Here is a 144179-nt window from a genome sequence, read left to right as displayed (position 1 = left end):
CACTGCCCCACTCTCAGCAGTATCTACACTGCCCCAGGCTCAGCTGTATCTACACTGCCCCACTCTCAGCTGTATCTACACTGCCCCACTCTCAGCTGTATCTACACTGCCCCACTCTCAGCTGTATCTACTCTGCCCCACTCTCAGCTGTATCTACTCTGCCCCACTCTCAGCTGTATCTACACTGCCCCACTCTCAGCTGTATCTACACTGCCCCACTCTCAGCTGTATCTACTCTGCCCCACTCTCAGCTGTATCTACTCTGCCCCACTCACAGCTGTATCTACACTGCCCCAGGCTCAGCTGTATCTACACTGCCCCAGGCTCAGCTGTATCTACACTGCCCCACTCTCAGCTGTATCTACTCTGCCCCACTCTCAGCTGTATCTACTCTGCCCCACTCTCAGCTGTATCTACTCTGCCCCACTCTCAGCTGTATCTACACTGCCCCACTCTCAGCTGTATCTACACTGCCCCAGGCTCAGCTGTATCTACTCTGCCCCAGGCTCAGCTGTATCTACTCTGCCCCACTCTCAGCTGTATCTACACTGCCCCACTCTCAGCTGTATCTACACTGCCCCAGGCTCAGCTGTATCTACTCTGCCCCAGGCTCAGCTGTATCTACTCTGCCCCACTCTCAGCTGTATCTACACTGCCCCACTCTCAGCTGTATCTACACTGCCCCACTCTCAGCTGTATCTACTCTGCCCCACTCTCAGCTGTATCTACTCTGGCTCAGGCTCAGCTGTATCTACACTGCCCCACTCTCAGCTGTATCTACACTGCCCCACTCTCAGCTGTATCTACTCTGCCCCACTCTCAGCTGTATCTACACTGCCCCACTCTCAGCTGTATCTACACTGCCCTACTCTCAGCTGTATCTACACTGCCCCACTCTCAGCTGTATCTACTCTGCCCCACTCTCAGCTGTATCTACTCTGCCCCACTCTCAGCTGTATCTACTCTGCCCCACTCTCAGCTGTATCTACTCTGCCCCACTCTCAGCTGTATCTACTCTGCCCCACTCTCAGCTGTATCTAGACTGCCCCACTCTCAGCTGTATCTACACTGCCCCACTCTCAGCTGTATCTACTCTGGCTCAGGCTCAGCTGTATCTACTCTGCCCCACTCTCAGCTGTATCTACTCTGCCCCACTCTCAGCTGTATCTACACTGCCCCACTCTCAGCTGTATCTACTCTGCCCCAGGCTCAGCTGTATCTACTCTGCCCCAGGCTCAGCTGTATCTACTCTGCCCCACTCTCAGCTGTATCTACTCTGCCCCACTCTCAGCTGTATCTACTCTGCCCCAGGCTCAGCTGTATCTACTCTGCCCCACTCTCAGCTGTATCTACTCTGCCCCACTCTCAGCTGTATCTACTCTGCCCCAGGCTCAGCTGTATCTACTCTGCCCCACTCTCAGCTGTATCTACTCTGCCCCACTCTCAGCTGTATCTACTCTGCCCCAGGCTCAGCTGTATCTACTCTGCCCCAGGCTCAGCTGTATCTACACTGCCCAAGGCTCAGCTGTATCTACACTGCCCCACTCTCAGCTGTATCTACACTGCCCCACTCACAGCTGTATCTACACTGCCCCAGGCTCAGCTGTATCTACTCTGCCCCAGGCTCAGCTGTATCTACACTGCCCCACTCTCAGCTGTATCTACACTGCCCCACTCTCAGCTGTATCTACTCTGCCCCACTCTCAGCTGTATCTACACTGCCCCACTCTCAGCTGTATCTACACTGCCCCACTCTCAGCTGTATCTACTCTGGCTCAGGCTCAGCTGTATCTACTCTGCCCCACTCTCAGCTGTATCTACTCTGCCCCACTCTCAGCTGTATCTACACTGCCCCACTCTCAGCTGTATCTACACTGCCCCACTCTCAGCTGTATCTACACTGCCCCACTCACAGCTGTATCTACTCTGCCCCACTCTCAGCTGTATCTACTCTGCCCCACTCTCAGCTGTATCTACTCTGCCCCAGGCTCAGCTGTATCTACACTGCCCCACTCTCAGCTGTATCTACACTGCCCCAGGCTCAGCTGTATCTACACTGCCCCAGGCTCAGCTGTATCTACTCTGCCCCACTCTCAGCTGTATCTACTCTGCCCCACTCTCAGCTGTATCTACTCTGCCCCACTCTCAGCTGTATCTACACTGCCCCACTCTCAGCTGTATCTACTCTGCCCCACTCTCAGCTGTATCTACACTGCCCCACTCTCAGCTGTATCTACTCTGGCCCACTCTCAGCTGTATCTACTCTGCCCCACTCTCAGCTGTATCTACTCTGCCCCACTCTCAGCTGTATCTACACTGCCCCACTCTCAGCTGTATCTACTCTGGCTCAGGCTCAGCTGTATCTACACTGCCCCACTCTCAGCTGTATCTACTCTGCCCCAGGCTCAGCTGTATCTACTCTGCCCCACTCTCAGCTGTATCTACACTGCCCCACTCTCAGCTGTATCTACTCTGCCCCAGGCTCAGCTGTATCTACACTGCCCCACTCTCAGCAGTATCTAGACTGCCCCACTCTCAGCTGTATCTACACTGCCCCACTCTCAGCTGTATCTACACTGCCCCACTCTCAGCTGTATCTACTCTGCCCCACTCTCAGCTGTATCTACTCTGCCCCACTCTCAGCTGTATCTACTCTGCCCCACTCTCAGCTGTATCTACTCTGGCTCAGGCTCAGCTGTATCTACACTGCCCCACTCTCAGCAGTATCTAGACTGCCCCACTCTCAGCTGTATCTACACTGCCCCACTCTCAGCTGTATCTACACTGCCCCACTCTCAGCTGTATCTACTCTGCCCCACTCTCAGCTGTATCTACTCTGCCCCACTCTCAGCTGTATCTACTCTGCCCCACTCTCAGCTGTATCTACTCTGGCTCAGGCTCAGCTGTATCTACACTGCCCCACTCTCAGCAGTATCTAGACTGCCCCACTCTCAGCTGTATCTACACTGCCCCACTCTCAGCTGTATCTACACTGCCCCACTCTCAGCTGTATCTACTCTGCCCCACTCTCAGCTGTATCTACTCTGCCCCACTCTCAGCTGTATCTACTCTGCCCCACTCTCAGCTGTATCTACTCTGCCCCACTCTCAGCTGTATCTACTCTGCCCCAGGCTCAGCTGTATCTACACTGCCCCACTCTCAGCTGTATCTACACTGCCCCAGGCTCAGCTGTATCTACTCTGCCCCACTCTCAGCTGTATCTACACTGCCCCACTCTCAGCTGTATCTACACTGCCCCAGGCTCAGCTGTATCTACACTGCCCCACTCTCAGCTGTATCTACACTGCCCCACTCTCAGCTGTATCTACTCTGCCCCACTCTCAGCTGTATCTACTCTGCCCCACTCTCAGCTGTATCTACACTGCCCCACTCTCAGCTGTATCTACTCTGCCCCACTCTCAGCTGTATCTACTCTGCCCCACTCTCAGCTGTATCTACACTGCCCCACTCTCAGCTGTATCTACACTGCCCCACTCTCAGCTGTATCTACACTGCCCCACTCTCAGCTGTATCTACTCTGCCCCAGGCTCAGCTGTATCTACACTGCCCCATGCTCAGCTGTATCTACTCTGCCCCACTCTCAGCAGTATCTAGACTGCCCCACTCTCAGCTGTATCTACTCTGCCCCAGGCTCAGCTGTATCTACACTGCCCCACTCTCAGCAGTATCTAGACTGCCCCACTCTCAGCTGTATCTACACTGCCCCACTCTCAGCTGTATCTACTCTGCCCCACTCTCAGCTGTATCTACTCTGCCCCACTCTCAGCTGTATCTACTCTGCCCCACTCTCAGCTGTATCTACTCTGCCCCACTCTCAGCTGTATCTACACTGCCCCACTCTCAGCAGTATCTAGACTGCCCCACTCTCAGCTGTATCTACTCTGCCCCAGGCTCAGCTGTATCTACACTGCCCCACTCTCAGCAGTATCTAGACTGCCCCACTCTCAGCTGTATCTACACTGCCCCACTCTCAGCTGTATCTACTCTGCCCCACTCTCAGCTGTATCTACTCTGCCCCACTCTCAGCTGTATCTACTCTGCCCCACTCTCAGCTGTATCTACTCTGCCCCACTCTCAGCTGTATCTACACTGCCCCACTCTCAGCTGTATCTACTCTGCCCCAGGCTCAGCTGTATCTACTCTGGCTCAGGCTCAGCTGTATCTACACTGCCCCACTCTCAGCTGTATCTACACTGCCCCACTCTCAGCTGTATCTACACTGCCCCACTCTCAGCTGTATCTACACTGCCCCACTCTCAGCTGTATCTACTCTGCCCCACTCTCAGCTGTATCTACTCTGCCCCAGGCTCAGCTGTATCTACACTGCCCCACTCTCAGCTGTATCTACTCTGCCCCACTCTCAGCTGTATCTACACTGCCCCACTCTCAGCTGTATCTACTCTGCCCCAGGCTCAGCTGTATCTACACTGCCCCAGGCTCAGCTGTATCTACACTGCCCCACTCTCAGCTGTATCTACTCTGCCCCACTCTCAGCTGTATCTACACTGCCCCACTCTCAGCAGTATCTAGACTGCCCCACTCTCAGCTGTATCTACACTGCCCCACTCTCAGCTGTATCTACTCTGCCCCACTCTCAGCTGTATCTACTCTGCCCCACTCACAGCTGTATCTACACTGCCCCACTCTCAGCTGTATCTACTCTGCCCCACTCTCAGCTGCATCTACACTGCCCCACTCACAGCTGTATCTACACTGCCCCACTCTCAGCTGTATCTACACTGCCCCACTCTCAGCTGTATCTACACTGCCCCACTCTCAGCTGTATCTAGACTGCCCCACTCTCAGCTGTATCTACACTGCCCCACTCTCAGCTGCATCTACACTGCCCCACTCTCAGCTGCATCTACACTGCCCCACTCTCAGCTGCATCTACACTGCCCCACTCTCAGCTGTATCTACACTGCCCCAGGCTCAGCTGTATCTACACTGCCCCACTCTCAGCTGTATCTACACTGCCCCACTCTCAGCTGTATATACTCTGCCCCACTCTCAGCTGTATCTACACTGCCCCACTCTCAGCTGTATCTACTCTGGCTCAGGCTCAGCTGTATCTACACTGCCCCACTCTCAGCTGTATCTACACTGCCCCAGGCTCAGCTGTATCTACACTGCCCCACTCTCAGCTGTATCTACACTGCCCCACTCTCAGCTGTATCTACACTGCCCCACTCTCAGCTGTATCTACACTGCCCCAGGCTCAGCTGTATCTACTCTGCCCCAGGCTCAGCTGTATCTACACTGCCCCACTCTCAGCTGTATCTAGACTGCCCCACTCTCAGCTGTATCTACACTGCCCCACTCTCAGCTGTATCTACTCTGCCCCACTCTCAGCTGTATCTACTCTGCCCCACTCTCAGCTGTATCTACACTGCCCCACTCTCAGCTGTATCTACACTGCCCCACTCTCAGCTGTATCTACTCTGCCCCACTCTCAGCTGTATCTACTCTGCCCCACTCACAGCTGTATCTACACTGCCCCAGGCTCAGCTGTATCTACACTGCCCCAGGCTCAGCTGTATCTACACTGCCCCACTCTCAGCTGTATCTACTCTGCCCCACTCTCAGCTGTATCTACTCTGCCCCACTCTCAGCTGTATCTACTCTGCCCCACTCTCAGCTGTATCTACACTGCCCCACTCTCAGCTGTATCTACACTGCCCCAGGCTCAGCTGTATCTACACTGCCCTACTCTCAGCTGTATCTACACTGCCCCAGGCTCAGCTGTATCTACTCTGCCCCACTCTCAGCTGTATCTACTCTGCCCCACTCTCAGCTGTATCTACTCTGCCCCACTCTCAGCTGTATCTACACTGCCCCACTCTCAGCTGTATCTACTCTGCCCCACTCTCAGCTGTATCTACACTGCCCCACTCTCAGCTGTATCTACTCTGCCCCAGGCTCAGCTGTATCTACTCTGCCCCACTCTCAGCTGTATCTACACTGCCCCACTCTCAGCTGTATCTACACTGCCCCAGGCTCAGCTGTATCTACTCTGCCCCAGGCTCAGCTGTATCTACTCTGCCCCACTCTCAGCTGTATCTACACTGCCCCACTCTCAGCTGTATCTACACTGCCCCACTCTCAGCTGTATCTACTCTGCCCCACTCTCAGCTGTATCTACTCTGCCCCACTCTCAGCTGTATCTACACTGCCCCAGGCTCAGCTGTATCTACTCTGCCCCACTCTCAGCTGTATCTACACTGCCCCACTCTCAGCTGTATCTACACTGCCCCACTCTCAGCAGTATCTACACTGCCCCAGGCTCAGCTGTATCTACACTGCCCCACTCTCAGCTGTATCTACACTGCCCCACTCTCAGCTGTATCTACACTGCCCCACTCTCAGCTGTATCTACTCTGCCCCACTCTCAGCTGTATCTACTCTGCCCCACTCTCAGCTGTATCTACACTGCCCCACTCTCAGCTGTATCTACACTGCCCCACTCTCAGCTGTATCTACTCTGCCCCACTCTCAGCTGTATCTACTCTGCCCCACTCACAGCTGTATCTACACTGCCCCAGGCTCAGCTGTATCTACACTGCCCCAGGCTCAGCTGTATCTACACTGCCCCACTCTCAGCTGTATCTACTCTGCCCCACTCTCAGCTGTATCTACTCTGCCCCACTCTCAGCTGTATCTACTCTGCCCCACTCTCAGCTGTATCTACACTGCCCCACTCTCAGCTGTATCTACACTGCCCCAGGCTCAGCTGTATCTACTCTGCCCCAGGCTCAGCTGTATCTACTCTGCCCCACTCTCAGCTGTATCTACACTGCCCCACTCTCAGCTGTATCTACACTGCCCCAGGCTCAGCTGTATCTACTCTGCCCCAGGCTCAGCTGTATCTACTCTGCCCCACTCTCAGCTGTATCTACACTGCCCCACTCTCAGCTGTATCTACACTGCCCCACTCTCAGCTGTATCTACTCTGCCCCACTCTCAGCTGTATCTACTCTGGCTCAGGCTCAGCTGTATCTACACTGCCCCACTCTCAGCTGTATCTACACTGCCCCACTCTCAGCTGTATCTACTCTGCCCCACTCTCAGCTGTATCTACACTGCCCCACTCTCAGCTGTATCTACACTGCCCTACTCTCAGCTGTATCTACACTGCCCCACTCTCAGCTGTATCTACTCTGCCCCACTCTCAGCTGTATCTACTCTGACCCACTCTCAGCTGTATCTACTCTGCCCCACTCTCAGCTGTATCTACTCTGCCCCACTCTCAGCTGTATCTACTCTGCCCCACTCTCAGCTGTATCTAGACTGCCCCACTCTCAGCTGTATCTACACTGCCCCACTCTCAGCTGTATCTACTCTGGCTCAGGCTCAGCTGTATCTACTCTGCCCCACTCTCAGCTGTATCTACTCTGCCCCACTCTCAGCTGTATCTACACTGCCCCACTCTCAGCTGTATCTACTCTGCCCCAGGCTCAGCTGTATCTACTCTGCCCCAGGCTCAGCTGTATCTACTCTGCCCCACTCTCAGCTGTATCTACTCTGCCCCACTCTCAGCTGTATCTACTCTGCCCCAGGCTCAGCTGTATCTACTCTGCCCCACTCTCAGCTGTATCTACTCTGCCCCACTCTCAGCTGTATCTACTCTGCCCCAGGCTCAGCTGTATCTACTCTGCCCCACTCTCAGCTGTATCTACTCTGCCCCACTCTCAGCTGTATCTACTCTGCCCCAGGCTCAGCTGTATCTACTCTGCCCCAGGCTCAGCTGTATCTACACTGCCCAAGGCTCAGCTGTATCTACACTGCCCCACTCTCAGCTGTATCTACACTGCCCCACTCACAGCTGTATCTACACTGCCCCAGGCTCAGCTGTATCTACTCTGCCCCAGGCTCAGCTGTATCTACACTGCCCCACTCTCAGCTGTATCTACACTGCCCCACTCTCAGCTGTATCTACTCTGCCCCACTCTCAGCTGTATCTACACTGCCCCACTCTCAGCTGTATCTACACTGCCCCACTCTCAGCTGTATCTACTCTGGCTCAGGCTCAGCTGTATCTACTCTGCCCCACTCTCAGCTGTATCTACTCTGCCCCACTCTCAGCTGTATCTACACTGCCCCACTCTCAGCTGTATCTACACTGCCCCACTCTCAGCTGTATCTACACTGCCCCACTCACAGCTGTATCTACTCTGCCCCACTCTCAGCTGTATCTACTCTGCCCCACTCTCAGCTGTATCTACTCTGCCCCAGGCTCAGCTGTATCTACACTGCCCCACTCTCAGCTGTATCTACACTGCCCCAGGCTCAGCTGTATCTACACTGCCCCAGGCTCAGCTGTATCTACTCTGCCCCACTCTCAGCTGTATCTACTCTGCCCCACTCTCAGCTGTATCTACTCTGCCCCACTCTCAGCTGTATCTACACTGCCCCACTCTCAGCTGTATCTACTCTGCCCCACTCTCAGCTGTATCTACACTGCCCCACTCTCAGCTGTATCTACTCTGGCCCACTCTCAGCTGTATCTACTCTGCCCCACTCTCAGCTGTATCTACTCTGCCCCACTCTCAGCTGTATCTACACTGCCCCACTCTCAGCTGTATCTACTCTGGCTCAGGCTCAGCTGTATCTACTCTGCCCCACTCTCAGCTGTATCTACTCTGCCCTAGGCTCAGCTGTATCTACTCTGCCCCACTCTCAGCTGTATCTACACTGCCCCACTCTCAGCTGTATCTACTCTGCCCCAGGCTCAGCTGTATCTACACTGCCCCACTCTCAGCAGTATCTAGACTGCCCCACTCTCAGCTGTATCTACACTGCCCCACTCTCAGCTGTATCTACACTGCCCCACTCTCAGCTGTATCTACTCTGCCCCACTCTCAGCTGTATCTACTCTGCCCCACTCTCAGCTGTATCTACTCTGCCCCACTCTCAGCTGTATCTACTCTGGCTCAGGCTCAGCTGTATCTACACTGCCCCACTCTCAGCAGTATCTAGACTGCCCCACTCTCAGCTGTATCTACACTGCCCCACTCTCAGCTGTATCTACACTGCCCCACTCTCAGCTGTATCTTCTCTGCCCCACTCTCAGCTGTATCTACTCTGCCCCACTCTCAGCTGTATCTACTCTGCCCCACTCTCAGCTGTATCTACTCTGGCTCAGGCTCAGCTGTATCTACACTGCCCCACTCTCAGCAGTATCTAGACTGCCCCACTCTCAGCTGTATCTACACTGCCCCACTCTCAGCTGTATCTACACTGCCCCACTCTCAGCTGTATCTACTCTGCCCCACTCTCAGCTGTATCTACTCTGCCCCACTCTCAGCTGTATCTACTCTGCCCCACTCTCAGCTGTATCTACTCTGCCCCACTCTCAGCTGTATCTACTCTGCCCCAGGCTCAGCTGTATCTACACTGCCCCACTCTCAGCTGTATCTACACTGCCCCAGGCTCAGCTGTATCTACTCTGCCCCACTCTCAGCTGTATCTACACTGCCCCACTCTCAGCTGTATCTACACTGCCCCAGGCTCAGCTGTATCTACACTGCCCCACTCTCAGCTGTATCTACACTGCCCCACTCTCAGCTGTATCTACTCTGCCCCACTCTCAGCTGTATCTACTCTGCCCCACTCTCAGCTGTATCTACACTGCCCCACTCTCAGCTGTATCTACTCTGCCCCACTCTCAGCTGTATCTACTCTGCCCCACTCTCAGCTGTATCTACACTGCCCCACTCTCAGCTGTATCTACACTGCCCCACTCTCAGCTGTATCTACACTGCCCCACTCTCAGCTGTATCTACTCTGCCCCAGGCTCAGCTGTATCTACACTGCCCCATGCTCAGCTGTATCTACTCTGCCCCACTCTCAGCAGTATCTAGACTGCCCCACTCTCAGCTGTATCTACTCTGCCCCAGGCTCAGCTGTATCTACACTGCCCCACTCTCAGCAGTATCTAGACTGCCCCACTCTCAGCTGTATCTACACTGCCCCACTCTCAGCTGTATCTACTCTGCCCCACTCTCAGCTGTATCTACTCTGCCCCACTCTCAGCTGTATCTACTCTGCCCCAGGCTCAGCTGTATCTACACTGCCCCAGGCTCAGCTGTATCTACACTTCCCCACTCTCAGCTGTATCTACACTGCCCCACTCTCAGCTGTATCTACACTGCCCCACGCTCAGCTGTATCTACTCTGCCCCACTCTCAGCTGTATCTACTCTGCCCCACTCTCAGCTGTATCTACTCTGCCCCACTCTCAGCTGTATCTACTCTGCCCCACTCTCAGCTGTATCTACTCTGCCCCACTCTCAGCTGTATCTACACTGCCCCACTCTCAGCAGTATCTAGACTGCCCCACTCTCAGCTGTATCTACTCTGCCCCAGGCTCAGCTGTATCTACACTGCCCCACTCTCAGCAGTATCTAGACTGCCCCACTCTCAGCTGTATCTACACTGCCCCACTCTCAGCTGTATCTACTCTGCCCCACTCTCAGCTGTATCTACTCTGCCCCACTCTCAGCTGTATCTACTCTGCCCCACTCTCAGCTGTATCTACTCTGCCCCACTCTCAGCTGTATCTACACTGCCCCACTCTCAGCTGTATCTACTCTGCCCCAGGCTCAGCTGTATCTACTCTGGCTCAGGCTCAGCTGTATCTACACTGCCCCACTCTCAGCTGTATCTACACTGCCCCACTCTCAGCTGTATCTACACTGCCCCACTCTCAGCTGTATCTACACTGCCCCACTCTCAGCTGTATCTACTCTGCCCCACTCTCAGCTGTATCTACTCTGCCCCAGGCTCAGCTGTATCTACACTGCCCCACTCTCAGCTGTATCTACTCTGCCCCACTCTCAGCTGTATCTACACTGCCCCACTCTCAGCTGTATCTACTCTGCCCCAGGCTCAGCTGTATCTACACTGCCCCAGGCTCAGCTGTATCTACACTGCCCCACTCTCAGCTGTATCTACTCTGCCCCACTCTCAGCTGTATCTACACTGCCCCACTCTCAGCAGTATCTAGACTGCCCCACTCTCAGCTGTATCTACACTGCCCCACTCTCAGCTGTATCTACTCTGCCCCACTCTCAGCTGTATCTACTCTGCCCCACTCACAGCTGTATCTACACTGCCCCACTCTCAGCTGTATCTACTCTGCCCCACTCTCAGCTGCATCTACACTGCCCCACTCACAGCTGTATCTACACTGCCCCACTCTCAGCTGTATCTACACTGCCCCACTCTCAGCTGTATCTACACTGCCCCACTCTCAGCTGTATCTAGACTGCCCCACTCTCAGCTGTATCTACACTGCCCCACTCTCAGCTGCATCTACACTGCCCCACTCTCAGCTGCATCTACACTGCCCCACTCTCAGCTGCATCTACACTGCCCCACTCTCAGCTGTATCTACACTGCCCCAGGCTCAGCTGTATCTACACTGCCCCACTCTCAGCTGTATCTACACTGCCCCACTCTCAGCTGTATCTACTCTGCCCCACTCTCAGCTGTATCTACACTGCCCCACTCTCAGCTGTATCTACTCTGGCTCAGGCTCAGCTGTATCTACACTGCCCCACTCTCAGCTGTATCTACACTGCCCCAGGCTCAGCTGTATCTACACTGCCCCACTCTCAGCTGTATCTACACTGCCCCACTCTCAGCTGTATCTACACTGCCCCACTCTCAGCTGTATCTACACTGCCCCAGGCTCAGCTGTATCTACTCTGCCCCAGGCTCAGCTGTATCTACTCTGCCCCACTCTCAGCTGTATCTACTCTGCCCCACTCTCAGCTGTATCTACACTGCCCCACTCTCAGCTGTATCTACTCTGCCCCACTCTCAGCTGTATCTACACTGCCCCACTCACAGCTGTATCTACTCTGCCCCACTCTCAGCTGTATCTACTCTGCCCCAGGCTCAGCTGTATCTACACTGCCCCACTCTCAGCTGTATCTACACTGCCCCAGGCTCAGCTGTATCTACACTGCCCCACTCTCAGCTGTATCTACTCTGCCCCACTCTCAGCTGTATCTACACTGCCCCAGGCTCAGCTGTATCTACACTGCCCCACTCTCAGCTGTATCTAGACTGCCCCACTCTCAGCTGTATCTACACTGCCCCACTCTCAGCTGTATCTACTCTGCCCCACTCTCAGCTGTATCTACTCTGCCCCACTCTCAGCTGTATCTACTCTGCCCCACTCTCAGCTGTATCTACACTGCCCCAGGCTCAGCTGTATCTACACTGCCCCACTCTCAGCTGTATCTAGACTGCCCCACTCTCAGCTGTATCTACTCTGCCCCACTCTCAGCTGTATCTACTCTGCCCCACTCTCAGCTGTATCTACTCTGCCCCACTCTCAGCTGTATCTACTCTGCCCCACTCTCAGCTGTATCTACACTGCCCCAGGCTCAGCTGTATCTACACTGCCCCACTCTCAGCTGTATCTAGACTGCCCCACTCTCAGCTGTATCTACTCTGCCCCACTCTCAGCTGTATCTACTCTGCCCCACTCTCAGCTGTATCTACACTGCCCCACTCTCAGCTGTATCTACTCTGGCTCAGGCTCAGCTGTATCTACTCTGCCCCACTCTCAGCTGTATCTACACTGCCCCACTCTCAGCTGTATCTACACTGCCCCACTCTCAGCAGTATCTAGACTGCCCCACTCTCAGCTGTATCTACTCTGGCTCAGGCTCAGCTGTATCTACACTGCCCCACTCTCAGCTGTATCTAGACTGCCCCACTCTCAGCTGTATCTACTCTGCCCCACTCTCAGCTGTATCTACTCTGCCCCACTCTCAGCTGTATCTACTCTGCCCCACTCTCAGCTGTATCTACTCTGCCCCACTCTCAGCAGTATCTAGACTGCCCCACTCTCAGCTGTATCTACTCTGCCCCACTCTCAGCTGTATCTACTCTGCCCCACTCTCAGCTGTATCTACTCTGCCCCACTCTCAGCTGTATCTACTCTGCCCCACTCTCAGCTGTATCTACTCTGCCCCACTCTCAGCAGTATCTAGACTGCCCCACTCTCAGCTGTATCTACTCTGGCTCAGGCTCAGCTGTATCTACACTGCCCCACTCTCAGCTGTATCTAGACTGCCCCACTCTCAGCTGTATCTACTCTGCCCCACTCTCAGCTGTATCTACTCTGCCCCACTCTCAGCTGTATCTACACTGCCCCACTCTCAGCTGTATCTACTCTGCCCCACTCTCAGCAGTATCTAGACTGCCCCACTCTCAGCTGTATCTACTCTGCCCCACTCTCAGCTGTATCTACTCTGCCCCACTCTCAGCTGTATCTACACTGCCCCACTCTCAGCTGTATCTACTCTGCCCCACTCTCAGCTGTATCTACTCTGCCCCACTCTCAGCTGTATCTACACTGCCCCAGGCTCAGCTGTATCTACACTGCCCCACTCTCAGCTGTATCTACTCTGCCCCACTCTCAGCTGTATCTACACTGCCCCAGGCTCAGCTGTATCTACACTGCCCCACTCTCAGCTGTATCTAGACTGCCCCACTCTCAGCTGTATCTACACTGCCCCACTCTCAGCTGTATCTACTCTGCCCCACTCTCAGCTGTATCTACTCTGCCCCACTCTCAGCTGTATCTACTCTGCCCCACTCTCAGCTGTATCTACACTGCCCCACTCTCAGCTGTATCTACACTGCCCCAGGCTCAGCTGTATCTACACTGCCCCAGGCTCAGCTGTATCTACACTGCCCCACTCTCAGCTGTATCTAGACTGCCCCACTCTCAGCTGTATCTACTCTGCCCCACTCTCAGCTGTATCTACTCTGCCCCACTCTCAGCTGTATCTACTCTGGCTCAGGCTCAGCTGTATCTACTCTGCCCCACTCTCAGCTGTATCTACACTGCCCCACTCTCAGCTGTATCTACTCTGCCCCAGGCTCAGCTGTATCTACACTGCCCCAGGCTCAGCTGTATCTACACTGCCCCACTCTCAGCTGTATCTAGACTGCCCCACTCTCAGCTGTATCTACTCTGCCCCACTCTCAGCTGTATCTACTCTGCCCCACTCTCAGCTGTATCTACTCTGCCCCACTCTCAGCTGTATCTACACTGCCCCAGGCTCAGCTGTATCTACACTGCCCCACTCTCAGCTGTATCTACTCTGCTCCACTCTCAGCTGTATCTACACTGCCCCACTCTCAGCTGTATCTACACTGCCCCACTCTCAGCTGTATCTACTCTGCCCCACTCTCAGCTGTATCTACACTGCCCTACTCTCAGCTGTATCTACCCTCCCCAGCCTCAGCTGTATCTACTCTGCCCCAGGCTCAGCTGTATCTACACTGCCCCACTCTCAGCTGTATCTACACTGCCCCACTCTCAGCTGTATCTACCCTCCCCAGCCTCAGCTGTATCTACTCTGCCCCACTCTCAGCTGTATCTACACTGCCCCACTCTCAGCTGTATCTACACTGCCCCAGGCTCAGCTGTATCTACACTGCCCCACTCTCAGCTGTATCTACACTGCCCCAGGATCAGCTGTATCTACACTGCCCCACTCTCAGCTGTATCTACTCTGCCCCACTCTCAGCTGTATCTACACTGCCCCACTCTCAGCTGTATCTACTCTGCCCCACTCTCAGCTGTATCTACACTGCCCTACTCTCAGCTGTATCTACCCTCCCCAGCCTCAGCTGTATCTACACTGCCCCACTCTCAGCTGTATCTACTCTGGCCCAGGCTCAGCTGTATCTACACTGCCCCACTCTCAGCTGTATCTACTCTGCCCCACTCTCAGCTGTATCTACTCTGCCCCAGGCTCAGCTGTATCTACACTGCCCTACTCTCAGCTGTATCTACCCTCCCCAGCCTCAGCTGTATCTACACTGCCCCACTCTCAGCTGTATCTACTCTGGCCCAGGCTCAGCTGTATCTACACTGCCCCACTCTCAGCTGTATCTACTCTGCCCCACTCTCAGCTGTATCTACTCTGCCCCACTCTCAGCTGTATCTACACTGCCCCACTCTCAGCTGTATCTACTCTGCTCCACTCTCAGCTGTATCTACACTGCCCCACTCTCAGCTGTATCTACACTGCCCCACTCTCAGCTGTATCTACTCTGCCCCACTCTCAGCTGTATCTACACTGCCCTACTCTCAGCTGTATCTACTCTGCCCCACTCTCAGCTGTATCTACTCTGCCCCACTCTCAGCTGTATCTACACTGCCCTACTCTCAGCTGTATCTACTCTGCCCCACTCTCAGCTGTATCTACTCTGCCCCACTCTCAGCTGTATCTACTCTGCCCCACTCTCAGCTGTATCTACTCTGGCTCAGGCTCAGCTGTATCTACACTGCCCCAGGCTCAGCTGTATCTACACTGCCCCAGGCTCAGCTGTATCTACACTGCCCCACTCTCAGCTGTATCTACACTGCCCCAGGCTCAGCTGTATCTACTCTGCCCCACTCTCAGCTGTATCTACACTGCCCCACTCTCAGCTGTATCTACACTGCCCCACTCTCAGCTGTATCTACACTGCCCCACTCTCAGCTGTATCTACTCTGCCCCACTCTCAGCTGTATCTACACTGCCCCACTCTCAGCTGTATCTACACTGCCCCACTCTCAGCTGTATCTACACTGCCCCAGGCTCAGCTGTATCTACTCTGCCCCACTCTCAGCTGTATCTACTCTGGCCCAGGCTCAGCTGTATCTACACTGCCCCACTCTCAGCTGTATCTACTCTGCCCCACTCTCAGCTGTATCTACTCTGCCCCACTCTCAGCTGTATCTACACTGCCCCACTCTCAGCTGTATCTACTCTGCTCCACTCTCAGCTGTATCTACACTGCCCCACTCTCAGCTGTATCTACACTGCCCCACTCTCAGCTGTATCTACTCTGCCCCACTCTCAGCTGTATCTACACTGCCCTACTCTCAGCTGTATCTACTCTGCCCCACTCTCAGCTGTATCTACTCTGCCCCACTCTCAGCTGTATCTACACTGCCCTACTCTCAGCTGTATCTACTCTGCCCCACTCTCAGCTGTATCTACTCTGCCCCACTCTCAGCTGTATCTACTCTGCCCCACTCTCAGCTGTATCTACTCTGGCTCAGGCTCAGCTGTATCTACACTGCCCCACTCTCAGCTGTATCTACTCTGCCCCACTCTCAGCTGTATCTACACTGCCCTACTCTCAGCTGTATCTACCCTCCCCAGCCTCAGCTGTATCATTGCATTGCGCAGTAACGGTAAGTAGGGCATTCGGCTGTCAGTGCCCCAAGCTCAGCTGTATCCTTGGGCAGTAACAGTAGGAGGGGCATTCAGCTGATACTGCCCCACGCTTCGCTGTATCCTTGGGCAGTAGCAGCAAGAATGACGTTCATTCATCACAATAGCATCTGTTCACAAACATCATCGGGTATCAAACATGCCATGAAATGTTTCTACATCAAGGGTCAGCTCTCCATGCGCGGTTCACCCTTTCGGTAAACAGGCCTGGGCGTAAGGCTCTGGATGTTTATTTACAAGCCTGTGCATTGCAGAAGAGCAGACTCTGTGCATACCATGGATCTCAGTATCCTCCGGGGCGGTACCTGAATAAATGGCGAAGCAGCAACTTGTACATACGTTCAGGTGTGAGGTCTGTCCCTCTTAAATCCTAGTAGATGAGCAACCTTGGCTGATGCCCGGTGCAGTTGTCTGATACAGCTGTAGGGGAATTTGGCTCTGGTTCACCCCTCGGCCATCACCTACCCAGGCGGACATCGGACATCGTTTCCTCGCCTCCCCGTTGTGTTTCCTACCTGCTTCCCTTACCCCTGTTTTACCATTCCCCCTCTACCTATCTCTCCCCATAAGACATGAGTATGCGCTAATAACTCATATTATTGTCTAATCTCATGTTTTTTTCTTCTATGTCTATACTTAAGCTATGTAACTTGTAACTCGCTGATCCTCATGTAAAGCGCTCTGATACCTCCGGGTCTAGCCAGCGCTATATAAAACTCTTCAAATAAATAAATTAATAAATAATGAGTCTACTAAATGGGCCAGGCCTTCAGGTCTTGGCTAAAGACATAGGGCCCGATTCACAGAATGAACTTAAGACTCAATCCTAAATTTACTACTATTTTGGTATTCACAGAATGCACTTACTACTTTTGGCATTCACAGAATGAACTTACTACTTTTCGTATTGACAGAAGTTAGGATTTTGTCTTAAGTCTGTCTTAAGTCTGTCTTAAATCTGTCTTAAGTTTGTCCCAATGTTGACCTGATCTGTTAGGATCAGCAGAGGAACCCAATGTAAACCTGATCTGTGAGGATCAGCAGAGGAACCCAATGTAAACCTGATCTGGGAAGATCGGCAGAGGAACCCAATGTTAACCTGATATATGTGGATCAGCAGAAGAACCCAATGTTGACCTGATCTGTGAGGATCAGCAAAGGAACCCAATGTAAACCTGATCTGTGAGGATCAGCAGAGGAACCCAATGTAAACCTGATCTGTGAAGATCGGCAGAGGAACCCAATGTTAACCTGATATATGTGGATCAGCAGAAGAACCCAATGTTAACCTGATCCATGAGGCTCAGCACAGGAACCCAACGTTGACCTGATCTGTGAGGATCAGCGGAGGAATCCAATGTTTACCTGATCTGTGAGGATCAGTAGAGGAACCCAATGTTGACCCGATCTGTGAGGATCAGCAGAGGAACCCAATGTTGACCCAATATGTGAGGATCAGCATAGGAACCCAATGTTGACCTGATCTGTGAGGCTCAGCAGAGGAACCCAATGTTAACCTGAGCTGTGAGGATCAGCAGAGGAACCCAATGTTGACCCGATCTGTGAGGATCAGCAGAGGAACCCAATGTTGACCTGATCTGTGAGGATCAGCACAGGAACCCAATGTTGACCTGATCTGTGAGGATCAGAGGAGGAATCCAATGTTTACCTGATCTGTGAGGATCAGTAGAGGAGCCCAATGTTGACCCGATCTGTGAGGATCAGCAGAGGAACCCAATGTTAACCTGATCTGTGAGGATCAGCACAGGAACCCAATGTTGACCGGATCTGTGAGGATCAGTAGAGGAACCCAATGCTAACCTGATCTGTGAGGATCAGCCAAGGAACCCAATGTTGACCTGATCTGTGATGTTGACCTGATCTGTGAGGATCAGCAGAGGAACCCAATGTTGACCCGATCTGTGAGGATCAGCAGAGGAACCCAATGTTGACCTGATCTGTGTGGATCAGCAGAAGAACCCAATGTTAACCCCAACTTCTCCTAAGATCTACGCTTAACCTGAATGAGAACTGTCTGATAGAAACCTCATGGTAAAAGAGATGGAGAGAAACAGAGATACTCCGCAGAAAGCTGAGTCTTAAGAAACAGGTGGGATATGGTAATACCGAGCCAGAGTAGGTGAACTGGCGACATAAACAATTCCACTTACAACATTAGATAAAGTTGTTTAAAGCAAAATAGTCAAAACCCGAACCTACAGGCTCACTGACTTGCTTCTGGATGAGGCTGCAGCTATCATCCCAGAAGACCAGGGCCGACCCCTGCACCCCAGATTCCTGGTCACAGAAGATGAAAGAAGCCTGGAAAGAGATAAAAGTTAGCAGAACATCCCACCGATCCCACAGTACCATTGCATCCTCAACCCCAGCATTTCTCCTGCCTCTGTTGGTTCTTGTCTTCTTTATCTCTTTCTGCCCCTCAGTTGTTTTCCTGTACAAATTGCAATAGCCGTGGAAAATAGACTGTAGTAGTCTAAAGATCCCATGATGTCGCCAAATTGTAGTATTCAAAAACACTGGAGCTCTGTAGAAGCTGAGGTGACTCCTCTTGAACTATGTTCCTTCTCTCTCTCCAGCATTCCACAACACACTATAAATAATCCCCAACGACATTCCAAACCCCTTTTATGGGATATGAACATTCTTTAATTTACTAACCAATACTACAGAGACTTATTCAAATCATTTATATAGAACACTGCCCAAAACCCTCTTTCTACTCTTTAAAAGGTAAGCTAAACCCTAGATACCCTTACAATCGTTTAGGAGTTATCCCAGACCCAGGATTCAATGCATGGTCTGTGTTTTTTAGTGACAATCATCAGTTTAGTTCAGGTTGGTATGAAAAAATGATTTTCACTATTTCTCTAGGCGTGGGCCCTGCAGCCCCTATTGGGGTTTCACTGAAATGAGGTAAAGTCGACTGCAGTGCTGACCTATGATGTCACAACTAAACTGTAATAAGGAACTTAGAGGTTTTTATACGAGGATTGCAGACTTCCATGCACTATAATTTTATTACACAGACTCTTGTCTTTTGCATCACATTCCTTCCTTCCCTCGTTTCGCCAGGAGGAGAGGGTATGACATGAGGATTGGGCGTCATGGAAATGAGGGTCTGTGGGTGGGACCTCTTTTATGGAAAGAGGACCCTGAGGAGAGAGAGGAACCTCCACACAAGGACAGAAGCACGTTGATTCTGCATTCCGCGCCACCAGGACAGATGTTTTATTGCAGAAGACACCGGTGTGGGATGAGCAGTGGAGGATGAGGAGGAGAGATGAGGAGGTCTTACTATGGATGTTGCGCAGCACACCCAGGTCCATTCCTCATAGCTACACATCTTCTCTTCTTCTATTCCTCTTCAGTGTGACTGACATTGACCAGCACTCTCCAGCACTTGCAGTTCAACTTCTCCCCCGTCCAGGTGACTGCGCTCAAGGAGGAGAAGCAAAGGCTTCGAGGAACTTCAAGAAGCCAGTGGATGTCTGCGGCCCTGCTGTAGAGTAACACCTTTTTCTCTACCTTGAAAATGTTTCATAGGTGGGCACATCAGTTTCCCTAAAAGAATCATTATATATGATATTAAGTGTTTTTCCACCCAATTTGCATACTTTCTGTGATCCTTTTGGAATTCAATTTTAGTGCATAAATTGTGAGCAAAAATGTGGAAGAAGTTTGTGAATTCTACCAAAGTTCTGAACATTGTGTGTTGCACCACCTCCCCAAAGGGCATCATTTGCTGTCTCTGGAAACATCCCCCCTCCTCACAGTACATTGATCACTGAGAAAACCCTGCTTTTCTTTCAGTTTTTACATAAATAATGTCCATCCGTGGGTGTAAGCATTGCCAGATCCTGCTTCTGCCAACACAGATCTACCGTTTCTACTCATAATCAGGGACACATAGTACAAGGTTGCCAATCTTGGGATAAGGCGCAGTTTGTTGGAGTAAACATGCAAGTGTTCTCTTCCAATCTGTCGTAGTGCCTGGTGCTTGCCAAGTTTCCATCGTACAACCACCAAGCGACACGCCCCTTATCCGCTGCGGCCCAAGGCAAGAGGTAATCTACGCCAGCGGAGAACCATTTCTACAACATTACTCAAGGATATGGAAACATAAACTCACTGTCCTTTGTTGACACAACTGGCCTCTAATCAATGGACACAGTGTGAAAGGAAACCAGAGTTAACAGGAAACCGGCTACTGACGTCAGAGATGTCAGCCATTTTGACCAGATCGTAATTTGGAGGCTCCGTCTCTCAGTTTCAAGGAGGTCTTTCAAATAAATGATCAAATTTTGCCAGTGAATATACTACAACCTTCCTCTTGTCGGGGGTTTGCAACTTGAAGCATGATGCCGGGAAGAATCCGAGTTCATGTCTGGAATCTGTTGCTCTGTTCTAGTCTGGAATCTGTTGCTCTGTTGTAGTCTGGAATCTAAAGTTCTGTGTCTGGAATCTGTTGCTCTGTTCCATGTCTGGAAACTGTTGCTCTCTTCTATTCTGGAATCTATTGCTCTGTTGTAGTCTGGAATCTAAAGTTCTGTGTCTGGAATCTGTTGTTCTGATTCATGTTTCGAATCTATTGTTCTGCATTTGGCATCTGTTGCTCTATTTCATTTCTGAAATTTGTTGCTCTGTTCCATGTCTGGGCTCTGTTGCTCTGTCTGTTCCTGGAATCTGTTGCTCTGTGCCTGGAATTTGTTGCTATGTTTTATGTCTGTAATCTGTTGCTCTGTTTCTTGTCTGGAAACTGTTGCTCTGTGTTTGGAATCTGTTGCTTTGTTCTAGTTTGGAGTTTATTGTTTCTGTTTTGAATCTGTTGCTCTGTTTAATGTCTGGAATGTGTTGGACTGTTCTAGTCTGGAATCTGAAACTCTGTGTTTGGAATCTGTAGCTCTGATTCATGTCTGGGATCTATTGTTCTTTGTTTGGAATGTGTTGCTCTGTTTCATGTCTGGAATCTGCCTGATGCTGTGTTCTTTGTCTGCAATTGGTTGCTCTCTTTTAGTTCGGAATCTAATGCTCTGTGTCTGGAATATGTTGCTCTGTTTCATGTCTGGAATCTGCTGCTTTGTTTATTTGTTGATTTATGCATTTTTCTATAGTGCATACTTTACCCAAAGGTGTCAGAGTGCTTTACAATAGAACCAGTCACATTACATAAATTACATAAAAGATACAAACAGATGAACTCTAACTTCACATAAGAATGGTAGTAAGTACATATGTCTCCTACAGATACTAATAGTTAGAGTTACATTTATACAAATTGCAAATCCACTCGAGGTTACATTTTAAGAAAAGTAGAAGCGATTAGGGTTGGACAAATATATATTACATATTTACACAGTATGATCTTCTCGGCGTTCCTAGGGTTCTTTCTTTCGGCCAGGCCTTCAGGTGATGTTGCACTCACAGCAGTGATATTGGACCACGAGGGATCTCCGAGCTGGTGATGTCCAGATGTCCTCAAAGCTGGATTGAATGTGGCTTAGCGGCCGGGCCCTAGCACAATGAAGTGGCCGCCAGTCCTCCCCAAAGCAGCTGCGTCTGGGCAGCAGATCGACCCTGCCCCTTCATCTTCCTCAGTCCTCGGCCCTCTGGTCATGTGCCACAGCGTTCGCGGCCATGCCCAAGGCCGCATCACAGGATCACATGGAGTATGGGGTCAGGGGAGCTTGTAGTGTAGGCTAGGTGATCTCCTTCCTGCCTGTTGTCTGCCTACAGGTGTTGGCATGGTGTTGGCAGCTCATCGCAGCCTCTCCTTGGCCTTGTTCTATGTCTAGAATCTTTCTGTAAATGGTTTTGTGTGTCGTGTATTTTCCAGTTGGTTGGCAGTTCCCTCTTGGCTTAGCTGAACTGGTTTAAACTTTTCTTTTCCTTGTTACCCATACAAATCTTTTCACGACTGCGGTTCTCAAGGGTCGAAATCCGTCGAGGTTCATGAGATATATAAAAGTGATCAATTTATATATAATTTGATAATCATAGAGTCTGTGGGAATGTATGACGTTGCAACGCATACTTTTACAATGCATACCTTTACATTGCAATTGTTACAACGCAACATCCATTACAACGCATTCCATTACAACGCATATCATTACAACACATTTTTTAAAAATACCTTTACAACGCATTCCATTACAACGCATACTACCTTTACAAAGCATTCTATTACAACGCATACTACCCTTACAACGCATACCATCACAAAGCATGTAAGGTAAGTATTGGATAGTGTAGGGGTAAAAATTACTATTCTAACTCCAGGGGGTGCAAAAGTAGGGTAAGTGTTGGATAGTGTAAGGGTACTATGCGTTGTGATGGTATGCGTTGTAATGGTATGCGTTGTAATGACTGCGTTGTAATGACATGCGTTGTAGTGGTTTGCGTTGTAGTGTCATACGTTGTAATGGTTGCGTTGTAATGGCATGCGTTGTAATGGATGTTGCGATGTAAATGTTTTGTTGTAATGGTAGTGCGTTGTAAAAGTTGCGTTGTAAAGGTTGTTTCCCGTCTGTGGTGAACCAGCATCATAATGGTGGCCCTAGGGGGGTCACTGTTAGACACTCTGACACTAGCTGGATGAATTCATTTCCAAGGATTTGTGCGAAGTGCACTTTAAGGAACATTATCCATTACTCAGGCGTTATATGGTTGGTGCACAAGATGCACGAGAGTGCAAGGCACGCGTAGGAGGGATAACGCTCACAAACACCTACGGGAGGGAGCAGTCTACAAATTGGTTACTAAATGCTGATGGAAGCTGATCAAGAGTTCTTTTTGTTTAACAGATTGGCTGCTTTTCTGACAAACCAGTTCTTCAGAGCTTTTGGTTCTGTGTTCTGATGTGCAGTTGTGTTTTTGTGTCAGACCTCAGATTGACTGCTGAAGAATTTCACAATCCTGCCAAGAGATTGGGCTCTTTGCCAAAAGAGACAACTATCATGTGACTGTGGCAACAGCATTTCCCAAGATGAGCAGATCACACCCAGAAAAGCTTGTTTCCACATTTACCTTTACCCGTATCATATGTCCCAACCAGTATATGTAATGCCTTTGTTGTGGCAGTGCTCCTGTGATGACCAAAAGTTTGGTAGGTGTGAAATCTAAAATACCCTAATATTTAGCTTGAGAAATCCAGAGTCTTCCAGCTAAACCGGGAGTACTAGCCTGTTTGCAACTGCAAGAAAACCATACTAATGTACGGCAAAGTAACTATTCCTGCATATTGAATAGAAGATCCGTATAGAAAGAAAATAACAGGGAGCGGAAAAACAGGAAGCACAAAAGATTTGGATGGAAAGGCCTCACCCATTGTTTTGTGTCATGCATCATCATTGGGCAGTCCTTCCCACCGTGTTAAGATGATACAAACACGGTGGTTTTAACCTCATTGGAAGGGAGATCAGAATAAATATATTCTTCCGGTCAAATAAGGGGTCCAGAAACTTATGTAAAACAACCTTTGTGTAAACCCCAGGTTATTCCTTTATTTTGGGGTACACAGAGCTGGGTTAAAACATCAAAGGATGTTGCCATGAAATTATGTCTCAAACATCCTATTTCTTATGCCAACATGTTTTGCCTTGGTAAGATCTCTCATAAGAGGGTCTAGAGCCTTCGTCAGGGCAATCAAAGGTACTCCTACTCTATTACGATGTCGTGCGGAATCACTTCCGCCCCACACCGACTCGGTCATGGGACCCACCGACACCCGGTCGTCGGTCCCGACTGCCCCATTAGGATGTGACAGAGCTCTGTTCTGTCACATTCCTATATTTCACAATGGGAGCATCCATTACGGCCATAAACCGGCTGTAATGCATGCTCCCATAGTGAAGTAGGAGGTGCGGTTCATCCTTGCACCCAATGGCAGCCACCTTGTGGTGCCGGCCACAAAGTGCAGAGATCAATAGAGGTCAGCATATGTGCCCCCTCAGCCTCCAACCGGAGGTCATGCACTCAATGGGTTCCTGCTGGGGGCCCCCAAATACGCTTTCCGACATGGTTTCCATGTCGACAGACTGGCTTGGAAACCATGTTGGAAACCGTCATCATAATCTCAAGGGCGGAAAGAGCTACCCTTGAGATTACAGGCCGCATTCCTACTGGGTGACTGACTCTCTAAGCCAGGCGGAAGCCAGCCGAAGTGACTGGTTGGATTCTTTTCTGACCACCGCCATCAAAATGAGTCAGTCTGAAAGGAATCTGACCAGCCCATTACAATGCTTTACAGCCGTATAGTTATCGGCCCCTGAATGTGTTTTAGGCATTAAACATGTGTTTGTACATGCAGATAAGAATATCTCTTACCTGGCCGACCAACTGAAATTCACTTTTAAACAAGCAAACAGGTTCTCAATTCTACTTCATTAATAATTGATCTATTCGTTAACAGTGTTTAGTTACTTCATTAGCTTCACTCAATTTTTATATAAAAATATAGAATTACTATTTTTGTCAGTGGATGATTAAGTGGTACACACGTGCATGCACTGCACACAAAGCACACGTGGACTGCAAACTTGTCAGCATGCACTAAAAGTGCAGCTTACTTACACTAATGCTGTTGTCTTCAAAACTAGTAGTCACACCGGGGGAAGGACCCCTCCTGTAGTTGCGCACTTGTGGGGTTGGGGTGCAATTACAAAGATCAATGTAAGCAATTCTAACACAGTCTATTCATTTACGGACTGAGTCAAAGTTCATTATGTCAAAATACGATCTCTTTCAAGATATATGGCAGGTGAAATGTGCTTATGTTCTTCTTACTAGGTCTACTGAGAGTTTCTGATCTTGGCAAGTAACCCGCAACAATCAATTCACAACTACAGTGTTCATATGCCTAGAACCATTGAGTTGGGTAACAACAAACATCTGTTATTCTGCGCCAAGATACCCGTAGTGGTGAACGTGCGATCTACAAATACACATGTTATGTTATGTTATATTCCTAGAACCTGGATCAACTGATATTTTGTATGATAATGACCTCCACAATAGACTGTCCAAGTTCAATATCTAAACTCACTAAAAATACGCTCTCCAAAAATCATAAATTCAAAGAGGGGGAACCAGAGGAGGAGAGATCCCCACTGGTGGTGTAGTACCGATGTTGGGGTGAGAGAAGAGTTTGCCTTGTTCGTGGGAGAGAGACCTTTCTTAGGACGAGAACCCTCACTCACTCAAAGGTGACATGCTTCATCATAGGGTTCCCTCCTCACACCACGGCCGCACGGTCCCTGGAGTGGGCTACAACTCTTCTGGGCTAGAAGAGGTGCTGAGGTGTTTTAGGGAAGCGACCCAAGATAGGGCTGGTGAGGGGCAGAGTGCAAAAAGAAATTAAAACTGGGGACCAAATGTCTTTATTATGTAGTCTTCAAAGACAGGATTTAAAAGCAGGAGGACTAGGGGTTATCAGCAAATATACCCCTAAATTAGGACAACATGTTTCTGGCTATCAGCGACCCCAGCCGGGGTTCAGAGGCATTCTTCAGGACCAAAAGATTTAGTCACTCTGCATTCAGATTATAGAAATAGCATAAAAAAATGTATATGTGTATACTGGCCACAACGTAGTAGTAACCTGTACATATGAGCGATGGCCCAGAGACAGTTAAAAGGGTACACTGTCTTATTTGATGGATGATATTCATATACCTCTCTGCAGCCTTGTGTATGCCCCACTATGTACACATCCGTAAAGCAGTCCATGTCTTCCTGACTCAGGAGGGTCCCGGCTTGTTCAATATGTTCCTCATCTTAGTAAAGAAAAAGAAACTCCTATTACTGTTGAGCTGAAAGTCAAGATCATGATAAAACTAGCACCAAGCATTCAAGAGGTCATAAGTATTAACATATATCCATTTACATACGCAGCGGCCAAGTGCATTTATAGGTCACCATATTACCTGCATGCATTCAGACAGAAATCTAAAACCTTATTCATACATCTATCTATTAGAAACGCAGCCCAGAAAATCCCTGCTTAAGAATAATGACTTGTGTGAGCATATAGAGGTCCCTATGCCCCCACTACTTACTTCATCAATGCACTGGTCCCCTCTTTTAATCGAAACATGCTTCCGGTGTGCTCCTTTTGCCAAGTTCCATGCCTGCAGTGGCCGCGGTTATGCAACTGCCCCAGGACTGGGTATAAGCTGGTCTCTGTAGCATATCCGATGTTTACTTTCTCTCAAGCTGCTCTGTGCACCAGTGTCGAGAAAAGTACGAACCTGAGAAGAGTTTTTGGCCGTCTGGCACCGAAGGGCAAGGACCTCACTGAGGACTGAGAAAATATATCTTATCCTGAGACTTTTGAAGGAGGAGGTAGGCTGACTGTAGCGCTTAGAACCTACCTAGCACCACCAAGAACCCATAGTGTACCTACAGCTCTGAGCCACTTAGCGCTGCTAAGTCAGACCCAGCAGGGGCCATGGTACCACTTTCCAGTCCATCCCACTGAGTGCATGTGCTTGAAAACCCTAAATGGATGCAAGTGTGAGACATACATGTCACCATGTCAATCAACCCAAGTTGGTGGACCACCACCCTGAGAGCATGCTGCCATTACCCACCACCCTACTGCTTCCCTTGGGCTTCTGCAGACCCCTGGGCTTGGGCAGAAATCAGCTGCCTTCCATCCCAGGGTCATCACAGGGTATACTTAGTTTTCTTTTCACTCCTGTGAAAGTCTAGCAGGCTTTTATACCTTCACTCTGTACACCTTGACTACATCACCTATGCCACCTTGCCTTACTCCAACATCATCTCAACCTCACTGGGTATTGTGTTATCAAAGGTAAGGCATAATAAAGAATATTAAGTGTGAGAGTAAATTCATGAACAGGTATGTGTAACTTAAACGTTTTTTTAAAGAAAGAGTTGGCAGACACCCCCCTGAAACGATGCAAATTCACACATTTTTTTGGTGGCAGATAATAAATTCATATACCACCTACTCACCCATTCTGATGTCTTCCAGTGGCAGCCACACACCACGATGACATTAGATACCAAGTAAGACCGTAGTTTCAACCCAGGTTAACAAAAGTTCAAGGGGGCGAGTTAGGATCTAAGTGGGAGCACATCCCTTCCTATCTCGTTCACACAACCACCCATGGAACAGCTCAACTTCCAAATCCACACAGACAAAAGTAGCTCCCTCACAGGCTCCTTTGACAAAAGACCACCAGGACCATGCCTCATGTTCTCATGCGCCATCCCGGAACTCATCGCCTTGTTCGCAATCAACTCCGAGCACTACCTCTTCCACCTCGATGACCCCAGCGATGCCAACTCTATCAACTTCCTGGAGAGTATGAGCAACATTGGCCTCAAGCAGCTAGTCACTGACCCTATCCAAAGCACAGAACACACATTCTATACCTCACCTTCACCTCAAGTGACAGTGTCAGGTACAACCACGCCGCACAACTCACCTGGTCCAACCACTACAGCATCCACTTCACCATCTCAGGACCCACCTCTTCCAGCACTGTGTCCCCCAGATCTGCGCTCAGAGACTGGAAAACTAACAGAATACCAGCAACAACGCTTTCTGCTCTCACCTCCCATGCACACATCCCTGAACAACCATCAAAAAACATTGCCCAGTGGATCACAAAATGTGCCAACACCACTGCCCCTGCCAAGACAATCAAGCCCAAAGGACCAATCAAAAGAGCAAACTGGTTCACTGAGGAACTGCACTCCACAAAATGCAACTGCCGACAACTAGAAAGGATATGATGAATCAGCAAAAAGACGGAAGACCGCACTGCCTTCAGGACCGCCCTCAACCAGTACCACCACCTCTTGACAGAAACCAAGACACACGCCCTAGCAGACCGCATCGAAGCTAGCCCAATTTACAGTAAGGAACTCTTCACCATCATGAAAAAGTCATCCAATCCCTCAGCCACCCAGAATGACTTTACACCCTCCCTGGAACTGTGTGACAACCTTGTTGACTTCTTCCACAACAAGACCACGGCCATCTCCGAAAACTTTGAACGCCAACCCTCCGCTGCTTACAGCGTCAAGCAGCTCACACCCACGAATACAAATCCCAAACTCCTGCTCTCCCACTGGAACTGCCTCACCATGCAAGACACCATCTCTATCATGAACTTCGTGCACTCAGCAGCACCCATGGATCCCAGCCACCACCACGCCTGCAACCTTGGATGCTAGATAATCGACAACAAGCTCAAGAAGGCCCTGAACACCTCCATCACTGCGGCCTCCTTTCCAGAGGACTGGAAACACGTGGAAGTGAGACCCCTCCTGAAAAAAACATCCCCGACCCAGCCGAACTGAAGAACTACCGGCCCATTTGCTGCTCTCCTATCCAGCTAAAGTCCTAGAGAAAGTGACCAACCAGCAACTCACTGAACACCTAGAAGACCTCAAGCTCCTGGACCCTTCCCAATCTGGATTGCGAGCTAACCACAGCACTGAAACAGCCCTGATCACAGCCACAGACGACATCAGAGCTCTCCTGGACTGTGGAGAAAGGCCTTATCCTGCTAGACCTGTCTACCGCATTTGACACTGTCTCACATCACATCCTGATCGACAGACTCCACCACATCGGAATCCAGGAAGATGTCCTCAAATGGATCGCCTCAGAACTCACCAGCACTACCCAAAGGATCCATCTCCCACCGTCTTCCTCGGGCCCTAGAAGATCATGTATGGAGTCCCACAAGGTTTGTCCCTCAGCCCCACCCTTTTCAACACATCCTTGACCCCTCTGGCCAACACCGTCAGAGCGCACAGACTCAACATCATCTCCTACAATTTCCATTATGGGCAGGTTTGTGGGGCATTAGGGACCATCTACACACACAGAGGCCGAAAATGAAGAAGGTTGTGGGCAGTTCCTATAACCGCTGCTGCTTACTTTTGTCATGGAGAATTGGGCTTGAATAGTGAGAGATGTAATCAAGATGCAGACTTTGCTATTATGGTTAAAGGTTTGGAGCAAAAAGGAAACACTCTTTAACCAACTCGCCTCAACTGATTGTCTGAAACTGGACAAGGCTTTAGGGATTCCATGGTGTCAGGCATTAATAAAATCAGCTGCCCTCAGAATTCACGCGATTTTTTTGATAAACCAGAGGCTCTTTCAACTACGTCTTTAAAATCTTTGAAGGCAATTTACACGTCTCACAATACTGCTGAGAGACTGCACAGTGAATCCAGGAAAACCCCAGCCTCAAATTACAATATGATAAGTGATCCTCCTGGTGTTGATTAAGAACTTAAGTGAACAAAAACCACAGATTTATCCTGAACACTGCACAGTTTCTGGTGGCCTTTCCAGTGCAAGGTACGTATGTAAGAATTTGCCTGTATGTTCTTGTTATTATATTTCTGCACATGGCACAACGCACTTTTTGCTCTTTTGCAAATTGTATTTTGCATTGCGGATATTTTTTTATTACAAGTTTTAAGACAAGCTAAGCATAATCTTCTCCTTACGGTCCTTACAGATAATCCGGAGACATATTTACAAGCCTCTATCGCTACCAGAATGTCAATTTTTTGACATTGTGTTGGCGATACAGGCTTTGCCTAATTTACAAGGCAGTATTAAGCCACTTAACGGGGCATAACGCTGCATTGTACATAAGGCCCCCTTTCATGTATACTTAGCATGAAAGGGGTGGGCAATGGGTGTTGCGGTGGGCGTTTCGCTGCAACACCCATTGATTTTGCCGCTGATCCATATATACATGGGTGGCATAAATATGGAGCAGCGCCAAAATTAAGACCAGGGAAAACCTGGTCTTAAGTTGGCGAAACAAGGAGAAACGCTTTATTTCTACTCGTTTTTGCTGTTTCTATGTGTGCTGCACAAAGCAGCACACATAGAAACAGCAAAATGCAGTTGATTGTTTATGTGCAGAAAGGTGTCCTTTCCTGCACATAAACAATAATTTAAAAAATGACGAGTTGCAACTTTTATGTGTGCTGCACAAAGCAGAAGGTACAAATCGCCATTTCAGATTGTTTATGTGCAGGGAGGGACACCTTCCTGAACATAAACAATCATTCCCTACAATGCTTGCACCCTTGCACTATGGTGCAAGGTTTCCTGTGATGACGCTAGACAGCTAAATTTATCACCAGCGCAGGGGGGACGTAGAGCTGAACCACATTGGTGTAAATACGGTGCAGCCTTAGTTTCAGAAGTGGCGGAGCATGGCGTTAAGACAATATAGTTAACGCTGGGCTCTGCCACTTCTTTGTAAATATGCCTCCAGTTTCTCTCCACACTTAGATGGAAATGAGTCTTTGAGACATAAATATTAAGATTTCCCAGCGCTCAGGTGTAGGACTTGAGTCTTATCATGATGCGCACGTTCATCCACATTTTTATATCTCAGAGGCACCTACCTATGGTTTCGAGCTGGTCAATTAAGCCCAACATACAGACAAACAGGAGTCCCATCAGCAGAGGAATGGAAATGTATCTAGAAGTGGCAGAATATGGAAAAGATGTGCAGTCATAAATATTGAATACTAAAGGCGAGATAGTAGGCCATGGAGAACATAACTCAGATGTTGTGATGCTCCGTGGATGGGAGTGATGGCCGGTGTCTAGAATAAAATCCAGTAGCCATCCAAGTGCCTTACAGAAACCCTGTCCAAGGCCGGACTGGCCGTAGCGGGCATCGGGCGTTTCCGCTGGGGGGCTGGAAGGGTGGGGGCGGGTGTTGGAGCAGTGGCAGACGCTTTTCTTACTGAGGGCCAATTTTTAATGTAATATCAGCCCCAGTAACAAAAGAAGCAGTGATGGGGGCTGGAAGCAGTGCTTCACACTAGGACAACGCCCCCTGTTGCCGGTCTGCTAGAACTGCCAGGGCTGCTTTGTGTTCTCAGTCTGGCTCTGACCCTGTCATGGTGCATAGACAAGACAGATGTCCGATCAGAATTCTCTCCATCTAAGGAAACAGCAACAGCCAGAAGACTACCATAATAAGGGACAAAAACTGTGAGGAAGGGTGACAGAGGTGTGAGATCACAACTTTTGTAGCGTTTTCGACAATATGTACACTGTGCAGATTTAGTGTGAAAAGTATTTCTCATAGTTGACGTTTTTAGGTTTCGCCTGCGTAGGCTGTGCAATGCGCAGTCTCGCTGGCGAGATCTTATGATCTTGAGGAGCTTTCACTAGTGGGCTATTAGCCCCGCCCCTCTTTCCCATTGGCCGGCATCACCGTTCATGCTAAACTGTGGCCAGCCATTGGGAAAGAGCTTGTTTTTAATAATGCACAGAGTTGTAACCAATGAGCTAATGATGTTGCTCCTGAAATGAGTTACCTACATCATTCAGAAGAGTAGATAATGAGAATAATAGTTATGTCATGTTTTGTTAGATGTGCTGCGGCAACAAACGATGGACGGGATGCTGAATGAATCAAACATTCACCCTTTCAGTAAGACACCACTATTTCTAATATGGATGTAGCTTCTCATGTTCTGTGCAATCTGTTCCTGCTTACTTTCCCCTCCCAATCAGTGTCCCCCAGCAAAGCCATCTCTCCCCTTATCTCTGTGGAACATAAGTGAATGACGTAAATGTATATGTAAAACATTGTTAGAAAGACTGACTTGTGAATGAAGCTTCGCCATGTACCCAGTATGGATGTGAAGATTCTAAGAGCCATATTTAAAGGGATGTTTCTTTTGGTTTGATCCTCTCTGGATGCTGGTTGCTGAGTGAGAAGATGGAAGATTCTTCTTACCTTGAGAAATGGGCGGGTGTTAAATTCTTTTTAATGACAGGGATGTTTCTGATTTGCCCGTGCGACCTAACCATGATCATTCTCTGCTGAATTTGCAGAATCTATTTTTAGAAAGTATGATTTGTATATAAAAGTTCTTGGACTTTAGCTGTTCAAGTTTTAGTCGTAGCTCCATTAGGCTGTTTTCTTTCGGGGTTCTCATGGATTTTACAGCTGTCATTAAGGCTGGTGTTACTGAAGACTTTGGGCCATATGTAGGTAATCTCTATTTACCAATTCTTAAATACCGAATTTTACCGATTCGGTATTTAAGAATCGGTAAGTAGTATGCAGGTAAAAATTTGGTAAATTTTACCGATTCGGTAATATTCGGCATTACCCATTCGGTATTTACCGATTCGGTAATTTCCATTCATTCCTATGGGCCTGAAGGCCCATAGGAATGAATGGGAAGCCATTCACTATTACCGATTCAGTAAATACCGAATCAGTAATAGGGGGAACATATTCAAGGGTGGCAGGGTGTCACATTGATACCCTGTTGCACCCCTGAATCGTGCATGTGTGCACATGTGGCACACATACATGCCATAAGGGCATGTATGTCTGCCAGATTTATTAAAGGTTTTCGATATTTACCACCAACTTGTAGTTGGTGGTCAATAACACATCCTTAAATAAAAAATGCACTCACTTGAGTGCTCCCTACATAGGATTTAAGGATTCGGTAATTTACCGATTCGGTATTTTAAGGATCCAGTAATTTACAGATTCCTTAAATTACTGAATCGGTAAATCCAGCCACCTACATTAGAAAAAGCTAAATACCGGTCGGTAATGGCAAATTTACCGATTTTTGGCCATCACCGACCGGTATTAAGCTACCTACATATGGCCCTTTATATTTTATATCCATTTGACCTAGACTCTCTATGGTATATGCCTGCATTCTTCATGAGTTTGCCACTTAGAATTCTTACTTAGATTCTGCTAACCAGGGAATAATGTGTTATTGCATTTATTTGTAATTCTGTATTTTGAGCCTTTATAGCTTTCATGCATATTTTCTGTGTACCGCATTTTAACTCTTTCTGTATTAAAAATCAACTATTGCTCTACGTTTGGCTTAGAACTCAATTTTTTATGCTTCCAATATTCATGACTGCTTAACTCTGCTACATTGTGTTATTCTGGTCAGATGTGTGGTCTCACACCACTAGATCAACTGGAGACTCTGTAGCAAAATTACTTAGGTGAACTTTTGGGGTTTTCAAATATTGAGGTTCAGATGACTATTGGAGTTTGGCTGCCACACAGCCTTCAGACTGGGAATTACCAACACCACTGGACAGGCCAGATGAATAGAGGAAGGGATGTGTTAGGGCGCACACGATGAAACAGAGGGAATCGATGGTCCCTGTCACATGCTACAGAGGCCTCTTCTTTCAGCTGGTGTTTCACTCTTCCTCAACGCCTTGTTAACCCTTTCCATGCGGCCGCGATTCCCCTGGTGTGCTGTAAACAGCACGAACAGGGGCGGGCCGTGACGAACCCCAGCCGTCATCAGCACCGTAGTGCATGAAGGCTGGGGTTCGTCATCAGCATGGAAGGGGTTAAGTCTAAACTCTCACTCTATGGCAAAGTGCGGGCAGGATGGTGTCCACTCCTCGTGACTCTGGTGGGACCACCTGACATGATGAACATCAGTCTGAAGGTCACATGAAGGACACCCATGCTGTTCTGTGGGGGCTACTGATTGGCCCATTGTGAGCTTCTCTGATGGACATAAAACATTTGTTAAAGGATTATTGGACATTGCCATAGACCTGTCTCTTCACGGTGACATCTGACTTCTGTTGTTTCCTCCGATGGAAATTGCAAGATTGAAAACAATTGAGAAGTCTGTTTTGGAACTTTCCACCAGCTGCCATACTGAACATGTCATCATTGTAGCAGTGCCCCAATGTTTATAGGGTGGTTTGCAACTCTTGGATTGCACAACTTCCTCCACAGGTAAACAATGCCACAAGCTTCTTCTTCTCTGGCTTACCTCTACTTCTTCTTCTGCATTTTACGTCTCCTGTATGGAGGCAGAAGTTCCTTTCTGAACATACAGTCTGTTTCAGAAACTAAGCTGGTTCTACTTTATACATTTATGTAACTCCTGTGCACCTGTGTCCTCATGGAAGGACCTGGGCTGTTCTTTCTGTAATACCTTTTTATGAGGTTCACATGGCCGGTTGAAGTACATTGCTTCTAGATGGTGGACTGACGGTTGCGGAATCTGTGCTGATGTAGAGTGGTGAGACTAACCATGCCTGAGTGTGAGTGAGTGAGTAGAGTGAAGTGCCTCATGTGCCTTTACTACAGTGACCAATATTCTTTCAGTGCCTCGACCTGTATGTTACACACTGTGCTACACCTCCCACTTAATGTCCACAGACTCATGTACCTAACTACTCGATATACTATACTACAACTGACATTGCAAGTTTTGCTTAAAAACAGGACGTTGCCCCGCCTCCACCTACAGAGTACACAGATCAGCTTTTAGGACTCTTAATGCAAGCTCTATTCAAGCCTGCATCCGGGTTCCTTCCTAGACTGGACTCAGCACCCACGGGCCCTTTTCCGGGCCGCAACAAAAGCCACAAAAGGGGATGTTTCTGACCCCCTACACGGCGGTCGCATCTTAATTGGGTGGGTGGAAGTGACGACTACATGTCGGTCAGTTTCTAACCCGCTGCGACGACGGTCGAATGCTGGTCTGACCGCCACCATACTTAGACCCTTTGTCTAAAGCCCTATAAAAGTATGTGGATTTCTGTATCCAGGGACACCCGCTTTCCCCACCTTTAGAAGTTGAATCTATACTGGATTTCACTTATAAATATAGAGTTTTTTGTACTTATGATGTGTATAATTTGCTGCTAGACTCTCTTATGACATGATTATTGTAATCTGTCTAATAATTCTTTAAATAAAGCTTTGAAATAGTAAACCCTTCTCTTTCATTCTTAATAAGATGTTTCAGCATATCCATGTGAATTTACCCAACTAGAAAGAGTGACTGTCCCAGTTGGGGAGCTACACCGCTCCCAGTCGAGACTAAATTCTGAGTCGACTCCATCATCAGCTTGTCAAACACACAGGTGTTGTAACGCGTGCACAGAACATGTCAAAATAAAAGCTCAGCAGAGCCTCCATTGCACAGTCTCGCCTCACTCTCTGTAGCCCTGAGGGTTTTTTCAGTTACATGAACACAACACAAGCATCACCAAAACTATTTATTGAATTTTTCTTTATGTTTTAATTCAAAGTTGCAATGTATAGCTCCTAAATTTAAAATTTCAATGTCAAATATTCAATACATTTCAAATTTATTCTATGTCACTCTTCATCAGGGGAAGGTAATTCTGTGTTTCAAAAAAAAGTTTCAAATGTTTCCTCAGCGAAGCAAATTGACACTGTGAACACAAACACAAACCCAATCAACCTCAAGTTTTGCTGTTTCCAAGTAATCAATCAGTTACGACCACCATTCACACCCGGCCCTTTGAACCTGCCCCAAGATGGTGGTGGCTCTCATGGGGTTCAAGTTGCCACACTCTGCTTTAACCACTTCCTGGGACGTGTGGCATATTTTTGACCCAGAATACACAGTTCTCTAAAGATCAAAGCGGGGAACTTCTCTCCTACACTCCTCTTTCAGCCCCTCTCCTAATATAATTAGGGGGGCTTCCATCTGGTTTGGGATCAAGGACGTGGGGGCCGGCCTGGGCCCTGTGACATCTGTGCTTCTACCTTTGATGTCCAGTTTATCTACAAAGCCCCCTTTTTGCCCCATGACCCCTCAAGAAGCAAATCTCCTCCCACCAAAGGGCTGTATTGTTTTAGCCCCAGACCTCTTCACACACACTCAGGGAGCAGCTTAGTTGAGGCTGTCAGAGGCTGGCCAATCAGAAGAGGTTGCTACAGTGATGTTTTAGGTAAGTTCAGGATAATACGATTTAAAACTACTTTCCTGTAATAATTTTAATAAATCCAACCTTGGCAACTTGTTTCATTTATCGTAACTATTATTTTGATACGTTGAATCATGTTTCTAGCTACTTAAAGTCAAAAGTTAGATTTGATAAAAGTTTAATAAAGCCTTCCCATTATAGCCTATGGAGCTACACTGGGGAAAGGGGACTTTGACTGTTTCCCACCCACATGGGCATATAAAACATATTTTATAATGCCTCTGCGTTTAATAACAAGGCATCCTACATTTGGGGCACCTAGGGTAGACCTTAGGGGTGACATATATGTAATAAAAAGGCAGTTTTGGACTTTTTAATTCCAAAGTCGAATTTGGACATGCTATATATTGATTGATATGCTCACCCCTTGATGAAGCTAATAGCCTCCATGTTTATATTTTGAAGTTTCAGAAGGATATGTCTGGTGTAGGGTTGGCTGCTTGCAGACCAGGCTTTGTGGCCAACGTGACGCCATGCACAGAGGGTTGGCTGTGTGCAGGGGGCTGGCCGCAGGGCCTGGCTGCAGGCTGAAGGCCTTGCAATGTGGAGGTTGGTTGTCTACATAAGGGTTGGTGCTTGACCTGGTCACAGAGCAGAGCCTGGGGCCAACCCCCTGACATGCTCGTCCGAAGGGGGACATGAGTAGAAAAGTTGGAACTATAAACAGTGTTTACGCTATGCAGACACTTTACCCTGTACCACACTCTTTGTGATGTGTTCCTCCTGAGAGTGTAGTTGTCTGCAGATTATAAAACATTATTGACTAAGAACAGAGTTCACTCTATGCAACACCTCTCCAAACAGTAAACATCCAAGGCCTGAATGTAGTAAAAGTCATACTACTCACAGTCTTTGTTCTCTGCTGAAACCATACACGTACATCACATTCTGTGGCTAATCAAGCAAATGTACATGAGTAGGTTCCTGCAGCACACAGTTGTCTGCCACACGAAGACTATTCCCTCAAAATACTCAAGGCTGCTTACAATGCTTAGGGGGTCATTTTCGCTGCGTGAAAGGGCAGGTTATGTTCTGTTACGGACACTTGATAAAGTGCGACGTTCACCTAACAGGTATCTCGGAGCTAGGAAATCTTTCCAGTAGAAGTCCTGCACAGTTAGCTCACTTCTTAAAGAATGGACGAGGTTCAGTGAGATCTTGATGGAGGCTAGCAGCTATCGTGGGAAAAGCCATGTCTTCAGACTCTTTCTGAAACTGGTGATATTTGGGCTAGCTCTAAGAGGAGCTGGGAGAGAGTTCCAGAGTTGAGCTGCCTTAACCTGTAAGACTCTTCCTCCTAATCTGACTACTCTGAATTTGGGGACGTGGGGCGTAGATTCCTCTGTGGTCTATAGCATTTGAAAGATTTTTGCAGGGCCCAGGGACCTGATTTGTTTATGGCCTTATTTACCACCACTATTAATTTGAAGATTATCCGCTCCTTGCTGGGAGCCGGTGTAATTCTCTTAAGAAGTTAGACGAGGAGTCAAATCTATATTTATTTAGAGCGAGCTTGGCAGATGCCGTTTGTATTCGATAAAGCCTCTTTATCAGGTATTCCGGAGTCCCCAGGAGAAGAGCATTGCAATAATTGATTCTGCTTAGAATTGTGCTCTGAACCACTAGTTTTTGTGCTGGTTGTGGCAGAAGCAGCACAATCTTTCTGAGATTCTGAAGGTGGCCAAAGCAGATGCTAGCAATTTTATTGAAGTGGGGCTCCAAGGTAAGTTTGTCATCCACAAGAATTCCTAGATCATTGACTACATGGGATATTTTAAGGTTTTCAATGGGAATCCAGGGCCGAAAACCCTGTAGAAGATGAGTTTAAATCTGTTGTACAATCACTTGTCCTTTCCAGAATTGACTGTGGCAACGCCACCCATGCTGGCACCCCCAAAATCCACCTAGCCCCTATTAAATCCGTTCTCAAATTTGCGGCCAGGCTTATCTCTGACTGTAAGCGATACGATCACATCTCCCCTGTCCTCAAAAACATCAAATGGCTTCAAATCGAAGGCAGATCCACCTACAAGATTGCCTGCATCACTCACAAAAGCCCTTCACCAAAATACCCCTTCGTACCTTTCGGACAAACTCCAAAAAGCTGGGTGTACTAGTGATGGAGCAGATTTCATCTGCAGTCAGGCATTGTTTTATTTTTTGTGCTTCAGACAGACTGCTTTTAAATTGCCACACACATTTTGGTGCAAGTTAAAAACATGGCACATGAAAAACATGAAATTGAGGCCTATTCAGTCTGAAATGCTTTTGCTGAATTAACATGTGTTTTTTTCAGTGTAGAGAAAAGTGGCCTTTTTAGCTTTGAAGATTAATCGAATGTGTTTCTCTCTTCCCAGCTCATCCCTTATAATCTAAATTCAATATTTCTGTCTTAAAAGACTTTGACTTGTTGCATATTTTGATAAACATTTTCAGTTAATAACACCTCTTTTTATAATGTGTGTGAATTAATAATGCACCAAACACTACACAGGGGGCTAAATGCTTTTTTGCATGAAAAGCTATCTAAAACACTAAAGCATGTTGCTGTGTGCGCTATATTAACTGTGTGTGCTTTTAAATTTTACACTAAAGCATAAAAATGCTATGTTGTACTTTGCACATTTATTTTGCATGTTGTCATAAATAATAGAAAAGCTGCTTTACACTAATAGCTTGGCTAGGTAAACATTTATAAGGGGCAATAGTATGGAGTTGGGAAACATAATGGGCTGATTTACATGAAATTAATATTTTATTTGTGTTTGTTTTATTTTTGGGCCTACCATTAAATGGCTGCCTGTGAAACCAGCAAGGCTATGGCTTGCTTTGAAAGAGAAGAGAGCATGCGCAGACACCAACTTGACTCAAACTGCGGAAGGAGTCAAGGACATCTTGAACTGTACATTCATGTGATCGTGCCAATGTACCAGTTAGATAAAGTATCCGTCCTGACTGCGCTGTGAAAGGAAGGAAGAATTAGAATGAAACATTTTTCCTAATAAATGTTGCAAATGTATTATTCATGTATGCTTCTTTTGTTAAAACTGGTATAGTCAGGTTTTTTAGAACAAGTCAGGGTGGTGAAAACTCATGCTTTTGTGGCTGACCAATCACGTACAGGTTTTCCTGGAGATGTAACATTTTTGTGTGGACTGCCAAGATTTAGAGTATAAATAATGTTGCCATGTTGTCAGAACTTTGAGATCATTTGTGGAAAGAAACAGTGTCTTGGCTCCCAGGCAGGCTGGATTCCGCCCTGCACACTCAACTGAGTCAGTAATTATGTCTGTCCTGGACAACCTCCGAGAGGGTATGGATACTAGTCAGCCTCAGGCCCTGGTCCTCCTTGATCTATCCGCCGCATTCGACACGGTGGACCATGCCATCTTACTTTCACGTGTCGAGGCGGCGGGAATCGGAGGGACTGCCCTGCTATGGCTATCCTCCTTCTTGAGTGGTCGCACTCAAGCGGTCCGCCTGGGTGAGTACTCAGCTGACTTTCGTCCAGTCCAGTGCGAGGTCCCCCAAGGATCCTCTTTGTCCCCTCTGTTATTCAACCTTTACATTGCCCCCCTTATTTTTGCTTTACAGCAGCTGGAGGTCTCTGTTTACAACTATGCAGACGATCTCCAGCTTATCTTTTCTCTCTCTTCCTCCCCCGAGTCAATATCTAATTTTCAGTTCATCATGACTTTTATCCAGGACTGGATGAACTTCAACCACCTGAAACTCAATCCCGATAAAACGGAATTGGTGTTGACGGGTGGTTGCTCCAGTCCTTGGTCCTCTTCCTTCTGGCCCCCCTCTTTAGGTTCCCCACCCACTCCAGTTCCCTCCGTCAAGACTCTTGGGTTCATAATCAATAATCAACTTTCCCTCCACTCTCAAGTCAGTGGCGTCGTTTCTTCAGCCTTCTTCTCTCTCAGGACAATCCGTAAAGTTTCACCATTTTTCTCCTCATCCGCCCTCAAACTAATACTCCTGGCCATGGTGACGTCTCGCCTGGACTACGGCAATGCCCTCTACCATGGCATGCCTGCGTACCTCGTGAGGCGTCTCCAACTGGTTCAAAACCAGGCGGCTCGTCTGGTTTTTAATCTACCTAAATCACAACATGTCACACCCCTCCTCATATCTCTTCATTCGCTCCCTGTCCGGCAACGTGCCCTATTCAAGCTTGGCTGTACCATCTTTAAAGCCCGGTCCGGCTCTGCCCCGTCTTTCATTAGTACAGCCATTCAAGACTACATTCCACCTAGAGAACTGCGCTCTGCTACCCATCAACTTCTTGTGGTCCCTCGCTTCAAACGGAAAAAGTGGGGAGGTTCCAAATTTTCTACCACGGCTCCTGCCTTTTGGAATTCTCTCCCACTCCATCCTGAGATCTTGTTCCCAGTATCCCCTATTCCGTAAAGGCCTCAAAACCTTTCTTTTCACCCAAGCCTTCCCCTCTTAAACCTTCAGTATCCCCCACTCTTTTTGCCCCCTGAGTAGTAGTATTCACACAGCGCCAAGAAACCGCCTGGTGTATGCGCGCTCTACAAATTCCTTAAACTCAAACTCAAACTCAATGACCTCTCTGGAGGGGCTTTGGCTTCTAGGCTCATAAGGGGGGGTGTGAGCTCTTGAGAGAAGGAACAGATTAGACCAGACATTCTATGGGTTAGGTACGAGAAACGTCCCGGGAGATTGCTGAAGGGCAGAGTTGCGTCTGAGGAGAGTCAGGGGGAGGTTTCTTTGTTTCACTTCATATTTTGGCACTGCAGGCCACATTCCTTTGAGGTCTGGTGAAGGAGGGGCTGTCTCACTCCCTGCTTGCTCTTTAGACACAGACAGATGCAGAAGAACAGCAACAGATAGAAAGGCTTTTTAGATTTAGATGCTAAACTATAAGTTTATGCTTTGACTAATTAATTAGGTCTGAAAAGATTTATTTCACGTATGCATTTTTTTCTCTTAATGGGAGATTTTTGCAAACTATTTGATTTTTGATTGGCCTTGCAAGACTATTTTTCTTAGAAACTCTTTCAGAGTTTTGACTGAAATTTTGTGCCACATTTTCTTTCCTACATGTAATGCTTATATGCAGACTGTAATATGTTCAGTCTTAATGCTATTTTTCCTGTTTTCCAAATTCTGTAACCTGATTGATATTTTACTAATGAATAAAGGATCAGAGAAAAACTTAACTTTTGACTAGAAAATAAAATCCTTGAAATACTCAACAACTCTCTTTATTGGCGTAAATAATAATTGCATTTTTGACTGTTCATCTTTATTTAAAGTCTCCTGAAGGTAATACATGGTGTGAAGGGCCCAACACCTTTTTCAGCTGTAAAATAGAGGTAGCATGAGGGTTTTGCATTGAGAAATTACCAGCAGAAACTACTTCTCCATCACTAGATCTCTGAGGACTACTAAAGCCCTTGTCCTAATCCCTCCTCAGCTAAAAAAGAAAGCAACATAATCTCGCTCATTCTCTGGTAACGCCCCTTCTATTTGGAATACTCTTCCCAAAGATCCTCATTGTAACCCTTCTTACTCCTCTTCAAAAAAAACCCCAAGCAGCTTCTTCTCCACAAACATTGGGGTTCTTAATTATATTGACCGCTCCGGCCATTTACTCCTCGCACTACCTTTACTCATCTCATCCCTCACTTCCACAACTTTTCCTAAAATCTCTCACCCTCTTTCATCCTTAGACTATCTACACAACTCTTCTCTATCTCCCTGATCGACCTTCCTCAATCTTTTTACATGCTTTTTGAACTTCTTTATCCTTATCCACTCTTGAAAGCTCGAATGCCTTATTTTATGTTAACAATTGTTCTCAATTTGATCTGTTCTCGATCTTTAACTTATCCTGCAAAGCGCTCCGATACTCTTGGGTCCAGCTAGCGCTATATAAAACCTTTTAAATAAATAAATAAATACATAAACTCTGTTTTTCCTTCATTGAATTTCAGGGAGTTATTACTCAGCCAGTTGCCTATCTCACTGAGGTAGTTGTGCAGGCCTTCCACTGGCATATGGTTGGTTTTATCTAGGGCCAAGATTAGCTACTTGGCATCTGCATAATTTACAAAAGTGATCCAGTGAGATCTAATCAGGGTCAATAATGGTCGGAGGTATATGTTGAAGATTATGGGGCTGAGAGCCAATTCCTAAGGTACTCCATACCAATTTTTCTTAAATTCTGACAAAAAAGATGGGAGTGAGATTGCCTAATAATGAGAGTGTGATGATTTTGGCTAGGCTTAGGGGTACTAAATCTCTAGCTAAATTCAATAAGATTTGGGGGTCTCTCATATTTTAGTTTAAAAATCATGTTTAATCTAGATCATTACTGTCTTCTGTTCTATATGTGCCAAGATACATGTATATATTTTGTTTGGATTTAACAAGAATTTTGTCTATGATTTAATGCCAACCTAACGCTAACCTTGTAGACGTCTAGATTATTTCTAATCTGACTCATTTTTGTATACTGTTGGTTCTTGTGTTGCTAATAAAAAAAAATTTTTTTTTAAAAAGAGAGTGTGTTGATTTATCTGTCAAACGCAGCTGACCGATCTGATAATGTCAGAACTGCTGTTTGACCACTGTCCACCCTCATCCTCTGCTTGTCTAAGGTGAGAATATGTGCAGATTCTGATCCGTGGGCTGGTCTAAAACCCATTACCTACAAACGAAGTAGGTTGTGCTTCTCCAAATAGCGCTTCTTTTCTTTATTAATGTATTTCTCCATTATTTTTATTGAAAATGGAAGTTGTGAGATTGACGGATAGTTGATGGGATAGTTTCTGTCAGCCTTTGGCTTCTTTAGTAGCGGGTAACCAGAGCCTTCGTCCGAGCCTGAGGTACTGTGCCTGTTCTCAGTGATTGGTTATAGATTTTAAATAGGCAAGTTAACAGTTCCTCTACCCATTCTTTCCACATAGACAGTGGAGTCGGGTCTAGGAGGGAGCCTGAGAAGATAGCCAGGGCCCATGCCCTAAAGTCCTCCTCCCTCAACCCTTCACATCCCTCTAATATGGGTGGTATCCCCTTCCAACTGAGTCACAATGGACTCTCCCTCCACAGTTGTCTCCAAAATTACCTCCTTGTTAATGTGTGGATTTGTATTTCAAGAATCACTATTAATATTTGTAGGAAAGTCTCAATTTTATTCTGGAAAACATTCGGACAGGTTATCACCGAGTGCCTGCGATGATGTAATAGTTTGCTTCATGCAGACTGGACATGCTAGGCCTCTTACCAAACCAACATTTTTCCTTGATTTATTTGTTGCTTCGGTAATCGCAGTTAAATAAAAAATTACTTTTGCTTTCCTAATTTCATTTTTGTATCATTTCAGAGCATGATTTAAAAGTAGTTCATATGTTATGTTATGGTATGTTATGTTATATGGGGTTTTATAGCGCGCTCAATTACTACTGGAGTATGCTGGCGCGGAGGGAGCAATGCTAGAGGCCAGAGTTAGAGCAGAAAAACTGAGCTTAAAACGCCAGTTTAAACAAATGGGTCTTAAGTGCTTTTTTGAAAAGCACATAATTCAGATTAGAACAAAGGGTCAAAGGAAGAGAGTTCCAGACAGTTGCAGCTTTAACAGCAATGGACTGACCTCCGAAACGGGAGCGCTGAAACCGTGGAACCGCCAGCCGATATTGGGTGACGGAGCGCAGGGGACGATTGGGAAGATATAAGGAGAACCGTTTCCTCAGATATAAAGGGCCCTGGTCATAGATGGCCCTGTGGGCAAAGGTAAGAGTCTTGAACATAATTTGTTGCGAAACTGGAAGCCAGTGCAGACTGCGCAGATGGTGTCGGACGCTAGTTCGCCTGGAGATTTTAAACAGGAGTCTGACAGTCGCATGTTGGATTATCTGGAGACGATTAGTCAAATAAGACGGAGAACCACTAAGCAGGGCGTTAGCATAGTTGAGACGCGAGAGAATAAGCGCTCTAGTCACTGTTTCTCTCGCTGTTTTGGGAAGAAGAGGAACATTTTTTCGTAGAGCCTTAAGAGTGCCAAAACAGCCACAGGTGAGTTTCTTAATGTGGGCCTCAAATTTTAGGTCTTCCCCAAACCACCTCCCCCAAATTTTTTGCTGGGATGTTCACAGAGCTCGGAAATGGGAAGCCGGCAGGCCATAACGATTCTCTAAAATGTGGTGGAAACTGCCCATAAAGAAGGATTTCAGTTTTGTCTTCATTACATTTTAACTGGGCAGAAGCCAACCAATTAAAAACAGTGGAGAGACAAGTCTGGTTTATAGCAGTGTCCAAATCCGTAGCAGGCCAGGTGAACAGCAGCTGTATGTCGTCCGCATAAGCTATTATTTTAGCTCCCAGTTGTTCTGAATAAGCCCCTTTCTAGTATCTTTCTAAGTTTTTGCATTGACTTTTCATTTCCTTCAGTAATTCCGTATACCGGGGGGAAAGGTTTACCTCTCTGGGTTAACGTTTTTATTGGAATTATTTTATCAAGGGTTTTTATTAATATGCCATAGTTAAATCAATATGGCACATTCCTGTCCTTTCTGCTGCACTGGAGCCCTTTTGACAGCCTAACGCCAAGGCAGGCGCTCTTGAACCATGGTGCAAGGGTGCCTGTGTTGTTGGCAGGATTGTCTTTGTGCAGGAAGGGGCACCTGGGAGGCGTATTCCACACACAGAGACAGAGGAAGAAATATGGAGCAAGAGAGATCAGTCCTGGTAAACCCGGGAATGTGTCAAAAACCACAGGAGTTTTGTGGGATTACCCATGTAACGCAGCCGCAGCCCTGCAGGGAAGAGCAGTGGGGCCGGCTGGGGGGATCTCGAGAGACGACCATGAGGGAAAATTAATTATATATTTACTTTTCCCTTGTGGTCGTCTCTCAAAATGCCCCCCCCCACCCCCCTGCTGGCCCCTCCGCTCCACTGCTCTTACCTGCAGGGGCAACGCCCATGGAACATCTTCCCAGGGCAGAGTAACGCAACGCAGTGATTTGCGCGGCGTTGCGTGACTCCAGATTGTTGAAGGCTCTCAGAGCCACGCACAGTGGCGTTGTGTGGTTTCAAAAATCTGACTTTGAGGTTTGCGGCACTCAAGTTCCGCGTTGCATGGAGCCAACCCGACGCAAGCCTCTCATAAACATGCCATTGTATGTCCTGCTTAGAATCTTTGCCCTGCTGGAAACTTTCCAAAGGTTAAGGATAAGTTATAGTTCGGAAAACTGCATTTCTTCTTTCTATACAAACCCAACTTAAACTACACAAACATTAGACATTCTGAAGTTATAGTTATAAATTTCATTTATAATTTATGTACCACCTTACTCATAGTTGTAACTTACATTTATAACTTACTACCTTCAAATTACTATAAATCATAGTTATAATTTACACAGCACCTTGAAATTACTGTAAGTCGAGCATCTCCGTACACCGTTTGATCGTCTGTCTCGCCATATTACGTTAACTATTTCACATCCTTCTTCAGGCCTTGCCTATTGCATCATTGATAGCATGCGAATCCATAGCGTTTATTGTAACACTCATGACAACTGAAATGACATGATTTGTGAGAACACAGTGCATGTTAGACTGGCGAGTTATAGTTAATGTAGTGTCTCGAGAGAAAGCAGTGGTTAATTAAAAAAACAAAAAACAAATTAAGGCCTGGAATGAGGCAACCAGACTGTGTACAGAGGTAAGTGACTTGCCCTGTAGCCAACATGTCATAGGCAGCAAATCCCTGCTGCGCATAGGGTTTGGACCACAAACATCTGGCCGTTGTTTCCCCCTTGATAGTTGTCATCACCAGTTTCATGTATGGTGCTTTGTGTGACATTGTCAGACGGAAGGTGTCACAGATCTGCCTAGTTTAAAAAAAAGCAACTTACTCAAGTGGGCGTGGACTTGACCCCTGGCAGCCTCAAATTCCTCATGAGATCAACATGGGAACAAAGCCCCTGGGCCTTGTTCTTAGGATAATTGGCAGATAGAATAATTGTCCTGCATAGTGCAGATCGACCTGTTATCACCACCGCTGCCAGTCAGCACCTGATGTTTTCTTTTCCTGGGCAGTTTTCCTTTGTGCGCGCCAAATATGTATCACATCTGCTGCCAGGAAAGGCAGCGCGTTGTGCGCCTCCCTGACCCGGACCAGGGAGAGCCCTGACTTTCAGAATAATCTTGTTTCATTGTTCGAAGCTTCTAGTCTGAGTGTTTCACAATGGCACGGGAATTACTAGGGTTTGACGCAATCCGGCACTTGCCTCACACTGCCCGGAGGCTGCTCGCCGACTATAAAAGAGCCTGCCTGCATGAGCACCATCACTCCCTTCGAGGCACCCGTCACTGCTTGCCTGGCACCTGTCTAACTGGTAGCTATCTCTACCTGACTGGTACCCATCACTCTGCCCGGGACCTGGCCCTCCCTGCCTGACAGCCACCACACTCTGCCTGCCACCCATCACCTTTCAGCCAGGACTCACTCCACGCGAAGAGACTCGTGCCAGAGATGTCACCCAATGGGGCACTGATTGCCACACTCCTCCTGGCACTGGGCTTGCCCGGCCTGAAGTCAGAGACATGTAGTGAGTATATTCGCAGTCACCCCTGTTTATACAGCACAAGAACTTTGAAACACTCTTTACGCTGCACCACACCTTTGAAGCACTCTTTATACTGCACCAGAACTTTGAAGCACTCTTTATACTGCACTAGAACTTTGAAGCGCTCTTTACACTGCACCACACCTTTGAAGCACTCTTTATACTGCACAAGAACTTTGAAACACACTTTACACTGCACCTGAACTTTGAAACACACTTTACACTGCACCAGGCCTTTGAAGCACTCTTTATACAGCACAAGAACCTTGAACCACTCTTTTTACTGCACCAGCACTTTGAAGCACTCTTTATACTGCACTAGAACTTTGAAGCGCTCTTTACACTGCACCAGACATTTGAAGCACTCTTTATACTGCACTAGAACTTTGAAGCACTCTTTACACTGCACCAGAACCACCTTAAAGAGCTCTTGACGCTGCACCAGAACTTTGAGGCACTCTTTACACTGCACCAGAACCACCTTAAAGAGCTCTTGACGCTGCACCAGAACTTTGAGGCACTCTTTACATTGCACCAGAACCACCCTAAAGAGCTCTTGACGCTGCACCAGAACTTTGAGGCACTCTTTATACTGCACCAGAACTTTGAAACACTCTTTATACTGCACTAGAACTTTTAAACACTCTTTTCACTGTACCAGAAATTTTAAACACTCTTTACACTGCACTAAAACTTTGAAGCACTCTTTACACTGCACCATAACGTTAAAGCACTCTTTATACTGCATAAGAACTTTGAAACACACTTTACACTGCACCAGAACTTTGAAGCACTCTTAATACTGCACCAGACCTTTGAAGCACGCTTTATATTGCACCAGAACATTGAAGCACTCTTTTTACTGCACCGGAACATTGAAGCGCTCTTTATACTGCACCAGAACTTTGAAGCACTCTTTATACAGCACAAGAACTTTGAAACACTCTTTACGCTGCACCAGAACATTGAAGCACTCTTTATACTGCACCAGAACTTTGAAACACTCTTTTTACTGCACCAGAACTTTGAAGCACTCTTTATACTGCACCAGAACTTTGAAGCACTCTTTATACTGCACTAGAACTTTGAAGCACTCTTTACACTGCACCAGAACTTTGAAGCACTCTTTATACTGCACCAGACCTCTGAAGCGCTCTTTATACAGCACAAGAACTTTGATGCACTCTTTATACAGCACAAGAACTTTGAAGCACTCTTTATACAGCACAAGAACTTTGAAGCACTCTTTATACAGCACAAGAACTTTGAAGCACTCTTTACACTGCACCAGAACTTTGAAGTTCTCTTTATACTGCACCAGAACTTTGAAGAGCTCTTTACACTGCACCTCTTTACACAGCAATATAACGTTAAAGCACTCTTTATACTGCACCAGTACTTTTAAACACTCATTACACTTCACCAGAATGTTGAAACACTCTTTATACTGCACCAGAACTTTGACACTCTCTTTCTACTGCACCATAACGTTGAAGCACACTTTACACTGCACCTGAACTTTGAAGTACTTCTGCATGACAACAGGACGACTGAGGATACAAGGTCTATGGCACTTGTGCAAGTGTGGCCACACTTGCTCCCGTTGGAGTTGAGTGGCTCACATTTACGTCATAAGTAGTAGGGGTGTGCATAACTGGCGTAATTCTTTCTAGTGTAATTACTCATAATTACTGCACAATTACTCATAATTATGTGTATTCATGTGGGAAGTGTAATCCAGCATTTCACACTCTTTTCTTAGTACAAATGTGCCTCTGTGTCCAATATGCGTCAAAGAATGTATTTTGCGTTAAGTAAGTACCACTAAGTACTACCGGACATGAACAGCAGTAGCCAGCAGCTGCTCACTCTCTCTTAATTCGTTGTTTCTGTGCTCTTTTCTTAGGATTCTTCCCTTAACTATTCAAGGGGGTGTAATTGTGCCATTTTGGTAGTTTTGCATCGCAAGAGTAATGCATAATTACTGAAATTACTCCGTTTACTCCAGTGTGATTAACATGTGTGATGACAAATGAAATGTGGGTATGATGTTACGGGACGCAGCGCATAGCAGTGTGTTGGAGAATGAAGCGTAAGAGACTGATGCACAGTTCCATACTTAGCTGGCGACTGCATTGGGTCGTCCAGTCTGAGAGTTTGTGTATAGTTGTGTGCCGGAGCTGGCATGCTTGGAGGGAGAGAGAAGTGGAGAGATCTGTTGAATGGACATTTTTATTATCATCCTATATCTGAGTGTCTTTGTGAGATGTAAAAGAGTCATCAATTCTATAGATATTTGGGACCTGCAGTTAATGGACTATATTGAAGTCCTCAAAATTGTCCAGTAATGTGTGACAGATCTCTTCACTTATTACATGCCTGTTCGTTTGGTGATGTTTGGCTGCACAGTACTGGTGACGGACAACCCTCATAGCAGTTATGTCTTATGCAAATTTTATATGTGTAATTTACAATTTGCTGCTGAGCACTGCATGTTATGGTTTTATTATTATTCTGGGCTATAACTGTTATCTTTAGGAGTACATAACTATCTCATGACTTCTCCCTCTCTCCATCCTCCTGGCACCGTCATGTAAAATAAATGGCATTGTTAGGCAGAGGAGATGCAAGAGTGATCTTTGTAAGTGAATTCTTAGGTGTGTCAATGCTAGCACTTACCTCAACAAAGCCTGACTCTGAGTAACACTTGAGTTAAAAGTAAGGTGAAAATATTGACATATGCGTTGTCCCATGCACTTGTTGGTTTAATCAGGACATCAGAATGTGTGGACTGTCCTGTCCTGAGACCTGGCTGACGCATTCAGTAATAATGGCGACTTTGTGCTTCCTGAATTGGAATGTCATCCAACACCCACTCGCCGATGAATAGTTGTCTTGAATGGTTTTTTTGCAATTAGGGTAATTCAATTAAATAGGTCACAGCAAAATATCAACAAAATATAACAAGAATCTGAGTTGCAGAAATTCAGCATTGAGCAAACCATTTTGAGAGCTTCGGATCCAATTTAAAAAACACACCGTTTTTTTATATACATTTCATTATTTTCTTACAGTCATAGACAAGGTAGCACATGTATTACAACCCACAGTTTATGAAATAAAAATACCCTTGCATGCACAAGTCTTTGTATGGTACTGAAGGCTGAGTGGCAAAGCCTGCACCAACACTCCTTTTTAATGCAAAATATTATGAAAAAATTCTATATACAGGGGAGGTGCATAATAATTGTGAATGCTCTTAAGAAACAAACATATAATCCAATAGTAAATTCATGGATTCTGTTTCCGGACAGAACTGTTTTAAGCAGAACTAGCATACAATGTCAGCGTTTCGGTCTCTTTTCCCCCAAGTATGCTCAAGACCATCATCAGGACAATAAACTGACTATTTCAGTTGTCTTTACATTCACCCACTACACTCATTAAAAGTGCTACTGGAGTAGTCAGAGTTCATCACAGGAGGGAATTCATAAAGTAATCCAGATACTTAAAACAAAATGAATCTGTATTGGTCAGATGTTCAACCTATAACAGCCACTGTTTAATTATTCACATTTAATTATCAGGGGAACAAAATGGTCCTTTCAACTCACCGGTCAATGCTGCCTTGGTTGTGCCAATGTAGAGTGGGGTTTAATTAGATTTAAAGGGATTATCTGTTCTCAAGTGAATATTTATGAAGCACTAATGTAGTTATGCTGTTGGGTGAATAATGCAGAATGAGGTTCAATTCAGTCGTTCGCAATACTTAGTTTGGGAGGACAATTATTTTCAAATGATGGTTGAAAAATGATCCACTCACAGACAGCAGCACTCTAGTCTGACAGGGAGTCTTTCAGTAGCAGGTGGACCGCACTATCTGTTCAAGCTTGGAACTTACACTACAGATAACGGCATGAACACAGACGTCACCATGGAGAATGTACTCAATACTTAGGGGTCTGTCAGGAACACCACATAAAAGACCTCTGCAGAGGAGGGCCTTATCACTCTTGGGACATAGCATGAACACTGCTGTAAAGACCATTGCAAAGGAAGGCCTTTAACTCAGGGGTGTGGCAGGAGGTCCACATGCAAGGACATCACAAAGGTCATCCCTGGGTGTTAGGCAAGAACACTGCGTAAACGGTCACCATGGCGCAGTAGCGTTGATATAGAATGAATCATGACCACTACAGTAGAGGGCTTCAATACAGACTGTGGGGCATGCCCACTGTATAGGGGATCACAGGGGCCACCTCTCATGGTTGTAGGGTTCCGGTACCTCTACCTAGAGAGGTTGTTTGTGTGAGTCTCAGGGCCTCTTCCAAGGCTTCATCTAGTGATTGGCTTATGTTTTTTTGTGGCCAATGGCTCTCTCGACCTGTAGAGCACAAGACAGTTCTCCTAAATTTTCAGGGATTCAAGGGGGTGTAAGTCTCCTTGTTCCAACAGCACAAGGTGAAGGCTCCTACTGCATCTGGAGGCTGATGATCACCCAGGACACCCAACCCCTGGTGTCTCTAAGTGCTTCGTTCACACTTCACTCATTTCAATCTTTATGAAGTCCTGGGACCTTGTACAATAAAGTGGAACAATTTGAGAGTTCTTTCTAGTGCCTTCCTGGAGGCATATGTCTTGGTGTTGCTCTGTATTTCCATAACCTCTCTCCCCCCAGTTTCATTTCGTGGTAGGTGGGAGGTCAAAGTGTCACCCCCCCCCACTCCCACCCAAAGAATGGACTTGTGGTTGTTGGGTTCTCCGGGTGCCTCTTCCTAATTATGCCTCTAATGGTTGGCCGCGGCTCAGAGCATTGTGATCTTCACATTATGTTCTTGTGGTTATTTTTGGAGTCTGGCTGCCCCTCCCTGGGTAAGGCACAGGAGGTGTTGTAGGGTTTATTTATTTTCCTTTGGATGCTCTTGTGGTTGTTTGAGCTGGCAGATGCCTCCTCCTCTCTGTGACTCTTGTGGTTCATCATACTTCAGGGTGTGTTCAGCTTCCCATGAACGATATTGTTGTATTGTGGTTGCCCAAGTGCCTCTCCCAAGCCATACCACTGGAGACTTGCTCAGCTCTCAGGGTGTTTGCATCTTCACATGGGTGTTTGGGGCTTAAGGTACCTATGGCCTATATGATTCTAGTTGTAGGGGTGGCCCATAATATTTTCCGCTTCCCATGGCCGTTCCTGTGGTTTTGTTGGTCTGGAGGTAGCTCTCTTTCATGTAGTGATTGATCAGGTTTTCAGGGTGTTGTCATCTGATTGTGAGGACGATGTCAATTTTATAGCTCTTTGACGTGTTTCTATTGTCTTTGGAGGGTATCACTAATGCATCACTCTATAGACACTTCTTCTCTTTCAAGCCTGGATGATAAAAGTAGCCTCAGTTCTGTCTACCAGGAATATGTGTTGAGGTTGCTGGTTCAACACCTCCTCTCATGTTGGTTACTTGTGCTACACCAGAATCTGAGGTCCATCAGATAGAGTTTGTCTTGTGTTCTGTTCTTTCTCTCAGGTAACTTGCTAGTGCTATGCTGGAATCTCAGCTTCCTTCATCAGGTAGAGTTTGTCATGTGTTTGGTTTGGAATCCGTTCCTCCTCTCAGGTGGGCTGCTTGTGCTATGTGTGAATCTGAGGCGTATCCGGTAAGGTTTGTCTTGTGTTTGGTTCTATTTGGTCTGTTCCTCCTTTCATTGGGATGCTTGTACTACACCTGACTTCCAGCTCCTGGCTCCATCAAGTAGGGTTTGTCGTGTGTTTGGTTTGGATTCTGTTCCTCCTCTCAGGTGGGCTGCATGTGCTTCTTTTGAAACTGAGGTCCATCAGCTAAGGTTTGTCTTGTGTTTGGTTTGGATTCAGTTCCTCATCTCCAGCGGGCTGCTTGTGCAACACCTGAATCTCTGATCCAACTGATCAAGCTTATCTTGTCTTTGGTTTGGTTGCTGTTCTTCTTCTCCAGTAGGCAGCTTGTGCTACACCTGAATCTGAACGCCATCAAGTAGGGTTTGTCTTGTGATGGTTTGGGTTTTGTTCCTTCTCTTATGTGGGCTGCTTGTCTACGTGTGAATCTGAGGGCCATCCGATAGAGTTTATCTTGTCTTTGGTTTAGTTTTTGTTCTTCCTCGAGTTTTCTTGTCTCTGGTTTGGTTTCTGTTCTTCCTCTCCAGTGGTCTGTTTGTGCTACAGCTGAATCTGAGTTCCACCAGGTGAGGTGTGCTTGTGTTGGTGTGGGTTTTGTTCTTCTTCTCCAGTGGGCGGCTTGTGCTACATCTGAATCTGAGCTCCATCAGTAAGGGTTTGTCTTGTATTTGGTTTGGGTTCTGCTCCTCCTCTCAGGTGACCATTATAAAAATGGGGTAACCCAACAAGGTTTTTGGACCTGGGTATTCGATACTGTCAAGAAAAAACAATGGTCCAAACCAAAATTTATCGTATATTCAATGATTAATATACTCACAGTTATTCTTTTTCCAATTTGAAAGAGTATCTGAATTAATCTACTCAAAAGAATCAAGCAATCTATGTTTGAATCTGAAGTTCATCAGACAGAGTTTACATTGTCTTTGGTTTGGTTTTTGTTCTTCTTCTGCAGTGGACTGCTTGAACTACGCCTCCATCTGAGGTCAATCACGTAAGGTTTGTCTTGTGTTTGAATTGAGTTCTGCGCTTCCTTTTAGGTGGGCTGCTTGTGCTATGTTTGAATCTGAGGTCAATCGGATATAATTTATCTTTCCTTTGGTTTGGTTTTTGTTCTTCCTCTGCAGTGGGCTGCTTGTGCTACGCCTCCATCTGAGGTCTATCAGGTAAGGTTTGTCTTGTGGTTGGTTTGGATTCTTTTCTCCTTTCAGATGGGCTGCTTGTGCTAAGCTTGAATCTCGGTTCTTTCAAATAGAGTTTGTCTTGTGTTTAGTTAGGAGCCAAGCGGCTCTACTCAGGCATACATGACAACCCTTTTTATTTAAGGGGGTGACTCTTCCATATGTTTTGCTAGAATCTATATTTCTCAAATACAGTCAAAGCTTTTTCTTCCGTAAAACCCTCCTTCTTGAATGTGTTGAAATGTTTGGCATGTATGCGTGAGAGGGACATGCGGCGAAAGGGACCACATCCTTGCATGATCTTTTATCTAACAATTAGTATAATGGGCAGACGTCGGCACTCGTCATCTAGGTTCACACAGAAGCACCTCAGGTGGTGCGTCGATGCGATTCTATAATGACATAAACGAAAGGCGATGTTCTTGCAAAAGACCAGCACTTTTCTACAAATTCTCTACCTGGCAGCAAAATAAATTGAAGTCTCATTAACTTGACCTGACTCTGTTGGGCGTCGAAAGATCTGTGTAGAGGTAAGACTGTTTGCCTCAGTGATTCGTTTCAATCGACGCAACTTCGATTTGGCTGGGGCCACAGTACCGCTTTTTAGTAACACATTATGTGTTGTTCTAGAATCTCTCAGTGACTCGTCTCAGGGAGAGAATCAGGTGTTTGACTCCTCTCAAGTGAAGCGTCATGTGATTGTCGAGGGTCCCTCAGTGACTCCTCTCAAATGAAATGTCACATGTTTGTCGAGGGTCCCTCAGTGACTCTTCTCAAGTGATGCATCATGTGTTTGTCTAGGGTCCCTCAATGACTCCTCACAAATGGAGCGTCACATGTTTGTTGAGGATCCCTCTGTGACTCCTCTCAAATGAAACGTCATGTGTTTTTCGAGGGTCCCACAGTGACTCTTCTCAAGTGAAGTGTGATGTGTTTACCTGGGGTCCCTCAATGACTCCTCACAAATGGAGCATCATATGTTTTTCGAGGATCCCTCAGTGACTTCTCTCAAGTGAAGTGTGATGTGTTTGTTGGGGGTCCCTCAGAGACTCCTTACAAATGGAGCATCACATGTTTGTTGAGGGTCCCTCAGTGACTCCGTCTGTGAAGTGTCTTGTGTATGTCAACGGTCCTTCAGTGACACTTCTTAAATGAAACGTCATGTGTTTTTCGAGGGTCCCTCAGTGACTCTTCTCAAGTGAAGCGTGATGTGTTTGCCTGGAGTCCCTCAGTGACTCCTCTCAAGTGAAGCGTCATGTGTTTGTCGAGGGTCCCTCAGTGACTTCTCACAAGTGGAGCGTCATGTGATTGTCAAGGGTCCCTCAGTGACTTCTCTCAAGTGAAGCTTCATGTGTTTGTTGAGTATCCCTCAGTGACCCTTTTCAAGTTAAGTGTCGTGTTTTATCGAGGATCCCTCAGTGACCCCTCTCAAATGAAGCGTCAAATGTTTGTCGAGGGTCCCTCAGTGACATCTCTCAAGTGAAGCGTCATGTGTTTGTCGAGGGTCCCTCAGTGACATCTCTCAAGTGAAGTGTCATATGCTTGTCGAGGGTCCCTCAGTGACATCTCTCAAGTGAAGCGGCATGTGTTTGTCGAGGGTCCCTCAGTGACTCCTCACAAGTGGAGCGTCATGTGATTGTCGAGGGTCACTCAGTGAATCCTCTCAAGTGAAGAGTTATACCTTTGTCAAGAGTCCCTCAGTGACTTCTCTCAAGTGAAGCGTCATGTGTTTGTTGAGGATCCCTCAGTGACCCTTTTCAAGTTAAGCGTCGTGTTTTATCGAGGATCACTCAGTGACCCCTCTCAAATGAAGCGTCATGTATTTGTTGAGTGACTCCTCTCAAATGAAATGTCATGTACTTGCCCAGGGTCCCTCAGTGTCTCCTTCTGTGAAGTGTCATGTGTTTTTCGAGGGTCCCTCAGTGTCTCCTTCTGTGAAGAGTCATGTTTTTTTCGAGGGTCCCTCAGTGACATCTCTAAAGTGAAGCGTCATGTGTTTGTCGAGGGTCCCTCAGTGACATCTCTCAAGTGAAGCGTCATGTGTTTGTCGAGTGTCCCTCAATGACTCCCCTCAAACGAAGTGAACAGCTGTGACCCTTGCAGGTAAGAACAGTGGGGCCCGGTGGGTGGGGATTTGGACAGACAACAAGGGAAAATTAAATAAGTATTTACGTTGGTTGCTGAAATCCCCCCCTTCTGGGCCGCACCGCCCCACCGCTCTTACCTGCACGGGCCGCGGCTGGAAGCGTCATGTGTTTGTCGAGGGTCCCTTAGTGACATCTCTCAAGTGAAGCGTCATGTGTTTGTTGAGGGTCCCTCAGTAACATCTCTCAAGTGAAGCGTCATGTGTTTGTCGAGGGTTCCTCAGTGACATCTCTCAAGTGAAGCGTCATGCGTTTGTTGAGGGTCCCTCAGTAACATCTCTCAAGTGAAGCGTCAAGTGTTTGTCGAGGGTTCCTCAGTGACCTCTCTCAAGTGAAGCGTCATGTGTTTGTCGAGGGTCCCTCAGTAACATCTCTCAAGTGAAGCATCATGTGTTTGTCGAGGGTCCCTCAGTGACTATTTTCAAGTGAAGAGTCTTGTGTTTGCAGAGGGTCCCTCAGTGACTATTCTCAAGTGAAGAGTCTTGTGTTTGTCGAGGGTCCCTCAGTGACATCTCTCAAGGGAAGCGTCATGTGTTTGTCGAGGGTCCCTCAGTGACATCTCTCAAGTGAAGCATCATGTGTTTGTCGAGGGCCCCTCAGCGACATCTCTCAAGGGAAGTGTCATGTGTTTGTCGAAGGTCCCTCAGTGACATCTCTCAAGTGAAGCGTCATGTGTTTGTCGAGGGTCCCTCAGTGACTATTCTCAAGTGAAGAGTCTTGTGTTTGTCGAGGGTCCCTCAGAGACTATTCTCAAGTGAAGCGTCTTGTGTTTGTCGAGGGTCCCTCAGTGACTATTTTCAAGTGAAGAGTCTTGTGTTTGCAGAGGGTCCCTCGGTGACTCTTTCCAAGTGAAGAGTCTTGTGTTTGTCGAGGGTCCCTCAGTGACTAATCTCAAGTGAAGAGTCTTCTGTTTGTCGAGGGTCACTCAGTGACTATTCTCAAGTGAAGAGTCTTGTGTTTGTCGAGGGTCCCTCAGAGACTATTCTCAAGTGAAGCGTCTTGTGTTTGTCGAGGGCCCCTCAGTGACTATTTTCAAGTGAAGAGTCTTGTGTTTGCCGAGGGTCCCTCAGTGACTCTTCCCAAGTGAAGAGTCTTGTGTTTGTCGAGGGTCCCTCAGTGACTATTCTCAAGTGAAGAGTCTTGTGTTTGTAGAGGGTCCCTCAGTGACTAATCTCAAGTGAAGCATCTTGTGTTTGTCAAGGGTCCCTCAGTGACTATTCTCAAGTGAAGCGTCTTGTGTTTGTCGAGGGTCCCTCGTGACTATTATCAAGTGAAGCATCTTGTGTTTGTCGAGGGTCCCTCAGTGACTATTCTCAAGTGAAGAGTCTTGTGTTTGTCGAGGCTCACTCAGTGACTATTCTCAAGTGAAGCGTCTTGTGTTTGTCGAGGGTTCCTCAGTGACTATTCTCAAGTGAAGCGTCTTGTGTTTGTCGAGGGTTCCTCATTGACTATTCTCAAGTGAAGAGTCTTGTGTTTGTCGAGTGTCCCTCAGTGACTATTCTCAAGTGAAGAGTCTTGTGTTTGTCGAGGGTCCCTCAGTGACTATTCTCAAGTGAAGAGTCTTGTGTTTGTCGAGTGTCCCTCAGTGACTATTCTCAAGTGAAGCATCTTGTGTTTGTCGAGGGTCCCTCAGTGACTATTCTCAAGTGAAGAGTCTTGTGTTTGTCGAGGCTCACTCAGTGACTATTCTCAAGTGAAGCGTCTTGTGTTTGTCGAGGGTCCCTCAGTGACATCTCTCACGTGAATCATCATGTGTTTGTCGAGGGTCCCTCAGTGACATCTCTCAAGGGAAGCGTCATGTGTTTGTCGAGGGTCCCTCAGTGACATCTCTCAAGTGAAGCGTCATGTGTTTGTCGAGGGTCCCTCAGTGACTATTCTCAAGTGAAGAGTCTTGTGTTTGTCGAGGCTCACTCAGTGACTATTCTCAAGTGAAGCGTCTTGTGTTTGTCGAGGGTCCCTCAGTGACTATTCTTAAGTGAAAAGTCTTGTGTTTGTCGAGGCTCACTCAGTGACTATTCTCAAGTGAAGAGTCTTGTGTTTGTCGAGGGTCCCTCAGTGACTATTCTCAGGTGAAGAGTCTTGTGTTTGTCGAGGGTCCCTCAGTGACTATTCTCAAGTGAAGAGTCTTGTGTTTGTCGAGGTCCCTCAGTGACTATTCTCAAGTGAAGAGTCTTGTGTTTGTCGAGGGTCCCTCAGTGACTATTCTCAAGTGAAGAGTCTTGTGTTTGTCGAGGGTCCCTCAGTGACTATTCTCAAGTGAAGAGTCTTGTGTTTGTTGAGGGTCCCTCAGTAACTATTCTCAAGTGAAGAGTCTTGTGTTTGCCAAGGATGCCTCAGTGGCTCAGTGTTTGTATTTCACAAATACCTTTGTATACACACAGTGTTGTAAGATCTCAGTGCTGCTCCTCAGAGAATGTCTCCTGTGTGGTGCTAAAGACCTAGTGCCTCACTCCCAGGAAGGGGTCCACGCCTCTTGTGCTTGGAGCAGCCCTCAGCCCCTTCTGCCAGTGATGTCACACGGGCTGGAGCTTAGCCCACGAGCCCCAGAGGTTCAAAGGCTCCAGGGTACAATCATGTTTGCGTTCTCAGGCTGTGGTTTGTGTAATTATCTTGGTGATGCCTCCGTGTGGTTTGTTTAACAAGGAACTGGAAACTCACTTTACTTACTTCCGCGACAGGAACTTGCACAAAGGGCCTTTATTTCTTAATTTCTTGAAACAAAAAAGTTAAAAAATAATAACAGGAGGTGCTGTAATACCCAGAAGGGGAACTCAAAGAAAAAGAGCTTGTCAGGGAGACAGACGGGGTGATATGTAGACATATAGGAAATATAGGAAAAGACAGACAGATAGATAGATAGATAGATAGATAGATAGATAGATAGATAGATAGATAGATAGATAGATAGATAGATAGATAGATAGATAGATAGATAGATAGACTGAGGGCGATAGATAGATAGATAGATAGATAGATAGATAGATAGATAGATAGATAGATAGATAGATAGATAGACTGAGGGCGATAGATAGATAGATAGATAGATAGATAGATAGATAGATAGATAGATAGATAGATAGATAGATAGATAGATAGACTGAGGGCGATAGATAGATAGATAGATAGATAGATAGATAGATAGATAGATAGATAGATAGATAGATAGATAGATAGATAGATAGATAGATAGATAGATAGATAGATAGACTGAGGGCGATAGATAGATAGATAGATGGATAGATAGATAGATAGATAGATAGATAGATAGATAGATAGATAGATAGATAGATAGATAGATAGATAGATAGATAGACTGAGGGCGATAGATAGATAGATAGATAGATAGATAGATAGATAGATAGATAGATAGATAGATAGATAGATAGATAGATAGATAGATAGATAGATAGATAGATAGATAAACGGGATCTTAGGCCCTTGGCAGAGGTTAGGGTGTGGGATTCAGAGGACCTACATTTGATGCTATTGCCAAGCTGATTCTAGGCTCTGCGTCCCTGTATCCGGTATTCTGTGTAACTAGCGCCTCGCACAGGGGCCTGAGGTCACATAGCGCCTCACACAGGGGCCTGAAGTCACAAATAGCGCCACACACAGGGGCCTGAGGTCACAAAGCGCCTCACACAGGGGCCTGAGGTCACAAATAACGCCTCACATAGGGACCTGAGGTTACCCTTCTGTTCCCAACTTGGGTCCTTCAGTTGTCCCTCTGTCTCCCTGCCTCCAGTATTCTGTTTACATAGCGCCTCACACAGGGGCCTGAGGTCACATAGTGCCTCACATAGGGGCTGAGGTTACCCTTCTGTTCCCAGCTTGGGTCCTTCAGTTGTCCTTCTGTCTCCCTGCCTCCAGTATTCTGTTTACATAGCGCCTCGCACAGGGGCATGAGGTCACATAGCGCCTCACACAGGGGCCTGAGGTCACATAGCGACTCACATAGGGACCTGAGGTTACCCTTCTGTTCCCAGCTTTGGCCCTTCAGTTGTCCCTCTGTCTCCCTGCCTCCAGTATTATGTTTATATAGCGCCTCACACAGGGGCCGGAGGTCACAAATAGCGCCTCACATAGGGGCTGAGGTTACTCTTCTGTTCCCAGCTTGGGTCCTTCAGTTGTCCCTCTGTCTCCCTGCCTCCAGTATTCTGTTTACATAGCGCCTCGCACAGGGGCCTGAGGTCACATAGCGCCTCACACAGGGGCCTGAGGTTACCCTTCTGTTCCCAGCTTGGGTCCTTCAGTTGTCCCTCTGTCTCCCTGCCTCCAGTATTCTGTTTACATAGCGCCTCGCGCAGGGGCCTGAGGCCACATAGCGCCTCACATAGGGGCATGAGGTTACCCTTCTGTTCCCAGCTTCGGTCCTTCAGTTGTCCCTCTGTCTCTCTGCCTCCAGTATTCATAGCGCCTCACACAGGGGCCTGAGGTCACATAGCGCCTCACATAGGGGCCTGAGGTCACATAGCGCCACACATAGGGGCCTGAGGTTACCCTTCTGTTCCCATCTTGGGTCCTTCAGTTGTCCCTCTGTCTCCCTGCCTCAGTATTTTGTTTCACATAGCGTCACGCACAGGGGCCTGAGGTCACATAGTGCCTCACATAGGGGCCTGAGGTCACATAGTGCCTCAAATAGGGGCCTGAGGTTACCCTTCTGTTCCCAGCTTGGGTCCTTCAGTTGTCCCTCTGTCTCTCTGCCTCCAGTATTCATAAGGCCTCACATAGGGGCCTGAGGTCACATAGCGCCTCACATAGGGGCCTGAGGTCACATAGCGCCTCGCACAGGGGCCTGAGGTCACATAGCGCCACTCATAGGGGCCTGAGGTTACCCTTCTGTTCCCAGCTTGGGTCCTTCAGTTGTCCCTCTGTCTCCCTGCCTCCAGTATTCATAGCGCCTCACTAAGGGGTCTGAGGTCACATACAGCCTCACACAGGGGCCTGAGGTCATCACCCTTGTGTTCCCACCCTCTGGTCGTGTACTTTGGCGTCTGGAGGAGTTGTAAGATTCACAACTTTGGGAACTTTGGCCTTCTTAATAAAGAAATCCAGCATTGGGCGCTTGCACTTACCTGCCATGCGTGAGTGGGGCCCTGGCACCGAGGAGGGAGGCAGGTGTTGAGTTATGGCCTTGAGCTGGGGTTGTTAGTGGAGGTTTATGCAGAGTGTGCCATGTGTGTGGGTCCGAGGGCAGGTGCTGTTGTTTATTAGGGTCGGGGGGGGGGGCATGTTGGAGCTGAGAGGGAGCATCAGGTCACTTTGTTAGTGGTGTGTTGCGGTGTGAAGTGCAGAAGTGAGGGTTACTTCAAGAGGCAAGTTGAACATGTCTGGACAGTTGCAAGATTGCTAAGGGTAGGAATGCTTCTAGGCAGGAAGAAACATGGAGTCGATGAGTGCTGTGGGTGCACTGTAGAATGTTGTGTTAACCTCTGGAAGTGAGTTCAAGATGTTGTGTTGTCTGGTTGTGATTGGTGTAGGGTGTGTGTTATAGTGTTGGCAAGGTAGAGCTTAAGGGTGTGATGTCGGTTGGGTGTGAGGATTGTGCGGTGAGTGTGTGTGTGTGTGTGTGTGTGTGCTGTGTATTTGTGTGTGAAGCACGGTGTGAGTGGGAGTGCATAGGGTTTAAGAAGTAGTTTTCTCATTGGTCATTGTGCCCGTACGTCGAATTTCATGTTTAGTTGTGCAGTTGTTGTGAAAGGGGAAATAAAATGTGAAACCTATTTGAGAAACCTAAACAGAGACAGAGCAAAACCAAATGCCTCTAAATAAAAACATGAAATAGAGGCTAGCAGAGTAATCACTCCCTGTAGAGAACCCCACCCAGAGGACTAGTGACCAGATAGTAAATCAGTGACCACAAGACACACATCGAAAAAGAACAACAAGAGGTGAAATGGAGAGCGGAGCAAGCTCAAATATCTCAAGAACGCGACCATGGCCTCCACTTCCTAGTGCTCTGCCCCAGTTAGGAGAAAACTACAGACTACTAAGATGGGGACTCTCCTACTGTATGAGTCAGTTCACAAACTGGGGAATGAACAGAAGATTGACATCCTCAGGAAGAAGAACCGGGGGTGGCATGTGAGGCCAGAGAACACACCACCCGACACACCCAAGATTCACCTGTAAACTACTGCGCAACAATTGAGAACCGGCACAACCTTACAACATTTACACACCTCTGAGACACAACACGCGACACCCCAAGATTCACCTGTAAACTACTGCACAACAATTGAGAACCGGCACAACCTTACAACACTTACACACCTCTGAGACACAACACGCGACACCCCAAGATTCACGTGTAAACACTGCACAACAATTGAGAACCGGCACAACCTTACAACACTTACACACCTCTGAGACACACCACCAGACACATCCAAGATTCACGTGTAAACTACTGCACACCAATTGAGAACCGGCACAACCTTACAAACCTCTGAGACACAACACGCGACACCCCAAGATTCACCTGTAAACTACTGCACAACAATTGAGAACCGGCACAACCTTACAACACTTACACACCTCTGAGACACAACACGCGACACCCCAAGATTCACCTGTAAACTACTGCACAACAATTGAGAACCGGCACAACCTTACAACACTTACACACCTCTGAGACACAACACGCGACACCCCAAGATTCACGTGTAAACACTGCACAACAATTGAGAACCGGCACAACCTTACAACACTTACACACCTCTGAGACACACCACCAGACACATCCAAGATTCACGTGTAAACTACTGCACAACAATTGAGAACCGGCACAACCTTACAACACTTACACACCTCTGAGACACAACACGCGACACCCCAAGATTCACGTGTAAACACTGCACAACAATTGAGAACCGGCACAACCTTACAACACTTACACACCTCTGAGACACAACACGCGACACCCCAAGATTCACCTGTAAACTACTGCACAACAATCGAGAACCGGCACAACCTTACAACACTTACACACCTCTGAGACACAACACGCGACACCCCAAGATTCACGTGTAAACACTGCACAACAATTGAGAACCGGCACAACCTTACAACACTTACTCACCTCCGAGACACACCCCAGACGCATCCAAGATTCACGTGTAAACTACTGCACAACAATTGAGAACCGGCACAACCTTACAACACTTACACACCTCTGAGACACAACACCCGACACCCCAAGATTCACCTGTAAACTACTGCACAACAATTAAGAACCGGCACAACCTTACAACACTTACACACCTCTGAGACACAACACGCGACACCCCAAGATTCACGTGTAAACACTGCACAACAATTGAGAACCGGCACAACCTTACAACACTTACACACCTCTGAGACACACCACCAGACACATCCAAGATTCACGTGTAAACTACTGCACAACAGCTGAGAACCGGCACAGCCTTGCAACATTTACACACCTCTGAGACACACCTCGCGACACCCCAAGATTCACCTGTAAACTACTGCACAACAATTGAGAACCGGCACAACCTTACAACACTTACACACCTCTGAGACACACCACCAGACACATCCAAGATTCACGTGTAAACTACTGCACAACAGCTGAGAACCGGCACAACCTTACAACACTTACACACCTCTGAGACACACCACCAGACACATCCAAGATTCACGTGTAAACTACTGCACACCAATTGAGAACCGGCACAACCTTACAAACCTCTGAGACACAACACGCGACACCCCAAGATTCACCTGTAAACTACTGCACAACAATTGAGAACCGGCACAACCTTACAACACTTACACACCTCTGAGACACACCACCAGACACATCCAAGATTCACGTGTAAACTACTGCACAACAGTTGAGAACCGGCACAACCTTACAACACTTACACACCTCTGAGACACACCACCAGACACATCCAAGATTCACGTGTAAACTACTGCACACCAATTGAGAACCGGCACAACCTTACAAACCTCTGAGACACAACACGCGACACCCCAAGATTCACCTGTAAACTACTGCACAACAATTGAGAACCGGCACAACCTTACAACACTTACACACCTCTGAGACACAACACCCGACACCCCAAGATTCACCTGTAAACTACTGCACAACAATTAAGAACCGGCACAACCTTACAACACTTACACACCTCTGAGACACAACACGCGACACCCCAAGATTCACGTGTAAACACTGCACAACAATTGAGAACCGGCACAACCTTACAACACTTACACACCTCTGAGACACACCACCAGACACATCCAAGATTCACGTGTAAACTACTGCACAACAGCTGAGAACCGGCACAGCCTTGCAACATTTACACACCTCTGAGACACACCTCGCGACACCCCAAGATTCACCTGTAAACTACTGCACAACACCTTGTAACCAGCACAGCCTTGCAACATTTAACACACCTCTGAGACACACCACAAGACACATCCAAGATTCATGTGTGAACTACTGCACAACAGCTGAGAACCAGCACAGCCTTACAACACTTACACACCTCTGAGACACACCACCAGACACATCCAAGATTCACATGTAAACTACTGCACAACAGCTGAGAACCAGCACAACCTTACAACACTTACACACCTCTGAGACACACCACCAGACACATCCAAGATTCACATGTAAACTATTGCACAACAGCTGAGAACCGGCACAGCCTGCAACACTTACACACCTCTGAGACACACCTCGCGACACCCCAAGATTCACCTGTAAACTACTGCACAACACCTTGGAACCAGCACAGCCGTGCAACATTTAACACACCTCTGAGACACACCAGCAGACACATCCAAGATTCACGTTTGAACTACTGCACAACAGCTGAGAACCAGCACTGAGAACCAGCACAGCCTTACAACACTTACACACCTCTGAGACACACCACCAGACACATCCAAGATTCACGTGTAAACTACTGCACAACAGCTGAGAACCAGCACAACCTTACAACACTTACACACCTCTGAGACACACCACCAGACACATCCAAGATTCACGTGTAAACTACTGCACAACAGCTGAGAACCGGCACAACCTTACAACACTTACACACCTCTGAGACATACCACCAGACACATCCAAGATTCACGTGTAAACTACTGCACAACAGCTGAGAACCAGCACAATCTTACAACACTTACACACCACCAGACACATCCAAGATTCACGTGTAAACTACTGCACAACAGCTGAGAACCGGCACAGCCTTGCAACACTTACACACCTCTGAGACACACCTCGCGACACCCCAAGATTCACCTGTAAACTACTGCACAACACCTTGGAACCAGCACAGCCTTGCAACATTTAACACACCTCTGAGACACACCACCAGACACATCCAAGATCCACGTGTGAACTACTGCACAACAGCTGAGAACCAGCACAGCCTTACAAGACTTACACACCTCTGAGACACACCACCAGACACATCCAAGATTCACATGTAAACTACTGCACAACAGCTGAGAACCAGCACAACCTTACAACACTTACACACCTCTGAGACACAACACCAGACACATCCAAGATTCACGTGTAAACTATTGCACAACAGCTGAGAACCAGCACAGCCTTGCAACACTTACACACCTCTGAGACACACCTTGTGACACCCCAAGATTCACCTGTAAACTACTGCACAACACCCTGGAACCAGCACAGCCTTGCAACATTTAACACACCTCTGAGACACACCACCAGACACATCCAAGATTCACGTTTGAACTACTGCACAACAGCTGAGAACCAGCACAGCCTTACAACACTTACACACCTCTGAGACACACCACAAGACACATCCAAGATTCACGTGTAAATTACTGCACAACAGCTGAGAACCAGCACAACCTTACAACACTTACACACCTCTGAGACACACCACCAGACACATCCAAGGTTCACGTGTAAACTACTGCACAACAGCTGAGAACCGGCACAACCTTACAACACTTACACATCTCTGAGACACACCACCAGACACATCCAAGATTCACGTGTAAACTACTGCACAACAGCTGAGAACCGGCCCAGCCTTGCAACACTTACACACCTCTGAGACACACCTTGCGACACCCCAAGATTCACCTGTAAACTACTGCACAACACCTTGGAACCAGCAGAGCCTTGCAACATTTAACACACCTCTGAGACACACCACCAGACACATCCAAGATTCACGTGTGAACTACTGCACAACAACTGAGAACCAGCACAGCCTTACAACACTTACACACCTCTGAGACACACCACCAGACACATCCAAGATTCACATGTAAACTACTGCACAACAGCTGAGAACCAGCACAACCTTCCAACACTTACACACCTCTGAGACACACCACCAGACACATCCAAGATTCACGTGTAAACTACTGCACAACAGCTGAGAACCGGCACAACCTTACAACACTTACACACCTCTGAGACATACCACCAGACACATCCAAGATTCACGTGTAAACTACTGCACAACAGCTGAGAACCAGCACAATCTTACAACACTTACACACCACCAGACACATCCAAGATTCACGTGTAAACTACTGCACAACAGCTGAGAACCGGCACAGCCTTGCAACACTTACACACCTCTGAGACACACCTCGCGACACCCCAAGATTCACCTGTAAACTACTGCACAACACCTTGGAACCAGCACAGCCTTGCAACATTTAACACACCTCTGAGACACACCACCAGACACATCCAAGATCCACGTGTGAACTACTGCACAACAGCTGAGAACCAGCACAGCCTTGCAAGACTTACACACCTCTGAGACACACCACCAGACACATCCAAGATTCACATGTAAACTACTGCACAACAGCTGAGAACCAGCACAACCTTACAACACTTACACACCTCTGAGACACAACACCAGACACATCCAAGATTCACGTGTAAACTATTGCACAACAGCTGAGAACCAGCACAGCCTTGCAACACTTACACACCTCTGAGACACACCTTGTGACACCCCAAGATTCACCTGTAAACTACTGCACAACACCCTGGAACCAGCACAGCCTTGCAACATTTAACACACCTCTGAGACACACCACCAGACACATCCAAGATTCACGTTTGAACTACTGCACAACAGCTGAGAACCAGCACAGCCTTACAACACTTACACACCTCTGAGACACACCACAAGACACATCCAAGATTCACGTGTAAATTACTGCACAACAGCTGAGAACCAGCACAACCTTACAACACTTACACACCTCTGAGACACACCACCAGCCACATCCAAGGTTCACGTGTAAACTACTGCACAACAGCTGAGAACCGGCACAACCTTACAACACTTACACACCTCTGAGACACACCACCAGACACATCCAAGATTCACGTGTAAACTACTGCACAACAGCTGAGAACCGGCCCAGCCTTGCAACACTTACACACCTCTGAGACACACCTCGCGACACCCCAAGATTCACCTGTAAACTACTGCACAACACCTTCGAACCAGCAGAGCCTTGCAACATTTAACACACCTCTGAGACACACCACCAGACACATCCAAGATTCACATGTGAACTACTGCACAACAACTGAGAACCAGCACAGCCTTACAACACTTACACACCTCTGAGACACACCACCAGACACATCCAAGATTCACATGTAAACTACTGCACAACAGCTGAGAACCAGCACAACCTTACAACACTTACACACCTCTGAGACACACCACCTGACACATCCAAGATTCACGTATAAGCTACTGCACAACAGCTGAGAACCGGCACAACCTTACAACACTTACACACCTCTGAGACACACCAGCTGAGACTATAACACTTACCTGTAAATTACTGCACAACAGCTTGGAACCGGCATAGGCGTGGCAACACTTACACACCTCTGAGACTCATTACCCAAGACCACAACACTCACCTGTAAACTACTGCACAACAGCTTGGAACCGGCATAGGCGTGGCAACACTTACACACCTCTAAGACACATTACCCAAGACCACAACACTCACCTGTAAACTACTACACAACAGCTTGGAACCGGCTTAGCCTTGTGACACTTAAACACTGCAGAGACACACCAACCAACACCCTAAAACTCACTGGTAAACTACTGTACAACAGCTTGCAACACTTACACACCACTGAGACACATACCCAAGACCCTAAGACCCGCCTGTAAACTACTGTGCAACAGCTTGGAACAGCCTTGCAACACTTACACACCTCTAAGACACATCACACAAGACCACAACACTCGCCTGTAAACTACTGCACAACAGCTTGGAACCGGAACAGCTGTGGCAACACTTACACACCTCTGAGACACACCAGCCGAGACTATAACACTTACCTGTAAACTACTGCACAACAGCTTGGAACCGGATCAGCCTTGCAACACTTACACACCTCTAAGACACACCATTTTTAAGTAAGACTATACTAAGAAAGGGAATGAAACATTAGGGAAGATAAAGAGAGGTGCAGAAACAATGGAATGCTCTCAGTCACTGACAGAGATAACATAAGTATTGGTGAAGCGCATAGTCACCCAAAGTAATTTTGGCGCTGAATAACAGATGTTTATTGTTACCCAACAGTACTCATGTTATGGAGCTCAGAAGGATGACAGGCTAAGTGGACGCAGCAGGATTTGAACCTGTGCCCATGAGGTTGAACACACTGTAGCTCACTCAGAAAACCAGACCCAGCCTGACGTCGAGGCTGACAGGGGGGAAGAAACAGTGGAATACACAGACAGACAGAAAGGCAGACCAGAGAGACAGACAGAGAGGGAGGTAGAAAGGCCGAGAGAGAAAGGCAGACGGTGAGACAGACAGAGAGACAGAGAGAGACAGACAGAGGGACAGTGACAATTTAATACACTGCCTCATGCACAGACAAAGAGGGAGGTAGAGAGCCAGACAGAGGCAGAGAGTCAGACAGACAGAGAGAGAGACAGAGAGACTGAGAGAGGAGCAGAACCACTGGAATACACAGGTTCCTGCACAGACAGAGAGGGAGGTAGAGAGGCAGACAGAGGCATAGAGACAGACAGACAGTGAGACAGACAGAGCAGCAGAAACAATGGAATACACAGGCTCATGAACAGACAGAGTGGGAGGTAGAGAGGCAGACAGAGGCAGAGACAGCGAGATAGACAGAGAGACAGACAGAGCGGGAGAAACAATGGAATACACAGATAGATGCACAGACAGGGAGACAAGTGGCAAGCTTTGACCTTTCACCCCAAACTCTTTTACAATAAACAGACCATCACAAACATTTTGCGATGCATTTTGATTTTGGGAGCTGTAATGCAGGCAGTGCATGCACCTTTGTAGGATGTCATGGCATTAGTCCCATGGCTGGCCTTAGGGTGTCTGGAGCAGTAGTGCAGTTTGGGATTTCCCGTTGTTATCTGAGCAGTCCGTGTTGCATTAGTGAAGATGGTGCCACATGGGTTGTGTTTGTAGTGCTGTGCAGTGTAGAATGCCCAGGCAGTGTCAGGACATTACAGTGAGTGCAGTATGAGAGAGCCTGTGCCTGCAGTGCAGTATGGGGTGAGATGTGACTGCGTTGGCAGGACAGCGTGTTGCATCTGTGAAGATGGTTTTGCGTGGGATACGCCTGTGGTGACTGTACACTGGTGGTTGCTCTGGTCAGGGCATAAGTGCTAAAAAAGAAGTGGGGGGACTAACCAAGTTAGGCAGTATGGAAGCAAAATCATGGCGCGTAACATAACGGCGCGTGACATCAGAGAAAGTACAACACAACTCATGACTCACAGGAAGTGACTACAGATCTTAACACCTCAGATATATGTTTGGCAGGTTTTTCATGAGTACATTTGAGCACATTACAAGATTTACCAAGTGAGACTTTGCATTGGGGTTGTGTCAAAAAAGTGACTTGAAATCTGTGCCTCAACTTATACATTAATGTTTTTAAACAACTCTGCCACAAAGAAACTGACAGGAAGGAGAAATGTGGCAATACATCTGTTTTGCTTAATTGGTCCAAAGTAGGCACTTTGAAATATCTTATGGGGTTAAGGCACCTGCTGCATAGATCTTTGTTTGCCCAGTAAAATTCAGAAAATAATAATAATGGTAAGATAACTCTGGAGGTTAAAGTATTTGCTGGAGAGATCTGTGCTTTGTTTAGTCCTTGTTCTGAATCAAAGTATCACAGAGGGTTAATGTGCAACCTGCAAAGCACATCATGTAATATGCAGATGACAGATTTTTATTTTATGTAGCTTGGTAAGTGGGTTACGGCTTTTAACACAAAGATCCTTTTGTAACTTGCCTTTCATATAATGTAATCCCTCTAATATAGCACAGTGAGTTATAAAGAGCATGTGACTCCCACACCTTGTAACCCTCTCTGTCTTATGTAACATATCCGACACGTTAATTTACACACTTACGCTTTATTGTCAATGTATGTTTCTGTATGATGCAAAGTGCTCTGATACACAGCATTGGGATGAGTCGCGCTGTAAGCGATAAAAGATATAAAACAAAAAAGTGGTATTTAAATTGTTATTTGTGTAAATACTGCAACAGACCAACACATGTTGCCTTCTTACAGTGCATATCTATTATATGTCACTGAACACAAGTCAAAAGCCTGCCTCTCTTAAGTACCTGTGAAGTGGTAAGCTGTGTGCCTTTGTTTCCCATCCATTGCATTTGCATGTAGGTGTGAGGCCCCAGATAGCTCCAAACCAGGATACTCCAGCAAAAGGAGGCCTGACGGCCCCTTTACTTAGGCCTTTTGTCTTGGGCCAGCAGTAGCCTGTACGTTGCTACTTGGAACAAAAGCAGACACCATGCAGGAACTGCTGAATGTGCCCTGGTGTCTGAAACCTACACTCGGACTAATTCAGCATATTTCAGTGGGGCCCAACTTCTTGGTAGGTTGGACGGCATCTAATGCGTGTAATTAGTGGTTTAACGCAGTCCAAACACGTGTAACTCCGACTTGTACCCTGGCTTTGGTGATTTTGGTATAGTACTGTCATCTGACTACAGTACATGGTTCTGCGTAGGTGTGTGTGTGGGCAGTGACTGTACAGCACTGTACGCCCTGGTGGTGTCACACGGTAAAGTCCTCTGAGTAAAGTATATGATCTGCATGGGCTGTGTGTGTGTGTGAGTGCGCGTGTGTGTGTGTAGTGACTGCACCAACGTGGAAGGGTTACATTTGTGCAGCAAGGTAACATCACACAGAAGCGATCCTGTGACTTGTAGGAGAGTGGTTTCCCTGTGTGAAGTGATTGTTGCAATGCAGCCTGTGGGCCAATGACAAGTGTATTTCGCATGTCAGTTTTGATGTCATGCACCAATAAACTGTAATTTGAAATTTGCACTCTAGTAATAAATGTGTGAATGTGTGTTCAATAGGACACATGCTCTAAATAATGTATTATTAGGCCACATACATTTATAGTGCTATGGCATGAATATGTATATATAATTAAACATTATAAATGAAAATATAGACATGCATATATAAAACCATGCCCTAAACCTCCTTCTCTCCCCTTGCAGCTGTGGGTCAGGCCCAGAAGCCTCAGCTCACCAGTCTCCTGCAGGTCATGCTGAGGTCCTGGAACGCTGCCGCCACCCCTAACCCCAGCATCCTGCTCGCCCTGCGGCTGGCCACGGACCACAACCTGCAAGTGGAGAAGGCCATGGTCCTGAGCCTGAAGGAAGCTGCTGTCCAGCGGATTGTCAACAGTAAGGAAGCCATTACCTCCTAGAAGCTATTCAGTTCTACACCTGTCTGACCCTCAGCGTCTGCAGTGTCCCGCCTCACTCAAACCTGACCTCAACCGGCTTCAAATTTAAAACTGTAGTGGGCCAATACGAGTCAATCATGAGTCCGTGAAGTAGGACTCACAGGGTACTACAGCATGTCCTTTATTCACAGGCTACACCATACAGGACCCTGAGCTCGTAAATATAGGTCAGGCGATGGGGTAACATCTCATAATGCAGAGGGGCCTATTCTCAAACTGCATTTTCTGTAGTACGTTTCGTAGAACTATAAAATGATTATTCACAAACCTACATGCTGAGGTCTACCCTCCGCCTCTCCTGTCTCTTATGTGTGGAGATCTCCGTCCTGACTGCAGAAATCTACGCAGACGTACACCTACCGTTTAGTAGCAAATGAGGAAGGGATACGGGAGTGGCTCGGAAATGGGGAATATTTACTACCAAAGGGAGCGGGTTTTGGGAGGCATAAGGAGGAGTTAATGGAGGGCTAGAGAGTCGTAAAGGGAGTAATATACGCCCACCCACAAACGAGTAAATCCCCTCCTAGTCACAAACAGCACTTTTGTAGTTACTACAGCCATAGAGGAACGTAAATGTACTTCAGCATCACCCATGGCCACTCCCTGGTACTGCAATACTGCTCCTTACAAAAGAATGGAAGTAGATACTTAAAATTAAAACCCTTCTGAAACAATATTGAAATAAATTAAATTATTGAAACAATCTAAAATATAAAAACACATAATTAATGTTAAAATATTGTCTATTAGTAAAACATACATTTTATTTATTTGATTAGCCTTTAATTTTTTTAATGGAATGTAACATTAGCATTTATTCAAATAATTCAATTACTTTTAATTCATTCTATACATCACTTTTAGTAATATGTAATACATATTAAAATGTATACTTTAGTTGGGATAATTTCATTTTAATTTAAAAAGAATTACAGCCTCCTAGAGGCTGGAGGGGCAGGCCATGGAGCGCGGAGTCAAAGAGGCAGACTCCCGCGCTCCCTGGCCTTTTAACCCCTCACTTGCCAGGCAGGTTCTAACCAACTTGGCCTTTGCTCCACAGTGACCCGGACGTGATTCAATCACTTCCGGATCTCTAGGAGACCCAGGGTTCAATCAATATTGAGGCACCCGCCGCGTCATGGTGACGCGACGGGTGCGCCTCACCACAGAGTGCGGGTGGGGGCCGCTGCGCCCGCCATACTTGCGGCGGGGCCCATGCCGGCTCCGCCTTTCACTATGGCCAGGGACTGTCGGAGAACCCTACCCCCTTCCGTTACAAACATTATTAAAAATACATTAGGGGGATTTCTTTGGAGGCGGGGGTCGTACAACCCCCGGCCGTATTTATGAAAACAGTAAAAAAAAACAAAATTGAAATAAACAATATTTATACAATTACGCAGAAAACGATCCATGACATTTGATTACACTTGATATATACAGATATCAGATGGCTAACCTCAACATAATTCTAGTACAAGGTACTTTCTATCCGAATCTAACATAACAACCATAATCATACAGTAATTACTTTTCTTAGTATCCTATTTGGGCCGACGGCAAGGTCACTTACTGGTATCAGATCCTTATCACTTAACCAGGCCCTTCAGTCGGAGTGCGCATGCGCAGAGGGCCCTTTTACCGTGAGGGTACTCCCCCCCCCCCCGGTTCCCCCATATCCTACATTAACCACGCCCTCCCGTTGGAGGGCGCGTGCACAGAGGGCCCATTTACCGTGAGGGTACTCCTCCCTCCCCCTCTCCCCCCGGTTACCTCCGTACGCTCTATTAACTCCAAAACACCCATTTTCCAGGTAAGAGGCATACAGGTGCATTTCACACTGTTTCTATACCTAGGTCCAGGGGATTTTTCCCCAGCCTATTGGTGGAGGCCTCCATCGCCAACCAGGATGCCACCAAACATTCATCAACAAGGCATTTTGTAGGCGAGGCAAAAATGGAATCCAATTTCACTCTGTCTGACAGAAATGTTTCCTGAGATGAGTTTGGTGAAGGTGTTCTATGGCGCCACAATGTGTTATCACATAGCTTAGCTTATACATTGTTTATATTGGTAGTAAAGCAGCAAAGCAATGAGTAAAGAGGCAATATAAATATTTAAATGTAGAATTTACTCCACTAGCTGTCCTGTAAACACAGTTCTTTGAACCAGGAGATGGAAGTTTAAACTCGACATCGCTAGGTCAAATTGTGTAATTTGTAGGAAGTAAATTAAGAACTCTAGGAGAATATCATTGCCATTGTGATGTTTGAGGTTTATGTATATGTGCCCCTAGTACTTTTTTAAAGAAATGACGGTGAAGGTTATCCTTGGTTATAAAAAGATGGCAGGACGGTCAGAGCGCGAAAGAGTCTTGATATGAGACAGCCTAAAAAATGAGGCTAGAAACATACTGACTGAGATGGAGACAGAGAAAGGAATGGCGTGCCGGAGGCCAAAAGAGCAATAGATAAAGAGAGATCCAGAAAAGGATTAGGGATAAGGGCCTGGTCTAGATACTGACTCATGAGAGACAGAACTACGGATGGAGAGAGGTAAAGATTGAGAGACCGGCACAGAGGCAAACACGAGACACAGATTTTGAGGATCAGAGAAGTTATGCATGAAAAAGAGATCCTAAAACTGAGAGGGAGTATCTGTTCACAAAAGTCTACTTTGAAATAAGTTGGAGTATTCCTGGTGTTGGGGGGCAACAGGGTTGAGACTGGAACCTTTGAAGGCATTTTGTGCTATTGCCATGTAAAACCTGTCACAGGCCTTTTTTTTTGTGTTCATGATTCTCTGTTCTAGTGGGCGCTAGAGCAGCTCTTTCAGGGTCAGAGGTGTGTTGTCCATTTCCTCAAGTTCAAGGTAGGTATGTCTCCCTGGCTATGTCTCTTGAGACATCTTCCTCTTGCCAGAGAAAGCATTGGGACGATGATAAGGCAATTAAAGAAGGACTATTATGAGCATTTGTAAAGCACACTATCAGCCATAAGGGTGTCCTGGTGCGGAGCCCTGCCTAGGATAGATTGGTTAATTAGAAAGCCAGGTCTTCAGCTTCTAATTGAATACAAGAAAAGAGGAGGAGGCTAGGAAGTGGACTCTGAAGTTGTTCAACACCTTAGGAGTGATGTAAGTGAATGTCTATGCTCCTGATCTGGTTCCGCGCCTGTATGGGATGTAAGTGAGTAGGGTTCCTGAGGATCGGAGGTGTCTGGGATGTTGGTGTAAGGAGACGCAACTGTTCAGGTTGGTGGGGCTTAACTTCTGTGGAGCCTTGAATGTGTGTGTGAGGAGTTTGAAATGAACGCATTTGTATGTTTGGGCACCAGTGGACCTTTCTGAGGTATGGTGTGAAGTTAGTCTGGCTGTTGAGTGCCGGAAGGTTTGTAGTCTTCTGTGGAGTTCCTTGGTGATCCTGACACACAGGGCGCTCCCATAGTCCAACCTGCTGGTTACTAGGGTGTGAGTGACTGCGTTTTGGGAGTTGCTTTGGAGTCATTTGAAGATCTTCGTCAGCATCTTCAGGTGTAGAAGCAGGATGCAGTGACCGTGTTGACTGGTGAGGTCATGTCCAGTTCTCTGTCGATGATGATTCTGAGTTTCCTGGTGTGGGTGCTGGGTGTGGGCCTGAGTTTTGGCGGCCACCAGTGGAAATCCCATGGTAAGGTGTTCTTGCCGAAGATCACTACTTCTGTCTTGACAGAAGAAGGAGACAGTCCAGCGGAGTGCGAGGCATTGGCTGCCAATCTTGTGCAGGCACCTGATGAGGACGGGTGTTTGAGACTGCATGAAATGCTGTCGAGAGGTCCAGGAGAATGAAGGCTGCAGTATCCCCTCTATCAAGGATCATACAGATGTTGTCAATACGACCAATGAGCGCAGTTTCTGTAGAGTGAATAGACCTGAATCTGGACTTCATGGTGTCGAGGAGCTAGTGGTTGCTGAGGTGGTCAGTGTGGCGTCGCTTGATTAGTTTCTCTAGGACCTTTGCCGGGTTTGGTAGGAGGGAGATGGGTCTGTAGCTCCGGAGCGTGGCTGGGTCAGTGGATAGTTCCTTCAGCACAGGTGTGATGGTGGTGTGTTTCCAGGTGTCTGGGAATGTGGCTGAGTCAATGGAGGCATTGAGGATGAGTGTTAGTACTCGCTGATCGGTAGGAAACCTTTGGTGAAGGCTTGCTGGGGACATGGGTCAGTTGGGGCCGTGAGTGGATGGCCTTCATGGTATTGGCAAACTGATTGATATTCTGAGAAGAAGTAGTCAAAGAGAAAACTATTGGGAGATGGATCCAAACAAAAATACAGTGACAATGATGTACAGATATTTCCAAGGGGTAAAGACAAATATCGTGGCATAGATCCAGACAATGCGACAGGGGGATTACTTTCGAGAGAAAGATCCAAGGACTGAAAGAGTAAAACAGGTAAATAGAGGTATTTTCAAAGATAAAGACAATTTCTGAAAGAGAAAGAGAAATATTGCCACACAAACACAACTATTAAGAGACACAGCCAAAGACTAAGACATAGAGAAAAGTGCTGGAAACTGATTAAATGAGTAGAGACACCTACAGAGACACCCCAAAGACATAGACATAGAAACAGCTATTGAGGAACAACCCAAAAGATAGAGACAGAGCAGCAACTATTGAGAGACCGGTCCATGGGCTGAGCGACAGATGAAGCTATAGCTCTACAGGGACAGATCCAAAGAAAGGCGAGAGAATATATCTTCTAAGACTCAACTGCTGATGCTAATTTACAGGAACCTAACCACCATGAGAGAGATAGTGAACAAGAGATATTGTCAGAGATAGAAATGACAGGAAAAACATGATATAACTAAGGCTGGAGATATTGAATCAGAAACTGCCACAGATGGACACATTGAGGTTTTCACCAGCAGAATAAGTCATATCTGTCTTCTTTTGTAGGTGAGGACTTCTCTTCGGGGATGGTGGCCCTCTACGTGCTGGCTCTGCAGGCTTCCTGCCAGAACCCCAGGAATGTGAGCGCTTTGAACTGCAGCATTGACCTGGTGCAAATCCTGGAAGAGAAGTACCAGGCAGAACTGCGGAACATTGGTGAGTTGTGGTCATTTGTCAGCTACACCCAGGGATATTAACATCCTTAGAGTTCAACGGTTTGTCTCTCTGTCCCTCTCACTCCCCTCCTCCTTCTAATCCCTTTGCCCTTTTCTATGGTTCTTGATTTCTCCTTCTCTTGCTCACTTCCCTCTCCCATCTGCTCCCTGTCCCTCTCCATCATTCCCTCTCTCTCTACTGTACTTCCCCCTCTCTTTTATTCTCTTTCTTTCTCTCATCCTTTTTCATTCCTTACTTTATGTCACTCTCTCTTCCATCTAAGTCAGTTTTCTGCTCTTAGCTTTACATCTCCGTATACACTTTTTCCACTCACAGCTGCCCTTCTACTTTGCTAATGTGTCTTACTCCTGCCTGTCATTGTCTCTTTCCATCTGCACCCTTTCCCTCTACAAGTCCAGCCTATATTATCTCTAATTTTTTCCCTTCTCCACACTCTTTATGTCCTCCCTCTAGCCTGTCAACCTGACACCCTATCCTCTCTTCACCCATCTTACTCCCTAGGACACATCTCTCTCTTGCCCATCTCTGTTGTCCCTTCATCTCACCGCCTGACCAAATAGCTCTCTTCTCTGCACTTTCACCTCTCTTTTCATTGTCCCTCCCACCTCCACATCTCTGTGGTTAATTTCTCTCCTCCTCTTCCAATCCATCTCCCCGACACCACCTTCTGTCTCTCTCTCTCTCTCCTCTCAACCTTTAGCTCTACCCCCTCTTCCTCAAATTGCCATTTCTTTCATTCTCTTTTCTGTCCCCACACCTGTAGCCCTACCTTCTTCACCTGTCCTTTCCTCTTACTTTCTTTACTCTAACCACTATCATTCTCTTCACTACCTCTGTCCCTTCCCTCTCTGCCTCTTTTCATTGCCTCCTCACCACCATCTCTGCAGTTCTTTGTCTACTCTCTCTATCTCCATAAAGCTTACACTTTTCCGCCCAAAAGAATCTTCCAAATGTGACGGTCTTCCCCGATGGCAACACGCCTCACTATACCCCATGTTTTTATCAAACAATCCATTTGTATCAAGCGAGAGAGATGCCCTCACCAGCAAAACCAAGAGCGTCTCTAACATACACTCAAGCCAATAATTGTCTACAAATGGCAGACAATTAAATAGGAACACTCAAAGGTCTGATACAAGCTGGAGAGAAGGTATACCAGGATGAGATGTAATCTGCACAATTATATGTAGCAGTGGCTTACAGCCAAATGATTCCTCCCCTATAGAATGGGCTAAGTGGGGGCCCAATGAAATGTTGGGCCCCTTATACTGCTGGGACCTCCTTGATAAAAGAGAGAGGTTTTCCTATTTCTCATTGCATGCAAATGAACGCAGTCTGCAAAGCAAGCAAGGGCATGACTCAGAGGGTGAGGGGCCCAAGAAACCCTGGGGCCCCCCCACACGGCGGGTGTTGCCGGGGCCTCTGATATGCCCCTGATAAGTAGTCTGATGTTCCTGAACCATCACCCAATTGTGTACCTGCCCAGAGCAATAAACTATCCATCACACATTGAACAGGGAAGTGATCACTGAAGAAATCTGCAATATGCCATTGGCCAATGGAGGACTTTAATGCACACCCACTGCAGATCCCAACAAGCTACATACTATGACCAGTTCCTGGCATCTCACAGTGACAATCTGATATGGGATGATATCACCAAGGCACATCCCCACAGATCTCTCCACCATGTCTCCCTCCAACCTATGCCTGGTTGGGGCCATAAACCTGAAACAAAAGATCTCAGAATGGACAACCAGGTGAAGTAACCAGTCAAGTGGCCCATGATTATAACTAATACCATAAACTGACCTGCGGAGCAGCTCAAAGCTACACCCTTAAGGATAAACATGAACTGCGCTCCTCTCACACACTTCTTCAACCATCAAACCCCTATGCGCTGCGTCCCATAACATGATAATGCACCTCGTGGATATCACCCATGACATGGAAACACTTCCCACGTAGGATCAAAACTAAGACAACACACTTCCAACCACTCAACCTATCCGGTGCAAGTGCTTCTGATCCTCTCGTAGTGGTAATAAGTGCTATACCAATGTTGCAATACAAGACCATGGATTTATCTGAGCTCAACTTTAACTTTCTCTATATAAATTGCATCTGCAACATTATTTGGCCAACTTGAAAGAATAATGATACCAAAACAAGCAAAGGCGTGTGGTTTTGGTGAAATCACTGGAGCAGTGTGACTCCCTAGAAGCCTTAGTTTGATGCATGAGAATATTCGTCAGTTATTATATTTACAGTTCTTTCTGTTTAAATATATGTGAAGGATTCTTCTAGATCCTAGAGCTGTAGGTTTGTTTTTCTCACCAAAGATAATAAGTATGTAAAAGTCCATATGGGGCTGCCAGGTGCTGACAGCAAATATGTGATCAGACAGCCTCTAACCACTCAACTGTTCCAAAGACTTTCCACACAAATAACATTAAGTATCCTACATAGTCATAGCCTCCAATAATAATTTATGCATATTGGATCCCATCCATTTCCACTGCCTGACTGTCCCTACTATAATTTTGATTTAAACAAAACTCTAAAAGTGAAAGAAAGTAAATTCTTCTGCCTTAAAATAGAGCCAGCTCGTCATTGCATTATGGTATGTGTGGACCCTCATTTTTGCACCTAGACCAAGAGAGGTTGTGTAGGTCCCAGGAGCACTGAGAATGGGTCCTAGACAACTACTGTTGAATGCATTCCCCCTGGACCCAGGCATTCATCTGTGTCCTCTGATTGTCCCCCTCTCTCACAGAAGAGTATGGCCGCCCTCTCTCCAACGACTTCCAGATTGGCCTGGACATCATAGCGCTCTGCCTCCAAGATATGCCTGTAAATGTGTCCGCGGTCCTGGGTACCGGCAGTATCAACACGGGTTACGGGGACCAGGATAGATTCTCTGTTGGTGAGTAAAGGTTGTTTCCAGCTGCCCCTTTCCAGTGGTTTGAATCAGAAGATGCTGTTAGTCAAGTCAGGCTTTGAGGATAGCCAATGGTTGAACTAACAGAGACAGTTCTTGAGAAGGGCCTGTTCTTTATTTCAGACACCGCGGCGGTCGTGGTCTTGGGCCTGACGTGTGTGGTTAAAAGAGGGGACATCACCCCAGAGGAGAGGGAAGCCATCACACAAACCCTGAGCTCCTTGGTTCAGAAGATTCTAAATCAGTCCCAAAGTAATGGCGAGATTGGAAACCTTTACAGCACCGGGCTAGCCATGCAGGTGAGACTCTTCAAAAGATAATAGACCGCTTACTTCCAATCTACCTTCTCCACTGGTTTTAATGCATGTTCTTTTTCAACCATCTCAAAATCCTTTTCAACTCTTTTTCATTCCTTCCATACTTGAGACTAACACACCCTATCTCAGTGCAGTCACTTTAAAAATGGAGGAGCAGATTTACAAGCCTCTTGCGCCACTTTTGCGTCATTTTTACCATGGGAAAAGGGAGGCAAAAGTGGCGCAAGGATCTTGTAAATCTGCCCTGGAGTATCCCGAACATTCATCCACCCACAGCTCTGTTCATCTCAGTTGCCTTGTCCCAAGCCCACCTCAGACGCCATGACCCTCTGCCAATGAACCTGTGACGGCTCCCTTCAAGGCAGCAGAGCACCTCTCTCACCTGGCGGCCAAAGCCTGGAACAACCTTCTCCTGCACCTGTGCCTTGAGCACCTCAGGCCCTAATCCAGCCCTGAATCTGCAAAACATAAAATCATATTAACCATGTTATTATAATTTTATTTTTCCTGCTCAAAGAGCTGTGGGTGATGCTCCTGCACCTTAGTGAAGGAGCCGCCCCTGTTTTGGAGCCGTCACACCCGGTAGTCCCCCTTCACCAGAAAAGCAAATGTGGCCTTCTCAGAGAAAAGGAGACTGGGCCGAGGTCGCTCATACCTCCTCCAGCAAGTTATGCTCTGTCATTCGGGCGTGCTGGGAGTCAGACAAGCTGTCAGAGAAACTCTTATTTACAGGTGATGTAAAGCAGACCCCGCCCTCGTACCTCAATTCAGCACACACACTCAGCGGGCCTGATTCATAAAGGTAAAGTTAGAATTTTGGTGTAAGTTGAGACTAAAAGTTCAACTTTATAACTTTTCGGTATTCTCAAAGATAAGTTACGACTAGTATCTTTATGTCTGCGCTCAGGGTGAACTTTCCACACTCGGGCAGAGATCAGGCCCCGAGTGGGGAGATTCCACTCCGGATTCTGCCCTGAGTGTGGAAACTAAGCGCCGATTGCATACGTAAAGATACTACCCATAACTTACCTTTGTGTATACTGAAATGTGTAACCTTAGACTACTGGTCCAAGTTGACCTTTGTGTATCGGGCCCAGTTATTGGTATAGTTGTTTACCACTCAGTACTTGTCTACATGACAAATGTATCAGAGTGATCATGATTCCTGCAAACAACGCAGAAGATAATGCATATTAGGGTGAAAGTTCACCCGGCACCAATCATATTTCATCACGCATCCCCACGCTGCTCTCTCTTCCCTGCGCATTGTGTCTCCAATGGATTTAGCCATCCAGAAATGGCCGGAATAATTCACTACGTTTTATTATGCCAAGCCATGGTTAGTAACCTATGCTGTCATTGGGTCATCGGTCGGAATTCATCTCTCATCTTCCTCCCTCAGTGGCCAGTGCATGTTTTAACCCCACCCCTGAGCCAATACCCTATGGGCCAGATGTAGGTAATCCCAGATTACCGATTCTTAAATACCGAATCATACCGATTCGGTATTTAAGAACAGGCAAATGGGATGTAGGTAATTTTTCTGAAAAAATTTCCAAATCGGTAAGTTTTGGTAATTACCGAATCGGTATTTACTGATTCGGTATTTGCCATTCATTCCTATGGGCCTGGAGGCCCATAGGAATGAATGTCAATTACCGAATCGGTAAATAACGATTCGGTAATTGGGGGAAACATTGAAGGGTGGCAGGGTGTCACTTTGACACCCTCTTGCACCCCTGAATTGTGTATGGGTGCACATGTTGCAGACATACATGCCCTAAGGGCATGTATGTCTGCAACATGGCACTGTTGGAAAAGAAAAAAAAATGCTTTTTCAAGGGTTTTCATTATTTACCACCAACTTCTAGTTGGTGGTAAATAACGAATCCTTAACTGAGGAATGCACCAACGTGATTGCTTCCTACATCCTTGATTCAGTATTTTATCAAATCGGTATGTTAAGAATGTGGGGCCCGATTCACAGAATGAACTTAAGACTCAATCCTAAACTTACTACTATTTTGGTATTGACAGAATGAACTTACTACTTTTGGTATTCACAGAAGTTAGGATTTTGTCTTAAGTCTGTCTTAAGTCTGTCTTAAGTTTGTCATAAGACAAACTTAAGACAAAATCCTAACTTCTGTGAATACCAAAAGTAGTAAGTTTAGGATTGAGTCTTAAGTACATTCTGTGAATCGGGCCCTCAGTATTTTACCGAATCCTTAAATTACCGATTCGGTAAAATACCGAATCCTTAAAAAATGCCACCTACATCTGGAAAGCCCAATACCGGTCGGTAACGGCCGGAATTCTGTAATTTCGGCCGTTACCGACCGGTATTGGGCGACCTACATCTGGCCCTATATCTTTATTGCTAATGGTGTCTTATGGAGCGAAGAGTCATCACTCATGCTCAGGTCCTGCTTTACTACAATTAGGAGCAGAAAACCGCCCTTTCAAGGGCATAGAGAGGCTGCAAAATGCTTCTTTCTCTGGAAGGTCGTTTTTCCTTGCAGTAATGGTGAGAACATGTGCACAAGGGAGGTGGAAAGTTTTCCTTTTCTGCCTTCTTAGTTTAAGAGTCAGAAACAAATGGAGTTTTAAACTGAGAATGTGTCAGCATCACTATGCACACAGTCAGCTCTCCCACACCCCATGTATATAGACATTCTCTAATGTTAAATGCAGTCATGCTTACGTACCATGAGGCCCGACTTCCATGTAACATGCCCTGCCACATATGACATCCAGATCCGATACCGTTCCGTCAGCTCCCGCGTGTTCTCTCCCAATGATCTCTCCCCGTCCACTACCCTTTAAATGGTCACTGCTCACTGAGGCCATCCCACCTGCGCTCCAAGGAGCCCTCCAGGTTCACAGTAGTCAAGTGCTGCTTGTACGTACAAAACTAAGGGGAATATTTATGTCAATAGTGGCGCAGGGCAGCGCTGCAACTCACCTTCCTGAACTGCCATGCGTCACTGGGAAAGGGTATTTATCCAATACGGTACATTCCTGTCCTTTACCCATCCGCTGGTGCCATTTTGGGAGGCTAGCGTTGCTGCGAGAGGTGTTTTCCTCTTTCTATGTGTGCTGCAGAATACAGTACATGTAGAAAGAGAAAAAATAAGGAGAAATAAAGATATTACTCCTTGTTGCGCCTTACCTGCGTGGGAATAAGATTTTGGCACATTTCCATGTTTACCAGTCCTTGTAAATCTGCGAATGCATAAAAAACCATGGGAGTTGCATGTGAACACCCACTGCGATGCCCATGGAACACCCACCGCGACACCCTCGGAACACCCACTGCGACGCCCATGGAACGCCTTGTGATTTGCACTGCTTTGCCTTATACCATATTTTTAAGTCATTCAAAGCCGCGCAAAGTGGCTTTGTGTGGCTTCATAAATCTGACTTAGAGGCCGGTGTGTGCGTGGTGCAAACATGACGCAAGCCTCTCATAAATATGCCCCTAAAACTTTCCTGAGTCAAAGGCTCTGTGGATAGCGTCAAGATGGTATGGGAGGCGTTCAAAGTGACGATAAGAGGGTACTGCATATCGAAGGGCTTTGGGTGGTGCGAGACATTCAGAATACCGTGTGCAAACTAGAGCAGGATTTGAAGGGGCTGGAGAGAAGGATGGTGCGGAGGGAAACGGGTAAGGTACATACTGATTTTCGTACACTCTTAACTGAGTATGAAGATGCTGCGCACAGAGAGGTGAAGTTTAGGGGGAAGTATTGGACGGCGCGCAAATATGGGGAATGGGATAGACCAGGGAAGGTGCTGGCTGCGCTAGCTGGCGGGCCTCGCTTTAACACCCATGTGTTGGAGATACAGGGACCGAGGGGGGAGACATATAGGGATTCCCTACAAATACTAGGGACATTTGTCGCACACTACACAACATTGTACACCTCTCAGAGGGAGGGCAACATGGACCTTGAGGACTTCACAAAAGATATTGCGCTGGGTTGGCTGGGGGACACGCGGCAGAAATTTCTTAGCATACCATTTGAATTGGACGAAATTAAGGAAGCCATTATGCAACTTCAGAATGGGAAGGCGCCGGGTTCAGACGGCCTCCCGGCGGAATTTTACAAGGCCTATATAGATATTATGGCGCCAGTGTTGAGAGAGGTCTATGAAGAGTCGCTCGAGATAGGTATACTTCCTGCTTCCATGAGAGAAGCGATAGTCACATCCTTATTGAAGCCGGGTAAATCCCCAGAGTCTTGTGACTCTTATAGGCCATTGTCACTGATGAATTGTGATATTAAGATACTGGCTAAAGTCTTGGTGAATAGACTGTCCCTCTTACTCGACAAGCTGGTCCTACCTGACCAGTCGGGATTTGTGCCAGGTAGGGCAACCTCCCATAATCTTAGGACTCTGTTCGCATTGCTACAGAACGTAGCGCCAGATTTCCCACTCGCCACAGTTTTTCTAGATGCAACAAAAGCATTCGACTCAGTGAAGAGGGATTATTTATTTGGAGTGCTGCGAAGCTTGGGGTTTCCTGAGGTGTACCTCTCCTAGATTGAGTTATTATATCACTGACCCACGGCTCGGATACTGGTTAATGGCCATTTGTCGCGTCACATTACGGTTACCAGGGGCACGCGTCAGGGGTGTCTGTTATCGCTGCTCCTTTTTGCCCTGCCAGTGGAGCCCTTGGCTTGTAGACTGCGACAGGTACATCGGGACAGGGCATTCCAATGTTGCTTACGACAAATCCTAGTTTAGCTGTATGCGGATGATATTACTCTGTATGTCAGAGACCCACAACACAACCCACAACAACATTTTGCGCGACTTTATAAAATTTGCCCTGCTTTCGGGTGTTGGCATAAATTGGGGAAAGTCACAGATTTTCCCTCTTACCCCGGTGGTTCAGCTGTTCCCATTAGACTCCCCGATAGAGTGGTGTGGCTCGGAGCTGCGTTATCTTGGTATACAGGTCGCCCAAAGTAAGGATGAAACCATACGTGCCAATTACGGTACGGCCGTCACACGGCTTAATGCAGATGTCACCCAATGGATATCATTGCCTTTGTTGATCACTGGGAGAGCCTCTCTTATCAAGATGGTTGTCCTGCCCCAGTTTCTTTATTTATTTCTTATTATCCCTTACGACCCAGGGCATTTTTTCTTCAAAACGTTGCGCACTGAATTGCTTCGGCTACTATGGGGGGGGGGAACAGGCAAGACTCGGATGGTTGACGCTAACTAGGCCTTATAAACAGGGAGGGTTTGATGTTCCCGATTTTGAACTCTATTTTTTAAGTGCACAAGCGCACTATGCATATTACTGGATCCACCCCCCTCGTTATATGCCGCAGGTAGCAGTGGAGGATTGGCTTGCTGCTCCAATACCATTGAGTGGAGTGATATTTGGGCCTACTAGCACACGGACGACACCACCTACGACTGTCACGGGCATGGTGGATGCTTGGTATCGGATTGCGGCCTTGCTTGCGGTATCTTTCATATACTCACCCCAGCTTCCGCTGTCCTATAACCCTGACCTGTCGTTATTACAGGAGAAGGGTTTTCAGAACCTGTGTACAGGTGCACGCATCACTACCTGGGAGGGTCTTTTTCATGATGTGGTGTTTCACTCTCTGGAACATCTCTTGTCGGACACGCAACCCACGCCCTTAGACACATTGCTTTACATTCGGCTTAGACAGGGGCTGCGGGCTATTCTCCCAGAGTTTCCACAAGAGCTGGTATGCCTTCTTCCCCTACACCTCATGCTAAGCTCTCCTGATGGGAAGCATTTGGTGTCCAGGTTATATAACAGCATCCGTACCCATAGAGCAGGGATAGAGAGTAAGTCCCGCCTTCACTGGGGGGAGGGGTTGGGATGCGATATTACCGATGAGCAATGGCGCTATTGCTGTATGCAGACGGCGCAAATCTCATCTAGTTGCAGGTTACGAGTTATTCATTATAAGTACCTGCATAGAATGTACTCCACACCTGCAAAGAAGTTGAGGTTAAAAATGGCGGACAACGATAGATACCTGCGGTGTAAACATGCAGGGCGGGTTTTCTTCACCTAGCGTGGGAATGTCCGTCCATACAGGAGTACTGGGAGCAGGTATTGGCAGCGTTGGGTATAATGATTGGCCAGGTCCTAGAACGGGATCCAGTATTAGCTTTGCTGGGATATACAAAAGGGGGTGGTGATGAACAGAGTGTCTGAATTGAGCAGACCACTCTTACCCAGTCCAAAGATCAGGGCTTGATCCATCACCGTTATTTATCTCACTGCCCCATCCCAGCTCAGAACCTGGCTATATGCAAATCAGTCTGTCCCTGGCCCAGTGCATCATGGGAACAGGGCAGACTAAACTACCAAGCCAATTCTTTACCAGAAAGGAGACAAGCTACCGGGGACCGGTTTCTGGCATTTCAGCCTCTTCGGCCCGGCTTGCTTGAATCCTGATGGAGCAGTGAGAAAGGGACTCATGTCTGAGTATACCCTGCCACACCTGTAGTGGCCAAAATCGATTTACAAAAGGGGGTGGTGATGAACAGAGTGTCTGAATTGAGCAGACCACTCTTACCCAGTCCAAAGATCAGGGCTTGATCCATCACCGTTATTTATCTCACTGCCCCATCCCAGCTCAGAACCTGGCTATATGCAAATCAGTCTGTCCCTGGCCCAGTGCATCATGGGAACAGGGCAGACTAAACTACCAAGCCAATTCTTTACCAGAAAGGAGACAAGCTACCGGGGACCGGTTTCTGGCATTTCAGCCTCTTCGGCCCGGCTTGCTTGAATCCTGATGGAGCAGTGAGAAAGGGACTCATGTCTGAGTATACCCTGCCACACCTGTAGTGGCCAAAATCGATTTACAAAAGGGGGTGGTGATGAACAGAGTGTCTGAATTGAGCAGACCACTCTTACCCAGTCCAAAGATCAGGGCTTGATCCATCACCGTTATTTATCTCACTGCCCCATCCCAGCTCAGAACCTGGCTATATGCAAATCAGTCTGTCCCTGGCCCAGTGCATCATGGGAACAGGGCAGACTAAACTACCAAGCCAATTCTTTACCAGAAAGGAGACAAGCTACCGGGGACCGGTTTCTGGCATTTCAGCCTCTTCGGCCCGGCTTGCTTGAATCCTGATGGAGCAGTGAGAAAGGGACTCATGTCTGAGTATACCCTGCCACACCTGTAGTGGCCAAAATCGATTTACAAAAGGGGGTGGTGATGAACAGAGTGTCTGAATTGAGCAGACCACTCTTACCCAGTCCAAAGTAGTAGTAGTAGTAGTTTGGTTTGCCCTGTTCCCATCATGCACTGGGACAGGAACAGACTAATTTGCATACAGCCGGGTTCTGAAACTGGGATGGTGCAGTGAGCTAAAAAACGGTGTTGGATCTAGCCCTGATCTCTTGACTGGGTGAGAGCTTTCTGCTTAATTCAGAGACTCTGTCCCTCACCACCCCTTGTTGTAAATATTTTTGTCCACCCTAAGCGTGGAAGGGTATTCTCAGATGTGAGACCCTTGCTCATTGCACCATCAGGATTCAAGCAAACCGGGCCGAAGACGGCTGTAATGCCAGAAACCGGTCCCCGGGAGCTTGTTTCCTTCCCAGTGTAAGAATTGGCATTTGTAGTTTGGTTTGCCCTGTTCCCATCATGCACTGGGACAGGAACAGACTAATTTGCATACAGCCGGGTTCTGAAACTGGGATGGTGCAGTGAGCTAAAAAACGGTGTTGGATCTAGCCCTGATCTCTTGACTGGGTGAGAGCTTTCTGCTTAATTCAGAGACTCTGTCCCTCACCACCCCTTGTTGTAAATATTTTTGTCCACCCTAAGCGTGGAAGGGTATTCTCAGATGTGAGACCCTTGCTCATTGCACCATCAGGATTCAAGCAAACCGGGCCGAAGACGGCTGTAATGCCAGAAACCGGTCCCCGGGAGCTTGTTTCCTTCCCAGTGTAAGAATTGGCTTTTGTAGTTTGGTTTGCCCTGTTCCCATCATGCACTGGGACAGGAACAGACTAATTTGCATACAGCCGGGTTCTGAAACTGGGATGGTGCAGTGAGCTAAAAAACGGTGTTGGATCTAGCCCTGATCTCTTGACTGGGTGAGAGCTTTCTGCTTAATTCAGAGACTCTGTCCCTCACCACCCCTTGTTGTAAATATTTTTGTCCACCCTAAGCGTGGAAGGGTATTCTCAGATGTGAGACCCTTGCTCATTGCACCATCAGGATTCAAGCAAACCGGGCCGAAGACGGCTGTAATGCCAGAAACCGGTCCCCGGGAGCTTGTTTCCTTCCCAGTGTAAGAATTGGCTTTTGTAGTTTGGTTTGCCCTGTTCCCATCATGCACTGGGACAGGAACAGACTAACTTGCATACAGCCGGGTTCTGAAACTGGGATGGTGCAGTGAGCTAAAAAACGGTGTTGGATCTAGCCCTGATCTCTTGACTGGGTGAGAGCTTTCTGCTTAATTCAGAGACTCTGTCCCTCACCACCCCTTGTTGTAAATATTTTTGTCCACCCTAAGCGTGGAAGGGTATTCTCAGATGTGAGACCCTTGCTCATTGCACCATCAGGATTCAAGCAAACCGGGCCGAAGACGGCTGTAATGCCAGAAACCGGTCCCCGGGAGCTTGTTTCCTTCCCAGTGTAAGAATTGGCTTTTGTAGTTTGGTTTGCCCTGTTCCCATCATGCACTGGGACAGGAACAGACTAATTTGCATACAGCCGGGTTCTGAAACTGGGATGGTGCAGTGAGCTAAAAAACGGTGTTGGATCTAGCCCTGATCTCTTGACTGGGTGAGAGCTTTCTGCTTAATTCAGAGACTCTGTCCCTCACCACCCCTTGTTGTAAATGTTGCTGGGATATACGGCACAGGTGCCACCAATGTACAAAAAAATTGTTGCTCTCTCTCTATTACTTGCTAAGCGTAGGGTGGCCTGCAGGTGGGGTAGGGGACGGGCCCCGAAATTCAAGGAGTGGTTGGCAGACATGGTGTATTGTCAAGAGCAAAGCACTACATAGGCTGGGTTGTTGCCGATGGCATCTAGGCCCAAGGATATTTGGGGGCCACTGCTAGAATATCTCCGGTCACAGGAAACTGAGGTTACTGATGGTGAAGTCTGTGATGCTTAATGGGGTAGTGCAACCAGATGTGTATGGACTAAGATACTGACCTAGAAACGAATGTAATCTGCGTGTCAGTTACTGTCTAAAGTTACAGTGTTCCACGAAAGAACTGCAGAAGCGTCTTACTACATCTACATTATTTGTCCCTTAGTAGGCATGTGAAGCATAAGAGATTACTAGCGGTACAGTGTGATTACAATGGAGGGATGTATCATTGTGACATTGTTTTATGTAATGTATTGAGTGACTTCATGGAAAATTTGCAAAATAAAGTTTAAAAAAATATATATATGTTTCCTGAGTCCTACAGAGTCCTTGCAAATCTCCACCATGCAGGTCTGTGATGCTCATTCCCACTCGACCGCCATTCTTCAGGTTTAAATACTTTAATGCAGTGGGCGAATGGTTCATGTCAGCCAGAAGGAGGAAAATGCCATTAAGGATTGTTTTTGTGCAAGGAGGTGTCCCTTCCTGCACATCAGCAATCATCCTTGCAATGCAGACACTCTTGCACCATGACGCAAGAGTGTCTGCGTTGCCGCACGGTTGCTGTTTGGGCGCCGGTGCAGGGGAGAAGGACAGGATTGTACCGTATCTAGTAAACATGGCACATTCCTGCCCTTCTATTTTGATGAAGGGCGGCGCAGCAGGAAGGCGTGCTGCGTTACCACGCGTCAAAATATAGTAAATGAGAACCTGTGTGCGGAGGAAAGAGGGAGATTTACTAAAAACACTGGCATTCCACATCAGTGTAAGCGTAATGCCATTGTTCTACACCCATGGGTACAACTTCCTAGTGCCAGGCTGGTGTTTGTTGTTATAGATTTCTCCCAGCATGTGCTAAGGCCTTTCTATTTTCTTGTGTGCGTCTTATCTTAATTAGTATATTGTCCTGACATCTAGAGACAATCTGAAGAAGATGTTTCCTTTATTTTTTTTATTTTTTTATAATGCATTTTATTAGTTTCATAACACAAATGAAACAATAATTAGCAAAACTCTGGGCCAATATACCATAGTGTGTGATTACAACATAACACATAATGAAGAAAAATGGTAAACTAAAGCGTGATCTACTATAACAAAATAACATATTATTTGAGAACTTACAAATATAACATGTCACTGAGTGACATCAAAATAATGTAATGTAAAATCATATAACAAACATGCTACAACTTAACATAAAACAGTATAACATGCTCTATAAATACCATATACTATAGCATAATACTACCAATATTATAGGGTAACGTACTATAACAGAATAACACAGCTCAACGCGACATGCTATCACTTCCGGTGACGTGACATAATATGACGTGATGTAGGTGGACATGACTCAGGGTCGTCATAGTGTTTCCTTACCTCACCAGATTCCCTTGTCCCTCCACACAGGCTCTGTTCGTGTCTGAGCAGCACTACAACGCCTCGCAATGGGACTGCAGCAAGACCCTGGCCGCGGCGCTGAGAGCCATCCCTGAGGGCGAGTTCGATAACCCCATGGCTGCGTCCCAGATCACCCCCTCCCTGGAGGGCCGCACATACCTGAATGCCAAAGGACTCAACTGTTCTGCAGATGAAGGTGAGTACGCGCCACACTACAGGCAGGCTGTGGTTTGGACTGCAACTCATATGTCAGGAGGGTGATGGGGCCTAAAAGGCGACTGAGACCAGGGAGAGGGCTACGTTGAGGCTACTGTAGGTAGTAGGCATTGTGGTAGAGCTGCTTCCCACTGCCACCATCACTGTTTCACTTGTAAGATGTTTGCTTCAATTGTGAACTGTTGGCCTCACGTGTAGATTGCTGTCTCTCTTGTGAACTACTCGCCTCGTGTGTAATGGCTGATCTGGTGAGGAATGAACCAATGGCAGTGGCGGTGGATAATTTGGGGGAAACATCCTTTACAACGCGGTGTTTACACCGCGCGACCTTTACGACGCAGCCATTACAACACAAGTTGTTACTATGACTTGCGTTGGAGGGCGCTCTTGCTTAAGGAATAGTTTGATTTTCTATTCCAACACCTTCCCTACTGTTACGTGCGCTGGAGTTGGAATAGAAAATTAAATTAATCCACAATCCAGCGCTCTCCAACGCAAGTCGTTGTAACCTTGAGTTGTAATGGCTGTGTCGTAAAGTACCGCAATCAAATTGATCGCGTTGTACTGACATACATCCGTAATTTGAGCAGGAGGGGGGGGCGGGCAGCCACCCACGCACACACATACACTCACCCATCCACATGCACACTCACTCACACCCATGCATTCACATGCATGCACAAATATACCCATCATTCACAAGCACATATGCACATCCATTCACAGCACACATACATTCATACATGCACACTCGCACGCATACATAGCAAGCATTAAAAATAATAACTTACAGGCCGTACCGGTGTTTTTTTGTTGCAGCAGGGAAGCCTCAGATGGTCCTGGAGGATTGGGACTGCTGTCTCCTCTCATTGGTTGACCATGGGTCAGCCAATAAGAGGAGGAAGCAAACCCTCACTCATCAGAGAGTGGGATGCAGTCGGTGAGAGTTGCTGATCCCACACCAGTCTGTGATAAGGCGTCACTGATTGACACACATCCCTAGGCACTTCAGGGCTTAAAACTGAAGTGCTCCGGTCCGAGGCTACCAGTGACGCTTCCCCTCATCATGAGGGGGGGGACCACCAAGTTCTTTGCTGAGCTGAGGGGGCCTGTAGGGCTGTGAAATGTTCGACCCTGCAAAGGTTCAGCTCTGGCAGTAAGTTATCTGTGCATTTAGCACATGTCTAGTGCCTGGTTGTCTAACCTAAACATAAAGGGCCCGATTCACAGAACTAACTTAAGACAAAATCCTAAATTCCTATCATTTTGGTATTCACAGAAGGCACTTACTCATTTTGGTATTCACAGAAGGCACTTACTCATTTCGATATTCACAGAAGTTTGGAGTCCTAACTTTAGGACTCCTAAATGCCCTCTGTGAATACCGAAAGTCTTAAAGTTAGGATTTTTCTCAGTTTAGAAGTAGTAAAGGTAGGACTCAGTTGACATGGTGGTGGCGTCGGGTGAAATGGTCAGGGCAGTACACTGAGCATGGTGAATACTGGCCAGAAAGACAAGCTTTGTGAACGACACAGGAGCTTTTAAGAGAGAAGCCGCCTGCACAGAAACCCATTGTGGTTCAGAATTATCGCCACAGATCAAAGGATTTTACACAGAAGAATTAGCTTTGAGGAAGTTGCGGGACAACATCCCTTTGGGCGACAAAACACGTGTTGGCTGTTGGAAGCTGTTGTGAAGACCTACGTGAATAAATACCAAAGAAGAAAGAAATTATCATATTTGTGTCTTACGTTGTGATACACTGGATGTTTTCAATCAATCAATCAATCAGCAAAATTTGTAAAGCACGCTACTCAGCCGCTAGGGTCTCAAGGCGCTGGGAAGAGGGGGGGGACGCTACTGCTCGAACAGCCAGGTCTTGAGTTGATTCCTGAAGGAGAGATGGTCCTGGGTCAGCCGAAGGTGGGCGGGGAGGGAGTTCCATGTCTTGGCCGCCCGGTAGGAGAAGGATCTTCCTCCGGCGGTGGTTCTGCGGATTCGTGGGACGGAGGCGTGAGCGAGGCTGGCGGATCGAAGCTGGCGGGTGGGTGTGTAGAATGTGAGGCGGCTGTTGAGGTATTTGGGGCCCGTGTCGTGGAGAACCTTGTGTGCATGGGTGAAGAGCCTGAATGTGATCCTCTTGCTGACGGGGTGACAGTGCAGGTCTCTCAGATGGGCAGAGATGTGGTTGTGGCGGGAGATGTCCAGGATGAGTCGTGCAGAAGCGTTCTGTATGCGCAGGAGTCTTTTCTAGAGTTTGGCTGTGGTTCCCGCGTAGAGGGTGTTCCCGTAGTCCAGTCGGCTGGTGACGAGGGCCTGGGTGACCGTCTTCCTGGTTTCGGTGGGGATCAACCGGAAGATCTTACGGAGCATGCGCAGGGTGTTGAAGCAGGATGACGAGACGGCGTTGACTTGTTTGATCATTGTGAGCGAGGAGTCCAGGATGAAACCCAGGTTGCTTGCATGGTCTGTTGGCTTGGGGGCGGAGCCCAGGGCCGGGGGCCACCAGGAGTCGTCCCAGGTAGAGGGGGAAGGTCCCAGGAGGAGGACTTCCGTCTAGTCTGAGTTCAGTTTCAGACGGCTGAGCTTCATCCACTCCGGGACGTCTTTCAATCCTTCCTGGAGGCTGGTTCTGGCGGTGGTGGGGTCGTTGGTGAGGGAGAGTATCAGCTGGGTGTCGTCAGCGTAGGAGATGATGTTGAGGTTTTGTTGGCGTGCGATGGCTGCAAGGGGGCTCATGTAGACGTTGAAGAGGGTGGGGCTGAGCGAGGATTCTTGCGGGACGCCGCAGATGACTTCGGTGGCTGTGGGAGATCTTATCCACAATAGACATGTGCTGGGGAGTGAATTCTATTTTTTGCCCTTAAGGAAGGTCTGCTGGTGACAGCTGGCCTAATTTGTGACTTGTGTGTGTTGCTTGTGCTCTCCTTGTTGCACCTGAGCTTTTCTGTTCGCCTCAAAGCTCTGGCATGTCAGCTGTTCTCTTCTGTTGAAAGCTTTACAGAGCGGAAACAAGACCCTTGCGGATATCAGAGCGCTTTACAGTAAATGCAGTTCTAATGACATTAAAACCAGCTCGATAAGCTATTTAAATATATACAGTTTGTAAGGCACAGTGGTGAGGTAAGTTAACATCATATCAATACATACAGGTATCTTGACATCAGTGAACAAGCTGGATAAAACACGTATACAGCCCATTTTCAAAGGTACAGTGGTATGGTACAACTGGGTGTTAACCCCTCGCGTCGGTTCAAAGGAGTATAAAAAGTCTAGATTTAAAATGGTGGTCTTACCTGTGCTCTCTTGGCCTCACTAGGGCTCTGGTGGTTTTACCTGACCTCTGCTGGTTACACATTTGTTCAGCTGGCCTCACTTCTGCTTGTACAGTCACGCCTTGACTTTGCCAGTTGTTAATGCTGGTTGCAAATATTCTCATTTGCCTTCCTTCTACTCTGCTTGTCTTCTCTGAGCTCTGCTGAGATTACCTTTGGACTGCTGGCCTCACCTGTGCTCCATCAGTCTCTTCTATTCTCTGCTGGCCTCACCTCTGCTCCATCAGTCTCTTCTGTCCTCCTCTAGCCTCACCTCTGCTCCATCAGTCTCTTCTGTCCTCCTCTAGCCTCACCTCTGGTCCATCAGTCTCTTCTGTCCTCTGCTGGCCTCACCTCTGCTCCATCAGTGTCAGAAGCAGTACCTGAATTATCCTGATTTCCGTGGGAGCGAGTAGCCAAGGCTTCTATGACGAATATTTCCAAATTCCCAAACACCCCTGCACCCTGATTTCTCCAAGCCCAGGAATGGAAGGGAAAGGGGAAGTGGATAACAAACAACAAAGAGAGTCTTCCACACCGGTGTCTTCGTCACTACCTCTAGAAGTCTTCCACTCTTCACCCTCAGCCATGCGCACCAAATGGTAAGCCCCACGTAAATCCAACTTGGTGTACACGCAGGCATCCTTGACCTGATCGAGAAGCTCAGAAATTAGAGGTAGTGGATAACGATTCTTTTTTGTGACTAAATTCAAGGCCCGGTAATCAATACAAATTCTCAAAGTTCCATCCTTCTTTGGGATGAAGAATAGGGGCGAAGACACAGGGGATTGTGAGGGTCGGATGAAACCGTTGGCTAAATTTTGTTCTATGTAATCCTTCAGATGGATGTTCTCTGGTTCTGATAAGGCATAGATTCGACTGCACGGCAGTGAAGCTCCCGGCTCCAGTTCTATCCTACAATCATACTCTCGATGAGGTGGTAATTTTCGAGCTTCTTTTTCATTGAAAACTTCCTTCAGGTCTTGATATTCTTCTGGAATCACAGGAGCTTCCAGGGCACAAATCATCTGAATTTGATTGGCCAAATTTAATGACATGGTGGAGCTGGTGGTCTCTGGTATAGACTGAAAACAATGCTCACAACAAAAATTTGAACTCATTTCTACAGTACGTCGGGACCAATCAAGCCAAGGCAAACCCAGGATGAGCTGAAACTGGGGAGCATCAATGAGATTAAATCGGATGTAACTCTGATGTTCTCCTGGAACCACTACGGTTATCAATTCCGTATCATAGGCTATTGGCCCAGAGGACAAATTTGTGCCGTCAACAGCTCGAACTGGTTCTGGTCTTAACTTCTTTTCAAATTGAATTCCTAAAGATTTGGCAAATTGGATATCACAAAAATTCCCTGTAGCCCCCGAATCGACCATTACGGAAACTTCTTCCAAATGAGTTGTTCCAAACGCAATTTTACTAGGCAAGATCAAATGTGGGGCTGCAGACTGTAGAGTATTTGCTAAAAACTGTGGCTTTGGAGTTGTCTCTTCACTCGCTCCCACCAGTGCAACTCCGTCTACTGGTGGAGCCGATCTTTTACCCATGAGCTGGTCTTGGGTTTCTTCGGACATTCCTTGACAAAATGGCCCGACTGACCACAATACATGCACAGCTTGCCTTGATGCCTCTTTTCTCTTTCCTCCTTCGTAAGAGGGCCTCGAATAGTTCCCACCTGCATGGGTTCTTCATTAGAATGACTTTGGTCTTCAGGGTTCCTGCCCAACTTGGACCTGGCCCGATCAAATCGTGGTGGGAGAGTACGAACATCCCTCCGACGTTCATTTCGCCTTTCCGCCTGCCGCTGATCAATCTGCAAAACTAGATCAATAAGTTCAGATACATCGGTGGGCCTTTTTGGAATCTGAGCCAGTCCATCCTTCAATTCATCCTTTAAACCTCTGTAAAAAATTGCCGCCCTCTTGGATTCAGGCCAACTGGTTTCAACAATTAACTTGTTAAATTGTGCTAAATATGCCACCAGGTCTCGATTTCCTTGCTTCAACTCCAAGAGTTCATTGTCTGTAGTTTGTGAAACGTTTCTTCGATCAAAGATTCGCAAAAATTCGGCCTTGAATTCTTCAAACTTATACAACACCGGATCATTACAAGCCACCAGGGGCAAAGACCATGCTGCTGCATCGCCACTCAGGTAGGACAGCACAAACGCCACTTTAGACTGATCCTCCTTAAACAAAATGGGCTTGCAAAGTAAATGCAATGAATCTCCCTGAAATCTCTCTGGGGGGGCTAATGGGATGGTAGGGGACATAGCGTGCACAACCTGAGTAGTTAACTCTGTAGAGGAAGAGGGAGAGGGACCAAAAGCTGAAGACTTTATACTCCCAAAATTTGGACGAGGACTCTCAGAAAGTTCTTCAATTCTCTGATGCAAGTAACTAGCCTCCTGATTGGATTTCCTAACTTCCTCCCTAGTTTCGCTCAATTGTTTCTGTAATCCCTCTAACACCGAAGCCAAGGCTTTGACATCCAACCCTTCAGCCATCTCGCCCAGACGGAAGGTAATTTAAGGCACTTCAATCTGTCAGAAGCAGTACCTGAATTATCCTGATTTCCATGGGAGCGAGTAGCCAAGGCTTCTATGAGGAATATTTCCAAATTCCCAAACACCCCTGCACCCGGATTTCTCCAAGCCCAGGAATGGAAGGGAAAGGGGAAGTGGATAACAAACAACAAAGAGAGTCTTCCACACCTGTGTCTTCGTCACTACCTCTAGAATTCGAGTAGCTGGTGAACACCTGAAACAGTTAACAGATCATTACTATCGTTCAAACAACATTGGGAAATTCTACTCTCTCTCTCTCTCTGTTCCACCTCTCAATACCTGTTACTGTGTGGAAATTTGCCTCTCTCTTGTAGAGCCTGCTACCAAGGTTCTTAACTTGTAGAATAGTAGGACTCTTGTTGATGTTAAAGTCTATTAGATTGTTGAGTTGTAGAGGCGGTAGATAATAGTATTACCATATGCATATAATGAATACTCTCATTTACTTGTAGAAGTTCATAGGCGCTGTATAGTTGAATTACAACACAAGACTTCCAAGGCTCAGTGTACTCCAGAAAAAGGCTGAATCACTGGAGAGACATTACAGTTTCTCAAATGCAAATTGTCTTTAATATACTTGCTGGAACTTTGACATAGCCGGCAGAGTCCGTAAGAGCAGAGCTCACTCCCTGACGATGAAGTCACTGCCTCAGGAAATATTCAAGAATTGCGCTAGACTGAAATAGCGCCACAAGAAGTCTTAAATGAGGAAAGAATATTCTTACCGCTAGAGTGCTGAGGTGAAGCGGAAGAGTACTTGCCAAACGGAATTGTCCACTGATAACTGCTGCTCACAGGAATGCCAACCGACTCCACTGGACCCTTGAATAGCGGAGCTGCGGCTGGATACAGAATGCAGAAAAAGGACTGGACCAAAGACAAACTAGCTCTCTAAGCCCACAAATGAAGTCTATTGAGTTTCTGACAGAAAACGGGCAGAAAACTAGAAATTCCTAAGTGATTTGACAGGAGTCAAAATCAAGGCGTCGAACTGCCGGAAAGGAACAGTTGAAGTGCGCCACATAGAATGCGCTGGATAAGGAAATGGCGGGCAGAACTGAAAAGACTAGAACGCTAACCCTACACCTCAGCGGCACAATCAGGAAGCGTTAACCAACCCTCCCTCTGTCTGCGGGCATGAACTAGTTTCTGGATGGAGCCCCAGATGGGAAACTGCAGCAATGCGTTAACTCTTCCTTTAACAATAGGGACTGACGGGGGCTTCATGACGGAACCTGGCATGGACCTGACAATCAGTCTCTTCTGTCCTCTGCTGGCCTCACCTCTGCTCCATCAGTCTTTCTGTCCTCTGCTGGCCTCACCTCTGCTCCATCAGTCTCTTCTGTCCCCTGCTGGCCTCACTAATGTTCTGTTGGACTGCCCCTAATGGACTTGCTGGTGTTACCCGTGCTCTGCTGGTCACACCTGTGATCTGTCGACCACACCTCTGCCTTACTGGTCCCCTTGTGCCCTGCCGATCTAAGCTATAACCTGGAGTTTTCACCTAATCTCCTCTAGTCTCACCTGTGCAGGACTCCCTAGTGATCTAGTCTGTGTTCTTCTGGTAGCACCAGGTAGCACCTTAGTTCTGTTAGTGTCACCTTTGCTCTTCTGGCCTCATATGTGGTCTGCACTTTGCTGGTCTCACAGATGCTCTGCTCGCTCAACGTGTGCTCTGCTGCTCTCACCTGCGCTGAGCTGGTCACACCTGAGATCTGATGATCTCACCTGAGCTCTGCTGGTCACACCTGAGATCTGATGATCTCCCCTGAGCTCTGCTGGCTTCACCTGTGATCTGCTACTCTCATCTGCGCTGAGCTGGTCACACCTGAGATCTGATGATCTCCCCTAAGCTCTGCTGACTTCCCCTGTGATCTGATGTCCTCACATATTCTGCTGGTCACACCTGAGATCTGATGATCTCCCCTGAGCTCTGCTGGCTTCACCTGTGATCTGCTGCTCTCATCTGCGCTGAGCTGGTCACACCTGAGATCTGATGATCTCACCTGAGCTCTGCTGGTCACACCTGAGATCTGATGTCCTCACCTATATCCTGTTGGCTTCACCCCTGCTGTCTTGGTCACAAATGGGAAAAGTGTAATTTGTATCCTGTAGGTAGCATCAGTAAACTGCTGGTAACACCTGGGCTTTGCTTCCCTTACTTGTGCTCTATTGGTTTCTCTGGAGTTTTGCAGGACCTAACAGGGCTCCGCTGACCTCACCGCAGCTCTGCTGGTCTCACCTTCCTTCTGCTAATGTCACATGAGATCTTCAAGTCTCATCTGTGCTCGGCTAGCCCCACTTGGGCTCTGTTGGACTCACGAGTGCTGGTGTGATCTAACCTGCCTTCTTCTGGTAGTACCAGGAAGCACCTTAGATCGCCTGCTCTCACTTGTGTTCTGCTGGCCTCACATCTGCTCTGTTGATCTGCAGTTGGTGGTGCATGTGCTCTGCTGGTTACATCTGCACCATCTACTGATCACATCTCTGCCATAGAGGTCTCCCTTATGTGATGCTGGTTTCACCTGTACTCCCCTGCTTTCACTGGTGCTCTGCTGGTCCAAACTGAACACTGCTAGTCTGACCTGTAATATGCTGGCCTCACCTGTGCTATGCTGGCTTCTCTTGTGCATCCTGGTCACATATGGGATCTCCGAGAACTGCTGGCCACACTTGGACCCTGCTTTGTTTACCTGTGCTCCACAGGTCTCTCTTGAGTTCTGCAGGACCTAACAGGGCTCCGCGGATCTCACCTCTTCTCTGCTGATCTCACCTCTCTTCTGCTAGCGTCATCTGAGAATTTCTAGTCTCACCTGTGCTCGGCTAGATGTGCCTGTGCTATGCTGGTTGCACTTGAAATCTACTGATCTGCCCTGTGTTCTGCTGGTTCCATGTGTGCTCTGCAGGTCTCACCTGTGCTCTGTTAGCCTCAGCTGAGATGTGCTGATCCCACCTGTGCTCTACTGATCTTTCCCGTACTCTGTTGATCTCACACATGCTCTGCTATTTTCACATACGCTCTGCTGCTCTCACACAGGCTCTACTGGCCTCCTCTGTGCCCTGCTGGTCTCGCACATGCTCTGTTAGTTTTACCTGTGGGCTACTTGCCTCTTTTGTACTCTGCTTGTGTCACACATACTCTGCTGGTGTCACGTGTACTCTGCTAACTGACCTCTGCTGTACTGACTTTCCGTACTCCGTTGGTCTCACATGTGCCCTGTTGATTTCACATGTACTCTGCGTATCCCACCTCTACTCTACTGGCCTCCTCTGACCTCGGATGACCTCACATGTGCTCTGGTGATTTCACATGTACTCTGCTAATCTCACCTCTGCTGTACTGACTTTCCATACTCTGTTGGTCTCACATGTGCCCTGTTGATTTCACATGATCTCACCTCTGCTCTACTCACCCCCTCTGTACTCTGCAGGTCTCACACATGGTCTATTGGTTACACATACAGTCATTTGGTATCACATGGGATCTACTTGCTACCTGTGCCCGCTCTTTTCACATTGCTAGATTCCTGCAATAATTTTAATTTGGCCTGGTGCCAGACAGATTTAATTCTCTTACTAATTGAGGGCATCCAAAGTCCGCCGTCCATACCTCTGCCCAGGTAAAGGTTACCTCATGTCTGAGGACCTTGGGGAGGAAGGAAGGAACAAGAAAAGGATAAGATGCCCAGGGCAACTGTGGGAAACTAGATTATATTATTTGAGAGGATGTAAGTACCCACCTCAAGTAATAATCACATTCCTTGTTGGGGTGAACCACTAATGTCACTAGTTAAACCTGAGCTCAACCCCCTGGTAGTTATGGCACAGAGCAGACATGCTTAGCTTAGAGGCAATGTGTAAAATGTTTCTGCAGTACTAACACAGTAACAAAGTCAAGCTGCAAAAAAAATCCAAAAATGAAAAAAAAAATGGATAAACATAATGACATATAAATGGCAAAAATCCAATAATGAGATTCAGAGATATAAATATTTAAAGCTATAAGAAGGCATAGTGCCAAGAAACACAAAGTGTCAATTCAAATTCAATAGTATGTGGAAAAGGATGGAGGTGCAATTTTGCACTGACCGCAATAGAGCGTGGGTCGGATACACTAAACAGGTTCACCTTGGTCAAAAATGTTACCTTCTGAATTTAGTCCTTTAAGTTCCAATCCACCACAGGAGCACACTTCTAAAGTTCCCACAGGACCTCAGAAGATGCACTTAGAGGCTCACTGGGTAGCACACAGAGGCCGAACAGTGGGGTCCTTTCCAGGTCCAGTTGCTACTGGTCAGCTGAGCGGTTGCTGCAAAAGTCCTCTTGTAGCTTGTTGTGTCCCTGTAACTCTATCATTAGCACAGTCTTATGATCACTGGAATACACTTCTTTGTCCTGTGTACCAGAGGTCTGGGCTTTGGTCTCTTCTCAGGTCTTAGACAGCAGGTTCGGTCCTAGTCTGATCTTCCACAAGTTCAGGAGTATTCTGAAGTCGGTGCTTGAAGGTGTCACATTTATGCCTGGCACAAGTTCGTTGGTTGGAATGATCCTTGAGGATGCCCCAACCAATGGGCTAATCCTACCCACTTACGGCATTTTCAAGATGGCCAAAGTCCATGGCCAAAGTCTGTGGCCATGCTATATTTGGGCTCAGGAGACTTTGTGTGTGTGTGGGGGGAGCATGCTATGGTAATCCTGGCGTACCCCCACTTCCAACACTAAAATCCAGTTTTAGCCATTCCCTGTATCCCCAACAAACTCAAAAACAGAAGTCTGATAGAAACACAGCTGGACTTTCAAACACCAGACAGTAAATACACATATAGGGGCCGATTACGATGTTGGTCGGAAGCACTCCGAACAGCATTCGGTTTGTCTGAATGCGAGTGATTCGGAAACACATCCGCCAACCGATTACCATAGTCGGAAACCGCTCGGTCGTTCCGTTCAGTTCCGATTGGCATCTGGAGAAACCAATTCGGTCGGAACTGAATCGTATAGGTCTATGGACCTCATTTCCGACCGATGCATTACGATCTTGGTTTCGGACAGCCTTTCCGAATCGGCTTGTCCGAAACTAATCGGCTGTCAGAATCCAAATTTACGGGTCCAGTAGCAGGCCCTCCTTCACCTTGAGACCTCTGTTTGGGGCCCATAGGGGAGCCCATGGGTCCCCTCTTTCCAACCGTGCAAAGTGGTACCCGCCTCAGGGTGCAAGTTTTTCCACGACCACCTCTTTTTTCAATGGAGCCTATGTTGTCAGTCAGAAAACAGGCTCCCATTAAAGTCAATGGGAGTCTGACAGAACAGTGTTTGGAAACATTGTAAAAGGTCGGTCGGAAACATTTCTAAGTCCGAAGGTAGTTCTTTGATCCTGACGTACCTGGGCCTTGTATCCGACCTCCGTTCCAATCCAGTTGGCCACTGTCCTTGTCTAGAGTGACTATTTGCATGTGGTTGGCGCTTTTTGCTTTTTAAAGCGAAAATGTAATTCAAACTTTAAAAATTTATATTTCCGATTCCCCTTATTGCATTTTTGCTATTTTGCTGTCAGTTTCTCAAAATAAAATATGCCATATGTTAATAAATTGAAGTGGGATTTGTATTGTGTTGTCTTTCAACTTTTCAACTGTTACTACTGAATGCTTTACACATTGTCTTAGGTTACGTCTGTCTGCTCACTATTTTATCTACCAGGGGTTGAGCTCAGGTTTAAATTACTGAAACCTCTCTGCTGAGTCTCTTCCCACCTCTGATGAGGTTGTTTCTCCTCTCATTCTCTCTTGACAGACAACCTGCCAATCATTTCCACTCCGGCCCCTCCACCCATTTCCAACCACAGCGAGATCACCGTCAACTACCGAATCATTGATGGCTTGAACCACGCCTTCAACATTTCCATCAACGTCACCGTGCCCGAGGGGAGCACGCTGCTGGTTGTCATGGAGAAAGCACAGGAAATGGACCCAAGTAATTTCAGGTGGGTGAGGAGCTCTGTTCTTCGCAGATTGACTTTAGTCATAGATTGTCCGGTCGGAGGCAGCGGTTGAGTAGACCTACCAGAACTGAGAAAATGGCGGGGTAAACTGTCTGCCGCAGACATTTTAAGAGTAAAAGCAGTGGTGGTAGAGGTGGCAGTGAATAGGGCTGTGTCGTAAATTGGTGGTTGAACCGATGCTCTCGATTGGAGGTGGGGGAGACTGCAGAGATTCCTAGGACAGAGCCCGCCAACATAAACTTCTTCCCTGTGGCTGATCTTCTGCATGGATGCCGGATTGACAGCATTTAAATGGCCGCCATATTAAGGTCAGGCTTTGTAGCACTGTTTATTTTTGTTTGCCACCACTATAACAGGAGCAGCAGATGCAAACAGAGAACAATGACCTCCACACACTGGACGAACACTCCCAGAGTGTCAAGAGCACTTTTATTGTATTTTACAGGAACCAATCCATAACTTGTTGATTTATTTCTGTAAAACACAAAATAAGCCGAATGGCCAGGCAGGCATTACATTTTTTCAGAAAGTCCTTCAGAGTGTTGACATGAGCACTTTTGGTGAACATTCAACGCTGATAAAGCTGGGACATATAACATTGGTTAATAGGCTCTTATGCCGCTGGTGGAGGCGGGCCCAGGCTGCCTTTTAATTGGCAGTCCCACGTGCCAAAGTATACAGGAGATCCTCAGTTCCAATTAGTTACCACTCACTTCAATCACTGGGGAAAAGTCCTGGTGCAGTCAGACTGTAAACACAAGGCAGATCAGCTCTGGTCACGATGGTAGCCAGGCAAACTTACTCCTAGACTATCCTATATTTCCAACAGGACTACCAGTTTCTGTGCCACTCCTTTTTTTGAGAAGCTACTTCACTTATTCCTAGAAGAGAGGTATTAACTTCTGGCAACAAGTGATTTTATGCAGCAGGACTGCTGATTCCTGCTTGCTGTTTCTCTTTCAAGATAACTGGTTCTGGGGCATGCTCCCCGAATTCTGCAGCACTGTTTTAGCAGGACGCTCTTTCCACGCCCTGGCTGCAAAACTTTGGAGTGCTCTTCCTGCGCATATCCGTAGCATTAACAACTACCTGGCATTCCGCAAGGCCATTAAAACACACCTTTTCCCTTTGCTATAGGCCCTGCCATCCTTCAGTATCCCACCCAAACTTCTGCTAGTTAGCGCTGGGACGCCCCTTTACTGGGGCAGCTGTGGGCTATACAAAACCGGTAACAAAACATAACATAACATAGATGTGTGACATTGCTGTTAATTTTGGAGAAAATATACAGAATTATGCATACATCTTGCAGAGCACTGCTGGCCACTGATCCCAGTGATGCTGTCACTGAGCTTGGTCGCAGCTGTGCTGATGTATCTGACATTGTCACTGACTGCACGGTCACGTCCACTGATTTGTCCTAAAAACACTGATTCCTGTAGAAGAAGAGGAAGAAAATGTCTCTAATCGGTTAAATATTTAACCATAAAAGATATAAAACATTATAAAAACACAGTAAAAACCAATAAAATATATACATGGCTCACAATACAGAATATATAAAAAGCGAGTCGACCTATTAGCAGGTACCAGATACTCCAATATATACAGGTTCCAATAAACACAAAAGACATTCTTTAGGATCACTGGAAGCATTATGGCAATCGTATTAGCTAAATGTCCAGGTAGGAATCATTTACAGTATCAATTTAACATTGAGCAGTGTCATAACTATGATCACCGAATTAAATGACCGTAGGGTTTCAGTAACAGCCAACATCAATTAATATCAAAAATATATTTATTCTTTTTTTAGTTTTCAGATATAAACTTTTTCATATACTGCAACTTAATCCAGAAATCAGAAATCCGGCAACATTAGACCACCAAACACATATCTCACAAGTCATATGGTGGTATATGAACACCTTTACCACATAGTGTGGACACAATGAAGGACCACATGCACGTTATAAAATATGCAGCCTAATTCACAAATTATTATTTTACGTGAATTATACAATGTAATTGTGTAAAAGGTGTTAGGCGTCGACGTTTCGGTCCAAGTAGGCCAGAAAGATCCGGAGGACCATCTTCAGGACAAAAAGGTTGCACAGGGGTATCTAATACAAACATAACAACATCAAAAATAATAATCAGAGAAACCCTAGGGTACACGGAGATTATTTTTCAGCTCAAAATAAGAACAAAGTGAGAGTGCTCTACTGACAATACATTAAACTGAATGTGGCAATACACCATTAAACAACCACCAAGTGTACATATAACACATGCAAAGTGGCTACGAAAAAAAAAAAACCACAAAACAGGACCAATTGACCAGTGCCTAAACAGACCAGTGCCTAAAAGGATTTGTGTAGCCAGTCAGAAGTCAGAACGGTGCAAAGCTTTCACCACCAAGAGTATATACAACATCTACCTGTATACCATGTGGTGTATTCAACAACCAAAAAAACGCCTCACAGGTCGTTCTACAAACCAAAGAATAATCAGGTCAGTAACGCTAAGTTGGTGGACAGAACGCTATAGAAGAGTGCATGCATAAGCTGTCACTTACATCTGGCAGCCGCCCACAATTCTGAAACACAAACGACATACGTATAAGATCTGGGTATGCCCTCTCTATTTTAGACCAACCGATAACCAGCTGCAAACTTAGCTGCAAACTTACTTCGTTATTCACAAGACGCCGGCTCAAAGGAGTCCGAGTGTCTTCTCCGTGACCAAACGCGGAAGCGGGCTGTTTCCGCAATTGACGCATATAACATGCCGCGTCCTAACGTCAGTGCCACAGTGAACTTGGCGGCCATCTTGGAGTGTACTTAAACGCTTATAGGTTGATATACTATCGCTATTAAAACCTACTACGGTTGCTATACTGTCGCTATTAAGACCTACTTGGGTGAAAACGTAACCGGTCTACCCTATTCTAAAAATACTTATATCACACCTAAATGAAAAATCATAATGAAAAATCAAAAAATAGGACTTTCAAGTTTGATGTAACAATAAGCAATACAACATTAAGACAACTATCCGCCATTAAACAAACAATAAACAAACATTAGAAATCTCAAGTCCAATAGATAACCAATACCTCAAAACCTCAAGAGACTATATAGAGACCGATATCCTACACTCTAAGAGGCAGAGGGGAGCTTACATACAGCCGTATGTTGTATTCCAGATTTGAAAAGCCTTTATACTAGGGTAGCCAGTGAATGCCATTCAATAAACGTATTTAACCCATTGTCCACAGTATCACACAGCCAAATCAGTTTGTTCTCTCTTTGAGTGAGAAGTTTTTCCACATTAGGACGTCTCCTTGTACCCTTTACACATTCTACAACAAACCATTTCATATCAGTCGGAGCATGTGACATGTTAATAAAATGTTCAACTAAAGGCGCTGTATGAATTTTGCATCTAATGCGTGATTGATGTTGAGTTATCCGTTTCCTTATTTCCTGTGTGGTTTTTCCTAGGTAATTTAATCCACAGGGACATTGGATGCAGTAAATCACATTCTTAGTCATGCAATTAGAATGGTGTTTAAGCATCATTTGTCTCCCATTAATACAACAGGTTTTTGTGGTTTGCGTGGTTGCACATGCTGTGCATCCACCACATGGGAAGTGTCCGACGACAGGTGCCATGCCCCACATGCTGTTTAGGGTATTGATCTTCGGTTCTCTGTAAGCTTTTACCAAATGGTCTCTTAGATTCTTTCCTCTTTTAAAGGCGAATCTGGGAATGGCTAACTGGGGTTCGACCTTTTGGATCAAATGCCAGTTGCGTGTGATGATTTTTTTGATTTCAGTGGATTCTGTACCGAATGTGAGGACACAAGTAGAGAGTATCGTATCAGATGTAATATTGGGATTAGTCAGTTGCTTTTTTTGTAGGAGGGCCTGACGGTCATAAAACCAAGCACGCTTCATAGCGTGTTTTACCAGCCGGTATGGATACGACCGAGTCACAAGTTTCTCCTGCAGGATTTTGGCTTCCCTAAAATAATCTTCCCTTTTGGTACAGTTCCTCCGAATACGGAGGAATTGACCAAAAGGGAGATTATCCCGTAAATTACGGGGGTGGTGACTGTTATACCTCAAAAGGGTATTTCGTGCCGTGGGTTTGGTGTATAAACTAACAGCCAGTGTCCCTTCGGTATGTATGATGTTTAAGTCAAGAAAATTCAGAGATTCACAACTACTTTCTAGGGTGAATTGTAGGTTCCCATCCTTCGTATTAAGCCATTGGTGGAATTTGTCCAGCCTCTCTTGACTTCCCTCCCAGACCACACAGACGTCATCAATATATCTTAGATAATGGACTAGATTGGTGGCAAAGGGATTGTTGTTGTAGATTACCTTTTCCTCAAAGTTAGCTACAAACAAATTAGCTATTGTGGGAGCAAAAACCGCTCCCATTGCTACACCCTTCCGTTGAGCAAAAAAGTCATTATTGAAGAGAAAATAATTCTCTTCTAAGGCCAGTCTTGCACATTCGGTAATGAACCAAGTAGGAACTTGGTGGGGCCGGGTGCGGGTTTCCAGAGTGTCATAAATCACTTGCAGGGCTTCAGCTTGATGGATATTGGTGTAGAGGCTTTCGATGTCCATTGTAGCCAAGATGTTGTGGTTTGGGCTAAAATGGACCCCTTCCAATTTATTAATTGCATCTCTACTATCCTGTGTGAATGATCTGGTGGTGTTAACAAATGGTTTTAGGAAATAATCCACATACTCTGCCAGGGGTTGAAGAATGGATTGGCAACCGGCCACGATAGGTCTACCCGGCGGCTGTTGACTGTTTTTATGGATTTTTGGTAGCGTATAAAACGCAGGGATACAGAAGTCATCTTTGTTTAAGTAGTCAAATTAAGGTGACCTCAAAATTCTACCAAACTGCTAAAAAAGTAACCCAAAAATAGACATATTCGTACATGCTCCAGCATGGAAAGGAAAAGCATGGATGGTCTCACTTATGTGAATTTAGTCTCCTTCAGGACTGAAATCAACAAATTTTTCCTTGGCAAAGTGTAATAGGTGCAAAACATGACAACATGCAGCAACAACTGCCCTGAGGAACCATCACCCCACAGTTGCCTAAACGACCACCTGCCACCAATCCTATTGGAAAACTAATCACTGGGAGGAACGCATTAACCCTAAACCTGGATAAAAGATGCCTGTGATAAATGTGGTTCACTCAGGGTTAGGTAAGGCTCCCGGGAGCCGACTGTCTGGATCAGTGGGAACATCGAAGGAAACAAGATACCCGTGTCGACTATTCAGCGACACAGCATATAAGAACCTAGACATACGGATTGGTCCCGACCTATAACAAGATTGTTGAATATCTATGGCAGAATGATTACCCCACAGAGTTCACGTCTATCCTAAAACTGATGAGCCTTTTGCTGCCACTCGAGATCGGGCATTCGGAGCCGATTTCCTAAGTGCTCCATTACACCATCCTGTCCTGAATAAGACCCCACAATGAGGAACTAATAACCCTTATCTACCAGGGGTCGAAACGTAGACTACCATACAACTACCAAGCACAAACCATAGGATTTGAAGAAATCAATCTATTTGGCCCTATGTGTAATGCATTATAAAGGGAACTATAGACCTATACTAGGATGTAAAGGTTCCACAGTACATAATTGAATTGCGTCTATGTCACACCACCTTTACCCTGTCCCTCACTTACCCAACCACCCCCATTCCCTAAAAAACTTTCTCTCTTTCTGCACTGAGAGCACTGTATTATACTGTACATAATGAAAGTATATTGATACCACACGGACTGATATGAATACTCTGAATTGTAAGAGCATTTATTGAATACTTGATGGAATAATTACATTTGTGTTCCCGATGAACTCAAACTGAATTGTCTTGTGGCCTACTGTTAATACTAATGTAAATATATAGTGACTACATCGACCACTTCCTTAACGTACTATTAACATGACCCAGGTCGGGTAGTTTTATGGGTACACCCCGTTAAAACTTAACACCGACTGTCTGGATCTGTCAACAAATCCGAACAAGCAGGTTACGAAACTCAGTGTCCTCACGGTTAGCTGATACTTGCATTAGAAAATGTTGTCTGACCCACTGGTAGTCATCTGTAGAGATCCCTTGTGGGTGGGTAAAAAGGTTGGGACGACCCAGGTCTAAGAATGCAGACTTTATATAATTCTACCATGAGATTATCTTATGGTTGTCTAAGGTAAGACAGTCTTGAATGATCATTCTATTCAATATAGGTTTGCTCTTATACCAGATACAGATCCTACTAAATAAAAGCCGAAGTTTGAGAAGATCTGAGGTATAACTATTACTAAGTTCCTCATGGACTGTAAATGTGGAGGTACCCGGTGGAACACCCAACAGCCGCCTAAGAAACTTGTTTTTTTCCTGTTGTGTCCGGTCACAGTCCCCACACCCCCAGATGTCACTACCATTACTAACCACTTAAACATTCTTGGCCTTATACACCTGGATCAGGGTGTTCACAGGTTTCCTTCCCTCCCGTGAGCTAAAATCCCTTACTGCTCCACACAACCTGGTGAGAGTGGACTTCTTGGAATAATGGAAAGGGCTCCAGGAGGATTTGTCATCAAACAGGATGCCCAGGTAATTAAAAAAGTCCACCTGGGCAATTCTGACAAAAATGAATCCTAGATTTAAAGGGCTTGACCACCAACCTTATGGTAAAAGAATTTGTGGAATTTACGGACAGATCCAAGCCCTCCACAAAAGATGTATAAGAACCTAAGAAGCATTGGAAGACTAATGCAGTCCTTGAAATAAGGATTGCACACAAACTCACCCTGGGAGGGTCACTCTGAGCTTCCTTTGGGGCTGTTTCCAGGCTGTTGATGTAGATGGTAAACAAAAATGGGGCCAGGATACAACCTTGTCGCACTCCACGGGTGATAGGAAACCTCTTCGTACAAATACCCTCATTTGTGAATCAACAAATGTCAACATTTCCTTATGAAGGTCTGCCATAAAAGAAACTAATGCTGGCTCCGCCCCCAATGACAGTAAGAGGAGCCACAGCTTTGATTTGTTCACCTGATCAAAAGCTGTTGAAAGGTCCATAAACCCCAGAAAACAGTCCCTTTCTTTGCCACAGTGTATTTATGGATCAGTAAATTGAGATTCAGACATTGCCCGATGGTACCTAACCCAGGCCTAAACCTGTACTGACAATTGGAAATGATATTCTTCTCCGTGCCCAATCCATCAACCTTTTATAAAACAACCTGGTCCAGTACCTTACCTGTGGTATTTTTAAGGCAAATTGGTCTGTGACATTTTGGATTCCCCCGAACCCCTTTCATACATACCGGGACTATAATGGATTGAGACCAAGAGGCACCATAAGAACCGCAGCGTTTAGGATATTTGTCAGTAAAGGAGCCCAGTTCCTGTAGCATGCTTGGTGATTCCTCTAACACACTTAACTCCTTCAGTTATCTGTCGGATGCTCACTCATTCCTCTTAAAGGTCCGCTGATTCCTGTAGCATGCTTAGTGGTTCATCCATCACACTTATTCCTGCTTCGTTCCTACTGCTATCTGCCGGATGCTCACTGATTATTCGGACTCACTGGCTCCTGTAGCATGCTGAGTGATTCATCTAACTCATTGATTCCTGCAGTTATTTGTCGGATGCTCACTGATTCGTTAGACTCACTGATTCTGGTAGAATGCTGAGGGATTCACTAACACACTTAGGGCCCGATGTAGGTAAATCCCATTTACCGATTTTGAAATACCGAATTTTACCGATTCGGTATTTCAAAATCGGTAAATGGGATGTAGGTCCCAACATCTGGATTCGTTACCGAATCCTTAACAATTCTTTAATTACCGATTCGGGAAATACCGAATCGGTAATGCCCATTCATTCCCTTGGGCTTTGAAGCCCATAGGAATGATTAGGCATTACCGATTCGGTATTTACCGAATCGGTAATTAAAGAATTCACAAGGGTGCAGGGGGTGTCACTTTGACACCCTCTAGCACCCCCAAAACGGGCATGTGTGCAATGTGGCACACAGACATGCCCTAAGGGCACGTCTGTCTGTCACATGGCACATGTGTACATGCACAGATGTGCATGTACACAGGAATCGGTATTTTACCATGGATTTGTATTCCATGGTAAAATACCGATTCTGTAAGCCATGTGCCAATAGAAAATTGGCTACCCACATAGCATTTTCGGTAATTTTACCGAATCGGTAAATATTACCGAATCGGTAAATATTACCGATTCGGTAATTATTACCGAATCGGTACTTATTACCGATTCGGTAATAATAACGATTCGGTAAAATTACCGAATATGTGCACCTACATCTCCCTAGCCCTTTACCGATCGGAAACGGCCGAAAATCAGTATTTTCGGCCGATTCCGATCGGTAAAGGGCTACCTACATCTGGCCCTTATTCCTGCAGCATTCCTACTGTTGTCTTTTGGATGCTCACTGATTCCTCTGACTCACTGGCTCCTGTACCATGCTGGGTGATTCCCTTAATACACTCATTCCTACAGTTATCTGATGGATGCTCACTGAGTCTACGCAGAACTCTGCAAAGTGACCAAAGGACTCCACCGCACTAAGCGGAGCAAGCGGAGTGTGTTACGTCAGACGTTTGTCCCGTGCTGTAAAATCAGCGTGAACAGCACCATGCACAGTGCAAGAGGGCGCTGCTTCTTTCTGCCGCTCAAGTAGATATTCTACTCTAGCTGCAGCTTCCTCAACGTAAGCAGAAGGTTTCTCAATGCGAGCAGCAGCACCCATCCGCGACCGCCCGCGTTGAGAAATCTTGCCATGAAGTAGTCTGAAGTAAGATTAACAATGGCAAACCCAAGCGCAGAAAAAAACTCCTCTCCGTCCTGCAGAGTTTTTCAGAATTTCACACCCAGGCTTACATGCACCTCATATTTATGTTTCCTAGTGACCTGCAGTTGATCACAAAACGTTTGGTCTGAGACTGGGAGATGTGAGATTCCTTAACTTCTGTGGCAGTACTATACCAATCCCCATGAACAAGCCTGTAATTCTGACAGCGGGTTTCTACCCTAGCCAGTTTTAAAACATGTTGATAGGCACTAGGCAGTGACAATGCAAGGTCCATAAGTTCCCTCAAGAGTAATACCTAGGGTGTGATTCCAAACCACCAGGGATCCTGGTCCCTAGCGCCGACCCAATGGTGGATAGGCACAGGCGGGCTTGCCTTTGGAGTGCCAGCGGTGCAACTGCACTGGCATGTTCCTTGAATAGCCAGCTGGGGAGGAAGCGTCAGGGCGCTACTTTCCAAGATGACATAATTCCTTTTGTGTCACTGTCTGGGAGGAATACACAAAGCCCAACAGCAGAGTCATTCACGGTCATGTGACCCAGGACACTGGCAGAAGGCTCAAAGTGGTTAAGAAAAGAAAATGGCAACTTTCTAAAAGTAAAAAGAATTATGACTTACCATTCCTTTGAGTCGAAATGTGACATTCTTATCGGCTCCAAATCCAGAGTGAGAACCTATTAAATGTAATACAGTAGCCCAGTGTTAGCCAATAGAGTAGAAAGGTCTTATGGTTCTGAAATACGAATTTAGGAGTTTTTCACTACCACGGTATATAACACTTAAACCCACATGTCCTACTTTCTAAATACAATGGACCCAGCCCCCTGAGACTTTGGGGGTTAATGTAGGGGTGACTTGTATGTATTAAAAAGCAAGGTTTATGCCTTGCAAAAGGTTTATTTTGCTAGGTCAATATGGCAGCTTAATACTGCACTACAGGCTGTAATGAAAGGTCTGAAACATGCTTTGGAGTGCTACTTCAGTGAGTGCACGAGTGCTGCTGACCGACAAGTATAATTTAATGTACAAGCCCTAGGTGGATGTGGTACTGTATACAAGGGATTTATAAGTAAATTGAGTGTGTCATCCATGATTAGGCCAATTTTACCATGTTTTAGGGAGTAAGCATAAGGACTTTAGCACTGGTTAGCGTTCCTAAGGACAACAACAAAACATTCAGAAAAACAGGAATGGTGTATGTAAAAGGTTTGGGGGCAGTGGTGTGGCTTCAGGGGGAGTGTTAGGGCGTGACACCCCTGAGTTAAATGCATTCTCGGCCTGGTAGTTGGGTCAGAGGACCATGAGTCAGGTTTGCTATGGCTGTGTTGGTTTTTCATTGTGGCTCAAGAATAAAAGACAAAACAGTGACCTTTCCTGTAAAATACAAGAGACGGACAGAGATATACACCTGGGGACTGAATTTCAAAATGTGAATCCAGAAAGCCTGGAGTCCATTCCAATCACAGTCCGTAAGCCACAGTATACCAAAGAAAACTCATTATGATAAACAAGTTGAGGCTAGTGTGCCATGCCTTTGGGAAGACAGCGATCCTCCGTAGAAATCCAGTTCAGCGTGGCTCCCCGCTCAAAGGCATGGCAAACTAGCCTCCACTCGTTTATCATATCGAGTTTTTTTGGCTCACTCTCTTTTTGTTAGTGACTATTTTGGTATATTGTGACTTACCGACTATGATTGGAATGGACTAGCACTTTTGAATCTTCATACAAGATATAATAAGGATGTTTTTGCAGATGTATTTTGCATTTGGACACTGCCTTGAGCCTTGAGAAAATCGCATCATGACGAAACACGTGTCAGCTGTTTATTTGATTCATCTACGTGTAAACAATTTGAAAAATGATCCACATATGATCATGATTGTGTTACATCTACTGCTCATTTTTTGGGAATTAAATGTATTACTGACTAATGATAGTCAGTTGGAACTATTTATTGTGCTGTGGACTGTTGTTCGAATTTCTATGTATAGATATTATTCTGACATTTTCGGAGAATTGAACTATCTGCTGACCGATTTTTGTGATATGCTTTCTGATTTCTGCAGCATGCTTACTGTTTAATGTGACATGCATGCAGGCCCATGCAGCATGGCTGGTGATTCCTGTAATACAATTCCTTTTCTCTGTGGCATGGTCATTGGATCCTGTAATGTTGTCACTGATTCCTGTGGTAACATGCTTACTGACTCCTGGGATACAATTACTGAGCTCTGTGGCATGGTCACTGATTCCTGTAACATGGTAGCTGTTACCCCTGGCGGACGTGAGGATTTGTGATTTCACTAGAGGTGTTCCATAATTCTCTGATGATCACCAGCAGAGCACAGTTCTCTGCCGGAGAGGGACTTTCAGTTTATGTCTACAAGCACGAATAGACCAGGGTGGCTACTTGCTCCTCACACCAAGCTATGGAAAGACTGATGAATAAGTGATAGCCGGAGATTGCTAATTCTAAAGGACGTGCCAAGGTCTTTACTACCAGTGCCACTCGGGAAGAAATAAACCATGCACAACCCATGTAGAGCTCATAATTGGGACCTTTACTTCCAGGTTAGAGTGGGAACTGTACAGAGTGTGTGTGTGATGGGCGAAGGTGTGGGTAGGAAAGTGCCCCTTTTTGCATGGTTACCCCTTAACTTTTTATCAGATATCTGATGCCAACTTGACTGAGTGTGTGCTGGGATCCTGCTAACCAGGCACCAGCACCTGTGTTCTTTCCCAAAACTGCACCTTTGTTTACACAGTTGGCACATCTCTGGCACACATGTAAGTCACTTGTAAAAGGTACCAGTGGTACCAAAGGCCTTGTGACCTGAGAGGGTTCTGAGGGCTGCTACATGTATTGTGGCACCCTCAGAGACCCCTGACCTTAACACCCACACACTGCCAGTACAGGCTGCATGTTTCTGTGTAGAACAGACTGAAGAGTCAGCATGGCACACATCCCTATGTACAATCCCACCAACACTGCCTATGGCATGGGTAAGTCCCCCCTCTAGCAGGCCTTACAGCCCTAAAGGCAGGGTGCACTGTACCACCGGTGAGGGCATAGCTGCAAGAGCAATATGCCCCTACAGTGTCTGTGCCATTCCCAGGCACTGTCAGTGCTTTGAAGCCATATTGAGTACATGGGCTGGGAGTGTGTTATTACGAATTCCTCAGGTCCATTATGACTTTACTGAAAGCTGGGAAGTTTGGTACCAAATTTCTCAGGATAATAAACCCACACTGATGCCAGTAATGGATTAATTATAAAATGCACTCAAAAGGCATCTTAGAGATGCCCCCTGAAAAACTACCAACCGCTAGTTTATTGGCTGAAAGCACCCCACCCACCAGTCACCACCAGACAGGTTCGGACCTCATGGGGTGAGAGCCTTTGTGCTCTCGGAGGTCAGAAACAAAGCTTGCACTAGGTGGAGATGCTTCACACCTCCCCCTGGTAGTAACAACAACACTTGGAGGTGAGCCTCAAAGACTCTCACCTTGTGATACACTGATTTGGGCAGCTCCAACAAGTGGAGATACCCGCCCACCTGTCCAAGCCCCACTTTTGGCTCCAGGACAGGTGGGATAATTAGTAGGCAGAGTAGGAGTGTCCACCTTAGCCTGGCACACCCGTAGGGTCACCTGCTGAGGTGAAACCCTCTCTTAAAAATTCTCCATCTTGAAATGGAGAATTGGGAACAATAGGAACACCCTGCCCCTAGGGTGACTACACCATGTGGGTGCCCCAAACGGAGGGGGCACCCACATGGTGTATTCACCCTAGGGGACAGCAGCCATGCTCAACTGCCCCCTGACCTCAGTAACGCCCTTAAATTCAGTCTGTCAGTCAAAAAACTGTTATTAGGACCCCGGATCCATGCGGATCCGCAACACTTTAAGCACTCTGCACCCGATGCCCACGGCCCGGGTCCAGGTGGCACCCCGACCGAGTGAAGTCTCCCCGGTGGTCCTGACCTCTCCTGACCTCCCCCTTGACTCCTGCAGCCTCAATCTGAAGGGTTTCCCCGGGTGCGACCGGAGCTGGTGAGAGAACCCCGACGCCTAAAGACACCCCTGCACCCGCAGCCCCCAGACATATGAGTGTCCATGTGATGGTGTTCTGGCATCCTCCCACTATTCAACTTACCTCTCCAGTTGTAGGATTCCTTCACCAAATCTTCTGAACCGAGCCTGCAGCTGTTTTCTCCAGCCGGGGATCTCTATTGTTTTCAACGGGGCCCTCAACACCTCCTTGGCACTCTGCACCCGGCCGCACCTGTGCCGCTGTTGGTGCAGTTTCTGGGCTCTTTGGTGGCCCCTCCAGTGCTGATCTTAACTCCCAGGGCCGGTGTCCCAGAACTGCACGTACTTACCTGTAACCAACGCCTCGTTGAGTTGGCCCGAGCCTCCTTAGGATAACACTGGGCCCAGTGACCTCTGCACCCGGCTGCCCCAGTGCCGCTGGTGGTGCAGTACCTACCTTGGTCTGACCCTTGCCCAGTGTTGACCAAATCCCCTGGAGACTGAACCTCAAATCCACTTACTTCCCTGTAAGTCACTCACCTGTATTTTCCCATAGGATTGGTCTCACTGTATTGTACTAAGTGTGATTCTGAACACAAAGGGGCAGATTTACAAGCCCGTTGAGCCACTTTTGCGTCACTTTTAACATGGGCAAAGTGAAGAAAAAGTGGTGCAAGGGGCTTCTAAATCTGTGTGAAGGATGCACTGGAGGGGGGGGGGCAACCCGTAGAAGAGAAAGGAGGTTCACTCAGAGAGAGTTCATACAGGGAAAGCGTTTTATTGTTTTGTACTTCAGAGGGGTAAAGAAAACAACAAGAGTCTCGGGTTCCGAGATGGCAAACAAAGTCTTGTTAGGTCTGGACGCTGCTTCTTTCCGGCCAGCTTTAGGTCCTTCAGAGCAGGGTTCCACGGTTTTGTCCAACAAAAGGCTTCAGGGTCCGAAGGCACTCTAAAGAAGGAAACAAAATGAGACCTTGGGTTACTGGTGTTACCGGTACTCCGGTTATGACAGAAGGGGGGGGCAGGGAGTGAGGGGGATCACCAGGAACCGTTACCGAATTGTGCAAAAAACAACAAGCTTCCCTGAGAAGCGCTTGTGTACTGGGGGTGAGCGAATTTTGCGGATCTCGCGTTCGCGAATTTTGCGGATTTGCGGATTCGCAATCCGCAAAATCCGCGAATTCCCGCGAATTTGCGGATTTTTTTTTTTGTGTTCGCCCGTGTTTCTGCCAGTTCGCGAGGGTTTTGTACACTTTCGCAAATTGCGAACTTACCTGTCGGGTCGCAAGTTTCGCGAACTTGTTGTTTCTACGTGTCCAGCCTGTTTGGGACACTCTTCTTCATCACTGCCACTCTCTGTCACCACTGCCACTCTCTGACTATTCATGCCACCCTCTGGCCCACCCATGCCACCCTCTGTTTCATCACCACACCCTCTGGTTGTCCAGTGTACATTATTTTCGGCAAAGCAAATCACACCTTCCCTGCCTCAAGTGACCTGAATTAATTTGGGGCTGATTAATGTGTCACAGAATATTTTTTTAGCTGGCACCTGCTTCCTTAGTGCGCCCTGATTAGTGATCTTTTGCACTTGCTAAGTGCTTTCATTGTTGCAAAATTAGTTACAACACCTGCCCTGCCCCAACTGACAATAATGAATTAGGGGCTGATTAATGGATTTTAACTTCCAGCCTGGCTCCTGCTTGTCTCCCTTAGCTGTAATTCAGGACCTTTGTGGCATATGTGTAACTATTCTGAGGTTCAGAGCAGGGTCACATAATAGTTTCAACTGGCAACTGAACTCTGGAGGGGCCCCTCAGGAAGCACTACAGGAAATGGCTACTAATGATGAGCCTGAACTTTTGAACCTGGTAAGTAGTTACTTTCAGTTTTGCTAAGATCGTATTTCTGCAATTTTGCACTTATTCGCGGGGCGCGAACTCACGCGAACAGTGCGAGCAGTGCGAGCAAAATCCGCTGCTCGCGGATTTGCGGATTTTGCGGGAGATTCGCAAATCTCGCGGATTGCGGATTTCCAGAAAATCCGCAAAATCCGCGAGCGGAACGGATTTTCCGCCCATGCCTATTGTGTACACTCGAACCGGGGGTGTGATAGGGCTCACACACGCATGTCCAGTGACCAACCTCAACCACCCCTACCCGTTCCCTCCCGGTGCAAAGAGCAGTCCCCTTAATCTGGCCCATACCTTGTGGAGCCACACTTCTCCTCCTGAAGTGTGGCGGGGCAGAGCGTGGTCTCGTTCGCCTCCCGGCTTTCTCTCCTCCGGGGGCGACGCGGCTTCTGTGTCCTCTCTCCTCTCCTGGGGCAACGCAGCTTTCGTGTTCTCTCGCTGTACACCCAAGACCTCCCGAGGCTCGCTGGATGTCTCCTCCTCTCCTGTCCTGGTCGCGGCGTTCTCTTCGGGATGTCGCGCTATCAGTGCCTCCGTTGCTCCCGATTGGAAGAAAAATAACGACGTCACCGGCGGAGTTCCCTCCTCCGGGAAAGCTCAGGCTGCCTTAAAGGGAGCGTATCCGTCCTGTGCACGCCGGGGTGGAGAGGAATACGGGTTAATGTCAGCACCCGACTCGTGGCAGGCAGGGATCCCCTGACACATCCCTCCCCCAGGATTTCCCTGATCGGGGGAAAGAGGAAATCGGGACAGAAAGTCAGCGTTCCCCTGTTCCATACCTTTGCGATGACGGACCTCAATTTGGAAGGGTTGGAGAGCCAAAAACCACCTGAGGATACGGTCATTGTGACCACTGTTCCGTTGAAGCCATGTCAGTGGGGCATGGTCTGTATATAAAACAAAGGGCCTTCCCTCCAGATAGTATCTGAGTTTGTCCACACTCCAGCGGACCGCCAAACACTCCTTCTCTATAGTAGATTAGGCCAGTTCTCTGGGGAACAGTTTACGGCTGATGTAAAGAACCGGTCTTTCCAACCCGTCTGAGTCTTCCTGAGAAAGGACCGCCCCAATACCAACCCCTGAGGCATCTGTCTGGAGGATGAAGGGTTTTGTGAAGTCCGGAGAAATCAAGACAGGTGCCGTGGTAAGGACAGTTTGTAGTGCCTGAAAAGCATTGGTTTCTTTGGGAGTAGGGGCTGGTAACCTAGGAGATGACTGGTTTTTTTAACAGGTCTGTAAGAGGTCCAGCCATATCCGCGAACTGTGGAATAAACCTCCTATAGTATCCCACCAGGCCTAGGAATGCTCTCAGATCTCTTTTGTTCTTAGGATAGGGGAGTTCCAGGATAGCCTTCACTTTCTCTGTTTGTGGTTCTATCATTCCATTACCTAAGACATAACCTAGATATTTCACGTTTCTAAAGGCTACTCTAGTCTTTTTGGTGTTTATATGGAACCCTGTTGCTCCTAGACTAGTGAGTATCTTTTCAAGATGTTTTATATGGTCTTCCCACGTTTTACTGTAGACGACGATATCGTCCAAGTAAGCGGAGGAATATTGTTGGTGGGAAGACAAGACTGTGTCCATTGCCCTTTGGACCGTTGCCGGAGCGCCGTGCAGACCAAACGGGAGAACGGTGAAATGATAGTGGCCAGAGGGTGTAGAGAAAGCTGTTTTCTCTTGGTCTGCAGGGTTTAGCGGAATCTGCCAATACCCCTTGGTGAGGTCTATAGTTGTGATATACCGAGCTTCACCAAGGCGTTCTAGCAGTTCGTCCACGCGAGGCAGTGGGTACGCGTCTTGTTTGGAGACCCTATTCACTGCTCTGAAGTCTATACAGAAACGAATACTGCTGTCCGGTTTGGGAACGAGTACTACTGGAGAACACCAGTTGCTGTGTGAGGGTACAATCACCCCGGAGCTCAACATCTGGTTGATCTCGTCTTGGAAGGCACTTCTTCTAGCTTCGGGGACACGGTAGGGCTTTTGTTTAACTACAGTCCCGGGAGGAGTAGGTATGGAATGCATCGCTATGTTTGTTTTTCCTGGTTGGTCGGAGAAGACGTCTGAGTAACGGAGCAGAAGAGACAAAACTTCTTCTCGCTGTCCTTCTGTTATGTTTGGATTTATAGGAGTGTCATGAACAGTATGAGGGGCAGTCGTGAGGGTATGGACCGCTTGAGGAGGTTTTCCCAACCACTTTTTTACCAAGTTTATGTGGCACATTTGTGTCTTATTCCCCTTAACTCACAGGATACAAGTGGTTTTACCGATTTTCCTGAGGACCTCAAAAGGTCCTTGCCATTCTTTTCTGAGTTTATGCGTGGAGGAAGGTAACAACACCAAAGCCCAGTCACCAACATCAAGTTCCCTCCATTGTTTTCCTTTGTCATAAAATGTCTTTTGTTTGTTCTGGGCTATGGCGAGATGATCATGGGCCAAAGTCCTAAGTTTATGAAGTCTAGTCTGGAGTTGTCGTGTGTAGTCTAGTAAGGCCTCTGCCTCATGTGCTCCTTCCTTTTCCCAACTGTCTTTGGTGATTTCTAAAAGGGTTCTTGGGGTCCGACCAAACAGTATTTCAAAAGGAGAATTCAAAACTGGCTTGTTTTTGGCTCCGTAGGACAAAAAGAGCCAAGGGTAGCAACTGATCCCAGTTCTTACCATCCCAAGACAAAAGTTTCTTTAAGGTGAGCTTTAGGCTACTGTTATATCGCTCGACCAATCCATCTGTCTGGGGATGATAGACAGACGTTTTATTGTGTGTGATTCTTAGTTGTTTACAGACCTGTGCCATTAAGCGTGAAACAAAAGGTATTCCTTGGTCTGTAATGATTCAGCGAGGAAATCCCATTCCAGAGAAAACCTCGACGAGCTTTTGAGCAATGGCTGATGATGTAGCTGCCCGGAGGGGATATGCCTCGGGGTAGCGAGTGGCATAGTCAACTAAAACTAAGGCATATAGATGACCTCTCGCAGACTTAGGCAACGGGCCTATAAGGTCCATTCTGAATCTATCAAATGGTTTCCCTATGATGGGTAACGGATTCAGAGGAACCGCATGGGGAATATAGGTGTTTCGCCGTTGACAGATCTGGCATTCCTGACAATAGCGTTGTATTTGTGCATACACTCCCGGCCAGAAGAAGTGTTGTAAAATGGCCTGCCCTGTCTTTTCTGCGCCTGAATGTCCTGCAAGTAAATGTGCGTGTGCAAAAAAGAGTATCTGGTCCCTAAAGGCAACAGGTACTAGAAGCTGGGGAACTGCATCAGGTTTAGCCAGCCTATACAACAACCCGTTTTTTTCAATGAAAGAAGGATGGGCCCTATGTACAGGGTCCTGAGCTGAACGGGCTATGTGCCAAGCGTTGGTGAGAAAGGCATCGTTTAGTTGTGCGGTCCTGAAATGGGTATCCCTAGCCCATGGTTCGGAAACAAGCAGATTGTCACGTGGAGTGCATTGTAAGGCGTCAAACATAAAGGCGATGAAGCCCGGATTGTCGGTTCCTAATATTACTGGTTCAGAAAGCGAAGCCAAAACCCCAACCACTACTTCTGTTCTAGTTCCTGCAGCAGTACAGAGGCTAATGGTAGCTAATGGATACTCCCTAACGTCCCCATGGACGCACCTTATGTGAACACTTTTCCCTGGCATTAGGCAGGTCGAGGGAACCAATTCTTGTCTTACTACTGAATGCCTACATCCAGAATCTAGTAAAGCATTAACCACCTTCCCATAAATGTTCACACTCACATAGAACACTGGTCCTGTCTCCTGGGCGTATAGAAGAGAATGTGGGGGGTAGCTAACGTCCATAGGTTCTTCTTCTTTCTCCTTTTGTTTTTTTCGGCAATACCTTGTTATATGGCCCCACTCGCCACAGTCATAACATTGAAGACCAGGGTTGGGCTGAAAGTCTGGTTTGGGTAGACGTGGTCGTGGAGGTTCTAGTGTTACTTTTGGGTGTTTCTTCTCGAGCTTTCCGGGTATAGTCTTAGTAGTTTTCTCTGGTTCTCTTACCGGTGGGCGTCCTTGGGCCCGGGCATATGAAGTAGCCATTTCGATGGCGTGTTCAAGAGTCAGACCTGCATGTTGCTTCAGCCAACGCTGTGTCCCATAGGGTAACGCCTCCAAAAACTGTTCAAGATAGATCTTATTCATCACCTCTTCCATATTCCCTTCCTGTGGCTTAAGCCACAGGTCAGCAGCTGCTTTTAGCTTGTAAAAAAGGGTCTTGGGAAGGTCTCCTGGGGTTCCACGTTCCTGTCGGAATTTAAGTCTGTGGGTCTCTTCGTCCACACCCAGACGGTCGAGGATATACTGTTTAACCACGTTTCAAAAAACAGTGGTCCCTACTCGTGGACACAATGGTATACTAAACTGATAATCACACACCTGATAAGTGTTATGTCTTTTGTCCAGCCGGACAAGGAATTTATTTAACAATTTTCTTAATAAAACTGAATGAACACATTAATAACAAGTGGGCACAGCCGTGACCCACAACATTCAGACGAAACAACGAACAGAACGGTAAAAGGAGCAAAGCAAAAATGTCTGTGTACTTGTAGACAGTGTTACAGACAAAGATTGTTATAACCACACCATTGCATTTCACAATATTTTAAATGTCATGTCATCATGAGGCTGCCTTAAAGGGAGCGTATCCGTCCCGTGCACGCCGGGGTGGAAAGGAATACGAGTTAATGTCGGCACCCGACTCGTGGCAGGCAGGGACCCCCTGACAATCTGCCCCAAAGTATCTCTTTCAGTACTGAAAAGCATTTCATGGACATGTGAAGTAAAGTTTGATGCTATACAAACCGATTGCCAGTAATCTGAAAGTATTGCATAAAAGCCTTCTTACCTGAAACTGACTTCAACTTGGTTCCTAGAAATAAAAGTAACTAAAGTAATATTTTTGTAAACCTTGGCCCGGAGTCAGTCATTGAGCGTGTGTTCCTGCCTTGTATGAGTGTGTACATCAAATGCCTTCACACTAACCTCTGAGAAGCCCAACTGCTCAGCCCAGCTACCACCAAATTGAAAGTAAGGTATTATGTACTTTAACCGCTGCCATACCTTTGGGGACTCGCTGGACTCTGTGCACACTATATGCTTTTTTGGTGTAGTAAGTACAGGGCCAGCTTCCTACAGAGATAGCATAAGAGAGTGTGTGTGGGTGTCTGTGAGCGTGGGTTAGTGTGTGTGTGGTCTGCCACCTCTGTTGGGAGCCAGCCATCCAGAACCCTCAGTTATGAACAGTGCTGTGCGGGAGGAGGTGCTGTGCAGATCCCACAGTTGATGGCAGACCTGTGATGGTGGAAGTGCTGTGAAGGGCCCGCGGTTGATAACAGAGCTGCGGTGGTTAAGGTGCTGTACAGAGCCTTCTGTTGATACCACAGCTGTGCTGGTTGAAGTGCTATGAACACCCTGTTTTTGAAAGCAGAACTGTGCTGGTGGAAGTGCTGTGCAAAGCCTCCTTTTAAAAGCAGAGGTGTGCTGGTGGAGGTGCTGTGCAGAGCCTGCAGTTGATAACAGAGCTGTGCTGGTGGTGGTGCTGTGCAGAGCCTGCAGTTGATAACAGAGCTGTGCTGGTGGTGGTGCTGTGCAGAGCCTCCTTTTAATAGCATAGGTGTGCTGGTGGAGGTGCTGTGCAGAGCCTGCAGTTGATAACAGAGCTGTGCTGGTGGTGGTGCTGTGCGGAGCCCCCAGTTGATAGCAGAGCTGTGCTGGTGGAGGTGCTGTGCAGAGCCCACAGTTGATAATAGTGCTGTGCTGTGTTCGCGTGGCTGTCCACAGCCTACAGTTGATAAGAGTGCTGTGCTGTGGTCATAGTGCTGTGCAGAGCCTACGGTTGATAACAGTGCTGTGCTGTGGTCATAGTGCTGTGCAGAGCCTACAGTTGATAACAGAGCTGTGCTGGTGGAGGTGCTGTGGGTGTCCATGGACTGATAACCATTGCCTCCTAAAATCTCTTTGCAGCTTCGAGGTGGAGCAGAGCAGCTGGGGGCCTTTTATTGTTTCCATTAATGGACTGACCGCCAGCAACACTGAGAGGACCTACTGGCAGCTGCTGAGTGGGACCACCCCTCTGAGCCAAGGTAAGTGCCCGCTCTCTGTGGAGTGTCACATGGGACCATCCATCTGGGCAAGGTAAGTGCCCGCTCTCTGTGGAGTTTCACATGGACCACCCCTCTGGGCCAAGGTAAGTGCCCGCTCTCTGTGGAGTTTCACATGGACCACCCCTCTGGGCCAAGGTAAGTGCCCGCTCTCTGTGGAGTTTCACATGGACCACCCCTCTGGGCCAAGGTTAGCCAGCTCTCTGTGGAGTTTCACATGGGACCATCTATCTGGGCAAGGTAAGTGCCCGCTCTCTGTGGAGTTTCACATGGGACCATCTATCTGGGCAAGGTAAGTGCCAGCTCTCTGTGGAGTTCCATATGGACCACCCCTCTGGGCCAAGGTAGGAGTTGTGCATCTGTACTGAGTGAGTCCACTGCCCTGGAGGTGGAGCTGTGGGCCTTTGGGGATTGAGTGCTATCACTGCGCATGGGATGAGAGCGGATATACCCATACCCAAACGGGTATGGGTACTGAGTGCTACTACACTCTAGATCCAAGTATGAGCCATGTGCATGTGGGAATTGAGGGAGATCAACCTACCAACTAATGTATGAGCTGTGAAACTCTGGTGATTGGGTGCTACTATCCCACATGGGACTACGTAGGAGTCACACGTGTAGGGGTACTGAGTGCTACTACTGCGCATGGGATGAGATCGGAGCCATACGGGTATGGGTGCTGAGTGCTACTACACTCTGAATCCAGGCAGGGGCCATGTCCATGTGGGTATTGAGGGAGACCATCCCTATCAAGAAATGTGGGAGACCGTGTCTGTAGAAATTAAGGCACACTCTCATTCTGGATCTAGGTATGGGCTACAGTCTTGAAGGTAAGGATGGGGGAGCACAGCTCTGGCTGGGGAAGCTGTGCACTTCCAGTAGCGGATTTTAAGGTGACTACTCCTCCCGACCTAAGTATAAGCGGGTGTCAGTAGGAATTGAGGGAGCGCTGCTCTGGAACCATGCAGGTGCTGTGCGCCTTGGTGTAATCGGTGAGTCCGCCCTTCTGGTCCCAGGTAGGAGCAGTGTGTTTGTATGTGGTACATGAAACTACCCCCAGGAACCAGGAAGGAGGTGTAAGACTGTAGATAACCAGTAGGAACAGGGGAGAGAGGGAGCTTCCAAACAGGAGGGGATGGAGTTCGAAAGGTGGAGAAGGTTGAGCAGGCTGAGATGGAAGGGAACTGTGTAGAGACAAATAAGAGAACACAGTGTATGAAATCAGGCAAATATTTAATGCTCCATTTCTAGCTTATTCCAGACCATCTTCTCAGTTTTCCCCCAAAACTTCCCTACATTCTCTGAGGTGGACTCTTTGTACAACACTTGTGTGCTTTTTGGCAAGTAAAGTAGGCCCAGTTCCAAAGACCGAAACAAGCTGTGTCACGTAAACAGTGTGGCGTCTGGTGCAGCCGAGCAATGACCCGAGCTGTGTTAAAGGCGTGTTCTTCTAATCCAGTGGTTCCCAAACTGTGCGCAGTGGCTCCCTGGGGAGCCATGAAACCCAGCAAGGGGAGCCGCGCACCAAGCACTTTAATGTATTTAATGTTGAAGGGTGTGTTGGCTTCAGTTAAGCTAATTAGACTTAAACACATGATGTAGATGATTTGTAAGTGATATGCCTAAAGCTGTAAACATAGTGCTTAATTGATGGCATGTCAAGGGAGATGACCTCCATATTTCACTGGATCCCCACGTTCCAACACTCCCAAAGTACGCGGAAGATGCCTGATTTACTTTGTTAGACTCGTTAACAGTTTTGGTTTTTTCCAAATGCATTTTACACCAATGCAAGATATCGGGAAAGTTCAGTTGTCCTGTCTATTAAACACATCAAGTATTATTAAGAATTGACACTTGTACTTGAACCATAGGTACTACCAGTACACATTTATTTCAGTACACACACATTTCCAAACAGGACTGCTCTCTCCTTGAGCGACAGGGAAGTAAAACACCATATACGGCATAATGTCAACTTTTGGAAGCAAGAAAGTGGGACGTTTTAAAAAAAGAATCAGAGGAATTTATTTGGCTTGCATTGATTTGGAGGCAATTTTAGGGAGAAGAAAGCAAAAATAAAGCTGTATGTGGTTTAAAAAATCGGGAGTCAACCTGCTGAGACAGGTGTGTTGGCATGTATGACATGGGTAGAAATGTAAGTGCATGCAAATATTCTTCAAGCGCAGAAACACTTTGGCAATGGCGCCTACATACATAGGGGTGCTATCTAGCACTGTAAGTGGGATAAAAAAGTTTGAGAGGGTACTCAAAAAAAGGCATGGACAAAAAAGTGTTATTAGGATTAGTTTATTAGAGGCGCTGCCTTAGTAATATAACACACCCTGCATATATGATTATAATATCTTCATCAGCTTCATCCCAATTATTTTCAGGGAGAAAAATGCAAGTACTCATGAGGCCGGGCTTACATCCCCCCCACCTTCCAAAAAGAGTAACAGTGGGGAGCCACAGGCAATGGCCAATGGGTCAAGGGAGCCACGGGTTGAAAAAGCTTGGGAACCACTGTTCTAATCAGTAGAATTTATGAGATTATCTGCTGATGATGCTGATGTGGAGGAAGGCACAATTCGGAGGGGCGCGCCCTGTGCTTAGGCCCAGTTCTGCTGCAATGTAGTTGACATAAGCAAAAAGACACTACATATGACCTGGCGACAGCGCCTGCTTTACCGCTGTCCAAGTCCCACTTACCGCTTTGTGTCTTAAGACAGAGCTCCCCACAGGTCTCTTCCCTACAGGAAATTGGGCCACAACCTGTCGTTGGTGTTGAATTTCTTCTACTGAGAACATGAAAACCAGTAGGACCCTCCTAGAATATCCACTCTGTCTTCGCAGTGCACTCATGCTCGGGTGTCTCCACCCTCCTTGATTTTAGGAGACTGGGGCCATTTTTCAGCCAGCATTCTTAGTATCAGAGGACACAACACCAACACTCTCAAGGTGTGAAATTTGATGCCCTTGAAGGGAAAGGTGATATGCAGCAGAAAAATATGATTGGCAGTTAAGACAAAATCCATTGTGGTCCACAGCCAATCAATCACTCAATCAGTTGATTTGTAGAGCACTACTCTTCACCTGTGAGGGTATCCGGACGCTAGATGTCCACAGAGTAACTTCCTTCTAAAGTGTCTTTTACTCACTGAGTTACTCTTGCAGTATCTCAGATAAACTCACACATCTTTTCAGTGTTGCTCAGCAGACCAAATTGTTTATGGTACACAACAATCATGTTCCGCTTAGTCTACAGCCATGACTTGCCAAAACCATCTCCATCACATTCCCAAACGGTATCACATTCACAAACTATCTCCATCACATTCCCAAACTATCTCCATCACATTGCCAAACTATCACCATCGCGTCCCAAATATCATCACAATCCCAAACTATCTCCATCACGTTCCCAACTTCATCATATTCCTAAACTATCTCCTTCACATTTCTAACTTCATCACATTCCCAAACCATCTCCATCACATTCCCAATCCCCATTGCATCTCAAGCTACCTCAATCAAAGTCCCAAACTATCTCCATCATGTTCCCAAACGTCTTCATAATTCCAAACTATCTCCATAACATTCTCAAACTATCTCCATGACATTCCCAAGCCATCTCCATCACATTCCTAAATGTCATCACATTCCCAAACTATCTCCATCACATTCACAAACTGTCTCCATCACGTTCTCAATCTCCATCGCATTTCCAAACTATCTCCATCACATTCCCATGCTTCATCATATTGCCAAACTATCTCTATCACATTCCCAAACCCTCTCTATCACATTCCCAGTCCCCATCACGTTTCCAAACTATCTCCATCACAGTCCCAAACATTATCATATTTTCAAACTATCTATTTCACATTCCCAAACTTCATCACATTCCCAAACTATATCCACCACATTCCCACACTACAGAGTATTTTCAAACTATCTCCATCACATTCCCAAACGTCATCACATTCCGAAACTATCTCCATCACGTTCTCAAACTACATCAACTATTTTCATTACGTTCTCAAACTTCAACATATTCCCAAACTATCTCCATCACATTTCTAAATCATCTCCATCACATTCCTAAACATCATCACATTCCCAAACTATCTCCATCACATTCCCAAATTATCTCCATAACATTCCCAAAGTTCATCGCATTCCCAAACTATCCCTATCACATCCCTAAACGTAATCGTATTTCCAAAGAATCTCCATCACATTACCAAGCTAACTCTATCACATTCCCAACCTTCTTCCCATTCCCAAACCATCTCCATCACATTTCCAAACACTTCAACCGCACACCCAATGTGTTTGAACAACCACCTGGGTCAGTAACAGGTATATTCGGGCGCCGACGCGAGCTTCGTTGCTTCCGCTTCAAGCGGCGGGGTTAGTGAAATATGCAGGTAGGCGCTACATCGTCAGAGACAATTTGATTTGTTCCAAACGTGGACACTCTGTTGCTTCTCCTGGAAAATCTCCTTCCTGGAAGTCTGGCAGCCTGAACCAATGCCTGTCCTAGCTGGGTGTTTCCTGGTTGAAAGTGGGTGTGTGTGTTTTTAATCTGCTCTCATCTTTGCCAGGGGGGGTGAGGGGGAGGGGGGACAGGTGCTGGAGAGGTAAGAGAGAAGGCCCCCCTTTACAACCTGTCCTCTTTATTTGCCCTCCAGGAGCCGGAGACTACAAGCCCTCAGACGGAGAGCATCTTGTGGCCAACCTTACCACCTGGTAGAGCTGGGACCCACCTGCAGCAGCCTGGCCCCACCTCGCGTGACACCCTCTTAAGGATGCTCGTGGCTGCCTGGGCCCTGTGATTGCAAGGGTGGCCAAGTCGAATGTGGAGGGCTGAGGTGCATCATCAGAAAAGGATTTACTCTCTCAGAGATGGCTATTGTGCTTCGTGCAGCTTCCTGCGGCTTGGAGGCGCTACATGTGTTTGTTTACATCTGCATTAACTCTGATCCCCAAACTTCCACCATCTCCTCTCCCTCTTTCATGCGTCTGCGCCTTCCGTCACTTACTACTCCTTTTTAAATCACTTGAGTACCACCAGTCTTACCTCTTCCTTTTCGCATCTCCCTCTCTTAGCCTCTCCATCGCTAGCTCCCTCCCCATACCTCGCTTTCTCTCTCTCTTTCCTTTCCACACACCTTCGCTCCCCTGCCATCATACGTCACTTCCTTCCTGCTCCCGACCCACCCTCTCCCTCACTTCCCTCCTCCCACAAGCCAATACCTCTCCGCTTACATCTCTTCCTCACTTCCTTACCGTGCCCTCCTATGGTCCTCCCCCCTCTCCCTCTTTTCTTCTCCCTCTCATTGGCTCAGATGTCTTCAGAGTGCTTCCATTCATGTTTCTAACTCTTTAAAAAAATTGCAATAAAATAAGATGTATTTCTCGTCCATGAAATAAGATCCAGCCTACGTGTGAATTTTCCTACAATGTAAAGGGCTGAAGTTCTAAGGATCAATCTTTTTATTTGCGTTAATGTTATTTTATATTGCAATGAATTATACTGAGATGTCCTTCAACAGACAGGCCACTCAATCTCAGCTGCATCCAACTTCTTAATATCTGGATAAAATGAAGCGAGACCCCGAAAGTCTACAGTAACTTTGACAACGAGATGGATCTTGTCCACAGCATGCAGAGATCTGGACTTGCTGGACATTGGGCCTTGTCCACAGGATGCAGTGATCTGGACTAACTGGACATTGGGCTAGATGTATCATGCACTGTTCTTGTCGTAAACGACCCAATTCGCATTGTGACTGGTAAAATGCTTTTTGACATGTTTCAATCCCAAATTGCCTCTGGTAACCTGTTACCTAATCGCAGTAAAGGATTAGTGTTGAATTAGTATAGTGAAATATGAAAGTAATTTGAGTGGTGGATAGGTTAGTCAGTTATTTTGTTTCAGAAGGATAGCAGAGGGATAGAAGAGGAAAAAAAGGTTTGCATTTATATGGTGCATTCATTTACCCATTATTAGTTGGGGGGAGAGGTGATGGTGTAGAAAGTGACCAATTTTCTCATGCCACGTGCTCATCTAGGTGTTAATGATTTAGAGACAAATCCACACGTATCAAGGCATACGTTTCTCGCATACAAAACATACCACCGAGATGAATCTTCATCCTCAAACATTTTAGGATGACAACCTATATGACATTTGTAATCCTCCCCAGGGAAACCATCTTCCCAATATTGCCTTCTTCCTTTCTGTACTTACGATGCTAAAAAACTGTTTCTAATAAAATCGTTTGAAATAAAAAAACAACAACATGGGAATGCCCATATCCTGAATACTGAATGTCTGGAAGAGACAGTGCAAGCGCTGCCTAGGTGAGACCAAAAAAGCACCTGTCTCCAGCCACGGCCCGTGGAGGGAGTTTCGGTAGGGCAGAAAGGCGGTGCGGGGGAGGGGCAGGGTGGTGGGTGCTAAAAACCTGAATATGTATTATTGGAGGTAAGTAAACAATGTCATTAATTAAACGAATTTCGTTGCACGCCCTGCATCGCATTTTGGGGGGGGGGGGGCCTTAGGGGCAGTTTAGCAGGTGAGAGGACAGAGTGGGGCAGGAGTGGAAGGACATGGTAGCAGTGGGGCAGGAGAGGAAAGCAGAGAAGAAGTATTTGGAGGTATTTTGTCGGTGGAGCAGCACAGAAGGAATAACTCCTCAGACAGGAGTTGGAGAGCAGCAGAAGAGGGGGTGGGGGCAAAAAATATGAGGTGGTAAAGTAGTGAAGGTAAGAGCTGAGGAGGCGGAAAGGATGGGGAAAAGGAGGAGGGGAGTATGAAGTGGGGGTCAATGGAACACGACCAACTTTGGAACTAGGTTCAGTTAAGAGGGAAGGACAGAGCTGGGACACCTCACACATCTGAGAGGGAAGGACAGAGCTGGGACAATTTGCACATCTGAGAGGGAATGACAGAGCTGGGACACCTCACAAATCTGAGAGGGAATGACAGAGCTGGGACACCTCACAAATTCGAGAGTGAAGGACAGAGCTGGGACACCTCACATCTGAGAGGAAAGGACAGAGCCGGGACACCTCACACATCTGAGAGGAAATTACAGAGCTGGGACAGCTCACACATCTGAGAGGGAATGACAGAGCTGGGACAACTCACACATCTGAGGGAATGACAGAGCTGGGACACCTCAAACATCTGGGAGGGAATGGCAGAGCTGGGACACCTCACACATTTGAGAGGGAATGACAGAGCTGGGATACCTCACAAATCTGAGAGGGAATGACAGAGCTGGGACACCTCACACATCTGAGAGGGAATGACACAGCTGGGACACCTCACAAATTTGAGAGGGAACGACAGAGCTGGGACACCTCACACATCTGAGAGGGAATGACAGAGCTGGGACACCTCACAAATCTGAGAGGGAATGACAGAGCTGGGACACCTCACACATCTGAGAGGGAATGACACAGCTGGGACACCTCACACATCTGAGAGGGAATGACAGAGGTGGGACAACTCACACATCTGAGAGAGAATAACACAGGTGGGACACCTCACACATCTGAGAGGGAATGACACAGCTGGGACACCTCACAAACCTCACACATCTGAAAGGGAATGGCAGAGCTTGGCCACCTCACTCATCTGAGAGGGAATGACAGAGCTGGGACACCTCACACATCTGAGAGGGAATCACAGAGATGGGACACCTCACACATCTGAGAGGGAAGGACAGAGCTGGGACACCTCACACATCTGAGAGGGAAGGACAGAGCTGGGACACCTCACAGATCTGAGAGGGAATGGCAGAGCTGGGACACCTCACACATCTGAGAGGGAATGACAGAGCTGGGACACCTCACAAACCTCACACATCTGAAAGGGAATGGCAGAGCTTGGCCACCTCACTCATCTGAGAGGGAATGACAGAGCTGGGACACCTCACACATCTGAGAGGGAATCACAGAGCTGGGACACCTCACACATCTGAGAGAGAAGGACAGAGCTGGGACACCTCACACATCTGAGAGGGAAGGACAGAGCTGGGACACCTCACACATCTGAGAGGGAAGGACAGAGCTGGGACACCTCACACATCTGAGAGGGAATGACAGAGTTGGGACAACTTGCACATCTGAGAGGGAATGACAGAGTTGGGACAACTTGCACATCTGAGAGGGAATGACAGAGCTGGGAACAACTTGCACATCTGAGAGGGAATGACACAGCTGGGACACCTCACACATCTGAGAGGGAAGGACAGAGCTGGGACACCTCACACATCTGAGAGGGAAGGACAGAGCTGGGACACCTCACAAATCTGAGAGGGAATGACAGAGCTGGGACACCTCACACATCTGAGAGGGAATGACACAGCCGGGACACCTCACACATCTGAGAGGGAATGGCAGAGCTGGGACACCTCACACATCTGAGAGGGAATGACAGAGCTGGGACACCTCACAAATCTGAGAGGGAATGACAGAGCTGGGACACCTCACACATCTGAGAGGGAATGACACAGCTGGGACACCTCACACATCTGAGAGGGAATGACAGAGGTGGGACAACTCACACATCTGAGAGAGAATAACACAGGTGGGACACCTCACACATCTGAGAGGGAATGACACAGCTGGGACACCTCACAAACCTCACACATCTGAAAGGGAATGGCAGAGCTTGGCAACCTCACTCATCTGAGAGGGAATGACAGAGCTGGGACACCTCACACATCTGAGAGGGAATCACAGAGCTGGGACACCTCACACATCTGAGAGGGAAGGACAGAGCTGGGACACCTCACACATCTGAGAGGGAAGGACAGAGCTGGGACACCTCACACATCTGAGAGGGAAGGACAGAGCTGGGACACCTCACACATCTGAGAGGGAAGGACAGAGCTGGGACACCTCACACATCTGAGAGGGAAGGAAAGAGCTGGGACACCTCACACATCTGAGAGGGAAGGACAGAGCTGGGACACCTCACACATCTGAGAGGGAATGACAGAGTTGGGACAACTTGCACATCTGAGAGGGAATGACAGAGCTGGGAAACCTCACACATCTGAGAGGGAATGGGAGAGCTTGGACACCTCACACATCTGAGAGGGAATGGCAGAGCTGGGACACCTCACACATCTGAAAGGGAATGGCAGAGCTAGGACACCTCACAAATCTGAGAGGGAATGACAGAGCTGGGCCACCTCACAAACCTGAGAGGGAATGACAGAGCTGGGACACCTCACAAATCTGAGAGGGAAGGACAGAGCTGGGACACCTCACACATCTGAGAGGGAATGACAGAGCTGGGACACCTCACAAATTCGAGAGGGAAGGACAGAGCTGGGACACCTCACACATCTGAGAGGGAATGACAGAGCTGGGACACCTCACAAATTCGAGAGGGAAGGACAGAGCTGGGACACCTCACACATCTGAGAGGGAAGGACAGAGCTGGGACACCTCACACATCTGAGAGGGAATGACAGAGCTGGGACACCTCACACATCTGAGAGGGAAGGACAGAGCTGGGACAACTCACACATCTGAGAGGGAATGACAGAGCTGGGACACCTCACACATCTGAGAGGGAAGGATAGAGCTGGGAGAACTTGCACATCTGAGAGGGAATGACAGAGCTGGGACACCTCACATATCTGAGAGGGAAGGACAGAGCTGGGACAACTCACAAATCTGAGAGGGAAGGTCAGAGCTGGGACACCTTGCACATCTGAGCGGGAATGACACAGCTGGGACACCTCACACATCTGAGAGGGAAGGACAGAGCTGGGACACCTCACACATCGGAGAGGGAATGACAGCTGGGACACCTCACACATCTGAGAGGGAATGACAGAGCTGGGACACCTCACACATCTGAGAGGGAATGACAGAGCTGGGACAACTTGCACATCTGAGAGGTAATGACACAGCTGGGACACCTCACACATCTGAGAGGGAAGGACAGAGCTGGGACACCTCACACATCTGAGAGGGAAGTACAGAGCTGGGACACCTCACACATCTGAGAGGGAAGGACAGAGCTGGGACACCTCACAAATCTGAGAGGGAAGGACAGAGATGGGACAACTTGCACATCTGAGAGGGAATGACAGAGCTGGGACACCTCACACATCTGAGAGGGAATGGCAGAGCTGGGACGCCTCACACATCTGAGAGGGAATGACAGAGCTGGGACACCTCACAAATCTGAGAGGAAATGACAGAGCTGGAACACCTCACAAACCTGAGAGGGAATGACAGAGCTTTGACACCTCACAATTCTGAGAGGGTACGACAGAGCTGGGACACCTCACACATCTGAGAGGGAATGACAGCGCTGGGACACCTCACATACCTGAGAGGGAATGACGGAGCTGGGACACCACACACATCTGAGAGGGAATGACAGAGCTGGGACACTTCACACATCTGGGAGGGAATGACAGAGCTGGGACACCACACATCTGAGAGGGAATGGCAGAGCTGGGAAAACTCACACATCTGAGGAAATGACAGAGCTGGGACACCTCACACATCTGAGAGGGAATGTCAGAGCTGGGACACTTCACACATCTGAGAGGGAAGGACAGAGCTGGGACACATCACACATCTGAGAGGGAATGACAGAGCTGGGACACTTCACACATCTGAGAGGGAATGGCAGAGCTGGGACAACTCACACATCTGAGGAAATGACAGAGCCGGGACAACTCACACTTCTGAGAGGGAATGACAGAACTGGGACACCTCACAAATCTGAGAAGGAATGAAAGAGCTGGGACACCTCACAAACCTCACACATCTGAGAGGGAATGGCAGAGCTTGGACACCTCACACATCTGAGAGGGAATGACAGAGCTGGGACACCTCACACATCCGAGAGGGAATGACAGAGCTGGGACAACTTGCACATCTGAGAGGGAATGACACAGCTGGGACCCCGCACACATCTGAGAGGGAATGACAGAGCTTGCAAAACTCACACATCTGAGAGGGAATAACACAGCTGGGACACCTCACAAATCTGAGAGGGAATGACACAGCTGGGACGCCTCACAAATCTGAGAGGGAATGACAGAGCTGGGACACCCTGCACATCAAAGAGGGAATGGGAGAGCTGGGACACCTCACACATCTGAAAGGGAATGACAGAGCTGGGACACCTCACACATCTGAGAGGGAATGGCAGAGCTGGGACACCTCACAAATCTGAGAGGGAATGACAGAGCTGGGACACCTCACAAATCTGAGAAGGAACGACAGAGCTGGGACACCTCACATATCTGAGAGGGAATTACAGAGCTGGGACACCTCACACATCTGAGAGGGAATGACAGAGCTGGGGCACTTCACACATCTGAGAGGGAATGACAGAGCTGGGACAGTTCACACATCTGAGAGGGAATGGCAGAGCTGGGACAACTCACATATCTGAGGAAATGACAGAGGTGGGACACCTCACACATCTGAGAGGGAATGACACAGCTGGGACACCTCACACATCTGAGAGGGAATGACAGAGCTAGGACACTTCACACATCTGAGAGGGAATGACAAAGCTGGGACACCTCACACATCTGAGAGGGAATGACAGAGCTTGGACACTTCACACATCTGAGAGGGAATGGCAGAGCTGGGACAACTCACACATCTGAGGAAATGACAGAGCTGGGATAACTCACACTTCTGAGAGGGAATGACAGAGCTGGGACACCTCACAAATCTGAGAGGGAATGAAAGAGCTGGGACACCTCTCAAACCTCACACATCTGAGAGGGAATGGCAGAGCTTGGACACCTCACACATCTGAGAGGGAATGCCAGAGCTGGGACACCTCACACATCTGAGAGGGAATGACAGAGCTGGGACACCTCACACATCTGAGAGGGAATGACAGAGCTGGGACACCTCACAAATTCGAGAGGGAAGGATAAAGCTGGGACACCTCACACATCTGAGAGGGAAGGACAGAGCTGGGACACCTTACACATCGGAGAGGGAATGACAGCTGGGACACCTCACACATCTGAGAGGGAATGACAGAGGTGGGACACCTCACACATCTGAGAGGGAATGACAGAGCTGGGACAACTTGCACATCTGAGAGGTAATGACACAGCTGGGACACCTCACACATCTGAGAGGGAAGGACAGAGCTGGGACACCTCACACATCTGAGAGGGAAGTACAGAGCTGGGACACCTCACACATCTGAGAGGGAAGGACACAGCTGGGACACCTCACACATCTGAGAGGGAAGGACAGAGCTGGGACACCTCACACATCGGAGAGGGAATGACAGCTGGGACACCTCACACATCTGAGAGGGAATGACAGAGCTGGGACACCTTACACATCTGAGAGGGAATGACAGAGCTGGGACAACTTGCACATCTGAGAGATAATGACACAGCTGGGACACCTCACACATCTGAGAGGGAAGGACAGAGCTGGGACACCTCACACATCTGAGAGGGAAGTACAGAGCTGGGACACCTCACACATCTGAGAGGGAAGGACAGAGCTGGGACACCTCACAAATCTGAGAGGGAAGGACAGAGTTGGGACAACTTGCACATCTGAGAGGGAATGACAGAGCTGGGACACCTCACACATCTGAGAGGGAATGGCAAAGCTGGGACACCTCACACATCTGAGAGGGAATGACAGAGCTGGGACACCTCACAAATCTGAGAGGAAATGACAGAGCTGGAACACCTCACAAACCTGAGAGGGAATGACAGAGCTGGGACACCTCACAAATCTGAGAAGGAACGACAGAGCTGGGACACCTCACACATCTGAGAGGGAATTACAGAGCTGGGACACCTCACACATCTGAGAGGGAATGACAGAGCTGGGACACCTCACAAATCTGAGAGGGTACGACAGAGCTGGGACACCTCACACATCTGAGAGGGAATGACAGCGCTGGGATACCTCACACACCTGAGAGGGAATGACGGAGCTGGGACACCACACACATCTGAGAGGGAATGACAGAGCTGGGACACTTCACACATCTGAGAGGGAATGACAGAGCTGGGACACCACACATCTGAGAGGGAATGGCAGAGCTGGGAAAACTCACACATCTGAGGAAATGACAGAGCTGGGACACCTCACACATCTGAGAGGGAATGACAGAGCTGGGACACTTCACACATCTGAGAGGGAATGACAGAGCTGGGACACCTCACACATCTGAGAGGGAATGACAGAGCTGGGACACTTCACACATCTGAGAGGGAATGACAGAGCTGGGACACCTCACACATCTGAGAGGGAATGGCAGAGCTGGGACAACTCACACATCTGAGGAAATGACAGAGCCGGGACAACTCACACTTCTGAGAGGGAATGACAGAGCTGGGACACCTCACAAATCTGAGAGGGAATGAAAGAGCTGGGACACCTCACAAACCTCACACATCTGAGAGGGAATGGCAGAGCTTGGACACCTCACACATCTGAGAGGGAATGACAGAGCTGGGACACCTCACACATCTGAGAGGGAATGACAGAGCTGGGACAACTTGCACATCTGAGAGGGAATGACACAGCTGGGACCCAGCACACATCTGAGAGGGAATGACAGAGCTTGCACAACTCACACATCTGAGAGGGAAGAACACAGCTGGGACACCTCACAAATCTGAGAGGGAATGACACAGCTGGGACACCCTGCACATCAAAGAGGGAATGGGAGAGCTGGGACACCTCACACATCTGAAAGGGAATGACAGAGCTGGGACACCTCACACATCTGAGAGGGAATGGCAGAGCTGGGACACCTCACAAATCTGAGAGGGAATGACAGAGCTGGGACACCTCACAAACCTGAGATGGAATGACAGAGCTGGGACACCTCACAAATCTGAGAAGGAACGACAGAGCTGGGACACCTCACACATCTGAGAGGGAATTACAGAGCTGGGACACCTCACACATCTGAGAGGGAATGACAGAGCTGGGGCACTTCACACATCTGAGAGGGAATGACAGAGCTGGGACAGTTCACACATCTGAGAGGGAATGGCAGAGCTGGGACACCTCACACATCTGAGGGAATGACAGAGCTAGGACACTTCACACATCTGAGAGGGAATGACAGAGCTGGGACACCTCACACATCGGAGAGGGAAGGACATAGCTGGGACACCTCACACATCTGAAAGGGAAGTACAGAGCTGGGACACCTCACACATCTGAGAGGGAATGACAGAGCTGGGACACCTCACAAATATGAGAGGAAATGACAGAGCTGGGACACCTCACACACCTGAGAGGGAATGACAGAGCTGGGACACCTCACAAATCTGAGAGGGAACGACAGAGCTGGGACACCTCACACATCTGAGAGGGAATGACAGCGCTGGGACACCTCACACACCTGAGAGGGAATGGCAGAGCTGGGACACCTCACACATATGAGAGGGAATGACAGAGCTGGGACACTTCACACATCTGAGAGGGAATGACAGAGCTGGGACACCTCACACATCTGAGAGGGAATGACAGAGCTGGGACACTTCACACATCTGAGAGGGAATGGCAGAGCTGGGACAACTCACACATCTGAGGAAATGACAGAGCTGGGACAACTCACACTTCTGAGAGGGAATGACAGAGCTGGGACACCTCACACACCTGAGAGGGAATGGCAGAGCTGGGACACCTCACACATATGAGAGGGAATGACAGAGCTGGGACACTTCACACATCTGAGAGGGAATGACAGAGCTGGGACACCTCACACATCTGAGAGGGAATGACAGAGCTGGGACACTTCACACATCTGAGAGGGAATGGCAGAGCTGGGACAACTCACACATCTGAGGAAATGACAGAGCTGGGACAACTCACACTTCTGAGAGGGAATGACAGAGCTGGGACACCTCACAAATCAGAGAGGGAATGAAAGAGCTGGGACTCCTCACAAACCTCACACATCTGAGAGGGAATGGCAGAGCTTGGACACCTCACACATCTGAGAGGGAATGCCAGAGCTGGGACACCTCACACATCTGAGAGGGAATGACAGAGCTGGGACACCTCACACATTCGAGAGGGAAGGACAGAGCTGGGACACCTCACACATCTGAGAGGGAAGGACAGAGCTGGGACACCTCACACATCTGAGAGGGAATGACAGAGCTGGGACACCTCACACATCTGAGAGGGAAGGACAGAGCTGGGACAACTCACATATCTGAGAGGGAATGACAGAGCTGGGACACCTCACACATCTGAGAGGGAAGGACAGAGCTGGGAGAACTTGCACATCTGAGAGTGAAGGACAGAGCTGGGACACCTTGCACATCTGAGCGGGAATGACACAGCTGGGACACCTCACACATCTGAGAGGGAAGGACAGAGCTGGGACACCTCACACATCTGAGAAGGAATGACAGAGCTGGGACACCTGACACATCTGAGAGGAAATGACAGAGCTGGGAAACCTCACACATCTGAGAGGGAAGGACATAGCTGGGACACCTCACACATCTGAAAGGGAAGTACAGAGCTGGGACACCTCACACATCTGAGAGGGAATGACAGAGCTGGGACACCTCACAATTCTGAGAGGGAAGGACAGAGTTGGGACAACTTGCACATCTGAGAGGGAATGACAGAGCTGGGACACCTCACACATCTGAGAGGGAATGGCAGAGCTGGGACACCTAACACATCTGAGAGGGAATGACAGAGCTGGGACACCTCACAAATATGAGAGGAAATGACAGAGCTGGGACACCTCACAAATCTGAGAGGGAACGACAGAGCTGGGACACCTCACACATCTGAGAGGGAATGACAGCGCTGGGACACCTCACACACCTGAGAGGGAATGGCGGAGCTGGGACACCTCACACATCTGAGAGGGAATGACAGAGCTGGGACACTTCACACATCTGAGAGGGAATGACAGAGCTGGGACACTTCACACATCTGAGAGGGAATGGCAGAGCTGGGACAACTCACACATCTGAGAGGGAATGGCACAGCTGGGACACCTCACAAACCTCACACATCTGAAAGGGAATGGCAGAGCTTGGCCACCTCACTCATCTGAGAGGGAATGACAGAGCTGGGACACCTCACACATCTGAGAGGGAATCACAGAGATGGGACACCTCACACATCTGAGAGGGAAGGACAGAGCTGGGACACCTCACACATCTGAGAGGGAAGGACAGAGCTGGGACACCTCACACATCTGAGAGGGAATGACACAGCTGGGACACCTCACAAATTTGAGAGGGAACGACAGAGCTGGGACACCTCACACATCTGAGAGGGAATGACAGAGCTGGGACACCTCACAAATCTGAGAGGGAATGACAGAGCTGGGACACCTCACACATCTGAGAGGGAATGACACAGCTGGGACACCTCACACATCTGAGAGGGAATGACAGAGGTGGGACAACTCACACATCTGAGAGAGAATAACACAGGTGGGACACCTCACACATCTGAGAGGGAATGACACAGCTGGGACACCTCACAAACCTCACACATCTGAAAGGGAATGGCAGAGCTTGGCCACCTCACTCATCTGAGAGGGAATGACAGAGCTGGGACACCTCACACATCTGAGAGGGAATCACAGAGATGGGACACCTCACACATCTGAGAGGGAATGACAGCGCTGGGACACCTCACACACCTGAGAGGGAATGGCGGAGCTGGGACACCTCACACATCTGAGAGGGAATGACAGAGCTGGGACACTTCACACATCTGAGAGGGAATGACAGAGCTGGGACACTTCACACATCTGAGAGGGAATGGCAGAGCTGGGACAACTCACACATCTGAGAGGGAATGGCACAGCTGGGACACCTCACAAACCTCACACATCTGAAAGGGAATGGCAGAGCTTGGCCACCTCACTCATCTGAGAGGGAATGACAGAGCTGTGACACCTCACACATCTGAGAGGGAATCACAGAGATGGGACACCTCACACATCTGAGAGGGAAGGACAGAGCTGGGACACCTCACACATCTGAGAGGGAAGGACAGAGCTGGGACACCTCACACATCTGAGAGGGAATGACACAGCTGGGACACCTCACAAATTTGAGAGGGAACGACAGAGCTGGGACACCTCACACATCTGAGAGGGAATGACAGAGCTGGGACACCTCACAAATCTGAGAGGGAATGACAGAGCTGGGACACCTCACACATCTGAGAGGGAATGACACAGCTGGGACACCTCACACATCTGAGAGGGAATGACAGAGGTGGGACAACTCACACATCTGAGAGAGAATAACACAGGTGGGACACCTCACACATCTGAGAGGGAATGACACAGCTGGGACACCTCACAAACCTCACACATCTGAAAGGGAATGGCAGAGCTTGGCCACCTCACTCATCTGAGAGGGAATGACAGAGCTGGGACACCTCACACATCTGAGAGGGAATCACAGAGATGGGACACCTCACACATCTGAGAGGGAAGGACAGAGCTGGGACACCTCACACATCTGAGAGGGAAGGACAGAGCTGGGACACCTCACACATCTGAGAGGGAATGGCAGAGCTGGGACACCTCACACATCTGAGAGGGAATGACAGAGCTGGGACACCTCACAAACCTCACACATCTGAAAGGGAATGGCAGAGCTTGGCCACCTCACTCATCTGAGAGGGAATGACAGAGCTGGGACACCTCTCACATCTGAGAGGGAATCACAGAGCTGGGACACCTCACACATCTGAGAGAGAAGGACAGAGCTGGGACACCTCACACATCTGAGAGGGAAGGACAGAGCTGGGACACCTCACACATCTGAGAGGGAAGGACAGAGCTGGGACACCTCACACATCTGAGAGGGAATGACAGAGTTGGGACAACTTGCACATCTGAGAGGGAATGACAAAGTTGGGACAACTTGCACATCTGAGAGGGAATGACAGAGCTGGGAACAACTTGCACATCTGAGAGGGAATGACACAGCTGGGACACCTCACACATCTGAGAGGGAAGGACAGAGCTGGGACACCTCACACATCTGAGAGGGAAGGACAGAGCTGGGACACCTCACAAATCTGAGAGGGAATGACAGAGCTGGGACACCTCACACATCTGAGAGGGAATGGCAGAGCTGGGACACCTCACACATCTGAGAGGGAATGACAGAGCTGGGACACCTCACAAATCTGAGAGGGAATGACAGAGCTGGGACACCTCACACATCTGAGAGGGAATGACACAGCTGGGACACCTCACACATCTGAGAGGGAATGACAGAGGTGGGACAACTCACACATCTGAGAGAGAATAACACAGGTGGGACACCTCACACATCTGAGAGGGAATGACACAGCTGGGACACCTCACAAACCTCACACATCTGAAAGGGAATGGCAGAGCTTGGCCACCTCACTCATCTGAGAGGGAATGACAGAGCTGGGACACCTCACACATCTGAGAGGGAATCACAGAGCTGGGACACCTCACACATCTGAGAGGGAAGGACAGAGCTGGGACACCTCACACATCTGAGAGGGAAGGACAGAGCTGGGACACCTCACACATCTGAGAGGGAAGGACAGAGCTGGGACACCTCACACATCTGAGAGGGAAGGACAGAGCTGGGACACCTCACACATCTGAGAGGGAAGGACAGAGCTGGGACACCTCACACATCTGAGAGGGAATGACAGAGTTGGGACAACTTGCACATCTTAGAGGGAATGACAGAGCTGGGAAACCTCACACATCTGAGAGGGAATGGGAGAGCTTGGACACCTCACACATCTGAGAGGGAATGGCAGAGCTGGGACACCTCACACATCTGAGAGGGAATGGCAGAGCTGGGACACCTCACAAATCTGAGAGGGAATGACAGAGCTGGGCCACCTCACAAACCTGAGAGGGAATGACAGAGCTGGGACACCTCACAAATCTGAGAGGGAAGGACAGAGCTGGGACACCTCACACATCTGAGAGGGAATGACAGAGCTGGGACACCTCACAAATTCGAGAGGGAAGGACAGAGCTGGGACACCTCACACATCTGAGAGGGACTGACAGAGCTGGGACACCTCACAAATTCGAGAGGGAAGGACAGAGCTGGGACACCTCACACATCTGAGAGGGAAGGACAGAGCTGGGACACCTCACACATCTGAGAGGGAATGACAGAGCTGGGACACCTCACACATCTGAGAGGGAAGGACAGAGCTGGGACAACTCACACATCTGAGAGGGAATGACAGAGCTGGGACACCTCACACATCTGAGAGGGAAGGATAGAGCTGGGAGAACTTGCACATCTGAGAGGGAATGACAGAGCTGGGACACCTCACACATCTGAGAGGGAAGGACAGAGCTGGGACACCTCACAAATCTGAGAGGGAAGGACAGAGATGGGACAACTTGCACATCTGAGAGGGAATGACAGAGCTGGGACACCTCACACATCTGAGAGGGAATGGCAGAGCTGGGACGCCTCACACATCTGAGAGGGAATGACAGAGCTGGGACACCTCACAAATCTGAGAGGAAATGACAGAGCTGGAACACCTCACAAACCTGAGAGGGAATGACAGAGCTTTGACACCTCACAATTCTGAGAGGGTACGACAGAGCTGGGACACCTCACACATCTGAGAGGGAATGACAGCGCTGGGACACCTCACACACCTGAGAGGGAATGACGGAGCTGGGACACCACACACATCTGAGAGGGAATGACAGAGCTGGGACACTTCACACATCTGGGAGGGAATGACAGAGCTGGGACACCACACATCTGAGAGGGAATGGCAGAGCTGGGAAAACTCACACATCTGAGGAAATGACAGAGCTGGGACACCTCACACATCTGAGAGGGAATGTCAGAGCTGGGACACTTCACACATCTGAGAGGGAAGGACAGAGCTGGGACACATCACACATCTGAGAGGGAATGACAGAGCTGGGACACTTCACACATCTGAGAGGGAATGGCAGAGCTGGGACAACTCACACATCTGAGGAAATGACAGAGCCAGGACAACTCACACTTCTGAGAGGGAATGACAGAACTGGGACACCTCACAAATCTGAGAAGGAATGAAAGAGCTGGGACACCTCACAAACCTCACACATCTGAGAGGGAATGGCAGAGCTTGGACACCTCACACATCTGAGAGGGAATGACAGAGCTGGGACACCTCACACATCCGAGAGGGAATGACAGAGCTGGGACAACTTGCACATCTGAGAGGGAATGACACAGCTGGGACCCCGCACACATCTGAGAGGGAATGACAGAGCTTGCAAAACTCACACATCTGAGAGGGAATAACACAGCTGGGACACCTCACAAATCTGAGAGGGAATGACACAGCTGGGACGCCTCACAAATCTGAGAGGGAATGACAGAGCTGGGACACCCTGCACATCAAAGAGGGAATGGGAGAGCTGGGACACCTCACACATCTGAAAGGGAATGACAGAGCTGGGACACCTCACACATCTGAGAGGGAATGGCAGAGCTGGGACACCTCACAAATCTGAGAGGGAATGACAGAGCTGGGACACCTCACAAATCTGAGAAGGAACGACAGAGCTGGGACACCTCACATATCTGAGAGGGAATTACAGAGCTGGGACACCTCACACATCTGAGAGGGAATGACAGAGCTGGGGCACT

At 47.4% G+C, this 144179-nt stretch overlaps 1 protein-coding gene across 1 annotated transcript; it reads left to right on the top strand.

Moving 5' to 3' along the window:
- Nucleotides 1–46273: 46273 nt before the first annotated feature.
- On the top strand, nucleotides 46274–128939 carry LOC147736583 (transcobalamin-1-like). The gene is made up of 9 exons (XM_086953324.1): nucleotides 46274–46681; nucleotides 71251–71439; nucleotides 76439–76588; nucleotides 79386–79535; nucleotides 79674–79849; nucleotides 90413–90599; nucleotides 102308–102497; nucleotides 123359–123477; nucleotides 128196–128939. Exons 1-9 carry the CDS (start codon nucleotides 46606–46608, stop codon nucleotides 128255–128257), a joined length of 1299 nt encoding a protein of 432 aa, XP_086809450.1. The 5' UTR covers nucleotides 46274–46605; the 3' UTR covers nucleotides 128258–128939.
- The last annotated feature ends 15240 nt before the right edge of the window (nucleotides 128940–144179 follow it).

Source organism: Lissotriton vulgaris, chromosome 1_2, assembly GCF_964263255.1.
Source record: "Lissotriton vulgaris chromosome 1_2, aLisVul1.2, whole genome shotgun sequence".
Classification (NCBI taxonomy): domain Eukaryota; kingdom Metazoa; phylum Chordata; class Amphibia; order Caudata; family Salamandridae; genus Lissotriton; species Lissotriton vulgaris.
Note: the sequence above shows the minus strand (reverse complement) of the source record. Positions and strands in the feature narration are given on the sequence as shown.

Excerpts from the sequence above, each read along its gene's own strand:
- LOC147736583 (XM_086953324.1), top strand. The coding sequence starts at position 46,606 with ATGTCACCCAATGGGGCACTGATTGCCACACTCCTCCTGGCACTGGGC. Across the intron at positions 79,850-90,412 it reads GCACCGGGCTAGCCATGCAG|GCTCTGTTCGTGTCTGAGCA; the intron begins GTGAGACTCTTC and ends CCCTCCACACAG. Across the intron at positions 90,600-102,307 it reads CAACTGTTCTGCAGATGAAG|ACAACCTGCCAATCATTTCC; the intron begins GTGAGTACGCGC and ends CTCTCTTGACAG.